Source organism: Podarcis cretensis (genome assembly GCF_951804945.1).
Source record: "Podarcis cretensis genome assembly, chromosome: 13".
NCBI classification, from domain to species: Eukaryota; Metazoa; Chordata; class Lepidosauria; order Squamata; family Lacertidae; genus Podarcis; species Podarcis cretensis.
Genome location: NC_137182.1, coordinates 46,412,353 through 46,550,714, shown reverse-complemented (window position 1 = coordinate 46,550,714; position 138,362 = coordinate 46,412,353). Strand labels below are relative to the sequence as shown.

General features: G+C 46.6%; 5 protein-coding genes and 2 pseudogenes across 11 annotated transcripts; 3 read left to right on the top strand and 4 right to left on the bottom strand.

The window, feature by feature from the left end:
• Positions 1–3,072: 3,072 nt before the first annotated feature.
• Positions 3,073–3,501, bottom strand: LOC307201653 (histone H3.2 pseudogene; annotated as a pseudogene). The gene has a single exon. The product of its transcript is annotated as a histone H3.2 pseudogene (transcript).
• Positions 3,502–31,574: 28,073 nt separating this feature from the next.
• Positions 31,575–81,895, bottom strand: PFAS (phosphoribosylformylglycinamidine synthase). Of its 2 annotated transcripts, XM_079951519.1 has the most exons (30): positions 79,160–79,313; positions 76,170–76,317; positions 75,808–75,943; positions 74,252–74,357; positions 73,937–74,123; positions 73,130–73,235; positions 69,964–70,104; positions 68,725–68,849; positions 68,373–68,501; positions 66,308–66,439; positions 65,977–66,105; positions 64,740–64,813; positions 64,016–64,172; positions 62,742–62,803; positions 61,700–61,861; positions 60,463–60,588; positions 59,486–59,617; positions 59,122–59,352; positions 57,193–57,373; positions 55,922–56,005; positions 55,022–55,177; positions 53,978–54,097; positions 51,875–52,020; positions 49,523–49,733; positions 48,701–48,792; positions 46,468–46,582; positions 46,062–46,220; positions 44,167–44,319; positions 43,142–43,352; positions 31,575–32,033 (listed from the first exon to the last, which is right to left on the bottom strand). In XM_079951519.1, the coding sequence occupies exons 2-30, from the start codon at positions 76,306–76,308 to the stop codon at positions 31,649–31,651; spliced, it is 4,287 nt and encodes a 1,428-aa protein (XP_079807645.1). In that variant the 5' UTR covers positions 76,309–76,317; positions 79,160–79,313; the 3' UTR covers positions 31,575–31,648. The 2 variants fall into 2 exon arrangements, with proteins under 2 accessions (XP_079807645.1, XP_079807644.1); XM_079951518.1 differs by lacking the exons at positions 31,575–32,033; positions 79,160–79,313 and adding an exon at positions 81,873–81,895 and having other exon boundaries at positions 42,687–43,352.
• On the top strand, positions 32,296–32,924 carry LOC307200245 (histone H2A type 2-C pseudogene; annotated as a pseudogene). The gene has a single exon. The product of its transcript is annotated as a histone H2A type 2-C pseudogene (transcript).
• Positions 34,178–34,680, top strand: LOC307200117 (histone H3.2; the record flags this gene model as incomplete). The annotated part of the gene is made up of 1 exon (XM_079948500.1): positions 34,178–34,680. One exon carries the CDS (start codon positions 34,178–34,180, stop codon positions 34,586–34,588), a length of 411 nt encoding a protein of 136 aa, XP_079804626.1. The 3' UTR covers positions 34,589–34,680.
• A 3,328-nt stretch (positions 81,896–85,223) lies between the features above and the next one.
• LOC307201973 (uncharacterized protein) lies at positions 85,224–110,077 on the bottom strand. Of its 3 annotated transcripts, none has more exons than XM_079951559.1 (19): positions 110,000–110,077; positions 105,344–105,402; positions 104,584–104,676; positions 102,401–102,528; positions 100,932–101,075; positions 99,458–99,532; positions 98,606–98,776; positions 97,527–97,623; positions 95,885–96,108; positions 95,225–95,378; positions 92,869–93,077; positions 90,769–90,886; positions 89,722–89,927; positions 89,497–89,614; positions 88,730–88,899; positions 87,923–88,020; positions 87,687–87,793; positions 86,124–86,189; positions 85,224–85,371 (listed from the first exon to the last, which is right to left on the bottom strand). In XM_079951559.1, the coding sequence occupies exons 3-19, from the start codon at positions 104,630–104,632 to the stop codon at positions 85,283–85,285; spliced, it is 2,223 nt and encodes a 740-aa protein (XP_079807685.1). In that variant the 5' UTR covers positions 104,633–104,676; positions 105,344–105,402; positions 110,000–110,077; the 3' UTR covers positions 85,224–85,282. The 3 variants fall into 3 exon arrangements, with proteins under 3 accessions (XP_079807685.1, XP_079807684.1, XP_079807686.1); XM_079951558.1 differs by lacking the exon at positions 110,000–110,077 and adding an exon at positions 109,853–109,956; XM_079951560.1 differs by lacking the exons at positions 102,401–102,528; positions 104,584–104,676; positions 105,344–105,402; positions 110,000–110,077 and adding an exon at positions 101,860–101,877.
• A 1,598-nt stretch (positions 110,078–111,675) lies between these two features.
• Positions 111,676–124,961, top strand: RANGRF (RAN guanine nucleotide release factor). The gene is made up of 7 exons (XM_079951681.1): positions 111,676–111,786; positions 113,329–113,485; positions 113,626–113,724; positions 114,627–114,743; positions 121,458–121,605; positions 122,891–122,985; positions 123,950–124,961. Exons 3-7 carry the CDS (start codon positions 113,633–113,635, stop codon positions 124,077–124,079), a joined length of 582 nt encoding a protein of 193 aa, XP_079807807.1. The 5' UTR covers positions 111,676–111,786; positions 113,329–113,485; positions 113,626–113,632; the 3' UTR covers positions 124,080–124,961.
• On the bottom strand, positions 124,534–134,222 carry SLC25A35 (solute carrier family 25 member 35). 2 transcript variants are annotated; one of them, XM_079951666.1, is made up of 5 exons: positions 132,796–134,222; positions 131,148–131,213; positions 129,459–129,611; positions 127,447–127,581; positions 124,534–126,163 (listed from the first exon to the last, which is right to left on the bottom strand). In XM_079951666.1, exons 1-5 carry the CDS (start codon positions 133,168–133,170, stop codon positions 125,981–125,983), a joined length of 912 nt encoding a protein of 303 aa, XP_079807792.1. In that variant the 5' UTR covers positions 133,171–134,222; the 3' UTR covers positions 124,534–125,980. The 2 variants fall into 2 exon arrangements, with proteins under 2 accessions (XP_079807792.1, XP_079807793.1); XM_079951667.1 differs by having other exon boundaries at positions 125,996–126,163; positions 127,452–127,581.
• Between the last annotated feature and the right edge of the window lie 4,140 nt (positions 134,223–138,362).

The following is a 138,362-nucleotide window of genomic DNA, read 5'->3' as shown; positions in this document are numbered from 1 at the left end:
GCCCCGGGTTAGGGGGCGCAAATTACTTGCCTTGCCCCGGGTGCTGACAACCCACGCTACGCCGCTGGGTCCAGCCAGTTGAACTTCCTGTTACACCTGGTCTGGAGCATCCGTTCTTTGCATGTGACCAGGTAGGTGGGCGTGACCCTTGCAGACCCCACAAAATGGGCCAGTCACGCAGCCATCTCCCTCTTTTGACTCTTCTTCCTCTTGTTACGGAAATTAAGCGGAGGGGGGGCACATCTTTAAAGTTGTTAACAGTTACAAATATTATGCCTTAATGTATCCTTTCGACTTGACAGCTCAGGGAATATAGCTTTATGAATCATATCAAATCAACACCTTTGCCAAGTTCCTCCATTCCAACACCATTTTGCCCTTGGAAAAAGGACTCTTTCCCCTGCCACCTCCCCAAGCTTGAAGAAATGTATACACACCTCCTACCCCAGGAAATGCCCAGAGGTAACAATTGCTGGGCTCATTGTTCTCCAAGGGAAGCCAAATCTCATCACCAGACTTGCCTCAGGCTCCAAACATGCAAAGGAGATTCTATTGTACTTTGGGTGGTGGGACTTCAGAGGTGTTTGCCTATGCCAATCTTATACCTGGGTCTTGCCCTGACATGTCTGCTTATGCTAATCTTGTACCAAGGACTTGTCTGGACATGTTTGACAAGGTTAAACTAGTGTAACCCCTGTCTACCCCTCCCCTTTTGTAGCATGTCAGTGATGTAGCAATGATGTATCAATGATGCTGTATGAACTGTATTCTGGGATATAGTGGGAAAGATTTAAAAGTCATTGTCACCCCATCCTCAGGGTTCAAAATTCCTTTTTGAACCTGTTGTGCAATAAACTTTGGTCTACAGCTATTTGCCCTGGTTGGTGGCTGGATTCCTTCCTTTATTCTGCAGGGCCCTCCAGGCTCTGACCAAGGAGCTGGGTAACACTCTTCATGCCATGCTTTCTTGATACTGATGTATTTTGCTGTCTGCTGGCTCTCAGCCACCAGGAAGGACATGGGCTCATTCCCATGGGATGAACTCAAACCCTTTTTTGTAACTGTAACTCTAAACTTTAGGGATCCAACTGTGAACTGAATGTGAGTAAACTTATTACTTTTAAAAGAAGCAATCCAATCTGGCTTTGTTCAGATGGGGTTTGGTTCCTGGTAAGTCCCCTTTTATCCCTCCTAAAGAGAATAAAGACACAGGAAGCTTAAGTAAAAAGATTCAAACGAATCTACCAACTAGTTTCCTGCTGTGTAAAGAGCAGGTACATACTCTGCTGTATGAATAAACTCACTAGCATGAGTTAGGAAGGATAATATTTAATCAATATATCCTCTCCTGCTACACACAACATTCCCACAAATAATAATACATTATTGACATAGCCTTGCATTGTAACTTTTACATGGGTTTTATAAGGATTATTGCTGTATAATGTGCATGAAGTGCTTTCAGTGCTTGAAAGCAGTATACAAATGTTAGGTATTACTGGATATTAGGCTTGGTTGGAAGGCAGGACAGTATCTTTTTGTATATATAATTTACTAAAGCAACATAAGAACTTAGGAGGAGTGTGCTGGCCTGGGCCAGTATATCAAGGCCAGGCCAGTATACTGTGATCATGTCAGTGTATCTGGAACAGATGCAGCGTACATAGAGCAGGGACTGGGGAGCGGTCTCTTTGGTTCCCCACCCTGAAGTGCACCAATGATGCTGTGATTGGAATATCTTTCTGTATTATATGTTCACTAGTCTGTCATCACATTGTTTTTGTCGGCTGTTTCCTAAAGCTCTAGGGCAGGGAGATGTTGCCTTGAGAAGACAGCATGATGACTAGAAAGAAGAGGAGCAGGTTAGGGTAAGTTAATATCAGGGCAGAGAAAAGCAGGCAGGAGACAGCCAGGCACCATGGCAGAAGGTGGAGTACTGGAAAGAGCAGGCAGCCATGGTGGGATCCTGTCTGTTTAGAGAAGGTTCCTGGCAAAGCAAGGATGGCATCACGCATGGTGGTGGGGGCTGGGAAGGAGAGAAGAGAGGGGTTCATGTCTGTGGTAAATGGCAAGGTTAATTGAAGTCCTGGTGGGGGTAAGGAAGTCTCTGTGTGTATAACAGTTGTGATGGGGCAGCAGAGAGAGCACGAACTGAGGAAGGGGCAGGTGGAACTGACTAGGGTAAAGGGGGCATTTGGAGGAGTGAAGTGGAATATTGGAGGGAGGTGTACATGTGTAAGTGACAATTTTAGTGCTCTGGTGATGAAGAGAGCTGGGGAGGAGGAGGAATTAGGGAGAGGGCAACTGGAAGTGACTGGGGTAAAGGTGAAATTGGGAAACATGGTAGGGAGAGAGGGAGAAAGTTTCCAGGTCAATTAAGAAAGAGTGAAGAGAAATTTGATAGCAGAGATAGGGCTTCTGCAAGGTCATGTTGGAGAGTTATGGGGGGAGGCATGGAATTGTATTTGTGTTCAACCTTGCAAAATATTGCTGCACTGAATCACTGTCACCAAGCATTTAATTCTTTGCAAACAGACCAAGAGTTTGGTGCATTTTGACAGTGAGACTGGCACTTTTCAAACCCACATTGACTGCACTGCTGACATTGAACTGCTGACATCTCAATGGGGAACAGTTTCCCTTTGACAAGTCAACCCTGGTGTCAGAAAGGCCAGAGTCTCAGCTCTTTGGCTTCATCTCTGATATGGGCAGTTAGGCGTCGCTGGGCTGAATGAATTTGTGTCATAGTGGAGGGCAAGAAGCAGTGTCCGGGGGTGCCTCTAAGCCCTCCAGCCCCAGCATGACGGAGCTGCTGGTCCAAGCGGCTTCGACCTGCAAGGAGTGCCACAGGGTGTTCCTGGCTGCCCTCCATAAGGTGCTGGTGGCAGGCAGCTACGATGTGGACAAGAATAGCAAGACCCTGATGAGCCAGGGGATGCTGGTGCAGAGCCTTGGGCTCCTTCAGGCTCAGCAAGGACCAGGCCTCCACCTTGGAGGGCAAGAAAAAGGCAGTGGTCCAGAAGCCTACAGGAGTGGCTAATGGTGGAAAATAACCAGCAAATTCCAGCTCTTTCATGAGCCTTTGGGCGATGGGGCTGTCTTCCCAGCGTTGCCTCTCAAGCCCTGGATGTCCTTGGGCATGATGGTGACGCGCTTGGCGTGGATGGCGCACAGGTTGGTGTCCTCGAACAGGCCCACCAGGTAAGCCTCGCTCGCCTCCTGCAGAGCCATCACGGCCGAGCTCTGGAAGCGCAGGTCCGTCTTGAAGTCCTGCGCGATCTCGCGCACCAGGCGCTGGAAAGGCAGCTTGCGGATCAGCAGCTCCGTCGACTTCTGGTAGCGGCGGATCTCGCGCAGCGCCACCGTGCCCGGCCGGTAGCGGTGAGGCTTCTTCACTCCGCCCGTGGCCGGCGCGCTCTTCCGGGCGGCTTTGGTCGCCAGCTGCTTGCGAGGCGCCTTCCCGCCCGTCGACTTGCGAGCCGTCTGCTTCGTGCGGGCCATCTTGCCCTTACGAAACCTTGAAAAAGGTCCCTGGAGAAGGAAGGGCTGGAAAGGGCTGAGGTCACTTTCTAGGTATTATAGGCAGTTTGCTGTTTCCTGATTGGCTGAGGACAACAATGCGGCGGCTAGACTGGTGACTGGGAGCGGCTGCCGAGACCATATAACACCGGTCTTGAAAGACCTACATTGGCTCCCAGTACGTTTCCGAGCACAATTCAAAGTGTTGGTGCTGACCTTTAAAGCCCTAAACGGCCTCGGCCCAGTATACCTGAAGGAGCGTCTCCACCCCCATCGTTCTGCCCGGACGCTGAGGTCCAGCTCTGAGGGCCTTCTGGCGGTTCCCTCATTGCGAGAAGCAAAGCTACAGGGAAACCAGGCAGAGGGCCTTCTCGGTAGTGGCGCCCGCCCTGTGGAACGCCCTTCCAGCAGATGTCAAAGCAATAAACAACTACCTGACATTCAGAAGACATCTTAAGGCAGCCCTGTTCAGGGAAGTTTTTAATGTGTGATTTTACTGTATTTTTGGTTTTTATGGAAGCCGCCCAGCCAGATGGGCGGGGTATAAATAATAAATTATTATTATTATAATAACAAAAGTTCCTTCTCTCCCCAGTATTTGAATTTCCCGCGCAACTTCAGCCTGCTTCCTCTCTGCCTCCACCGTCCCCTTCCTGTTCCTGATGCTGCTTTGGCGTAGGCAGGATTTTTGGGTGTGGGGCAGGCTTTATGTTGTGGGGGACAAAACCTCATTTAGTTAAGTCTTTTTATTGATTTGCTTGATTTAGGGATGCCCCCCCCCCCGCCCATGGCGTGCTGTAGAGCTTACCAGCAACTCTCTGGGAGTTTCAGACGCAGCTCCCTTTATTTTTTAATTCCAGGAGCGAGGGTCTCTCGCTTAACCCCGCTGATTCAAAGCCTCAAGATGCTGAAACCTTTTCAGTATCTCATCACTAGAGCAATCAGTTAATAGTGCAACTGATCATCATGTAGTTGTGCTTCAGGCAAGCAACCTTCAGCAATCAGCGGATTGATTAAATAAATAGGCGAAACGAAAATACTGTACAACAGGAAAGAGGAGGTGGGAAGGCATTGTTCACACTATTCCCCGTAAACCCGTACAGCGGAGGTAGCGTGGCCGAGCGGTCTAAGGCGCTGGATTAAGGCTCCAGTCTCTTCGGGGGCGTGGGTTCGAATCCCACCGCTGCCAACTTCGTTTTTTACACCCACTTCGTCTTAACTTGATGTAAAATACTTATTAGAATCACACAGTGCAGGAGTGGGGGATATTTTTTTTCAGCCCGAGGTCCACATTCTCTTCTGCGCAAGCTTCCAAGGCCCACGTGGCAGGCAGTGGGGAACAGCACCAGAGAAGAAAGTGGGTAGAGCGACAAAAGTAAATTTTAGCTGCCTTCTGCACACGCTCCTCCATTTAGGGGAGCAAGAGGCATTCTTAGAGTTCAAAGACACATACCAGCCAGGTAAGAACACCAGCCCGCGAGAGGGGCGAGGCATGGCAAGTGAAAAAAGAAACCCCCTTTCTTAAGTAGTCAGGATAGCCGAGCGGTCTAATTATACTGGGGGGGGGGCGCATTTGGGCCCCTGGCTTTGGGTTCCTCTTCCCTGACATAAGGGAAACCAAGTTATTTGGTCTAGCCTTGCGTGCCATTCATGATGATCTGTATGCAGATCATGCAGAGAGGACGGTAATTTCTTTATCAGTGTTTGTAACTCTGTTACAACAAGCCTGTTTGTTTTTAAAAAGATGCATATATATTACAAAGCTGGAAGGGGGAAATAGGTGCTTCTCGTGGTATTTGAACACTCTTTTTCCGCTATATTAGCAAGGCGGTCTCTGTGGCGCAATCGGTTAGCGCGTTCGGCTGTTAACCGAAAGGTTGGTGGTTCGAGCCCACCCAGGGACGATTCCTTTTCTCAATAGCAATCGCACGTCAAAAGTCAACTAGGTTTATTAAGAACAGCGACTTTTCACATATTATCAGAGCTTTACGATTTGCCAGATGAGAGAATTCATCGCTGAGGGATTATCGTTAGTAACGTCCATCCTCGCAAATATATATTTTTTTTTAAAAAAGCTTATTTCCTCTATTTGGGCACTCATAAGCCTATGAAAGCATCCTGCCAAATATATTGCCATACAACAGGTTGGTTTAGGTCAACTTTCTGGGTATTTCAATGGGTGATGTGACTTCTATTTATTAAAACAACTGAGAGGTGCAATTTAGATCACACAAATAAGTATTCATCTGTTTCTGCCTTCCTTCGCTTATTATTATGATCGTTCTCTTAACTACTGGCCTTTAAATTAAGCCTAACAACTGTTTTCAAAAACAACAATAGTCCCTATGTTTTTAACTATCTCCCTTAGCAAAGCTTTGTTTTCCGAAGGTTTATTTGGGAAGATTTGATATTTGCTTTTGAGAATGAAAAGCAATCCACTGGCAGCGGTGGGATTCGAACCCACGCCCCCGAAGAGACTGGAGCCTTAATCCAGCGCCTTAGACCGCTCGGCCACGCTACCCTGAGAAGAAGTCAGAAATGGACAAAGTAATGAAAGTAACTCTTACTTTTGCAATGTAGGCTACATTCCAGTAATGCAAATGCAGAGCTTCTACTGCTGCACCCACAACACACACCTCTATGCCTAGGGAAGCAAGAGGCATGACCACAGTTCAACACTTTCCATCTAGGCAACAGAACCTGGGAAGAGTTTCCTGGGGAGGGAATGTGGCCTAGTGGGAGCACCAAGGGATGCCTGGAGGGACACATCTGCCCCCAGACCTGAGGTTCTTCATGCCTGCTTTAATGTAACAGACTCACAGGCTTTACTTTTTGCATGCCTTTTCCCTCTAACATTACTGCTTAAGATTCCCCCGCATCTGAAAACCATGTGCATCATGGGTGCCAATTCCCTGGGGCCCTGAGCACCCACAAAATTCCCCATGAATGGGCGGTGCACCCACAAAATTTTGGTGCCAGGGCCATGCACGCTGCATGGCACCCACAGCCCCAGGCACCCATGGTCACAGGGCCAAGCTGGAACTCCTGGTGTGTATATATAGATCTGGATAAAACTCCGTGCATCTGCTGAGGTAGACTTGAGGTTCACTAAAGCTTGTGCCATAATAAATCTGTCTACATATAGCTTCACAATACAATACTCCGGGCACAATTCAAAGTGTTGGTGCTGACCTTTAAAGCCCTAAACGGCCTCGGTCCTGTATACCTGAAGGAGCATCTCCACCTCCATCATTCAGCCCAGACACTGAGGTCCAGCGCTGAGGGCCTTCTGGCGGTTCCCTCCCTGTGAGAATTGAGGTTACAGGGAACCAGGCAAAGGGCCTTCTCAGTAGTGGCGCCCGCCCTGTGGAATGTCCTCCCATCAGATGTCAAGGAAAGAAACAACTATCTGACTTTTAGAAAACATCTGAAGGCAGCCCTGTTTAGAGAAGTTTTTAATGTTTGATGTTTTTATTGTGTTTTTAATATTCTATTGGGAGCCGCCCAGAGTGGCTGGGGAAATATTATGATTATGAATATGATTATGATTATGATTATGATTATGATTATGATTATGATTATGATTATCTGTTTTTGCTGCAGTAGCCTTTATGCAGCTACCCACTCCAGGACATTTCACAAGTAAGGAGGGTGACAGAAGAATCTTTAAGAGCATCCTCTCTTTTTTCATAGTTCCTTGCATGATGAAGAGAGCTCTGTCTCTCTAAGCAGCAAGTTTCTTATTTGACAAAGTGGGATACAAAGGAGACCATGAAGAGATATGTGAAGATAATAGGAGCCCTGCTGGGTCAGACGGAAAGGTCCATGCAGCATCCTGCTTCCCAGCAGTGGCCAATCAAATGCCAAGAGAAGGACCTGAAAGCATCAGCCCCCTCCTCAGCAACTGATATTCAATCATAGACCCTAGAGCAGCCTTCCCTCACCTAGCACCCACCAGATGTAGGCTGCATCCCCACCATACCTTTACACCACATTTGGAACACATTTGTTCCCTCAATGAATTATGGGCACTGTAGTTAACCCCTCACGGAGCTGAAATTCCCAGCAACCATTAATAAACTGCAGTGCCCAGAATGCTTTGAAGGAAAGAGTGTGCTTCTGAATGGGCTTTAAAGGTGTCGTGTGTACACAACCATAGACAACAGGACTCATGGTCAGAGATGCTGGGAGCTATAGTCCAGGACATCTGAAGGATACCAGGTTGCGGAAGGCTCAGATTTAGTTGTTTGTCAATTCTTTTGGCATTTGACAATTTTGCAACTTCTTTTCATGCGCATCAGCCTAAAGTTTGGCACACTTTCAGCTTAGAACTGCAAATTTAAACAAATAAGAGATGTTATTTGGTAAAATACGTATTTTGTCATATTAAAGAGTTTTAATATTCATAAATAGTAATTAAATTATATGACTTCTGATGGCAGATTATACCATGACGAACATGTCAGACCAGCTGATTGGCCAAAAAAACCCACCACTAGTGGCTGTTTCTAGATCAAGTGCATGTGGGATCATTTCATTTTTTTATTATTATGATTTCAGATCTGGAAGTGGCCTGGTCCTCTCTGGACCTCTGAGAGAGGGTGCTTGGGGATGAAGTGTGCCTTAGTGGTGGTGGTGGCCTCTCAGTCCTTTGAGTTGCGTAGTCTTTAAGACTATCCAGGACTGGTTCAAGACATTTTGGCACCTGAGGCAAACCATGAACTGTTGCGTCCCCCTCCCAGCAGAGAGGAAGGGGTGAGTGAAGATCAACATCAGGAACACAGAGGGAATAAAGATCTAGGACCCACGTACCTACAGGACCACCTCTCCTCGTATGCCCCACGGAGGATATTAAGGTCCACAAATGACAACATTTTGGAGGTCCCAAGTCACAAGGTGGTTAGATTGGGCTCAACTAGGGCCAGGGCCTTTTCAGTACTGGCCCTGACTTGGTGCAACGCTCTGTCACAAGAGACTAGGGTCCTGCGCAACTTGACATTTTCCCACAGGGCCTGCAAGGCAGAGCTGTTCTGCCTGGCCTTTTGTTTGGACTCAGTCTGCCCCTTATGTTTCCCTCCCCTTATGGTTTTTTAAAATGAGGCTGCATTTTAAATTGCATTTTAACCTGTATTTTAAATTGGTGGTTTTTCCCCCTATTATGTTTTTACTGTAATTTTTACTGGTGTTAGCTGCCCTGAGCCCGGCTCTGGCCAGGGATGGTGGGGTATAAATAAAATTTATTATTATTATTATTATTATTACATGCGAAACAAGTGGGGGAGTCAACCTTGCCTAGTGGCACACTGAATGGATGCAGCACCCAGGAGACCCAAGAGGGCCTCCCCAGCCATTTCTACTCCAGGAGTGGGAGGAGACCAGCAGATCCAACCTCCAAGGTGTGTGCCACAGCGTGGCAGTACCAACAGCTGTGGGCCATGCATTCCTTGGTCAGATCTACTGCCTCTGTGGATCCTTCCACCTGAGCTGGTCACCTCACCTTGCCACTTGAGTGTGCCAGCCCTGCTACTGCCACCGTGTAATTTCTTCAACCAGATTTCTGAAATTGTTGGTTTTGATTTCTGCACTGGCGCAACAGCCTTTGGGCAGACCTGAGCAAGTGGACGGAATTGCACAGATGTGTAGATTCAGGGGAAACATAAGGAGAAATTTCCTAACAGTAGGAGCTTGGGGTGGACAGAGCAGTAGAATCTGTCTCTGGCGGAAGGTGGCTCTCCTTCACTAGAGCTATTTTAACAAGGGATCTTGGGGGTGCTGTGCTTGTTGCAAGATTCCAGCACTGAGCATGAGGCTGTATGATAAACTTCTATGCTTCCCTGATGAATCAGCGCAGGGAAATGCAGGGGTTTGTTGGTGGACCTGGTGGTTCTCAGAATGTCTTTCTGTGCTGTGCTAGACCAGACCTTGTTATCAGAATGCAGCCACGGGATTATATTTATTTTTTTAAAAAAACCAAAAACATTTATTTAGTTGAGATAGATAGATAGATAATGATATAGATATAGATATGAATACACACACTAAATAAATGTTTTTATAATACAGTGTAGTTACGTGTAGATCTTGTGGTGACATGGAATACAATGACCTTTCGAATTCATCCTGATGAAATTAAAACCGTTATGAATAGTCATGGTTGTTAATTCCCATTGATTTGCCTCCCTTGTTTAGTGCCAAAGTTTCCAAGTTTCTGGAAGGCTGGCTTCAAGACCACGGTTCTTCTGGTCAATTTTCCTGCTGCCGCTCTGCCCTGCTTCATTTAAGACAACAAATAAAAAAGGAGTCTGCGGTAACATATGGCTTCTAAAATGGTTATTGGTGTTTTTTAAAAATAATTAGATAAAAAGCGTGCGCCCAACGTGGGGCTCGAACCCACGACCCTGAGATTAAGAGTCTCATGCTCTACCGACTGAGCTAGCCGGGCAGTTATCGCAACCCTTCTCCTCACTTCTTTTAGGCTTCTGCGTGCTCAGTCTAGCCTCGATAGCGCCGTGTATTTTTCCGCCGCCGCCAGATATCCAGCCTTACCCATGTCTTGAGACAGTAGCCAGGCTTCTTCGTTAACTTTATTTTCATATATTCTACAACATGCATTAATTGGTGGGAGGCAGAAACGGCACTTTTCCCCCTTGATTCGAAGCGGCGGTAGAATTCTACCGTCTACAACATGAAACCAAAAAGGGTTTTTTAGGTGGGAAGTTTCATTTATTGCTCAAAGCAAATGTTCTTAAAAGCAGGAAGAAAAGCGGGAATGTATAAAAAAGCAAAACCCTAAGTCTTCCTGAACGCTGTGAGATTTTCTTCCAAGGCAATATACATATAACAGAGGATTAGCGGTGCCGTTAAATTGGAAATCGTAGCGAAGGAAAAGGACACTTGGCAGCGGTGGGATTCGAACCCACGCCTCCGGAGAGACTGGAGCCTAAATCCAGCGCCTTAGACCGCTCGGCCACACTACCTTAGATGCTGCTCTATTATTCCGTTGACTTCCTACTGTTAAAGTGTCACTCCGTTTCATTCAAGTCCTTTCTTTTCAGGACTAAACACAGGTGTTCAGTAAAGATTCAGATCTTTTGGCTGGTTTCAAAAGAGGGCTTTCCGGATATGCTGGCATAACACCTCTCCCACCACACCGGTTTACTATAACTTAATAATATTCCTCTCCAAATGAGCACCAGCAGCAGATGGGTGAGACCAGAGGGCTGTTTTAGTAACCATAATAATTTTACTCCCTCGTTTTGTATAATAGCATTCACGTGGACTATTGTTATGGACTGTACTTAAATGAGACTGTCATTAAATGATCAGGATCCTTAACGAGAACAGACTCCTGTGAACTCTGCAGAGTTTTAAAAATACAAATGCTACTAGCAGCAGTGTAGGATAGGATAGTGCTGGTTTGTTATTTATTTTATTACTTATTTCTTTATTGAATTTATATCCTGCCTTTTTCTCTAAAGAGCTCAAGGCCGTGTTTTCTCCCCACCTCCACCCCCATTTTACCCTCACAACAACCCTGTGAGGCAAGGCAGGCCAACAGATGGGGCCCGGCCCAGCGTCACCTAGTGGGCTTCATGGTAAATAAAGGTAAAGGTAAAGGTACCCCTGCCCGTACGGGCCAGTCTTGACAGACTCTGGGGTTGTGCGCCCATCTCACTCAAGAGGCCAGGGGCCAGCGCTGTCCGGAGGCACTTCCAGGTCACGTGGCCAGCGTGACATCGCTGCTCTGGCGAGCCAGAGCCGCACACGGAAACGCCGTTTACCTTCCCGCTGGTAAGCGGTCCCTATTTATCTACTTACACCCGGAGGTGCTTTTGAACTGCTAGGTTGGCAGGCGCTGGGACCGAGCAGCGGGAGCGCACCCCGCCGCAGGGATTCGAACCGCCGACCTTTCGATCGGCAAGTCCTAGGCGCTGAGGCTTTAACCCACAGCGCCACCTGCGTCCCTTCTTCATGGTAAATAGCCCCCATCTAAACAAAAGTTTGAAATAGAGTGCAATCAGGAAACTCTACAAGGCGCTAAAGTTTATATTGTCGCGCACCACCCCAATCTTCAAGCAGTGTGAGATTCCAGGGGTTCATGAGTCCTTTTGGAAATGAGGTACAGCAGAGACTGTGGTGTCTTTAGGATCTATGGCATGGGTAATTGTAATTTGTATGGTTTTACGGTTTGATTTATTACGGCCATTGGCCCATATCGAAAACAATACATCAAAATTTAACCATAAACAATACAATTTAAACAGTTAAAATCCAAGTTAAAACACCCATATAAAGCCAATTTTGCTTCAATTAAGTAAACACTATACACAATAAGCTCCCTCTATGTAAACCGAAATTCAAATCCCTCGGATTTTGGGAGGTATGCGTCTTAGTTCTGGCACTTACAGTGATCCATTTCTCCTCTTTTGAAATAAGACATTAATCAGGTATCTACCGACTGCAAGGGATCTACTTGTGTCTTCATCGTTTAATAAGTATATTATTTGGGCTTCCTGAGGTCTGTCAGCAATTCTCAATAAATATGGGGCCAGAAACTTGGACCGTGAAGCCGAATGTAATGGACAACAAAAGATTATATGATATAACGATTCTATAGATCCACTTTTACAGTCACAGAGGAGTGAGATCTGTCCGTTGGAGAGTCTGTTACCCAACACATTTGATGGGAAAACATTGAATCTAGCCTTTATAAAGGCATACCTGTGCATCACCATAGATAATGTAGTTAAATAAGATGGAAGTTTCATTGGAGGTGTTAAGCCAAGGTTTATCGGCGAACAGGTGCCACCACCTGTCGCAATATTAAATTGTAAATCCATCTCCTCTAATTTGTGAGTTATAATTCTCTTGGCAGAAATTAAATCCAATTTTAGTAGTTCAGATGGAGATAGTCCTAAGGACACAAGTTTCCCATGTATTATTTTTGCCCAAGGGCTAGGGAAGTCATCTCTCCAGAGACACTGTATCAAGTGGAGATTTGGAAGTTTATGCCATAATGCCAACCAGTAACAGAGGATGCATTTCCATAATGTGGTTTCTAGAGATGTAACATTTAGTTCGAGTCGTATAGCAGTATTGCCTACACACCTGGGTAATTTTAGCAACCTTCTTAGAAGCTGGTTTTGGATTACCTCCAATTGGGTTAGATTAACAAAAGACCCCCATATTGGAATTGCATATGCTATTGTTGCAGTCACCTTTGCCTTGAAAACTTTTAACACTGATGGAATATGGAAAGCCCCATCTGAAAAGAAAAAACGCAGTAGCGCAAAGGAAAGGGCTTTAGCTCTATTTAATACATATGCAAGATGGACCTTCCAGCCCATGTTGTGTTGGAGAAGGACTCCCAAGTATTGAAATTTAAAGACTTGGTCAATGGCTTTTCCGTCTATTCTCCAATTATAGGTTTTTCGACTCTTAGTGAAAATTAGGACTTTGGACTTGGCATGATTAATTGTAAGAAAATTTGATTTGCAGTAAACATCGAAAATTTTTAATGCCCTCCTAAGGCCAACTCTTGAAAAAGATAGGATCACTGCATCGTCTGCGTGGAGTAGAAGGGGGCAACGATATTGGGCAAGACAGGGGGCATGGATCGTTTCTTGAGAATCTATCAGAGGCGCCCTCATATCACTTATAAATAGATTAAAAAGGGTCGGCGCAAGGATACATCCTTGACGAACACCTCTATTGATGGTTACTGAATTTGAGAGGTCGCCAGCCGGAGTGATTCTCACCCTAGCGGCCGATCCGTCATGCAATTTAGTTATTAGCCACAAAAGTCTTTTGTCTATTCCCCATTGTGCTAATTTTCCCCAAAGTAATCCTCTGGGGATGCTGTCAAAAGCGGCCTTTAAATCAATAAAAGCCGCACAAAGTTGGCCTCTATTTGGGGCGGAATATTTCCGGGCAAGGTGGTATAAAACTAAGACATGATCAACCGCTGACTGATTCGGTCTAAAACCAGCCTGTTCAGGCCCAATCAGGTTGTTCTCTTCGGCCCACTTAGTAAGCTTAGTTAATTTGTAATTTTATTTATACCCCGCCCTCCCTGGCCAAGACAATTGATTAAAATACAACTTAAAAACAGGATTAAAGTACAACTTAAAATGCAGCCTCATTTCAGTGGAAGCCCAGATCAAAAACTGTTTGGGGGAAAAAAACGTCAAATCTTCACCAAGGCCAACTATCCAAACTGGTCCTATGTGGGCCAGAAAAAAAGCCAGGGAAGTCCCCAAATAGGGGTTCCATCACAGAAGGAAAAGGAAAGAGGGGGAGGGGATCAGGCTGGTTCCAAGCCAAAGGCCAGCTGGAAAAACTCTGTCTTACAGGCCCTGCAGAAAAAAATCAGATCCTGCAGGGATCTGTCATGAGACAGAGCATTCCACCAGACCAGAGCCAGTGTTGAAAAGGCCCTGGCCCTTGTTGAGGCTAATCTGACTTCCTTAGGGCCCAGGACCTCTAGAGTGTTGCTATTTATGGACCTTAAGGCAAACTAAGGCCTGGGGGCCAGATCCGGCCCAATCGCCTTCTAAATCTGGCCCACAGACGGTCCAGGAATCAGCGTGTTTTTACATGAATAGAATGTGTGCTTTTATTTGAAATGCATCTCTGGGTTATTTGTGGGGCATAGGAATTCGTTCATTCCCCCCCCCCAAAAAAAATATAGTCTGCCCCCCACAAGGTCTAAGGAACAGTGGACCGTCCCCCAGCTGAAAAGGTTTGCTGACCGCTGATCTATGGTTTATTTACACATATATACAACCTGAGCCTACGATGGAAGGGCTCCCAGCATTAACACCCCAAGAGGGTCTTGCTTCTCCCCTAGCCACAGCCTTGGAGCCAGACACCAGTGATCATGCTTTGACCCTCTCTCCAGCTTGCTGCCTTTAACAGCAGGCAACCCTTTTCCCTCTAGGTCCCATCACTGTTGTTGTTTAGTCGTTTAGTTGTGTCCGACTCTTCGTGACCCCATGGACCAGAGCATGCCAGGCACTCCTGTCTTCCCCTGCCTCCCGCAGTTTGGTCAGACTCATGCTGGTAGCTTCAAGAACACTGTCCAACCATCTCGTCCTCTGTAGTCCCCTTCTTCTTGTACCCTCAATCTTTCCCAACATCAGGGTCTTCTCCAGGGAGTCTTCTCTTCTCATGAGGTGGTCAAAGTATTGGAGCCTCAGCTTCACGATCTGTCCTTCCAGTGAGCACTCAGGGCTGATTTCCTTCAGAATGGAGAGGTTTGATCTTCTTGCAGTCCATGGGACCCTCAAGAGTCTTCTCCAGCACCATAATTTAAAAGCATCAATTCTTCGGCGATCAGTCCCATCATGGCCAACCCTAAAACTCTCCTTCAAACTCTCCCTTTGTCTTCTAAATAACTCTGAGTTGAGGGAGGGGCCCCTCCCATTTGCACAGAGCCCCCTCTCATCACTTCTCTTTTTGTCATAGATGTTTTAGTTGAGATTCCTGCATTGCAGGTTGTTGGACTAGAAGATTCTTGGGGTATCTTCCAACTCTACGATTCTATGTAGTCAAGCAACATCTAGAGGGCCACAGATATTCTCCCAGGTCCCCTGCCCTACATATTTCCAGGGAACAACAATCTGCCTATCACAAAGGAACTGCAACGAGCTCCCCATCTTCTTTCTCAGTGGTGCAAATTGCTAGGCAGAAAAGATTTCGTTATTTATAAAGCATTTTTAAGGCCACTTCTGCCAAACCACATGGTGATCAAATGGGATTATAATAAATGTCGAGTATGGCCTGCCAAATTTGTAGTCAGCGATTGCAGAAGCATATGCCACAATACTCGATTATAATGTGACACCCAGACAACCTGTCCTCCTCTAAATTAACCCTGCCTAGCATGGTTGGCACCAGAGTAGGGGGTAGGGAGGCAAGTGCCCCAAATAAGGAGCTCACCCCCTAAGTTGCCCTCCATTGCTGGGCCCCTGCCACTAACATTTATTTATTTATGTATGTATGTATGTATGTATGTATTTCAGAGAGCTTTCTTTACCTGTGGGACACGGCTCACCTATTTAGAAATATGCTTTGTCCCTTCTGTCTGTTCCCCCATTGCCCCCCCCCCCCGGTGCTGCCATTGAAGCAGCCTAGTAGCCGCCCCCACCTCATGTTTTGGACTAAAATTCTTATCAGCCCCAGAGAAGAGATATAACCCAAAATATTAGGGCACCAGGCCCGGGGAAGGCCATGCTAACCATTAATTGCCAAGAAGGTGCAAAGGTGAAACAGAGTTACTGTATTTGAAGAAATCAATGATTTCTATCTCCTAATGAGAAAAAGGACACGCCTGAACAGGGACTTGAACCCTGGACCCTCAGATTAAAAGTCTGATGCTCTACCGACTGAGCTACCCAGGCTCCTGAAAACTTTTTTTAGGTATTACAGTGGTACCTCTGCTTATGTACTTAATTCATTCCAGAGGTCTGTCCTTAGCCTGAAACTGTTCTTAGCCTGAAGCACCACTTTAGCCAATGTGGCCTTCCACTGCCGCTGTGCCGCCAGAGCATGATTTCTGTTCTCATCCTGAAGCAAAGTTCTTAACCCAAGGTACTATTTCTGGGTTAGCGGAGTCTGTAACTTGAAGCGTATGTAACCTGAGGTACCACTGTATACTGTTATGTATTGGGTTTAACACATTTGATATTACAAGGCGCGTTCTAACCAATCGTATAAGCGTTGGTAGACAAACGTTCTAATGGCAAGTAAGCACATGCACTTTCAACTGTCAACTGTCAGTTCATGCTCAGGTTTGTTATTGTGCTGTCCAGTCAGTTTGGTTCTTGTGTTCCTATGAGTGAGCTGTTGTCACTGATAAATCTTGAAGAACGTATACTGCCTTGAGCTGCTGACTTTTACCGAACATTTAACATTGGCGATGAAGGTGGGATCGCTGCCAGAGGCCCAAGACCGCACCGCAACACCATTGCCTGCCGCCTCGCGACCTCACTGCTACGCTGGACTCAGCAAATAGTCCCGGAAACAAGACCGCACGTGCTGCATCTTCGCAACCACCCACAATTGCTGGGACCTGCACCAGCTGCGGAGAAAACCACGAGCGTCAGACATGCAGGTTTCGGGACGCCACATGTCGCCACTGGGCACATTGGTCGAGTCTGCCACTCCAAGACCTCCGGAGCACGACCCAAGCAACGTGTCCACGAGGCCTACATAGAGGAGGAGTTACAGTCCACCTCTCCAGCCAGAGTACTTCAACTGGCTCATCCTACTCCATAATATCTGATAAGACCCTGAAAGAGCCTTGCCCTAACGGCGGTCCTCCTCTTCACCCGGCCCCCATAGTGCTGCAGGACTTCCAGAGAAAAAGAATCCAACTAAAGGGGATGGGCACCTTCAAGGTCCAGTTTAAGAAGTACACCAAGAATTTGAACCTCATCATAACTCAAGGCCCATTCACTAGCCTTCCAGGCCTAGCATGGTTTGGTCCGTTAAGCCCATATTTCAGGGCTTAATCAGATTTCCCCAGGGGCAGATTTTGAATCGATCTGCCAGGAGTTTCCATCAGTCTTCGATGTAACCCTGGGCCTGTACAGTGGTACCTTGGGTTACATACGCTTCAGGTTACATACGCTTCAGGTTACAGACTCCGCTAACCTAGAAATAGTGCTTCAGGATAAGAACAGAAATCGTGCTCCGGTGGAGCGGCGGCAGCAGGAGGCCCCATTAGCTAAAGTGGTGCTTCAGGTTAAGAACAGTTTCAGGTTAAGTACAGACCTCCGTAACGTATTAAGTACTTAACCCGAGGTACCACTGTACAACGGATCCCCGATTTCCCTACGGCTCAACCCCACAGTTGACCCATTCGGGTCAAGGCCTGTAGAGTCCCGTTTGTGCTTAAACCCAAGATCAATGAGGAGCTTGATCGCTTAGTCACCCAGGGGGTCTTAGAGCCAGTAGCTTCGGGAACCTGGGAAACCCCAATCGTCACACCGGTTAAGCCAGACAGCTCAGTCCGTATCTGTGGCAATTACAAATGCACCCTGAACTAGGCCTTACAGGAGCATGCGTACCCAGTTCCGGTGGTGAGCCACATGTTAGCAACCCTTGCTGGAGCCAAGATCTTCGGGAAGCTAGATTTAGTGCAAGCTTATCAGCAGCTAACCGTTGGCAAGGCCACCGCAGATGCCCAGATAATCGTGACTCATAGGGGTGCTTTCAGGGTCAAACACCTACAGTTTGGAGTTAGCATGGCCCCAGGGTTATTTCAGAGCCTAATGGACCGCCTCCTTAAAGGCATCCCCGGAGTCAAGTCGTTTTCCCACGATGTGCTGATTGCCTTCTTGGGACTTCTTAATTTTTACCATGCGTTCCTGCCTCACAAGGCAGCCGTAGCTTCGTGCAGGCCATCTCGCCATGAGTCTGGGGCCCTCGACAGACCAAGGCATTCCGAGGGGTCAAAGACTTGCTTATGTCCAACTGGGTGTTGGCACACTTCAGTGAGAAGCTCCCAGTGGTGCTGGCTTGTGACGCTTCCCCTTATGGAGTGGGCGCAGTACTGGGCCACCAGCTTCCAGACGGGAGGGAAGTTGCAGTGGCTTACTTCTCCCAAACTCTCACGTCGGCAGAGCACAACTACTCCTAGATCGACAAGGACGGTTTGGCAATAGTTAAGGGAGTCAAAAAGTTTCATGACTTCCTTTATGGTTGGCCTTTCACTATCGTTACTGACCACAAGCCACCCCAGAGACTATGCGCCTGACACCCCAAGATGCTTTCACCATGAGCGAAAGCACTGGTCCATTTTCCTGGCCAGTTACCGATACTTGCTGCAGCACCGACCCAGGAAAGCCATGGTTCACGCAGATGCACTCAGCCACTTGCCATTGTCGGAGAGCGGCCCTGACCCTGCTCCTGCCCACCAGATCCTGCAGCTGGAAGACTTACCGGACCAGCCCTTGCATGGGAAGGACATTGCCGCTGCAACCACGAAGGATAGGCTGTTGTCTGGGTGGGGAGTGGGTGGCCTGGGAAGCCGGGTCCAGAATTTTCATGCTACACAGCCCACAAATACGAGCTGTCTACTCACCGAGGATGCATGTTATGGGGTAGCTGTGTCATAGTTCTCCCCACCCCCTTAAGGAAAAAAGTCTTAGAAGGCCTGCATGTGTCTCACCCGGGGATCATCCGGATTAAGGCATTGGCCCGTAGCTATGTGTGGTGGGCAGGCATAGATGAGGAGATAGAGGGCTGGGTGAAATGTTGCGAGTCCTGCCGGGTCTTCCGGCCAGATCCACCCAAGACACCAGTACAGTCCTGGGAGTCCACACAGTCCCCATGGTCCCAGGTGCATGTGGATTTCACAGGGCCTTTTCAGGGCCAACACTTCCTAATAGTGGTCGATTCTCAGTCCAAGTGGCTCGAGGTGGTGCCAACCTCAACCGTGTCCACTAGAGTGACTATAAACATGCTCAGGAAGCTATTTGTGACACACGGCTTGCCAGACACACTTGTGAGTGATAATGGGGCCGCTTTTACTTCGACAGAATTTAAAGAATTTGTAACCAAGAATGGAATCCGTCACATTTGTTCTGCTCCTTTTCACCCGGCCACTAACGGCCAAGCTGAATGCATGGTCCGTACTACCAAAGATGCGCTTAGGCGCATAATGCATGGAGACTGGACACTCCAGTTAGCAGAGTTCTTATTGGCCCAACACATCACCCCAAGTGCAGTGACCGGCCGGAGCCCGGCAGAGTTACTAATGGGGAGGAGGCTCACTACCCTCCTTGATCATATGCACCCCGACCAGACTCTTGAGCAACGGCCATCCACTGTGGTGTGGGGAGCTCCAAGAGGGTTCTCCCTGGGGGATACTATGTATGTCTGAAACCATGGGCCAGGACAGGGTTGGGTCCCTGATATCATTGCCCGCTATACAGGTCCGGTTTCCTACGAGGTAGGGTTGGAGGGTGGTCTGGTTTGGAAGAGACACCTCAACCAGATCAGAACCAGGGCACCTCCGAACATGGAACTTCAAGTGGAACCAGAGGACAGAGAAATGGGTACTTCAGGAGATTCTGTGACCAGGCCAAGTTGGGAACCAGACGGATTGCCGGTGACTGAGTTACCCCAGCAGGGCAACTTCAGGCCAGAATCCTCAGTGGCTCCATCGGCTGTGACCCCTTTGGAGCCAGCCTCACTGACCACCCCACTCAGACCGCGGGTACCGGAGGAACCTCCTGGGTCACCCACTTGGGCACAGGAACCGCAATGGTCCCAGCGGGAGCAGAAAAGGCCGGCATACCTTGATGACTATGTTTGTTCCTTTTGTTAGGAAGTTGGGGGGGGGAGTGTTATGTATTGGGTTTAACACATTTTATGTTACAAAGTGCATTCTAACCATTCATAGAAGCGTTGGTAGTCGAATGTTCTAATGGCAAGTAAGCACATGCACTTTCAACTGTCAACAGTCAGTTCATGCTTGGGTTTGTTATTGTGTTGTCTAATCAGTTTGGTTCTTGGGTTCCTATGAGTGAACTGTTGTCACTGACAAATGTTGAATAAACTTAGTTGAGGAACTTACCGTATACTGCCTTGGGCTTCTGACTTTTTCCGAACATTTAACATACCGTATTTTTTGCTCTATAAGACTCACTTTTTTCCCTCCTAAAAGTAAGGGGAAATGTGTGTGCATCTTATGGAGCGAATGCAGGCTGCGCAGCTATCTCAGAAGCCAGAACAACAAGAGGGATTGCTGCTTTCACTGCGCAGCGATCCCTCTTGCTGTTCTGGCTTCTGAGATTCAGAATTTTTTTTTCTTGTTTTCCTCCTCCAAAAACTAGGTGCGTCTTGTGGTCTGGTGCTTCTTATAGAGCGAAAAAAACGGTATACCAAATAGATTTGAGAGTAAATAATGTTATCTGCACTTCCAGCCCACTGCCTGCTTCGTTTCAGGTTAGCAAGCCATCAGACGAGCCTTTCCCAGGATCGCAAACAGTGCTGATGAAGTGAGTCCGTCCACACAACCATAATCATTAAAAAAAAATCAAGTGGAACTAACACAGCATGAGAACTAGCTTGCCTGACATGCTTGAGCCAAAAGTGTGTCTTAAAAAAAATTGAACCCGCTTAAGAAAATAAGAAGAGCGCCACCGGATCAGGCCAAGGCCTATGCAGTTCAGCATTTTGTTCTCCCAGTGGAGACAAGACGCTTCCTAGAACTCCTTTTAAAATTTGTGTTTCTGTTCGCAGTATCTTAAATGCACCACAGAAACAATTTACACTCAGATGGTGACACATGCATATGTGGGAGAGTTTGCACAGAGGAAGAGCGTACAGGCTTGATTGCAGCCTGTCTCTTTTAAAATTTGCATTCAGCAAAGGCCTTTGAGCTCTACTGCCATCAATAATTTTCCATTTATAACTGCATAAAAGCCTCTAATTTCTATGCTTTCTCTCTTATATATGTGAGGCGCCATGGCTTAGTTGGTCAAAGCGCCTGTCTAGTAAACAGGAGATCCTGGGTTCAAATCCCAGTGGTGCCTTTACGTTTCTGAATTGATTCTTTTTTACTTTTTGGTCATGATCTAAAAGTCTTGCATACAACAACAGCAGCAAAAGGATATGGTTAAAGAAAACACACACGCACGCACAACAATTACTGTAAAGCAGGAAAACATTCATAACAAGAGTATTTAAAAAATAACACTTTCATGAAAAAGAGCTATTTGGGAAATATTTTTATTATTTTCTTAAATAATGTGGAATAAAATGAAATGCAGACAGGCGTCTTTGGAGATGGATTGAAAGAGAAACAACTACTTCCCTAAACGATTACATAAAAGGTATATTTGCTTTTTTTAATGCAGTTTAATTAATTAGGGACATGGTCATTCCGGGTTCCCAAAACCTATTTCATCGATAAGACTAAGACTACTCTCGAGCGGGCCAAGGAAAAAGAAAGAGTTCTTCTGAACATGTACAACGTTCTTTTCTTACACCTGTGCCACAATCACAGTCTGCTGAGCGTAGAAGGAAAGGGTTTTCAGGTGAAACAATAACATTTCCAAGCTAGTCTAGGGCAGTGAGCCCAATATTTTAGAAATTAAGCAAGGCACAGATCAAGCCAGAGATCAGTGAGAAGTCTGCGTCTAAGTTTAGCTAAGCAGCCCTATCTATCTTTCACAACACCCCCACTTGCACATTAAACATTAAGTTAATAAGACTTCATACATATGTTGTTGTTGTTGTTTAGTCGTTTAGTCGTGTCCGACTCTTCGTGACCCCATGGACCAGAGAACGCCAGGCACTCCTGTCCTCCACTGCCCCCCGCAGCTTGGTCAGACTCATGCTGGTAACCTCGAAAACACTATCCAACCATCTCGTCCTCTGTCGCCCCCTTCTCCTTGTGCCCTCCATCTTTCCCAACATCAGGGTCTTCTCCAGGGAGTCTTCTCTTCTCATGAGGTGGCCAAAGTACTGGAGCCTCAGCTTCACAATCTGTCCTTCCAGTGAGCACTCAGGGCTGATTTCCTTCAGAATGGAGAGGTTTGATCTTCTTGCAGTCCATGGGACTCTCAAGAGTCTCCTCCAGCACCATAATTCAAAAGCATCCATTCTTCGGCGATCAGCCTTCTTTATGGTCCAGCTCTCACTTCCATACATCACTACTGGGAAAACCAGAGCTTTAACTATACGGACCTTTGTTGGCAAGGTGATGTCTCTACTTCTCAAGATGCTGTCTAGGCCTGTCATTGCCCTTCTCCCAAGAAGCAGGCGTCTTTTAATTTCGTGGCTGCTGTCACCATCTGCAGTGATCATGGAACCCAAGAAAGTAAAATCTCTCACTGCCTCCATTTCTTCCCCTTCTATTTGCCAGGAGGTGATGGGACCAGTAGCCATGATCTTCGTTTTTTTGATGTTGAGCTTCAGACCATATTTTGCACTCTCCTCTTTCACCCTCAATAAAAGGTTCTTTAATTCCTCCTCACTTTCTGCCATCAAGGTTGTGTCATCTGCATATCTGAGGTTGTTGATATTTCTTCCGGCAATCTTAATTCCGGCTAGGGATTCATCCAGCCCAGCCTTTCGCATGATGAATTCTGCATATAAGTTAAATAAGCAGGGAGACAAAATGCAGCCTTGTCGTACTCCTTTCCCAATTTTGAACCAGTCAGTTGTTCCATATCCAGTTCTAACTGTAGCTTCTTGTCCCACATAGAGATTTCTCAGGAGACAGATGAGGTGATCAGGCACTCCCATTTCTTTAAGAACTTGCCATAGTTTGCCATGGTCGACACAGTCAAAGGCTTTTGCATAGTCAATGAAGCAGAAGTAAATATCTTTCTGTATTTTAGTCGTCGTCCCCCCATAAGTAAATGAGGGGGAAAAAATATTACCATCTCCCCGTCGGGAATCGAACCCCGGTCTCCCGCGTGACAGGCGGGGATACTTACCACTATACTAACGAGGACCTGGTTACGTACAGGTTTTTCACAAGGATGGAAATAGCTGCTTCAAATGAAGTAGTTTACAAACTTTTATATTAACATCATATTTTGCCATGGTTCAATTATGTCCTCAAAACCATGCATAGTTTTTCCAATCCTGAGCTTCAACTTACCGTAACGCAGAACTGCATTAAGTTTTTAATCAAGGAAAAGACTCATTCAGGAAAGAAAGGAAGAAGATGCTGCAGAGCAGGTTGGATAAAAATTTGCCCATGCATGCCCATTCTTCTCCACAAATAACATGTAACCTATGCTCCCTTTTCATTCCTCTTCTTCCTTTATTCCCTGAACAGAAAGTTTAATAATTGTTTTGAAAACGAAAACTGGAAAACAGTATTTTAATAGTTTTTTAAAACAGCCATAAAAATAAAATATTTTTTTTAAAAAAGACTCCCTGCGTTGGCCGGGAATCGAACCCGGGTCAACTGCTTGGAAGGCAGCTATGCTCACCACTATACCACCAACGCTTACGGGAGAAAAAATCGGGAGTTCTCCCTGCTATGCAGCAGACTTCAATTGTGACAAACTATGAATGAGAAGTAAATTGACTCTCTCCCTCCTGCTGCACATAAATTCTGTGCGCAAAGTTAACCAACGCTTTCTCAGGGCAAAGCGCAATGTGAGGTATATTCAGGTAACCAGAGCTCAGCCGAATTAGGTGCCTGTGAACTTTAACCGTCCAGGAGATAGTGTATCATCTGAGCATACTATAAAAAAATGCTTATGCATACCAGCTGAAAAACAAACACATCCAGCATCCAGGTTTCAAGGGCTGAGAAAACTTTTTCTTTCTCAATCGCTTCCTGCACGTCTGCTTTTCAGAAATTAAAATGCGAACGACTGAATCGACCAAGCGGGACATTTAAAAAGTACACACACCACCTTCGAGGCAGAATCCATTCTTTGAAACACTCTAAGCGACAGGAACAGCAACCCCAGTTTCTCTAACCCGTCTGTCGTGAGTGTTGCGCGGTTTGCGTAAAATGACACAGCTAGCAAACAGCAGGCACCATTTCTCCAGCCCAAGGGTCGGTTACCGTGTGAAAATATTATTTAAAAATGTAGGAAACCACAACAAAAGAAGCGAGGTTTTAAAGATCCCAAAACAAAAAAAAAAAATGTATCGCGTAGTCGGCAGGATTCGAACCTGCGCGGGGAGACCCCAATGGATTTCTAGTCCATCGCCTTAACCACTCGGCCACGACTACGAAGTGATAAACAGCTCTGCAACCTTTCATACTATGGAAATAGCTACGGTTTCAGTCTGCTTCTGTGCAAGTTGATGTCACGGAAGGTGACATTTGAGCTTAGCAATTGAGACCATACTTAATAACTTCCAGTCGGTACATTTTCCTCGCCGAACACCACAGGACTGTGTTTTCTAAATTAACCCAAATCATCAGCCTGCAGAGAGCTTCCTCTTCCGTCACTACTTTAAAAAGACTAACACCGTGATCGTGGGAACGAGCCAACAAAGTTACGGCACACCTTTGATCCCCGCCACATCAACACAAACGCACGATGGATTTCTCAGTCCAGCCAGTTTACGCCGCTCAGTGGCCGGTCATCAAACATACAAAAAAACAGATAATGTACACTTGTGAATGCTTCTTGTGTGAATCCTGTGCAAGTGTCCAGTAACCACGTGATGACTTTGCACGTGAGAACCAATCCGTAAAGCGGGCAGCACTCTCAAAGGCTTCCATAATATACCTTGAGACAGCACCCTTGAAGTTCCTTAAATTGTAGTCGCGCAGCTGGATGTACTGTATAGCAATTTATTGCCTTCGTCGATGAGGGTGCTTCCTTCGTAATCTTATTGAAATTCGTACTTTGAACGTATACCTTTTTAAAAAATCAATATACGATGATGCAGTGATAAAGCATAAAGGTTTACATTATTATAATATGCCAAAGGTTTACATTAGGAAGAGGGAGAGGGGAGAATGTATTACTGTAATCTGCAAATACGTGGGGGGGGGCAGGAGTTCAGAAAGTCAGGATGGCCGAGCGGTCTAAGGCGCTGCGTTCAGGTCGCAGTCTCCCCTGGAGGCGTGGGTTCGAATCCCACTTCTGACAAGATTGATTTTTATTACATAGATAGACGTCTGTTAGTACAGTACTTATGCCATTAAAAAAAATTCTGTAGTTTCAAGGACAGGGGCGTGGAGTTGAAGTGCTCACGTGGCTTGGATGCTTCTACTCTTTCAAGCTACTTTCTGAACACGCCCCTTGACAAAGAGTTCTCTTGTAGCTCGAAAGATTAACCCGTGCTTTTAAAACATGATCCTTTTTTGAATGCTTATTCCAACTTAACTGTCGTGCTTACTCCGGTGGATCTTCTGTGGGGCAAAACCACTTCCCGGGGCGGCCTGGTCTTAAAAAGTCAGGCACACCAAGATGTGATTGTGACTTAAGAATACTCCAGGAAAATCTTTCCCATTTACTTTGAAATCCTTGCTACGCATGTCTGTCCTTCATTAAAATAAATAAGTTGAATTTTCTGTGCTAGATTTGTCGTTTAAAAAAAAAAATTCACACTACTTTCGAAAACTTTGAGAGCCACACAAGGAAAACTGGGCAGAGGCTTGTGGAGCAGCGGCTCCAGTGGCGCAATCGGTTAGCGCGCGGTACTTATACAGCAGTACTTGTGAAAGCAATGCCGAGGTTGTGAGTTCGAGCCTCACCTGGAGCATAAATTTTACTCCCCAGACCCTTCAAGGGTCCTTGTTCCGTCCTGCGTCCCCCCAGATCAATAACCGATGCTTTCATTAATCTTAGAGAATCAGCAGAGGTGCTTAAAGATTTGAAGTTGAGCCATGGAACTAGAAAAAAACATTTCAAAAAGGTGGCACGGTGTGTTTCGATACTGAATTACCATTCGGCAGCGCTTTAATTTTCACTATAGTTGTGGAGGTGTAGAGAAAAGGATTCCCCTCCCCCTCAAGGAGTGAAATTTGAAAAACTTCGACATAAATGTATGAAGCGACCCACAACTTTCAAATCCTTAGTGGATGGCGCCACCACGTGGAAACTCAGAGGCATAACTAATAGGATGCTTAGCCATAAAGAATCAGAAAATAACGAGCTTTACGCCAAAGGCGTTGGTGGTATAGTGGTGAGCATAGCTGCCTTCCAAGCAGTTGACCCGGGTTCGATTCCCGGCCAACGCAGCTACTTTTTTTTTTTAGTTTCTTCAAAGCTCATCTCCACATTTTGTTTTTCCCTTCTTTTGTTTCTACTGCATTACCAGGTTAAATAAATGTACAAAAACAATGTGTTCATTTTATCACAATTGTAAGATGATTTCTTTAAAGAAAAACAAGTCCTGAAGCTTCCTAGATATAAGCAACTTTATTTCTTATGCCATATAGCTTTCATGAACCTAATTTGCAGGATGCTTGTGGCCACAAAATTTCTACCATACAGGAATGATCTGACAATCTTTAAGATGCCACAAGCCCTACTGCTGTTTTTCCTGCAGTAAAATAACTTTGTTCTGCTTTGGATTTTTTTAAGAAAAAAGAAAAAATAAAGGTTCTTCATTAGGAAAACCAAACAACGCCCTGATATATTAGCAAGACACTTTTGCAGCTGTGAAACACACACAGCTGAAATTAATCTGCAAGTTAAAGTCTTCCTGGAATTTGCAAAGGTATTTCAATACTGCTCTGCCTGGGATGTTTGAAAAAGGCCTTAAAGGTACTCTGAGTGCACTTTAGGTTCAGAGCATGCTCAGAGGTATCCTGGCTTTTAATTATAACCAAAGGCCCTTCCCTACTAGAAGAGATGAACTGAGGGTAATTAAGGAGAGGGCCTTTTCTGTGGTTAAGGATGAAAACAATATTGAGGAGTGCTTTTAGAATCAATCTCACCCCACTGAAGAGAAGTCTTATTTATTTCACATGTGTTATGGGGGGGGGATGGGCTTGGCTTTTACAGTCCAACTCTCTAGGCTTATCTCCTGTTTGACAAGGTCTTTGATAATGGCCACTGATTGCATTACCTGGCAAGTCTAGTTTCTTCTTTTGAGATGGTAAATACCTTAGTTCTTGAATCTAGGTCAAAGGCCTAGCCTATTCATACACAAAATATTCCCTTAAAAAAGAATTTGTAAGTGAAAAGAACCATAGGGGGAGGTTTATCCAATATATTTCCTTCTGCATAATAATATTTGGCATCATCAAGACTCAATATGGCTTCAGGATTGCTCTTCTGTACTATTTCAGACATGTGGTTTATGCACTTACGCATGTGTGTTTACCTTGTGCACTTATGAACATTCATTTTATTTACAACACCTTCGATTTCTTATAACATAAGCATTTACTGGACTGTCAGATCTAGCAACCAAGTCTTCAAAATCTACTAAAATTACTCTTTTAATGTGTTGAGGGTTTCAGAGGCCACATGCTGAAGCATCAGGTTCATCTGGCCCCAGGAAAGACTTTCAGATTTGTTTGCTGGGAGGCCAAACAAAGTTTTTTCAAATCAAGTGTTATCCTGCACTTTCTAGTGCATTTCCTCATTGCTGTCTCACTGCAGGTTTGTTGCACAAGACCTCCCAAACAACTTTAAATGCACAGCCTGAAAATGCCAGTATCTTATTGAACCACACCCAAAGATAAAAACAGACTGGGAGTGCCCATTGATGCAACTGAAGCAAATAACCCAGATTAGATTGCCAGGCAACCATTACTTTTAATGCATCATGAATGGGGCAGGGTGTGGATGTCATTGTCTACTCACTGGGAATACAACCTGAAAGAGTCTTTGAGCCCCAAAGGGTGACCTTAGATTAGAACATCTCCATAGGTTACACAGTTATCTTTCTTTTCCAGCTTCTCTTTGTAAAATTTTAGATTGTAATGGCTTTGGAGCAGCAACTTGTCTCTGTGTCAGCTGTATAAGTGCTATGTATACGGGTGGTACTAGCTACCTAAACATATATAATGTTGCCAATTTTCCTGGTCATTGACCAGGTGGTACAATGTGCCCAAGGATCAGTGTTGGGACCTGTGCTTTTTAACTTCTTCATCGATGATTTAGAGTTAGGACTGAGCAATCAAGATGGCCAAGTTTGCCGATGATACTAAATTGTTCAGGGTTGTTAAAGTAAAGTCATGTATGTTGGAGCAAAACAAAAACTTAATTTTATGCACGCATTCATGGGGTCTGAACTGGAGGTGATGGACCAGGAGCAAGACCTTTGGGTAATAATGTGGTAGATGGCTTAGTGACCATATTCACCCAGTTGGCAGCGGCAATGAAAAAGGTGAATTGCATGCTAGGAATCATTCAAAAAGGAACTGGAAATAAAACTGCCAGTATCATAATGCTGCTATACAAATCTATGGTGGGGCACTGTGTACAGTTTCACACCACCTCAAAAGGATATTCCTTCCAGTAGCACCTTAAAGACCAACTAAGTTAGTTCTTGGTATGAGCTTTCGTGTGCATGCACACTTCTTCAGATACCATCTGAAGAAGTGTGCATGCACACGAAAGCGCATACCAAGAACTAACTTAGTTGGTCTTTAAGGTGCTACTGGAAGGAATTTTTTTATTTTGTTTTGACTATGGCAGACCAACACGGCTACCTATCTGTAACTCAAAAGGATATTGTCGAGCTGGAAAACATTCAGAAAAGGGCTACCACCACTGTGACTCTCCTATGAAGAAAGGATGCAATGTTTGGTACTTTTTAATTTATAGAAAAGACAAGTAAAAGGTGAAGTTTATAAAGCTATGCAAGTGGAAGTAGAGAAAAGTTTTTCTCCCTCTCTCATAACACCAGCACTTGTTTTTTATTTTGTTTTGACAAAGTAATAATCATAAATAATTAAGAATAAAAATGTGCACCCCACCACCGACACCATCCAACCTCCCAAAATTTCAACTCCTCTTGCAATGGTTTGACTCCTTTCCATTTTAACAGTACAAATTCTGCAAACACCCTCCATATCTCCTCAAAATCATTTCTCCTGTATATTCCCCGTCTTACCTTAATGGCACATGTTAATTTACCATTGATAACTATATCCCACAGCTCTTTACACCATTCTTCCATTTTATATTCTGCTTGTCCCTTCCACTTCCTAGCTATCATAATTTGTGCAGCTCTCAATAAATTTGTGAGTAAGTCCTTCACAGCCTGCGAACCTTCCACCCCATCGTAAATTGATAATAATGCTACCTCTGAACTTTTGGTCAGCTTTAACCCAGTGATTTCTGTTATCTCCTTAAACACCCTTTGTCGGTTTTTTTAAAAAACATGTTGACATCCCCACCACATGTGAACATAATTCCCTGTTTCCTGGCATTCCCTCCAACATAACACTGAATATTCCTTGTTTATTTGATTTAATCTGACTGGTGTTAAATGCCATCTCCAAATGAATTTATAATAATTTTCTTTTATTCTTATGGACATCCTGTGGAACTGAATGTTGGAAGATTTAGGACCAATAAAAGAAAGTGCTTCTTCACTCAATGTATAATCAAACTATGGAACTCACTCCCCACAAGAGGCAGAGACTGTCACCATCGTATTTATTATTATTTTATTATGTATCAAATTCCCTGGATGTCTTTAAAAGAGGATTAGACCAATTCATGGAGGGGCGAGCGTTCATGATCTGCTCTCACTGGTTTCCCACAGGCATCTGTGAGAATGAGGGTGCTGGACTAGAGGGGCCATTGGCCTATGGTGTTGAGCATTATGACCGTCTACCACTCAAGTTCTTAAGATGCCTCAGCCAAGTAAGTAGAAATTGTGTAGCATAGGCTCTTTTACAAACTTCAGGTTCCTATGTCTCAGGGAAGCTACTATCAATCACCCACCCAGAGATGCAGTTTTGGCAGCTGTTCCACAAATGAAAAGATGTACTGTTTTCAATACTCCCCAACATCTTCAACATTCATCGGAAGAGGTGAAAGACTTTTAAAACATCTGATTTGGGCTTTTCAGTGCCCTAGTATTAAGCTTGTTGTGAGGACAGCAAAACTAGTAGCTTCTCTGCAAATATTTCCCCCTGCTGGTTTAGCATTAAACGTTATTAACACATTTAGCATTAGCAAGATGTATAACTTTCTCCAGAATGCTCAAATGCTTTGGGTTAAAGTTTGGGTCAGAAAGGCCTGACTTTCCATTGGAATATATATATATGCTCAAGTTTGCTGTTATATTAGCCTTGCGACGCTTCACATACATAAAATACAATGTTGTGGCCCGTACGGGGATCGAACCCGCGACCTTGGCGTTATTAGCACCACGCTCTAACCAACTGAGCTAACCGGCCAGCTGCATGTTGCTCATTCTTTCCATGTGGAAACGCTCTACATCCTACGCATTGTTTTTATAAATCACATCACAAGGCGGCGCCAGAAGACAAGGAACAAGGAAATTGGACGCCTTTCAGCAGGGATACCAAGAATATTTACTGAAATTGCCTCGAGTTCTTTCACGGAAAAATAAAACACTCCAGTTACGGTGTGCAAAGAACCTAATAATCGTGCTCCCTCCCACAAGTAAGGTCTCTAGCAACCTTGTTAATCAAGATAGTATGGCAGACCACACAACAACTTTTTTGTGTGTGTGAAACAAGACCAGGGCTACTCAATTTGCGGGCAATATATATCTGGGGCGGACCCAAACTAGAAGTAATTAATCTGCAACCGTCACGTGTTGCTGTAACTCTGTACTCCTTGTAAACGTCTCTGGAGAATAGAGCTATCCATATGTGAATTTACCACTGCAGCGCTTTTCCGTAACACGGAAGACACGAAGACATTGAAACCTCATCAAATGAAAGGATGAAAAAGAAGAGGAAGGATACGAATTTTTCAAAGCGGATATGACTATGTCATAAGCACAAACGTCTCTAACCAAGCCTAATTTACTGGGTTGTCAAATAAACTGGCCCTAATGCTTCTTTATAGGGTTGGCAACTTACTGCAACCATGGTTAAGGAGACAAAATGCATTTTAAACGCTGTCTTAGGCTGCTCCCCAGCAACTTGGATTTAGAGACTGTCACTGATGCGGAAGTGAAGTAGATACCCTTATCTGCCATTAATATAGCCAAATAAGAAGGGTCTGTAGTATATCAACTGCAACATTAAATTCGTTGAAGTTGCAACATAGCCTAGCTATAAATTTTTAAGGAGGAATTTAGAAATCAGCTCATTTTTTAAAAAATGAGAGGGACAAAGTCTCGACTCTCACTCTTAAAACTCCTATTAAGATATTAGCCAAGGAACTGTGGCACAACACTCCTTAAAAGTCTACGTTTCAATACTCCCATAGTAGTAACTCCCATCTTTGTTCAATGCTGCCCTCAGGCTCTCTCCCGCCACCTTTGTTACTTATCTTGTTTAGGCTGCAGGCAAAAACATACCTGTTTTTTCAGCCCTTTGACTAATGAAGCAATCTATGGCCTTTAAAGCTTGGGGCGAAGCATTGCTGGTTACCCTACTATATTGTAAACCACCCTGCAGTTTACAAATGCAAAAAGAATATTAAACAATAAAATTAAAAAATACGTAGTCGCAACAGCTCTTTTTCTGAAAAAGTGGGTGGCTCTTAAAAGAGCCTTTGGGTATGTGAGGAGGCGAAATTCACTTGGAGCTGGTGTACTTGGTGACGGCCTTGGTGCCCTCGGAGACGGCGTGCTTGGCCAGCTCTCCGGGCAGCAGGAGTCGGACGGCGGTCTGGATCTCCCGGGAGGTGATGGTGGAGCGCTTGTTGTAGTGCGCCAGGCGGGAAGCCTCGGCCGCGATGCGCTCGAAGATGTCGTTGACGAAGGAGTTCATGATGCTCATGGCCTTGGACGAGATGCCCGTGTCCGGGTGGACCTGCTTGAGCACCTTGTAGACGTAGATGGAGTAGCTCTCCTTGCGGCTCTTCTTGCGCTTCTTGTCGCCCTTCTTCTGCGTCTTGGTGACGGCCTTCTTGGAGCCCTTCTTGGCCGCGGGAGCGGATTTGGCTGGCTCAGGCATGGTGCTGTAATCACTCAGTCACAGGCAAAACAACAGGAAATTAGAGAAGAAATGAAGGCAGCTGCTGAGCGTCCTGTATTTATACGGCTTCCATGCTAATCGCAGGATTGAAACACTCGAATTCTCATTGGCTCAGAAACCAGCGACGCCTATTGGACGATTAGATTGTTACATGCAAATAGTAGAATTCTAAAACTTTGATTTCTATTGGATGACATAAATGCCGTCTGCCTATTGGGTAGCAAACAGCACCGGCCTTCCAATTGGACAGATAGGGTGAAACTCGAAAGCTAACCAATGGGAATGCGCACTTACAATCCGCAGGACTGAATAAAAGGCCGAGGAGCGCATTTGTTTCTCAGCTTGTGTTCTTTCTAGTAGGAATCGTGAGCTGTATATCCTTTTGAAATTAGCATCATGTCTGGACGCGGCAAGCAAGGAGGAAAAGCTCGGGCCAAGGCCAAGACTCGCTCTTCTCGTGCCGGGCTGCAGTTCCCCGTGGGTCGTGTGCACCGTCTTCTGCGCAAAGGGAACTACGCAGAGCGCGTCGGAGCCGGAGCGCCCGTCTACTTGGCTGCTGTGCTGGAGTACCTGACTGCTGAGATCCTGGAGTTGGCCGGCAACGCGGCCCGGGACAACAAGAAGACCAGGATCATCCCTCGCCACTTGCAGCTCGCCATCCGCAACGACGAGGAGCTGAACAAACTCCTGGGCAAAGTCACTATCGCTCAGGGAGGCGTCCTCCCCAACATCCAGGCTGTGCTGTTGCCCAAGAAAACCGAGAGCCACAAGGCCAAAGGAAAATAGATCGCGTTTAATCGGAACTACAGCAGAAAAAAAACCCACAAAGGCTCTTTTAAGAGCCACCCACAATTTCATAAAGAGCTTTGATCATATGAAACTTTTAGGTTTTTTTTAGTGTTGCCGTTTGAAACCGTGCGTAGTTTTCTTAAGCAGGTGTAGAAAAATGTTTCAAGGCCAATACCCATGATACAATTTAAATAATGTGATCTGTGCTACTCTTGCAGTGAAAAAAAGTTGCAACTATATAGGCTTCTGCTACATCACATCTCACTCTTGAAAGACACTAGAAGGCTGTTGTGAGAAGGATAAAAGGTTTCTGAACTTCCCACTTAAATTCTCCCTTCAATGAATATTTCCACTCATGGTCGAATTTCATGAGCGTAGTTGCAAACCTAACCCATTCCGCTGTGAGTAACCTGATTACACTCGGAGAGTTTATGTTGTGAAACTGCATAGAATTGCACAATTACGAGACTAACACAATTGAGAAATCCATGTTTGAAAGCATAAAACCGCTGCGGTTTTGGCGGCAATTTCAAATGAAAAACCCCGCGGGATTTTGAGGGCGGGGGCCCTTGAGTAGCCAATCACACGTTAGGGCGCGTCTTTCAAATTATCCGTTGTTTAACAGAAGTTACATTATCTGGCAACTCAGTTTCTAAAGTAAGGCCAAAGGAATTCTTAGTCTTTAGAAGGAAATGTCCGATTTCAATGGACTTTGCTCCCAGGAAAGTGGGTATAGGGTTACAGACGAGCTGCAATAAAGACATGGAGCCCGATCCTATGAATGTCTACGGAGAAGTCTCGCTCAGCCCAGTGCAGTTTACTCCCAAGAAAGCGTGCAAAGCAATGCAGCAGCCTTAACCAATTTATTAAGGCATCCAATCAGTCTTCGATGTATGTTATGCAGTGCCCAGTATTAAGCTTACTCTACTGAAATTCACTGTAGTTTAACACTCAGGGTCCTACAGATCACCTATTTTTACGGCTAAGTGCTGCGATGAGGTGGGCATTTGTTGAAAACTCTTTCTACTTTTATTATGTTTTCCGAGGGCGGGGGGATGAACAGAATAAACCACTTTAATCCCTATATTTCTTATAGCATTGCATTTCCATCTACCTAGGAAATAAAACCTTGGGAAGGAGCGGAAGGACGAAGGGCGGTGCTGCAAAGTCTATCCAATCAATGCCGAACCCGGGAAATTCAAATTCTGCAACGGTCCCCTGACCTCATTCAGCCAATCAGGACGCAGCCGCTGGCTATAAAAAGGCGGTCCAAAGGCCACTTGGCTTCATTTCTTTCTCCTTTCTGACGAAGAAGCTTCTATCCGCGCGAAGAGGAAGATGGCCCGCACGAAGCAGACGGCTCGCAAGTCGACTGGCGGGAAGGCGCCTCGCAAGCAGCTGGCGACCAAAGCCGCCCGGAAGAGCGCGCCGGCCACGGGCGGAGTGAAGAAGCCTCACCGCTACCGGCCGGGCACGGTGGCGCTGCGCGAGATCCGCCGCTACCAGAAGTCGACGGAGCTGCTGATCCGCAAGCTGCCTTTCCAGCGCCTGGTGCGCGAGATCGCGCAGGACTTCAAGACGGACCTGCGCTTCCAGAGCTCGGCCGTGATGGCTCTGCAGGAGGCGAGCGAGGCTTACCTGGTGGGCCTGTTCGAGGACACCAACCTGTGCGCCATCCACGCCAAGCGCGTCACCATCATGCCCAAGGACATCCAGCTCGCCAGGCGCATCCGCGGAGAGAGGGCCTGAGAAGCGCCCGCCTGCGTCCCCACAACACGAATCCAGTTTCACCACAAAGGCTCTTTTAAGAGCCACCACATGGTCGTGGAAAAGAGCTCGCACGATGCTAAATTATCTATTGCGGCTGCCGAATATCTGTTCGATTCCTAATCTTTATCTGCAATAATTTGAATAATCTGTTTCCTAGTTTTCTAATGATCTTTAGTAACTACACTACATTGGAACTACGTTTAGGAGTTTTAAGTTCATGAAACTCTTTAGTAAGTTCCACCGCCATACTTTTTCCATTTTTATGCTCTGCACACAATAGAAGAAAAGATGCTAAGCCGCTTAATTGCAGGAAGCTAAATAATCGGTTACATAACTAACATTGGCTCGGGTTAGAAACGTTGCAATTTTAAAGCAGTTCCTGGCTTTCCCCACCCCAATGTAGATTTGAAGCTGAAAGCAGCCTCTTTTTCATAGGCATGTCAAAAATACTCATGGGCTGCTTAAAAACTGACTGCTGTAATGCCAGCATTTCTTTCCTTTTAGAGGGCAGCACACACATTGCTCTCATGAAGTGATCCGGAGTTTCGCACGGCAATGTAACGCAGGGAGAAATGCCAGGTGAAAAACAGTATATCGGCCGCGAAATCTGACCAAGAAAAGCTAGCTTGTCAGAAGTGGGATTCGAACCCACGCCTCCAGAGGAGACTGCGACCTGAACGCAGCGCCTTAGACCGCTCGGCCATCCTGACTACTTAAGAAAGGGGGTTTCTTTGTTGAAGAAAGTGTATTTCATTATAACGCATTGGTTTAAGTTTAGTGAGCCATGTGTAACAACAGTGAGAATCAGCTGATAAATCAACTTGTTAGCAGGAATCACCCTCAGTGAAAACGGTCTTTCTTTCCCCAGTTTCCTTTCCCCTTAATCTGCGGATGAGGAGGCGGCAGCCATTTAGTCCCCAGCGTGGGGAGGGGAAATCTATCGCAATGAAGGAAACCTATCGCCCACACGGTGGCGCTGTACAGTTTAAAATGCTTTGCGATGGGTTATCGCTGAAGAAGCAGGACCAGTTTTCTACCCTGCTGTAATGCATGTAAATAAACAGGGGGAAAGTTCATTGGTCACGTGCAGAGGACTTTTTCGTCTTCATAGAAGAGAGGAGAGCATCATTCATTGTCACCCACACTCGTGAGGAGGAGGCTAAGGATGGTCTTTCTAAGAAGCGGGAGAGTTTTAGGCTGCCACAACTTTCCGGGGCTGATAAGAATAGCACAGACATTTCGATGTGAAATAAAATCGAAGCAGGGCTGAAAGAGGAAAAGGTCGTTTTAAGTGCATTGATGGTCTGCAGGGTAAACGGGAGTTTAGCTAATTCCTTATAGCCTTTGACGATGACTCATAAATCCACACACCATTTTGAAGCTTGAAGACAAGCCTGTGAATTGCAACAACTTAAATTCATTCAATTTTTTTCTTAAGTAAAAAATACTCTTAGCAGAGGATGGTTTCGATCCATCGACCTCTGGGTTATGGGCCCAGCACGCTTCCGCTGCGCCACTCTGCTTGTGAAGGCAGAGTCCTTTAGACAGCCTTACAAACTCATGACTTTTGTGTGTGTGCGCGGCGGCAGGGTATCTCCATCTTTCAGTTTAAAGGAAATGCTTTTTATTTAATCGCTGACTTCTCCCTCGTTAATATACTTTTGCAAGTGCCAAACACCCAGTTGCACGTCAATTATCAATCACATTGCCTGTCAATGTGAAAGGCTTGTGCACACAGTTTGTTAGATTTCTGTAACCTACGGGCGCTGCCGGACGTCATTTCTCTACCGTTTCTCCATTAAAGAGACGTTTCTGTCTAGCTGGTTCTGCCTGTGTAAAAATCCCATCTTTGCCCTTGCCTTTTACATTCACGGTTGAAGATGTCGATCAATTGCTATTGTGATGGTTGCTGCTTTTATGAAATCCCACCATCTCCACGTGATTGTATCTTTTTAACTTGCTATGATCTGGGCTCCCTTGGAATCGAGGGATTACGGTAATAATAATAATAATAATGATAATGATAATAATAATAATAATAATAATAATAATAATAATGATAATAATGATAATAATAGTTATTATACTTGCAAGGCAAAGCAAGAGTTTGAAAACTACATTTGCGTGATGCTTAAATCAGGAACAAATCTCAGGCAGAGAGCATGCCTCCAGATTCACCGCTTCCGTGCATTTGTGTGTTCTCCAATTCTAATATTGGGCTGCAAATAAACACTATTTTGTAGACATCACTGTCCAAATAACGAAATTTATGGGAGGGGAAAGTCATATCAGCACACGGGAAAGCATCTCTAACCTTTATGTTGCTTTGCTAAAGAAAGTTGGGGCGGGCGCTCAGAATGGTTTCGCCTGTGGGAATGACAGACAAATGAAAGAAATAGCAAAAAGGGTAAAAATCAGCGTCGACGAAGGTGGGATTCGAACCCACGCGTGCAGAGCACAATGGATTAGCAGTCCATCGCCTTAACCACTCGGCCACCTCGTCTCTTCCGGTAGGAGCTCTCGGGATGCTTCCTTTTGCTCAAAACAGCCGCGTGTTTCTTCTCAGGTTGTGTGTCATTTCTTTGCGATGTACAGCATTTGATATCAATTGGGAAGCCTGTTTACTAAGTGAGCCGCTACAACTTTACAATCATCCCTTTTAAAAACAGTAAGATTTCTTATAAGTAGGAAAATACCACCTTTTTTTCTTGTCGTGGGTTCCATAGTGTAGTGGTTATCACGTCTGCTTTACACGCAGAAGGTCCTGGGTTCGAGCCCCAGTGGAACCAAAGCGGTGTTTTTTTAATTGAAATTGATTGAAAAAGTCAAAGGGGGCCGAAGATTGAGAAGTATGTGTGGAAGCTATAAACAACGACTTCCTTCTGCTTTTCCCGTTCCACAGCAATTAAAGGAGGTGGTATACATTAATGCACGAGCGACACTGTTGTTTGGCCAGAATTTTATGATCTAACTCAAAGCGACGTGGAAGAAACAGAACATGCAAAAGAAAAAGAGCAATAATCTGTATGCATTACAGTATTCTAAATTTTAGGACGATGAACCCCAACGCGCCGATCCCTTCTCTCCCCACTTCAGTGCTTACTAGGACCTTTGGAACTGCATCAGAGCGTACAACTTCCTACTGTGAAATGACGAGAAAGTTCATAAGGTAGCTTTTGTTTTGTTTTACAAAAAGATAAACCACAGCTGGCCCGTACGGGGATCGAACCCGCGACCTTGGCGTTATTAGCACCACGCTCTAACCAACTGAGCTAACCGGCCACTTGTCTCTCGTAGCTTCCATAACTACATACTACAATATACACACTCAATGTGCTTAGCAGTTGCAAATATTTTTAGCCGCATAAAAGTCAGACGACGGTGCATCGGTTGAGCACGCTTGGATCCTCCATCCATCGCCTATGAGCCATCTTCTGGGGTTCCTGTATACTAGCAGAGGTCTGATTCAGTCAGATTAGGGAAATAATGGGTTTATAATGGGGTTTTATTTTTATTTCTGGCCTGCTCTCAATAAGTTCTTCTAGGGGAGAGCATCAACCTCACTCCTTTTTTAAAAAAAGAACCCTTAAGGTATTTGCTAATAATAATAATAATAATAATAATAATAATAATAATAATAATAATAATAATTTGTACCTCGCCCATCTGGCTGGGTTTCCCCAGCCACTCTGGGTGGCTTCCACAAAGACCAAAAATACAGTAAAATATCACACATTAAAAGCTTCCCTGAACAGGGCTGCCTTAAGATGTCTTCTGAATGTCAGGTAGTTGTTTATATAATTACAAGGCATTTTGAACTGGTGTTTATTTCAATTATATCCCATCTTTCACAAGGCATTTTGAACTGGTGTTTATTTCAATTATATCCCATCTTTCCTCCATGATTATAGTGGTTCTCCCTGATTTCATCCTTAAAACAACCCTGTGAGGTAGGTTAGGGCTGAAAGGTCACCCAGTGAGCTTCATAGCCGAGTTGTCTCTTTTGCTCCTGGGTGGACGGCATTCATCCATGCTTGTCCAACCCTCAATTGCCTGCACCGGCCCTCTCTTCCATTAGTGGCTCCTTGTTGTTTTTTTTAAAAACCCACAAAGAAGTCAGTCAAGCATCTGCAGATGAGCAACTAGTCAAGGCCGGAGGCATTAAGGGGTGATTGGTCCAAGGCCTTTCAGTGTATGACTAACTTTTTTTTTTTATGATAATTTTTATTATTATACATTTTATAAAATTCCCTCCAATTCTTCGTTCAATCCCGCATACAACAAATCATAGTTATTTTTTTGACTTCCTTCAACGTCTCTGACAATCATCCGTGGTTACACCTTTAATACACATTCCCTTCTTTCGTATTGCCATTTTTCCTCCTTACTCCTATTATTTCTCATAAACAATACTTATTTTCTTTTTTTACAGTGCCTCTTTAAATCCCGCTAGCGTTGTATTCACACCACATATATTTTTCAGATAATCCACAAATTTCCCCCAGTCTTCGATGAACTTTTGATCTTTAGTATATCTAATTTTCCCAGTTAATTTGTCCAGTTCTGCATAGTCTGTCATTTTTAGTCTCCATTCTTCTATCGTCGGTATTTCCTCTTGTTTCCACTTCTGAGCCAACAGGATTCTGGCTGCCGTTATCGCATACTGGAAAAGCTTACAGTCCTTTCTTCTGATGTCCTTTCCTACCATACCTAAAAGAAAAGCTTCGGGTTTTTTCACAAAAGTATATCTTAACATTTTTTTCAACTCATTATATATCATTTCCCAAAAACTTTTCACTTTCTTACATTCCCACCACTGATGAAAGAATGTCCCTTCCTTGTCTTTACACTTCCAACATTTGTTATCAACCTTATACATCTTTGCTAATTTTACAGGTGTCATATACCATCTATAAAACATTTTCATCACATTCTCCTTCAGTGTGATACATGCTGTAAATTTTAAATGCTCTTTCCACAGTTTTTCCCAATCTTCAAATTGAATATTGTACCCAAAATCCTTTGCCCACTGTATCATTACCGATTTGACCTCTTCATCTTTCGTATTCCATTCCAGCAATATCTTATACATTTTTGACAGAATTTTATACTCATTATTTATAATGTCCTTTTGGAAATTTGATTCCCTTTCCACATAACCCTTTTCCTTCAGATCTTTTTTAAATATTTCATTAACTTGGTAATGGTGCAACCAATCATAAACTAAATCTTTAACTTGTTCATATGGCTTCAGTTTCCATTTTCCTCCCTCATTAACTATCAGTTCCCCATAAGTGGCCCATTTATTTCTCATATTGATCTTCTTCACAGTTATTACCTCTAACGGGGACAGCCAGTGTGGAACTTTTGGTTCCAGTATATTCTTGTATCTCTCCCAAACCTCTATTAGTGAACCCCTGAAGATGTGGTTTCCAAATCCTTTATGAACCCTTTTTTTGTCACACCAAAGATACGCGTGCCACCCAAATCTGTTATCAAATCCTTCAAGATCTAATAATTCATTATTTTCTAACTTTATCCATTCTTTTAACCAGCATAGACAGGCTGCTTCATAATATAGTCTCATATCTGGCAGGACGAAGCCTCCTCTTTCTTTTACATCCGTCAGTAATTTAAATTTTATTCTAGGCTTCTTCCCCTGCCAGATATACCTTGAAATCACTTTTTGCCATTCTTTAAAAATTCCTGTACCCTTTAATATGGGTAAGGTCTGAAATAGGAATAACATCTTTGGTAGCACCGTCATTTTTATCGTAGAAATTCTTCCCCAAAATGATAATTTCATTCTGGCCCACACCTCCAGATCCTTCTTTATTCCCTTCCATACCGGGATGTAATTATTTTGGTATAGATCAATATTCTTGGCTGTTACCCAAATTCCCAAATATTTAACCTTTTTCACCACCTCTATCTCTGTTCGTTGTTGCATTAAATCGATCATCTTTTGATCCATATTTTTTACAATCATTTTTGTCTTTCTTTTATTCAATCTGAATCCTGCCACCGTACCAAATTTATCCATCTCGTCCAGTACCTCCTCTATACTTTCTGCTGGTTCTTCCATAGTCAGTACCAAATCGTCGGCAAAGGCTTTAACTTTATACTCATTTTGACCTACTGCTACCCCCTTTATTTGTTTGTTTTGTCTAATTGCATTTAAAAAGACTTCCAGAACCGTTATAAATAACAATGGCGATAGCGGGCAACCTTGTCTTGTTCCTTTAGATATTTTTATATCTTCAGTGATAACATTGTTCACTATTAATTTTGCTCTCTGTTCTGTATAGATTGCCTTTATGCCATTGAAAAACTCTTGACCAACCTCCATACCCAAATACCCTGGAAAATCAGTTAAAATGGCGTCACTGGTTCTTCTTTAACGTGCAAAACTAATTCTTCAATTTATTAACATAAAAGTTATTCCTCAGTTACATCTAAGACCTTCGCTTAACTCACAGCTCACCTCTGTTCCCCCTTAATGTTCTCCTTTCCTCTCCTTCTTATAATAAAGTTACTTTTGTCCTTTAGCTTATTTGAAACAGTTTCTAAAAGTTAGGGGGAAACAGAAACAATAACCGCTAGCGGCAACTCACTTTCGTTTCTGGCTCTGCATACCGTTCTGCGTCTTTATAGATCCCAAACGAACGCTGAACTCGGAGTCTTCTCTTTAATAATTCGAGACTTCTCTTAAAATTATACTCAGATTCTTCCGGTTATAAATTCAAGTCCGAATTTCTTAGTATTGAGAGCGGAGCGCTGTCTCCCGCAAGCTCGAGGCTTCGCTATTCAGCCGCAGCAATGGCTTCCCAATAGCCAGCTGTCCGTTCCGCCGTACTCTTCACCTCCTTTTCAGGGGCTACCTGACGGCCGGACGGGCAGCTAAGCGGCACCGCCGGGAACCTGGACCTCTGGACACCCACCAGAGGGTTATCGGGGGGTTTTTTAGCCCAAAAAACCTCCCTTTTCGGCCGAATTAGCTAGGGTTTCCCTCCCGGGAAAAATCCCTCGCTTGCGTCGGGTTCGCGCTCCACCGGAAGTCCAATTCAGTGTATGACTAACTGGATTTCTTGGGATCTCAGTGTCTTTGCTCAATGTACATCTGGTTTATGAGATCAGAAGCTCTGCATGAAATTGAGGGCTTTTGTCCTTTAAAGGCTTGGGTTTTTTCCCTTTCTGAGCACAGGAACACCAAATAATATGAGAGAACAAGGTTCCTGTATAGAACCTCAAAAATCTGTGATCCAATGCCAACAGACACCATTGGAGGACTGTTGCCTTCACATCCTCCTCATGAGCTGCTGAATGGCCTGGAAACATTAAGAAGCTGCCTTTACACAGAGTCAGACCACCATCTAGCTCAGTATTGTCCACACTGACTTCTTGGGACTTCTTGCATGCAAGGAAGATGCCCTACCGCCCTTCCTGTTACATCTGACTGGCCACAATGGAAATGGAGTTTTAGACTAGTTGGATCTTATTCCTGATCCAGCGCAGCTATTCTTATGTTCTTAACAAAGGAGTGCCTTATAACACATCCAATAAATGGCCTCTTTCGACTTCAGCTACTATGCATCTCACTGTAAGATTGCATTTTCCCTTCTTCAGCATTACTGATTTTTAAAAAATGTGTGTGTGTTTTATTTTTATATATAATTTGGGATTTATGTCTTTTCCTATATTAAAGATTTTCCCATGTATTTTGCCTTTGGGAGTAAGAAGTTGTAGTCAACAGTTTCACTTTGCCACTTGACTTTCCACCAACCTTGATAATATCCTTTCAGAGGGAAAGACTTTTGATTGGGCGTGGGGAAACCTGTGGCTAGAAGACTGGGTTCAAATGGCAGAGGGCATGTTAGCCTGTATACCTTGGTTTACTAAACATTAAATTTAATATATTTACCGGTAATTAACTAATTAATTAATAGATGTATGCTGTGAACCACCGGGCAGTTAACTCAAGTAAATGAAACAATTCAGTACACTCATACCCACATCTGGGATTTTCTTTCCTAGTTCACAATGGAAAACAACAACAGGCCACAGACACACAGATGCATATTTCTAAAGTCAAATTTGCTTTTATTGGCAATACAGAAACTCCATTGGTCCCATGTTGTTCCATAATTGGATTGGTACAAACCAACTTATTTATTGCACAATGTCACCCCCCTGTGCCCACTTGAGGGACTGCACATCCATTCTTCCTTGACCCCTCCCTAAGTTCATTCAAATGTGTGTTGCGGGTGTGGGGGCTAGGGACCTAGACTATGTATGAGGATAACAACACTGGAAAGTTTTGCATCCACAGCACAGGGACCGTGTCTAATCTAGTCTAGTCCAGCTTGCAATTGATGGTGCAGTGTTAGCTTGTGAGTGGGTGTAGAAAGTTTTCAGAAAGGTCAAGGCTGGCCCTGGGGGTAGCGCAAGCACCACTCGCAGGCGTTCTGGAACATGCGGAGCCACGGGGAGACCTTCAGAGACTGGCGCCAGGAGGCGGGCATCCAAGGCCACTGCCAGGAAAGGACACATCGCTCAGGGTGAGGCATCATTGCCAAGTGGCGCCCATCGGGAGAGCAAATGCCCGCAATGCCCAGTGGAGACCCATTGGGGTTCATAGGGTACTCCTCAGTTGGCAAACCCTGGTCATCCACATAGCGGAGAGGTGCCAAGCGAGCAGAGCGCACCTGGGCCAGGACTTCATCTGAGCGGAATCGCATCCGACCTGCAGGAAGAGGAAGGGGGAAAAGGTGAGTGATGAGTCGTGGACTCTCACAATATTTATGCAGCAGCCTCTCTCCACTGGCCAGCCTAGATTACTCTCAGTCCAGTAGGAACTTGCAAATGGGGCCACAAAGCCACACGAACAAGGCAGGTTTCTCAATGCTTTGTGTTGAATTCTAAAAACAAACAAACCAGGGGGGACTTCTTACTGGAATAGAATTTTCCCCAGGAGAACATGCACATGCACGCAAGGTCTGGCAGTGGTGTTAGCATAAGTCAGAGGGATCACTGGACTTGAAAAAAGGTTTCTTTTCTCTTAACCCCATTCCCAATAGCTCCTCTTGATAAAGAGTGTGCATTATTTAGCTTCTTGCATTTTGAGCTTTATGTCTTGGTTTTTTTCATATTTGCATGCTTCTGTGTTCTCTTAAAAAATGGAAATGTTTAAAAAATGAAAAAGGCGGCCTCCAGCTCCCAGTACTGAAGCTTATTAATTATTGTAATTATGTTATTAAAAGTCAACGCTGTTACATGCACCAGAGCTCTTAAGGGCAACATTTTGAATACATTTCTTCAAACATTACAGATAGCCAGTTAAAACTGTAAACATTTTATCTATCAATCAAGCATTTTTAATTCCTCTCTAAAAATAATTTGTCATTTTACATATTACTGTATAACCCGTTAATTTTTTTTATGCTTTTCAGAAATCATTGGTGTTTTATCCCCATTTCCAGTACTTGCACAGAAGGTTTTTCTAAACCTAATTATTAACCCTCTCCCCACCCCACTCAATTTTTTTAAAAAAGGATTACCTTCTCCATGTGCCACCCAGATGCCCAGGGTAGAACCAGCCATGCCCTGAAGCATCAGCGCCGGACTCTCCTCGATGCCGACGCTCACAAAACGAGACTCAAAGCGCCCAGAATTGTTGGGACTCAGCAGCACACCTGGCTGGATGGCGCCACCTGGAATAATAACCAAGATCAAGAAAAAATTTATATCTTTTTTTTTATTTCATATGATTTACATACTGCCTGGTTGTAAAAAAAGAAACCCCAAACAAACCTCAACATGGTTTAAATAAAACAATGACATTGTCAGTAAAAAACAGCCGAAGCAAGTATTTTTTAAAAAATAAAAGAATGATTAATATCAGCAATAAGCTGAAAACATTAAAACATGTGTCAATGTTCTACATACCTGGAGAGGCTTGCCAAAGCAAATAAGTTTTTAGCAGGCAAGGACAAGAGTACAGTGAAGCTGCCTGCCTATATCATGAGGCAAGGAGTTCCAAAGTGCACGCAAAAAAGATTGATTTCTTACAGATTTAAGGCTGCAGGTCTAATCTCGCTTCCCTGGTCCATTAGGGCAAACAGGGTGTTGCCCAACCAACCAAATTCTGCCCCCACTTGCCCCTCTCCTTATTTACATACAGTCAAGGAGGCGCCCCTGGCTCTCAGCTCCCTCCTCCTCCTGAGTCTCAGTGTTGCCCTTGCACGGAGCAGGGAACATGATGGGGTCAAAACTAGAATTTGCTGGCTCTGCCTGTCCACTGGCGCTGGCTGCACAGAGTTTGCCTCTCTGCCGTCTGCCAACGGGCCCCAGCCACCACTTATTTCTGAGCAGACAAGGTTAGGATTGTAACCAGAAATGCCACAATCCAAGATCTGACACCCATGCCAACACCAGAGCAGTGGCAGTTCTCAGACTTCAGGGGCATCTTCTGCAATGCTAAAATTCAGCACCACCCTCTCCTTTTGTGCTCTGTTCTACAGCATTACTGTCGTGCGGCGTCCATTGTGGCCAAACCGGTTGTACCATCCTCAAACCTCTCTTTGGCGATCACTCGTAGCTGAGCACGATTGTCTTCCACAAACACAGTTTTAAAAGCGAGTCTGTAGGCGACTGTGGAGGCCAATTCTGGATCCACACATCCTTCCACAGTGGGGACATAGGTTTCCGGGTGGGAGTTCATCACGGTGAGGGTTTTCCAAGCGTGCCTTCCTCTTAGCGCATTTCTCCCTTTCGTCCCAAGTTCGAGCGTCTTCAAAACCCATGACACCTTTGGTAAAGACTGTTCTCCAATTGGAGCACTCACAGGCCAATGTTTCCCAGGATCCTCAAACTAAGGTTACCAGATTTTTTTTTCAATGAATCCGGGGGCACTTTTCAATTTCAATGGATTTTGTATGGGGACTGATTTGTAAATCCGGGGACTGTCCCTGGGAAACAGGGGCGTCTGGTAACCTTACCTCAATCCACCTTTGACCAGAGCAGCATTCAGGGTGCAAAGCAAGCATACCCTCACTCCAAGTTTCCTGGAATCATGAAGGGTCCCCCCAACCCAAACCCCCTGCAAAGCAGGAATCACAACTTCAGTGGTACCTCGGGTTAAGTACTTAATTCGTTCCGGAGGTTCGTTCTTAACCTGAAACTGTTCTTAACCTGAAGCACCACTTTAGCTAATGGGGCCTCCCGCTGCTGCCGCACAACCACCGTGTGATTTCTGTCCTCATCCTGAAACAAAGTTCTTAATCCAAGGTACTATTTCTGGGTTAGGGGAGTCTGTAACCTGAAGCGTATGTAACCCGAGGTACCACTGTAAAAAGCCCCCAACAGATGGCCATCCAATCTCTGATTCAATGCCCCCAGTGAAGAAGAGGGCACCATCTTCCGAGGGAGTCCATTCCACTACCAACTCGCTTACCTTCATCTTGCACATCAGCGCTCTTGGTCCCCACCCAGCCTAGCAGTCCCATCAGCTGGCAGCCATTGCAGATGCCCAGGCTGAAGGTGTCTCTGCGCCGATGAAAGGCCTGGAACTGAGCCTGCGCCCTGCGGTTAAAGGTCACCGAAGCTGCCCAGCCTGCAAGTCAGAAAAAAGGAGATGAATGGTCTGGATTTTGCAAGCCCTTCCGGACCGCACGCCAAAGACCCCACAGCTATCGTGGCATCAGTGGCAACAGCATCTCCCAAAGAGCGTGAGGCAGGTAGGAATCCCAGCCCAAAACCCAGCAACAAGGCTGCCATCCCTTGCCACAAGATTGGGTGGAAGCTTTCTCCTCGACCCAAGGCAAGCGGATGGCCCCGTTCCTTGCAAGAGGCAGGCTGACCTTTGGCAGAACCCAAAACATCTGCGTAGCTGAACCCTCCGACAAATACCAGGCCACGGAAGGAGTCCAGCGTCATCTCGCCCGAGCACAAGTCTTGCATGGTGAGGTCCCAGACCTGAAGTGAGGGCGGAGAGAAGACAATAAACAGGAGGCCTTTCAGGAAGGGAGGGGATCGAAGTGACACAAACATTGCGGGGAGGAGAGCCAACTCCTTGCGTGAGGTTCCAGTTCCTTCAGTTTTTCGGTGATATCCAATGTTAAAGTCCTACTGAGGGGAGACCCGCTGAAATGACTTACAGTGGTGCCCCGCAAGACGAATGCCTCGCAAGACGAAAAACCTGCTAGACGAAAGGGTTTTCCGTTTTGGAGGTGCTTCGCAAAACAAATTTCCCTATGGGCTTGCTTCGCAAGACGAAAATGTCCTGCGAGTTTTTCCGACTTTTTTCCCCTCCCCCCCTTTTTCTAAGCCGCTAAGCTGCTTATCCGCTAAGCCGCTAATAGCGCTAAGCCGCTAAGCCGCTAATGGCCGTGCTTCGCAAGACGAAAAAACCGCTAGATGAAGAGACTCACGGAACGGATTCTTTTCTTCTTGCGAGGCACCACTGTACGTCCATTAATCTCAATGAACCTACTCCATGTTGTGTGGCGTAGTGCCAGGCTACGACCTGGGAGACCAGGGTTCAAATCTTCACTCAGCCATGAAGCTCACACTCAGCCTGGTCACTCAGCCTAACCTGCCTCACAGGGTTTGTTGTGAGGATAAAATGAGGAAAGAGGAGAACCACGAATACAAATATTGAGCTCCTCAGAGGAAAATATGGTACAGTCATATCTCGGGTTGTAGTTGCTTCAGGTTGAGTGCTTTCAGTTGCGCTGCGCGGCGACCTGGAAGTAACAGAGTGTTAATTCCAGGTTTTGCCATTCGCGCACGCGCAGACGGTCAAAATGACGTCACGCGCATGCGCGGAAGCGGTGAATCGTGACCCGCAAACACGGATCGTGTTCACTTCAGGATGCGAACGGGGATCCGGAACGGATCCCGTTCGTATCCAGAGGTACCACTGTATGTTAAGTGTAATAAATAACTAAGACAGGGGTCAGCAAACAAATTTAGCAGCAGGCCGGTCCACTGTCCCTCAGACCTTGTGTTGGGCTGGAGAAGCGGCACTGGGGGGGGTGCTGGAAGAAGAGGCATGGGGGGGGGGGCAAGTAGTCCTCCTCCCCACCCCCACCCACTGCACTTACCCGCCACAGCTGCTGCTTCTTGTGGGTAGGCAGAGTGAGCTCGTCCGCTCCGCTCTCTGGCCCACAGGAGCACCAGGGTGGTGGCGGCGACGGAAGGAAAAGGCCGAGTGCTGGTGATGGCTCTGCCAATCGAACACCACGCCTGGTTTACCTCAGGGCAGCATGAGGACATCTCTGCCAATCAAACACCACTGAGTTAACCAGACATGGCATTTGATTGGCAGAGCCGCCACCACCACTCGGCCTTTTCCTTCCGTCGCCATCACCGGGAGTCTCGGCTTCACAGCGGGTTCTGGCTTCGCAGCACGGGCCAGATGCAGGACCCAGGGGGGCCTGATCTGTCCCGGGGACCTTAGTTTGCCGACCGCTGAATGAAGGAATGATCGCCAGGTGTGGAGCACACTTCCACCCGCAGACAGGCCTCAGCTGTCTGAACATCATGCCCTCTATCTAACCTTTTGCTCTCTTAGTAGTCTGATGTGCCCTGTCTGTGACCTTTGTCTCTTTTGATTAAACATTGTGCAAGGGGAAAGTGACGTGGTGGAAACAGGTGCCAAAATAACCTTGTACCACCCCTTGGTCTCGGGATTGGAAGATGGGTAAAGGTCACAGTCCAAAATGTATTTGACTGGTTTTGCATAGTGTGCTAATAAAGAGCCTCCACAGAGCTAGCTGGCAGCTTGCTTACGCACAGTTCACCTGATGACCAACACCTGACTCATGCCTTCACTTCAGCTGAACTAAAACACAGTTATGCCACTTGTCAATGGCCGAGATCCACCTCCAGTGCCAGAGATCATTTTATGCCTCTGAGTGCCATCACAAGAGGGGAGAGTGTATCTGCTTGGCCGCTGTGAGAACAGAATGCTGGAGGAGTTGGACCTGGGGCCTGATCCTGCAGGGCTCTCCTGACATTATTAGGTTAGAGATCTTCATCTCAAAGCACTTGTGGGTGATGCCTTCACTAAATCCACATTGGTCTGCTCACCTGGAAGCCACCCATGAGGAGCGCCGCCACCATTTCACGGTCCCCGTTACTCCCTTCTTCACGAAGGATGGCGACACGGGGGGCAGGAAGGGCTGTAGGGAAAAGACACACGGTTTGTTGTCATCCCTTCACGATTAGGCTGCAAGGTTTTACCATGAACAATTAATCGATTTCACAATTCAAAATAAAGTCAACTAAAAAAAGTGGCCTTACTGATTAAGTCAACTCAAAAAGTGTTCTTGATTAAGTGGGCAGGGGTTTTTTAAAAAATAAATTTTAATACAGGTACAGTCAAACCTTGGCTCCCAAATGCCTCTGTTTTGGAACGTTTCGGCTCCCAAATGCCGAAAACCTGGAAGTAAACGCTCCGGTTTTCGAACATTTTGGAAGCCAAATGGACTTCTGGAACAGATTACATTTGACAACCGAGGTTTGACTGTATCACATCTCAGAAGATGAATCCCCCATTTCCTCTCGCAAAAGGATGTGTCTCCTAAGATCATGGCTACAAGGGCTCATGCATGTGTTGTCCAAAGCTAATAAGGTATACACTTCTCACTTCATCGCCACTGTTTTTACCCAAATGCAAATGCAATCAATTAATTTGCTAAAATTAATCTGCTAAGAGGTCAGGCAACAGCTCTATTTCCTTTTTCTCAGGATGGTATCTAGCGCTAGCCCAACTCAGGGTAGACCAACTGAAGTTCATTTTGCCTAGGTAAGTGAGGCTCCTTCCTTTCAATGTGTCGACAACCTTTACTCAGGTACCAGGCGGTCTCCCCCTCTCCCCACCCCTCTTCTTGGCCCTGGTCTGCCCCATACCCATTTCCTGCAGCAGGGGAAGTTCTTCCTGGGGGTTAAAGGTCAGGGTGTAGCTGGGCTCCGTGCGCTTGGTCAGCCCTGCCTCTTCTTGGGCCACACAGTCTGGGTTGGCTTGCAGCCTCTCCAGCTGGAAGCTCGTGTCTTCCCACCATCCGCGCAAGGTGGACACTTTTTCCGCCAACACTTCCTGGCCGTTCACAGTGACCTGGATCTGCAAAGCGTCACAACAAGGCAGCAAATTAGCAACAACAAAAAGCAGGGGGCATTGGCAGTGGGAGATGGAAAAACCGTAAAGAAGGGAGTAAGTGGACTGGCATTACAAGCTACAAGAATTTGCTGAAATGGCGCAGTTAACAAACACCCTGAGAGGCAATTCAAAACAAAAATTTATGGAAAAGTGGGATAGATATAAAACATATGTTCAAAAATACAGTAAAGAATCGCTATCTATGCTGGCATTTGATTGACGTTGGAGTGAGACTGAGTTGAGAAATAAGACTAAGAGCACATATTGATATAGGAATGTATTAGATAAACTGCAAAGAAATATACAATAATAAGAGTACATTCATTTGTAAAAAAGGAATATACAACGGGATAGACAGGAAGTCTAGTGTGTTGGTATGGTATGATTTGGGGGGGGGAATTGTTTTTGTTTTTTCTCTTTGTTCTTTTTTTATTTTCTTTCTAGGTATATAAAATTTGTATATAATTTTTGTATACATGTTGGAAATTATATTGTAGTAAGTCCTGTAATGTAATATGACAACGTTTACCGATGTAATGTAAGAATGTTAACAAATAAATAAAATGCAAATTTAAAAAATAAAGAGGGGAGTAAGTGGGAAGACCAAGTCCCTGCTTGGCCATGAACACAAGAGGAGTCTCCTGGATCAGGCCAAAGGCCCATCAAGCCAAGCATGCTGCAGGAGTTTTCACAGCATGCCTGCAGGAAACCAACAAGCGGGATTCGAATGCAAGAGTCCTCTCCCCTGCTGTGGTTTCCAGCAACTGGTATTCAGAAGCACGGCTGCCTCCAACCTCCAGCCTAGCCATTGTGACTAGTGGCCCATCAATTGCCCTCTCCTCCGTGAATTTGTCTAATTCCCTTCTAAAATTATCCAAGTTGGAAGAACGCTTCGTATGTGGTGGACCTGTGAAAGGGTAAAAGAGTATTGGGAAATAATTTACAGTGGTACCTCGGGCTAAGAACTTAATTCGTTCTGGAGGTCCGTTCTTAACCTGAAACTGTTCTTAACCTGGAGCACCACTTTAGCTAATGGGGCCTCCCGCTGCCACCGCGCCGCTGGATCTCTGTTCTCATCCTGAAGCAAAGTTCTTAACCTGAGGTACTATTTCTGAGTTAGCGGAGTCTGTAACCTGAAGCATCTGTCACCCAAGGTACCACTGTATAATGAATTGGGGGGGGGGATGTTTAAAAGCACCTTCCCCCCCAAAAAAAACAACAACACCAGAGTCCTTTTTGTTGGCGATGATTCAGATGGAAATTCCCAGGTGTCAAGAAAGGTTATTTATGTAGGCCACTACTGCGGCCTGTGTTTTGTTAGCCCCAAAATGGAAAATGAGCGAGGTCCCAGCTAAAGAAGAATGGCAACTTAAACTGATCGAATACGTGTAGCTTGCTGATCTAACTTATAGAATAAGAGAACAAAAAAGAACATACGTTTAAAGAAGAATGGAAAATGTTTACTGAATATATGGGGGGAAATTGTGTACACTTGAAAACGTTGGCAGCATTAGGATAAATTCAATAGTGTAAATAAGTTTTGATGGAAGTAATAACGGAATACTGAATGGTTTAGTTTATATAAAATATGCAGGGATTTATGGTATGCAAAATGAACCATGGAAAGAGAAGAAGTTATTGATATTTTAAGGTTGTCTAAATGAATATTCTAAATTGTAAAAAAAGTTAATAAAATTTTAAAATTATTTATACTAGAACCATCCAAGTTGGTGGCCATCACTGTGGGAGTGAGTTCCATAGTTGAACCATGAAGCTCACTGGGTGAACTTGGGCTAGCTACTGCCTCTCGGCCTAGCCTACCTTACAGGCGTGTTGTGAAGATAAAAGAAGGAAGAGTGGAAGAACCATGCACGCCACCTCATCAGAGAAAAGGGGTTGGATATAAATGCAATAAATAACTAGAAAGGGTTTGTTTGTTTGTTTTACTCGAAAGTTGTGTTTGTGTGGTATCCTTTGTGAGCTGCCTCAAAGGGTCTTTCTTGGTTGAAAGGCGGCCTGGAAAATTATCTCTAACAGCAACCCTTTAAGCAATTCTTCCCCCACCAGCCCCACTGCTGCCCCCCAGGGCTCACGTCCACACTCACCATAGCATTAGGGCCCCGGGGACCTGAATGCCCGACTGGCACGCACCGAACGCCAGCCCGCCGGTACCGTTGGCAGACGTCGGCCGCTGCTGCACGGGGCACCTCCAACACCAGGCCCAGTTCCTCGGCAAAGAGGACATCAAGGGCTAAGGGAAGAGAGGAAGCGCGGCTGGTGTTAGGGTGAGGGAACCGGAAAAGGACAAGCAAAACAACAATGGAAGGTTGCATGGAAGGGCACTAGTTTAAGGGGGGAAAGGCAAGTAAAGAGGTCAGGACATTATAGAGGACAATGAAAAGTTCTCCTCCTCCTTCTCACAATCCAGTGGAGGTCATCTGACGGAGCTGTCCGGGACTGGGCAGAGGAGGAAGAGGAAGAGAGCATAGATTTACAGCAGGGGTTTGAGGGAGGTCACTGCTCAGAGGCAGATGAGGAGGAAAGCTGGGAAATCATGGGGGAGCCAGAGCAACACCTGGCTGACACGTTGTCATTAGAAAGCATTCCAGACCCTCCATCGCCCAGAACCCGGCGAGCCTTAAAAGTAGGAGAGCAAAGAGCTCAAAAACAGAGGCACCCATAGAGGTGATGATTATGATGATGAAAGAGGAGGTGGGAGAGATGGGGAGATAGAGATTCACTCAGGACAATGCCATTATCCAAGAGGCTGGATTCTATAATCTCTCTCTGTAAAGATTGAAATAAAAAAAAAGGACTGTAAGAAACTTTCCCTTGTCTTTATACTTTCCTGGGCAACCAGCCGGGAGCTGCTGAACGCTGGAAGATTCAGAAGGGACTTCTTCACACAATGCCTAGTCAATAGGGCCGGCGCGACTGTAGGACAGAGGGAGGAAACCACCTCAGGCGGCAGAAACTGAGGGGTGGCAGCAGCACCTCATTGGCTGTTCCCCCTCAGAAGCGGGAGAGCATTGTACCCTCTAACCCAGCCAGCCACCCTCAGGTGTGGTGCTGCTCTCTTGTTGCTGGAAGTCTGAGTCAGCTCTCGGTCTTTCTGAACGTGGAAGGGGTCGCCATCTTGTCCTTTGCCCTAGGCATCAAAGATGTCTTAGGCCAGAGCTCTGATAGCCAAAGGACGTAATTCACTATCGCCAAAAGAAGTGGCACCAGCCATCAATTCAGATGGCTTTTACAAAATGAGTTTTGTAAATTTCAGGGAGCATAAGGCTACCGGTGACGGCTAGTCAGGATGGCTGGTAAATACCACTTCCAGATTCCAAGGCCTCTCTGAATGCCAATTGCTGCTACACTTATGGCCTGCAATGACTACCAGTGCCTCCTCCTTTGTCTTAGTGTTGCTTCTTGCAGAACTCAACAGGGAGGCAGATGGGAACAGAATTGGCTCTGCCTGCTCTGGGCTCTGGTGCCACCTACTGTCAGCTCCCAGCTTTCCACCCCATCAGACCCAATGGACAGCAGCTGCCGCTGCATTCTCAGATCCAGGTCAAGGAAACCTTTTCATCCTTCTCCGCCCAACGTTCTCCATGCCCTGCTTTGTTGTTGTTGTTGTTTATTCGTGTCCGACTCTTCGTGACCCCATGGACCAGAGCACGCCAGGCACTCCTGTCTTCCACTGCCTCCTGCAGTTTGGCCAAACTCATGTTAGTAGCTTTGAGAACACTGTCCAACCATCTCGTCCTCTGTCGTCCCCTTCTTCTTGTGTCCTCCATCTTTCCCAACATCAGGGTCTTTTCCAGGGAGTCTTCTCTTCTCATGAGGTGGCCAAAGTATTGGAGCCTCAGCTTCACAATCTGTCCTTCTAGTGAGCACTCAGGGCTGATTTCCTTCAGAATGGATAGGTTTGATCTTCTTGCAGTCCATGGGATGCTCAAGAGTCTCCTCCAGCACCATAATTCAAAAGCATCCTTCTTTTCCACCCCTGACCAACTCTCCCGCTCATGCTTTGATCTCAAGGCACTATCCCAGCTACCCCTGCCCAGCACATTCATTTGCCAAGGACTTCCCTTTGGCGTTCGCTCTCCCCCCACTGCATATGTTGTTCCAAATCAGCCAATCTCTAACAGCAACCCAAGCTCAGTGCCACCCTCAAATTCCCAGGCCACAACGCCTCTTCTCCCTAACTCACTGACCATTGACTCCAGGCGCCCCCAGTTCAATGTGGGCACCACAGTTCCCGGCAAAGGCCATTTCTAGCATGCAAGTCAAGAGGCCTCCGTCGCTCACATCATGCCCTGCGGAAATCACTGCGTCTGTGGGAAAGAGAAAGAAATTTGTCTGTGTGGCAGAAGAAAATTGTCTGTGTGACGAGTACTGTCCTCAGCTTTTTTAAAAACACACAGAAGAGAGACTTTGCTACTGGAGCAGCAGCTTCTGCAATCCTGAGAACCTCATCTTTTATTTAATTTGAAAAGCACGTTTCTAGTATGGATAGGAAGATGGCTTGTACATAACGCTAGGCAAGGTCAGAGCGGGATCTGCAAAAGCTTGACTTCATTGCCCTGCAAAACTTGTTACCCCTTGTTACCCCTTCATTTTATTTTTATTTTTGACAAAGTAATTATATATATATGCACCCTACCTCCAAGACCATTCCATTGTAACTATCTAATCTCCCAAAATGTCAAAACTTCTTGCGATGGTTTGACCCCTTTCCGTTTTAACAGTACAAATTCTACAAATTGCCCCTTCCTTATGGCAAACAGAAGCAGGATTAATTATGCAAAATAATAAAAATAATTTATTATTTAGACCCTGCCCATCTGGCTGGGTTTTTCCAGCCACTCTGGTTGGCTTCCAACAAAAGATTAAAAATGCATTAATAAGCACATAAATGCACTTGTGCTCAGTTTACCCAGGTCACAGAGTATTCCTTTTTCTTTGGTGCAGAATTCAGATTACCTTGATGCACAAGGTTGCCCTCCCAGATCCTCTTTCCCATCACAGAAGTATAAGGGACCTGCTTCTTCTTTCCACCTTCCTCCTGCCTTCTGCCATGGCTCAGAGGTGGAGTGCTTGCCTTTCATTTAGGTGTGTTTAGAGTGCCTTTACCCAATGGGGAATTATAAGCAAATATTTAGGTATGTCGTACCAGGGACTGGGACCAGCAGTGCTGGGTCTGGGGGTGGGGGTGGGCAGGCCAGGGGTGACCCCGTCCTCGTTCAACGCATGCTTACCTTGTAGCAGACTCTGGGTGACTTGGAAGCAGGAAACAAGGGTGCTGGGGTTATCCAGGTCTGGCGAAACATCCCCCAGCTGAGAGAAGCACTGGGCCAGAGCGCTGCCCCCCAGGCGGTGCCGATCAGGACAGATTGCCACGTGAAGAAGGGTCCCTGAAAAAATGCCCAAGAAATCAGCAAAGAGGACAAAATGACTGCCTTGGTTTTTTCTCTCTCCACTGCAAAACACCTACAAAAAGGGGTCGGGGGGGGGAGAGATCTAATTGTTGTCAGCACTTAGTACATACTATCCTTTATGGTGGGAAGGCAAGTTGGTGCAGTGTTTTTGGAATTTGATTTTGACAGATATGTTAAATATTACTAAAGAAGCCATTGCTTCTTGTCTGAAAGGGATGTTACTGGATATTTTTGATGATGTCAATGTAGATCCGTTGCCAAAAGAATCAGTCTCATATCTGATCTTAAGTAGTAATTGCAACGGAATGGAAAAGAAGCCCAAAATCTTACACTAGATGCTTGGCATCACACCCTCTGGGATAGCTAAAATAGAGAAAACACTGCAGTTTGTTCGACTCCTGAAACCGTTTGAAAATCAAGGCATGGCTTCCAATTGGCAACAGGATCTTCTTGCAATCAAGCGGAAGCTGCGTCGAATGTTCAGCTTCCGAAAAATGTTCAAAAAGCGGAACACTTACTTCCAGGTTTTCGGCATACGGGAGCCAATTTGTTTGTCAACTAAGCCGTTCGAGAACCAAGGTTCCACTGTATTAGCAAATATTCTACAAGTCATTCCCTAAAGCAGTGGCTCTCAAAGGGTGTGATGTGCCACAGTGGTGAGGTAGGAGAAGATGGCGAGTGTGGCAGAAAGATGTTATTCTCATCAGCTCTTGACTTTACCTTTTCCATCTGGACATTTGAGGTCAGGGGTGACCGTAGCAGTGATATCTGGACAGACAGCATAAGCTGAGATGACAAGTGTGCCTGGGAAAAGGAGCATAAAGGTGGAGGGGGAAGAGTTGGAAATGGAGAAAATATGCAGAGTGTTAAAGCACATTTATTGAGAGCTAGGAAAACATCCAAAGTTGCCTGTAGTCAAGCTACAAGGTGCCTGGGGAACAGCTTGTTAGGAAATAACAACACCCTTTTTCTCCCTGTCCCGGAGGACCAAAAGTCAAGCAGCCACAGGAGATTTTTCTGAGGTTGTTTGACAAGGTGCAACCACAGGGAAAACTTAGAAGCTTCCTCTAGCTCCTGTGTTTTTGACAGAATGTCCCATCGGCCCAAGGAGTGGAGTGATCTATTTCCCGGGAGACTAGACAAAGCTAGAGCCTAACCTTTCTCTCTCCCTTTCAAAAGTGTTTCTGCAGACTTGGGTTTATGCCTCTAAAGTTACAATCCACATTCAGTTGATTTGGAAAATGTTTGTGCATCTGTGCACATATGTGAAACACACAGACACACACACAAACAGTGGTACCTCGGGTTAAGTACTTAATTCATTCCGCAGGTCCATTCTTAACCTGAAACTATTATTAACCTGAAGCACCACTTTAGCTAATGGGGCCTCCTGCTGCCGCTGGAGCACGATTTCTGTTCTCATCCTGAAGCAAAGTTCTTAACCTGAAGCACTATTTCTGGGTTAGTGGAGTCTGTAACCTGAAGCATATGTAACCCGAGGTACCACTCTGTCTGTGTGTGTGTGTGTGTCGCGTAAGCACACTAGCAACCTCATACCTGGCGTCGCTCAGAAGTTCTAAGATTTTTTTAAAAAAAATCTGCAGTTTTGAAGTCAGTGGTTAAAACTGGTGCAGTTTTGAAATGTCGAGTTCACTACTTTTACTCAAAAGGGCTTGCAATTTTATTCAAACGCTGATGAATATCTGCTCCTTGAGCTCAGGAATCATCTGGCAAAATTTGGTTACAATATCTTAAAGGTTGTCTGAATGCCTATCAGAAGCTGGTCCTTCCATAATAAGTAGCAAAGATGTCTTGGAAAGGCAACAAAAATATGAAAAGGGCAAGGGAGGAGTTGAAAATGCAAAAAAAAAGGACAAAACAAGCCTCAGATCCTCAGATAAAATAACCCTCCGAACTTGAGGAGAGCGTTTTTATTTTGGAGGAAGGGGGCAACCACCCTATCCCTTGGCAGAAGCTTTTCTGTTCCTCACCAGGTGCCTTAACGGTCTCCGTGCCAACACGGGCTGCCATGCTGAGGGAGTCCTTGCCGCCGTCCACAGCCACGCCCAGCTCACCCATCACAGAGCACATGGCCCTGCAGGCCTCCGCCAAAGCAGCCCCCTCGCCAGGCAACTTGGCTGCCCACATCCAATTCCCGCTGCATTTCACATCCTGGAAGGACACAAATGTTGCCGCCACATATACAGAGAGGTTAGGCAACAGTGGGAAGGAGGCGGTTGCCCGTACGGCTAGCCTCCAACTCTAGCACACAAATTAATGTTTTATATTTAAAACGCTTAGAGGTTTCATAAGAGCAATGTGTTGATTTCAGTGTGTGATCTACACAGCATATGATCAGAGACTAGGGCTGGGCGATATCTGGTTTTCAACATCGTGATATGTCACCAAGCTAAACACGATATACCGATATATCACCATGTCTGATATAAGGATGGAGCTACATAGAGGCATTGGCTGGCTTCACGGTTTCCCCCTTTTAAAAATGTTTGCATAACTCACACATCACGATTCACGATATATTGCCAGTGCAAAAATTGTGAAACTTGATATGGACTTCAAACCGGTTTGGGACGATATGTTGATATATTACCCAGCCCAATCAGAGGCAACCCATTATCTGAAAGTTTGTGTATTATTCAGATTTAACACAGTCTTTGCCAACCTGCCCCCCTGCCCACTCTCCTGAGATGTTGGAGACTACAACTCCCAGCCAGTATGGCGTGAATGGGAGTTACAGCGCAAAACATTTGCAGGGCCTCAGGTTGGCCAATTTAACAGATATTAACATTTCCTGGCCCCTTTAGGCTACTGTGCAACATAAAATAAAGTAATATGATAAGTAGTAAAGAAAACCAGTCAGCAGTCATGTTGGTTATTGCACAAAATTATATAATGAAAGCAGCCTTTCTTAAAACCGAAAACACTACAAAATGCCACAGCTTCTAGTAAAATGAGGGCATTGAATCATAGAATCATAGAGTTGGAAGAGACCACAAGGGCCATCGAGTCCAACCCCCTGCCAAGCAGGAAACACCATCAGAGCACTCCTGACATATGGTTGTCAAGCCTCTGCTTGAAGACCTCCAAAGAAGGAGACTCCACCACACTCCTTGGCAGCAAATTCCACTGTCGAACAGCTCTTACTGTCAGGAAGTTCTTCCTAATGTTTAGGTGGAATCTTTTTTCTTGTAGTTTGGAACCATTGCTCCGTGTCCACTTCTCTGGAGCAGCAGAAAACAACCTTTCTCCCTCCTCTATGTAACATCCTTTTATATATTTGAACATGGCTATCATATCACCCCTTAACCTCCTCTTCTCCAGGCTAAACATGCCCAGCTCCCTTAGCCGTTCTTCATAAGGCATCGTTTCCAGGCCTTTGACCATTTTGGTTGCCCTCCTCTGGACACGTTCCAGTTTGTCAGTGTCCTTCTTGAACTGTGGTGCCCAGAACTGGACACAGTACTCCAGGTGAGGTCTGACCAGAGCAGAATACAGTGGCACTATTACTTCTCTTGATCTAGATGCTATACTCCTATTGATGAAGACCTTTGCAGAGTGAAAAGCTAGACACCCTCTCTCAGCCTAGTCCACCTTGGATAAACTGGGAGGAGGGAAAACTGAGATACAGTTAAGAACTTAATATGTTCCAGAAGTCCGTTCTTAACCTGAAACTGTTCTTAACCTGAAGCACCACTTTAGCTAATGGGGCCTCCCGCTGCTGCCGCACGATTTCTGTTCTCATCCTGAAGCAAAGTTCTTAACCTGAGGTAATATTTCTGGATTAGTGGAGTCTGTAACCTGAAGCGTCTATAACCTGAAGTGTCTGTAACCCAAGGTACCACTGTATTAAGGCAAGAAGGAAAAATGTTGGGGGTGGGGTGGGGTGCGGACTGCCTCACCTTAAGGTCAGTGACCCGAGCGAAGACCAGATTGGTGAGGGCCTCTGCCACAGATAATCGGGCACCGGCTGCGGGGTCAATGAGCCCTTTGATAGGCTGCTCCCCAATGGCTGTGGCTCCTCCCACCATCTCAAAGGGGGAGAGGGCCACCACGGCGACGTCCGCCAGTGGGGTGTGAAGGGGGCCGACGCACTGTTGTTGAGCCACCAGGCCCGTCACCGAGCGATCAACCTGCACCAGAGGGAGAAGGGCAGAGGGGAAAAGAGGAAAAAAACAAATCAGTAGAAAATATACCTTCCCTCCATTTAAAAAAAAGATGGCTGGGTTAAAAGAACCCAGAGGCGCAAATCTGAGAGGCATTTACCTTGTTGGTCAAGTAGCGCTTGCTTGCCACGGATGGGAGCCTGAGCACACGCTGAAGGGCGTCCGACACACTAAGGCCACGGGGAAGAGACAGAGGGCTGAGCTCTCGGTGGACACAATTCAAAACAAATTCCTGGTTGACAGAAATCATCATCATTGTTTGTTCATTTACGACACGTCCTCACCACTAAGAAAATGTCTCAAAGCAACTGACAAGTCCACAAAATGTAAAACGGCTTGAGAACAAATTTTTTAAATAAAAACAACAACTCTATATCAAATGCAACAGAACCAAGGTCCTGAAAATATTCGTCCAATAAGTATAAAAGGGACAGATCCTAACCAGCTGAAGGAATAAACAATAATGGACACAGGATATTGGAATCCAAGCCAGAGCATTTTAGAGAAGGGATGGGAGGGTGGCGAAACGAGAATGGGCTTTTTCTGTGGCGGCTCACCTGGCACCTTCACTATGGATCTTTAGGCGCCAGGCAAAAAACATTTCTCTTCAACCAGGCATTTGGCTGATTAACATTCTATGGCTTTTCAAATGTGTTTGTGGGAGAGGGATTGGTTTGTTTTCCTTTTTCTTTGCATTATGTATTTTGTTTTTTTTGTCTCGCGTTTTTATGCTGTGAACCGCCCTGAGATCTACGAATGAAGGGCGGTATACAACTTTAATAAATAATAATAGTATCACAGATTCAAAGCATCAAGATCTACTGCGGGGGGGGGGGGCAACCTGTGGCCATCCAGATGTTGTTGGACTCCAACTCCCATCAGTCCCCAGGCAGCCTGGCCAGAGGTAAGGGAAGATGGGAACTGTAGTCCAATGTCTGGAAGGCCACAGGTTCCCCCACCTTTGGTCTACTAGGACACCTTTAAGCAGATGTTTTACCAATACTTTTCTTTGGGGGTGGCAGGGCAGGAAGAGGACACACACACACACACACACACACACAGATGGGCGTGCTATACCTTGCGTGGCATCTTGCCAAGGACCCATTCCAGCATCAAGTTCACAGGAGTGGCTCTCCCTCCAACCTGCCCCTTCTCCAGCTCCACGTCGCTCGCTGGGACCTTTGTGTCATCAACTAGCACGATCTGTCGAGGAAGAGGAGTCACTTTTACAGACCACCCGCTTCCCAAAGTGTTCAGCCTTCAAACCTTCCCAATCACTTCTCTCCCTTCTTAGATTTTGGTGCTCAACTTTAACCTCTCCCCAATTTCCCAGGCCCAAACAACCTCTGCCCCACACCAGGAGCAGAAAACTGACCATCACAGTGAAGGTTTGCACTCCTAAAATCTAGCGCTCTCTCTCTCTCTCTCTCTCCAGTGGTGCCTCGGGTTACATACTCTTCAGGTTACATATGCTTCAGGTTACATACGCTTCAGGTTACAGACTCTGCTAACCTAGAAATATTACCTCAGGTTAAGAACTTTGCTTCAGGATAAGAACAGAAATCGGGCTCCGGCAGCGCGGTGGCAGCAGGAGGCCCCATTAGCTAAAGTAGTGCTTCAGGTTAAGAACAGTTTCAGGTTAAGAACAGACCTCCAGAACAAATTAAGTACTTAACCTGAGGTACCACTGTATATATATAAAGTCAGGGTCTGGACAGAATGCTAAACTGCGTCCATGAAAAATGGAAGCAGAAGCTTCCAAACTCCCACCCACCGGAGAAGAGGGGGAGGAAATGCCGGACCACAATTTTCTCAGCTGCAGGTAGTTCCCACAACTGGACACTAGTGGCCAAAATTGTGGAAACCTTTTGGGGAAAGTGTATTTCCGAGGTTTGATGACTCATAACACCTGACTGGCTCTCTAAATACTCCTGCTCACTGGCTACATTCAAATGAAGGAGAGCATATCAATCTAAGCAAGTTGTGCTTCCCTTTTCTAGTTATTTGGCTATAACTTTTGATAGAATACAAATAATGGAACAAACCTTGTCGCATTGCATTCTTCATTAAATTATCTTTCCATTGATATATAATGTTATGGCATTACTAAAAAACAAAAGTGGTGTTATGAGCCATCAAACCTCAGAAACAAACTTTTTCCAATAGGTTTCCACAATTTTGGCTGCTAGTGTAGTTTATTTTTATGTCCAAATAACGCCCATGGTTTTCTGCACAGGCCTTGCAACATCAAGGCAGTCTGCATGGTTTGTTTCAGCGATTCTCTCCCCCCCTTCCCTTGCTCCTGCTGTCTTACCCGTCCATCGCCACTGATCTTGCCCACGAAGTCGACAGGGCACCTCTCACGGCGGGCAAGGCGTCGCAGGAAATCTGCGTGGCGCGGGCGTAGCAAGAGGGCATTGGATTCTTGGTACTCAGCACCCCAGATCTCCAGAACGCTCAGAGTGGGATCTCCTAGCTGGGAAAAGGAAGAAAGAGAGAAACTGAGTGACGAAGAACTGACTGAGAAGGCAGAGGGCCTTCTCGGTGGTGGCACCTTCCCTTCAAATATCAAGGAGATAAAGAACCACATAACTTTTAGGCAATCCTGTATCGGGAAGTTTGATGTTTTACTACGTTTTTAGATATGCTATAAGAGTTCAAGGGCACATTCCAGCCAGGCAAAAACACTCAAGAAGGGTGCTAAGCCAGACGCACTGGGTATTTGTCTGTAGCCCAGACAAATACATCTGAAGGGCCACCTCTAGCCTTCAGGTCTGAAGTTCTTCACCCAGATGTAGATTTAATCTGGGATTTTTCCAGATTTTTGTTTGCATGGGTTTGTTTTTAAATCTACTGCTCCCTGCTCTGTGCATTTAGGAACAGGGAAACATCTATGGGGAAGTAATACAGTAAATAGATATAAATGACAGTAGATCAGAAGACAAAGAGCTTGGTGTCTGTAAGGTAAAGGTAAAGGGACCCCTGACCACTAGGTCCAGTCATGACCGACTCTGGGGTTGCGGTGCTCATCTCGCTTTATTGGCTGAGGGAGCCGGTGGACAGCTTCCGGGTCATGTGGCCAGCATGACTAAGCCGCTTCTGGCGAACCAGAGCAGCACACGGAAATGCCATTTACCTTCCCGCCGGAGCGGTACCTATTTATCTACTTGCAATCTGACGTGCTTTCGAACTGCTAGGTGGGCAGGAGCTGGGACTGAGCAACGGGAGCTCACCCCGTTGCAGGGATTCGAACCACCGACCTTCTGATCGGCAAGTCCTAGGCTCTGTGGTTTAACCCACAGCGCCACCTGCGTCCCACCTTAGTGTCTTAGGAAAGTCATAAATGAGAAACAGACCTGGAAGCGGCTTGCGTAGATGACAGCCCCGGCTGGCTCACTCAGTTCCTTCAGCACATTCCCTAAAACAGAAAGCAAAGCGTTTCTTTGGAGGCCTCTCTCTCTCACACACACACACCCAAATCCTTGAAGGTAGCAGCTACTATAATTCTTCCAAACTTATTATCACCCAGAAAAGCATCCGTCAATGGCCTACTGTTCGCACCCAGCTCAAAACATTCTTATCTCATGCTCTTCAACCTTGGGTCTTCAGATACTGCTGGACTACAACTGCCATCAACCCCTGATAGATAACACTAAAGATCAGGAATGATAGGAATTGTAGTCCAACAACATCTGCAGACCCAAGGTTGAAGAACATTGTCCTTATCCATCCAGTTAGAGTTGACCATCTCTACCTTTGGAGGTGGAGGGAATGGCTAACCACAGCCATTCATTCCCTGGGGGAACCCCTGATGGCAAAAGACTACCTCCTCATCTTCCATTTCCTCTTCCTAGAGCATCCAGGCCACAAAACCATTGCTATTCACAAATCGTTTACTGCCGCTTAGTCAACGTAATTTCTTTGTAGCAATGTAAACATAAGAAGAGCCTGCTGGCCAATCAAATCCACCATCCTGTTCTCACAGTGGCCAACTAGAGACCTGTGGGAAACCAGAAAGCAGGATTTGACCCTAGGACCTCTTGCACCCAAAGCAAAAATCAAACCCTTAGGCCAATGAGCCAGTTAATGTACCAAGCAGGTATAGAATTCTTATAGTGAAGTCAGCTATGCTACAGGGGATGGTTTGTCTTAAGGTCATCCCATAACCTTTGTGGTCAAATGGGACATTTAGGAACGTAGGGACACAGGAAACTGCCTTCTGCCGAGTCTGTACTTTGATCCATCTAGCTCGGTCACATCCTTGGTCTAGCTAGCTCAGAACTGTTGTGACAACTCTCCAGGGTTTCAGGCAAAGGGACATCGCTAGTCCTACCCAGAGATGCCGGGGATTGAACTTGCGACCTTCTGCATGTGAAGCAGGGGGTTTTACCTCTCAGCTACAGCCCTTCCCTGCTTGGTCCCCCAACATCACAAAGGAATATCCTGTACATCTGAACCACTAGAAACCGTTCTGCTCTTCATCCTGCAAGTTTCCCCTTCGCCGTAAGGTCCAAATGCTCTTCAGCTGTGGCATGTGGCCCACATCAAACCACTCAGGAGGGGGAAAAGGGAGAGCACACACGGCTCAGGCTATAGCCACGTTCCCAAAAGCCTTCTCCAAGCCGCTCACCGTTGCCTCCAGCGCCCTGGTCGTGCAGGCTGCAGATGGGATTGCCTTCCCCGCTCTCCACACAGCCTCGCAACACCCGGTTCATCTTCTGCTCCATCTCAGCATCGCCACGTTGCACCGCTCCGAAATCCAGTTCGCTGGCGTTGTCCCCTTGCACCTGCACACACGGGGAGCATTTGCAGGTGTGAAGGGCTTCGCAGAGGGAAGCGGTAGCTTTGTCGGCAACGGGCAATTGCCGGTTAAGAAGAAGGCCAAGGAATGAGGCCAATAAGCAGGGCCATCATTGCCTGCTGCCCAGCAGTGGCATAGCAAGGTCACGTGGTACCCGGTGCAGAAAATTGCTTGTAACACGCCCCTCCTGCAGATAGGGACTTATTTATTTTTTGCCTGCAAAAATGGTTGGACTTTATTTCTTTTTCTTTTTTTTGCAGAGCCAAAGTTATTGAGCTTTTTACAGCTGAGGTAGAGCCGGTGGGTGGACAGTTTCACCAGAAGCAAGCCTGCGCGTGCCACAGCGTCTCTCACAGACGTTGAGTGCCACACAGCATTTTGTCACACACACACCCCGGGAGGTGACACCCGGGGCAAACCACACCCACCTTGCTACATCTCTGCTGTCCAGGGCTCTTGAAAGGTACCTGCATCTCCGAACCTTTGCCTTAAGGCGAAAGAGATGCCACTTTCACCTGCAAAGGTGAGGAGCAGAAGGCAACGCCCAACTTACCTGGATGGAGGAAGCAGCTCCACCACCAACACCAATTCGATAGACGGGGCCTCCAACCTTCACGACATTCATACCTAAGGAGGAAATTGTACAGTTGAAAAGAAAGAAATCTGGTCCAAATTCAACATTCTGAGAATATTAAGAAAAGTTAATAAATTAGATTATAATTAGAATATTGTTTTGGAATAGTGATATTGTAAAACTGCTACAATTAGTTACAAGGAAAATTCAGATGGAAGGGACCAGAGGAAGTCAAGCAATATGTTTATGATGTTGGACGTTCAATTAAAATAATCAATTTGTATTGTTTATTTGTTAGTTGTTATATATTTTTTTATTTTGATGTTATTTGCTGTACTTGTTTTATGTTGTCTTTTCCCCCTTCTTTTTTCTCTTTTTATTTTATTCTCGATTGTATTTGATTCTACAATATGTTAGAAACTTAATAAACATTATTGTAAAAAAAAAAAAATCAACAACTGTGATTTGTTTTCTTTCCAAAAAAAAAGGCTCTAGTCCTCATGACTCCTTGGGAGCATCTGGTAAAATATCAGAATATAAGTGATGGGAGGGTGGGATTTCCACAGCAGCAAATGCTTCAGCAACTCTTTAACTTCCCCAAGCTCAAGAGAGGTAGCATAACACATTTTTGCAAAATAAGCAAGCACTCATTATTACGAACTGACCCGGTTCTTGCAGTCATCATCATCTGAGACCCTTCTCCAGGTGCCCCATTCATGGGAGGTTCAAATAACACAAGAACTGGACTTTTCAGTGATGGCCTCCCAATTGTGGAACACTCTCCTCAAGGCGATACACCTGGCACCACCATCTTCAGCCGCTAGGCAAAAGCATTCCTTTGCCACCAGCCTTTTTGCTCTTAATGGTCAGCGGCCTCCTTCAGCGGGTAGGAAGTTTTAGCTTTGCCTTTTAAAAATGTGAATGTGATTTAAATGTTTATGCCGATTTTTAAATGTAGGTGTTGTTTGTTTCTTTTTGTAAGTCCCTTTGAGTTATGTCTTTTTTTAAAAAAGCGACTAATAAGTTTAATAAATACTAATAATAATAATAACAGAGAGGTAAATTCATCATTGTCCATTAACCATTGAATCATTTTTGCATGAGCAAAAACATTAGCGCTGAAGGAATAAATAGTGTGTGTTTTAGATGCATTAAAGAAGCATGTGTATCACAGCAAGCGCAATCTCCCAAACTGGCTAAATTAAATAAAAATTACCAGGCTGTGGGGCTTCCTTGCGGACATGGGCATCTTCCATCGCTCCAATCCCACCACTGAACATGATAGGCTTGATCCACTCGTGCCGTTCGCCATCTGCCAGACGGAGCCCAAAAGAGCGTGCAAAGCCTGGAAGACAGGTGATGGGGGGAATTTTCTCACATTTCCAAACACACAGCCTTCCTCGTTCTCCCTCGCTTTGGCCTCTCAGCTGCCCTAAGCTGTCGCTAAAGGACGCCGCAGTTTCAAAGAGAGAAACAAACAAACCAGCCGGACGCTGAACCTCGGAAGCGAGAAAGGGGCCAAAGATCACCCACGCCGCAAGTCTCACCTGCAAGGACAGGTTCCCCAAATTTGTTGCCGTAGTCTGAAGCGCCATCGCTGGCTCTGATGGCAACCTCCACAGGTGGGGCAAAGTTGTCTGGATACAGCAGGGACGGATCTTCCCAGGGTAATGTGTATCCTGCAGAGAGTAATGGGGAAAGAACAGGACAGATTTATCCCATAGCCTAGGGCTGCTTCAAATCACCTTTGTGCATGTACACCTTGCTGCCTTGGCAGGGGCACCGGGTATAGGGGGCAGGAGGGCCTTCAGCCACCCATATTGAGGGGGCCGCCATCCCCCGCTGACCCCAGGTGAGCACTGGCTTGCTGGGCGGCACAGAGGGCGGTTTTCGCCCTCCATGATCTCCCGCCACAATCACAAAGCACTCTGGCAATCCTCAAAGGGATGCTCATGTGTCCCAGCAGGCGTGGCCCGACTGGGGGACAGGCATCGTGCATGTGATGTCATGAACGTGAGACGCCACCCCCCCAAATGTTGGGCCCAACTCGGCACACCTGTGTCATGGATTGGAGGGCGTGACTGCCTTATTAAGAGGAGCTTCTGGTCTGTCTCAAGAGACTTTCACATGGCATGATAATAACTGTGCATGTTTTATACGGCATAAGTAAAAGGATTTCAAATCTGCACAGGAGGAGGCAGCGGTGCTTAGCTGACCTCCCATCACCGACGTCATTACTGTCAGTATATGAGAACATTGCAGCTACAGACAGCCAGCTTGTTGACATCACATGATGTGGCTATCTGTGGGAAGGAATTTCCCAGGAAGTTTACAGGCTGGAAAAGGCTCTGTGAAGAGTGTAATATGAAACCTTCTGTTTGCGTTTGCACAGGAAGTTTGTCAGACTTGCTAGAAGAACTGAACTGAAAGGACGTGTTTTTCTCTAGTGCTGTAGACAGAAATAAAAGGATGTAAAATAGACGTTTCTGTCTGTCTCCTTTTCCCTGCTAGGGAAGAAGCAGGAGGAGGGGGTGTGCATTTACCCACACTTGGGAAAATGTCGCCTATCAAAATCTCCCTGGTCTGTCTGGATGTCAGCCAGAGGAGGTTACCGGTAAACAAGCTCCGAGGACAGTGAGAGGGGCCAGCCTCTGTGGAGGCGGCTTGCAAACCAACAATTACAGCTTACTGGAAGGGGAAAGGGCAAGTCGCCATGGTGCAAACACACTGCCAGGAGCACCGGGTTGGTTCCACCAGGGTTTTTGCACTATGCCAATCTTGCTGGTGCCCCCACTTCTTTCCCGGTAAGCCACAGCAATGCAAGCAGCAAGGGGAGGTCAGCAAGCACCCCTGGTCCACCAACTGCTGCTCTTGGTGCATCTTGAGAAATCTCAGCTTTCTAATAATAAAAATAATAATAAAGTCTATAGTTCTCAAGGTAGGCACCCCATGAAATCTCAAAGTCAGACAACTTCCAATCATTAGAAAGCAAACGTTCAGTGCTTGGGTTTCGCTTCTGAGCTGGTCAAAGTTATGCAAATGTATTTGATTGGAGTGATTTATTTGGCAGATTCTAGCTTCTTGTGGCAAATAGGAGGGATCTCCTCACTGGCATGTAGTAAGCACAGCTCTACTGCTTAATAATAAATAAATAAATAATAATAATTCTTATTATTCTTATTTATATGTCTCCTATCTGACTGGATTGCCTCAGCTCCCAACAATTTATAAAACCACAGTAAAACCTCAAACGTTAAAAAAAACCTTCCCTATACAGAGCTGCCTTCAGATGTCTTCTACAAGTCAGACAGTTGTTTATTTCCTTGGCAACTGATGGGAGGGTGTTCCACAGAGAGGGCACCACTACAAAGAAGGCACTCTGTGTGTTTTGCTGTAACCTCACTTCTCACGATGCGAGAAGCACCAGACCCTCAGAGCTGGACCTCTGGGTCTGGGATGAACGATGGGGGTGGAGACTCGGAAGGGAGGGAGGGAGGGAGGAATCTGGGGTAGGGGGAGAAACCTGTACAACGCCCATCCATTTGTTGCCAGTCAAAACATCCTTCCGTGGCTGCCTTTTCAGTATGTTGCGCCCAAGCCACCGCTACTAACCTGGGATGAGCAGATTGCCGAAACTGTAGCCAGCAGTGCCTGCGATATAGTGGGCCCCGCGGCCTGTGCACTGCACATCGCGGATCCGCCCGCCAGTCCCAGTGGTGGCACCGCTGAAGGGAGCAACGCCTGCAAGGAGAGTTTGAAAGCAACGTCAAAGGCCACACAAATGCACTCCCTCCACAGAGCACCCAGACAGGTTCATCGACTCCGTCAATGCACGGGAGCCGGTCATTTGTTTTGAAGCAGTAGCGGTCCACAGGGGTGCCTGCCTGCCTGCCTGGGGAATTTACGATGCACTAGAAATAAGCCCCCTGCCCTTCAGACCATGCCCCCTTTCCCATCCACTCACCAGTAGGGAAATTGTGGGTCTCGGCTGTGAAAATGACGTGCCGGGTGGACGTCCGCTTCTCAAAGGGGCTGGAGCGAGATGGGTCGCTGGGCCACATTGAAAGGACTTCTCTCCCTTGGATCGCACTGTGTTGGGAAGACAACACACACACTCAGCTTCAAGAAGCCACACGGCTTCTTGTCAAGTAAATTGGCAAAAATGTATAAATCTAAATCAAATGTTGGAAATGTAAAGAGAAAGAAGGTTCTTTTTATCATGTGCGGTGGTCTTGCAGTAAGGTTAAAGCTTACTGGGAAATGATATATAATGAGTTTAAAAAAGATGTTCAGAATAACTTTTATAAAAAACAAACAAACCCCAGAAGCTTTTCTTTTGGGAATTATAGGGACAGAACTACCTAAATTGTATAGAAATTTATTTATGTATGCTACTACAGCGGCAAGAATGTTACTTGCCCCAAATGGAAAGAAGCAGAAGTCCCAGAAAAGGAAGAATGGATACAAAAACTTACGGAATATGCAGAAATGGTGAAACTTACTGGAAGAATAAGAAACCAAGGTAACAAACTCTTTATAAAAGAATTGAAACGGCTCATTGAATATTTTCAGATAAATTGTAAACAGATAAAAACATTAGCAGGATTAGTATAACAAACTGCAGTTTCATAAGAGTATCTATTTACAGTAGATAATTAAATGAATAAATTAAACCAATTTGGATACGCAGAAGGTATGAAAAAATAAGTTTAAGGAAGTCAAATTTTGAAATGTTAAATGGATTGTGAAATTAATGAAATGAATAAATTTGGAAAGTAGAAATAAAAACTAAAAAAGAAGAGGAAGAAGCCACACAGCCACCAAAAGCCACACACGGGAAGGGACTCCCAGCTCCCATTGACCGTAGCCAACAAGGCCAAAAGCCAGGCATGATGGGAGTTAAGAGTCTGCTCACATCTGGAGTGACCAGAATTCCCCAGACAGGCCTTATGAGTTGGCTCAGAAGCAGTTGTCAACCTGGGTCCCTGCAGACAATGTGGGATGCCAACTCCCCTCGGCCTCAGCCAATGGTCAGGGATGATGGTAGTTGTAGTTCAAGAGCATCAAGGAAGGCCACAGGTTCTCCATCTCTGTTCTAGGCCAGCCCCATTGCTTCTTCTCTGCTCCCGAGACAGCAACAGGGAGTTGAGGCCGCCATTTTGCAGGCCACCCGCTCCTCCCGCCGGTTCCCAAGGACCCCCACCTGCTGTTGTCGCAGAACTTGATGACGTTGTTGGGGTTGCTCCGCTCCTGGGTCTTCATGATGGACTCAAAGAGGGACTCCTTGAGCTCCTGCCCATCCACCAGGAGGCGCCCCTTGAAGAACCAGTGGCGACTGTGCTCGCTGCAGGAAGAAAAGGCGGGTTTAGGGAGACAGGAAGCCGCTGGGCGCCAGGTCAGGCTATTAGACCATCTAGCATAGCTGTCAACTTACAGATTTGAAAATAAGGGACCAGCAGCCTTGAAAATAAGGGATCAGCAGCCAAAATAAGGGATTTTTCAGGCACAGGTATGTTCAGCTTCTGAGCCCCTCCAAGCCAAAGGCAGAAAGCCCAGCCAGCAGCCAAACAAAGCCTCAAGTGGTGGTTCCCACAGCACAGCAACCCGGCAAAGGGGATGCAGCAAGGAAAACCACATCCCCTCTCCGCTGGGAAGCGCTGAGCAAAGGTGAGTCCCCAGGCAAGGCGGCCAGGCACAAGGCATGCAAGCTCCACCACCCCAGTTGTTCTTAGACTCCTTATTGGGTGAGCAACGCAGCTAAGCAACACAGCTGGAGCCTCCCTCCTCCCTGGCCAGCAGGGAGGGAGGGAGAAGAGCTGCTTCCTTTGAAACCCGGGAAATTTAAGGGACATCATCAATAAGGGACAGCAGCGGGACACAGCGCTGGGATAAGGGACTGTCCCGCCAAATAAGGGACAGTTGACAGCAATGCCATCTAGCCCAGCATGGCCTACAGCTTTGCAGGATCTCAACTAGATAAAGATCTTCCATGCCTACTATTTGCCTTTAGAGTCCTACTTTAGTGGCAGGGACTGAAGCATGTGCTCTGTTTGAGCCATGCTCTTATGATCCACCGCAACCAGGTTTATTTTCTTCTACTCACCGCTAAATAGCACCTTAAGCTTTGGAAAGGGGGCTCAGAAAACTATTTTAATGAACTTGTTAACGGTTCTTTGCAAAAAAAAATATCCCAGGTCAAACCAAAGACTGAGGGTCTGGAAACCAAGCCTTATGAGGAATGGTTGAGGGAACTGGGCATGTTTAGCCTGGAAAAGAGGAGACTGAGTGGAGATATGGTAGCCATCTTCAAATATCTCAAGGGCTGCCACATGGAAGATGGATCAAGCTGCTTTTCTCCTGCTCCAGACGGTAGGACTCGAACCAATGGCTTCAAGTTTCAAGAAAGGAGATTCTGACGTAACATCAGGAAGAATTTTTGACAGTAAGAGCTGTTTGACAGTGGAACAAACTCCCTTGGGAGCTTGTGGACTCTCCTTCTTTGGAGGCTTTTAAGCAAAGGTTGGAAGGTCATCTACCATGAATGCTTTAGTTGAGATTCCTGCACTGCAGGGGGTTGGACTAGATGACCCTTGGGGTCCCTCCCAACTCTACAATTCTATGATTGAGCATCCTGTTTCCCAGAGTGATGCCTATGGGAAGCTGAAATAAGCCCCTTCCTGTTATCATTCCCCATCAAGTGTTCACCATTTGCTCCTCTGGACTTAAGAGGTAGCATAGAGCAGTGGTTTTCTGTTGGGATATTTCGTTCCATCTTAAGGAACAGGCATGATTGTTGTGTGTCACATGCCTGTTTACACTCCAGCACAGCTTGCTGGGAACTTCCGTTTGTGTATAGCTTTTGCTTATGCTGTCTTGCTTTGGACACAAAGAGGATCGGACATGTCTTCCTTTTGTCATGATGAAAAGTAAACGGAAAGGAAGCGGGTGGCACTGTGGGTTAAACCACAGAACCTAGGACTTGCCGATCAGAACGTCGGCAGTTCAAATCCCTGCGATGGGGTGAGCTCCCATTGCTCAGTCCCTGCTCCTGCCAACCTAGCAGTTTGAAAGCACATCAAAGTGCAAGTAGATAAATAGGTACCACTCCGGCGGGAAGGTAAACGGCGTTTCCGTGTGCTGCTCTGGTTCGCCAGAAGCGGCTTAGTCATGCTGGCCACATGACTCGGAAGCTGTATGCCGGCTCCCTCGGCCAATAAAGCGAGATGAGCACCACAACCCCAGAGGCGGCCATGACTGGACCTAATGGTCAGGGGTCCCTTTACCTTTACCTTATGCTGAATAAATTGCTTGTAAATATGCTCACACATACTCTCCTGGCACTTCTGTTGTGTAGCGTTATCTCTGCTGATTAGAGCGTGCCCTAGCTTTTGAAGTTCGGGTCACTAATTCATGCAGCACCAAGGACTGGAGTTCATCCGGTACACTGGCCGGTGGGACGGAGCCAGCTGGGGGCCTGCCAATTGCCCCCGCTTCCTTGGTTGTATGCCAACATTTTCAACCAGTGTGCGGTGGCACCCTGGGGTGACTTGAACGATGGTCAGAGGTGCCGCAGGCAACACTGACCTCTCTCTCTTTCCTTCCTTCTCTCCTCTGATGCCCTCTTGCATCTCTGCTTCCCAAAGGCTTGTACGGCTGCTTGTTCCAGCAGCCCTGGCTACAAGTACCGCAGGAGAATAGTGGCTCTGGGGCTGGCCAGGGGGGGCTGATGCCAGGAGCCGAGGTGGCCTCAGAGTGAATTAGCAAGCAAGCAGGCGAGGGAGCCCAGCCAGCCAGTCTGCCAGCCTGTGCTGTTGGGAATGGACAGACAAGTCTGAGGTGCTTGTGGGGCAGTGTGGGGAGGCACCTCTTTGGGGCAGGGCGGGAAGATCAGAGACTAGGGGTGGTGGCAGCGGTTGCCCAGAGGATTCCCAAGCAGAGGGGAGAGGAGGCTGAGGGAACATGTCACAAGGGAGGATGTTCGAAAAAGGGTGAGAGGCTGCCAATTCTGCAGGCAAAGGGTGACATAACTGGGCTCCTGAGCCCCACATGGGAGCCGCAGAAAGCATGTAGTTCGTCAAGGGAGCTGTGGACTTTTGAAAGCCTCTGGCATAGGGTTATCCAACACCTATTTGTTTTGGGGGTTTTTTTAAATGAAGTCACTTTTGACCCAAAAAGGCCCTCTCCATCACCCACAAGGAAACTTGCACTTTAAAAACTTTTACTTTATAAAAACTTTGCATACCTCTCACCAGGACATGATGAAAATCTGCGGAACTCAATGCTGTAAGATGGCCGCCCCTGAGCCTCAAACAGGAAGGTTTTTCCCAGTTCCCGCCCCACCCCTCTGCCCCCCATAGCCAAGCAGACACCTGTTGGACTGAGCGAGATCAAAGCATTCCACGCTGGTGGGATTTCTCCCAAGTTTCTTGAAGAGGTCAGTGTAGAAGTCCAGATCCCAGGAATCAAAAGCCAGACCTGTAAGGCAGAGAAGCGTCTATAGTTTATCCTAAACACATACACACAGACCCAGCCAAATAAAGAATATTGTTTCTCCTAATCAAGGGAAACTGGGACAGAAGATATTTCCACTTTCAGAGGTAGGGCCAGAGTACTCTCTGACTGGGGCAAACACAGCTTTATCACCTCCCTCAGAAGGCGGTGGACTCTCCTTCCTTGGAGGTTTTTAAGCAGAGGTTGGATGGCCATCTGCCATGGATACCTGAGTTGAGATTCCTGCATTGCAAGGGGTTGGACTAGATGACCCTTGGGTCCCTTCCACAGCTCCAAAATTTTACAAAACCCTTTAAGACCAGAAGGCTGAATCCCTCTATATCTGTGTTTCCCAAGCTTGGTTCTCCAACTGTTTTGGGACTACAACTCCCACCATCCTTGATCACTGGGTCTTGCAAGCTAGGGATGATGGGAGTTGTAGTCCAAAAACAGCTGGAGACCCACGTTTGGGAAACGCTGCTCTAAATCCACGTGGGTCTCTGCAAGGGAAAAGGAGAGAAGAAAGGATCCGATGAGATATTTGCCAAAGCTGTGCTCATGCAAGCTAGGGTCAGACAATAATAAGTTGAGAGTTAACTTCCAGAAACTGGCATTCAGAATCAGAGCATAGCCACTAAAGGTCCTCTATCTCTATCCAAGCCCAGCTTTGCCCTGCTGATTCATACCGAGCTGGTTGTTGGCTTCGACCAGAGCAGGTCTCCCTTTTCCCAAAATATCGACATGGAACACAGGCTCAGGGCGGGTGGCTATAGCAAAGCTGCTGATGGGTTCTGGGTAACACTGCTCTGTCATCCGATCATACAGTGTAGACACAATGGAGGCCTCCTGGGGTGCCGATGGGCGCTGCCCGCACTGAAAGAGAAGGATGTGGAAGCCATCGGGTTACTCGTTTCCAAATCCCTATGGGGTTCTTGCGTATGTGGTGGCATAAGGAATCTAACAGCAGTTTTCTTCCTGTGTTTAGACCCACCCACAGTCACCTTGAAAAGGTATCGACGGGAACATTCGATTCGATCAATCTTTTCTAGTCCGGCTGCCCAGCACACCGACACTGCATTTGTGGAATACGCAGTTGAGAAGTTCAACCTACAAACATAAAACATTTGTTTCAGCAAAACCTGCTCCTTCCTTTGGCTGGTCTATTTACACCTGGCTTGGGAGGTGAGGAACCCTCTCTGACTCCAGAGACAAGCCTGCTTCTGCAGTTTAGCATCCCTGCAGACCTTCGTGGTGGGGGGGCATGGTTTAAGGTCAAGATTTAGTTTGAATTATTAGCAGACAGTTCAATTTTACTGTACATTTATTAATAATGTTTTCGTTAGCCTAGTGTTTAAAACTATTTAAATTTTGATATGGCTTATAACAACCAACTACGTGAAATTATTTTGATGTGGCCGACAAATAAACAATGGTGTTGGTTTAGTAGCTTAAGTTAGCAAATGAAAGCTGTCATATAACATTTGATTCAGCTGTAAAGGCCAAGTTTCAGACATCACAACTAATCCATGGTTTGTCTGTTGTGATCAGGCATTGGGGAAGGACACTCCTTCCTACCAACGTACTCCGATTTCCACCCTGCTTCTCAGTAACTGTAGTTTGCTCTAGTTACAGATAGGTAGCCGTGTTGGTCTGCCATAGTCAAAACAAAAAAAATTCCTTCCAGTAGCACCTTAAAGACCAACTAAGTTAGTTCTTGGTATGAGCTTTCGTGTGCATGCACACTTCTTCAGATACACTGAAACAGAAGTTTCCAGACCCTTCTATATAGTGAGAAGGTGGGGAGGGGTATTACTCAGAAGGGTGGTGGGAATGGGTGATTGGCAGATAGCTGTGATGAGCCTGTTGACGACTCTTAACGACTGCAATAGGTCTTACAGGAAAAAGCAAGGGGTGAGAAGGTGAAAAATGGCTTTGTCATGTATAATGAGATAAGAATCCAAGGTCTTTGTTCAGACCAGGACTCTCCATGGTTTTAAGTTTGGTGATAAGTTGCAATTCAGCAGCTTCTCTTTCCAGTCTATTTCTGAAATTCCTTTGTAGTAAAACAGCTACTTTGAGATCTTGTATAGAATGTCCTGGGAGATTGAAGTGTTCTCCTACTGGTTTCTCTGTCTTGTGATTCCTGATGTCTGATTTTTGCTCTGACATCAAAATCCACAAAACCATAGTTTGCCACCAAACACAAATTGCAAACCATGGTTCTTAAACAAGAGTTTCCAGTTCTGGTTTGGCAGCAAGCCACAGTGATATGTTGTCATCCCTCCTTCAGATTTCACAGCAAACTATGGTTAGCGTGAACCAGGAAACGAAGAAGGAATCTCAACCAAAGCATCCATGACAGATTACCGTCCAACCTCTGCTGAAAAACTTCCAAGGGAGATGACTCCTGGGGTACCTTTTAACTCTACAATTGTATAAGCCTGAGGCCTGTTCATGATGCCTGAAGCTGGTCGATACAAACATTCTCTCTCTCCCCCATGCCATTATAGTATAGGACGTGGGCAGAGTGGCTTTTCCCCCTCAGCTCAGGACGTACCGAGGGCCGACCTCTATCAGCAGATCTGAAGGAGTTGGGCTAAGGAAGGACTTGGGTGCGATGTCACCGTGTTCAAAAGGGCAACCAAAGATCCACAGAAGCTTCTCCGTCTCCTCAGAGTTTGGGGGTGTTCCTCCTGGCGAGGAAACAGAAGGGAGAAACGATTATAGCTACCCACAATGCAACAGGGCAATCACCCAACAGGCAACTGGCTCTGCGACAAGAAGGGGTGGGGGGCAGCCCCACGCCAAACCTCTACCCACTCAAAAAGGAAAAAAAGAATCAATATGCACACCTCCCTCCATACCTCCCCATTCGTTTCATATCAAAATCCAGACACAGTCCGTGTCCCATTTTCGTACCTGTCCAGTTGACGTTGAAACATATTTCCTTCTGCACCCCTTGGAGGCCATTACCCAAGATGGCTTCAGCCGAACGCAGAAGTGTGGCCACTTCAGTGTCCGCCTCGCTGGGCCGCTGGTAGTAGTGTAGGACCCCCATGGCGGAGTCCTGCCAAGGAAAGAAGAGAAAGCAACTTGTGAGGGACTGCTTGGGATGGCGTTTTGCAAGGGGCCTCCGTTTTCCTTAAAAAACACACAAAATGAGATGGAAGGTTCCATGGCGGAAGGAACCTAAGTCAGTGGCAGTAAAACTGCCTTGCATGTAGAAGGTTCACTAAGAATATCAGGCCGAATGCCCATTTAAACCAGCACTCTACAGTGGTACCTCAGGTTACATACGCTTCAGGTTACAGACTCCGCTAACCCAGAAATAGTGCTTCAGGTTAAGAACTTTGCTTCAGGATGAGAACAGAAATCGTGCTCTGGTGGCGCGGCGGCAGCAGGAGGCCCCATTAGCTAAAGTGGTGCTTCAGGTTAAGAACAGTTTCAGGTTAAGAATGGACCTCCGGAACGAATTAAGTACTTAACCCGAGGTACCACTGTATTCTCACAGTGACCTGTGGGAGACCAACAAGCAGGATCTGAGTACAAGAGGACTCTGGTTTCCAGAACTCGTATTCAGAAGCACTGCTGTCCCCAGCTGTGGCAGCAGACCACAGCCATTGCAGCTAGTAGCCATCGATAGCCCTCTCCTCCGGAAAAGGTGCATCCAGGTAGGGTTGCATAGCTGTCAAGTTTCCCTATTTTTAAGGGAAATTCCCTTATTCTGAATAGGATTCCTCGCAAGAAAAGGGAAAAGTTGACAGCTATGTAAGGTTGTGGGTCTGAAACCCTGGAGTCACTGCCAGCCAGTGTAGACTACACAGAGCTAGATGGACCAAGGGTCTGACTCAGCTTCCTAGGTTGGTCTACCCAGGCCATGCAGGAAAAGGGAGCAGATGCCACAGAATGGCAGGAAGAGACCTGTGGCTGGCAAAGGACCACTGTAATGGAGGGAGCAAGGATTGCCAGGCGTAGGCTAGGCCCGCGATTCAAGGCACGAAAGGGTGGCCGTCCGGATGTTGAACTCCACGCCCCAGCCATCGACCAGGGATGGTGGGAACTGTAGCCCAACAACTTCTGGAGGGCCAGAGCTTACCAGTGTGTGTCTGCCAACAGATGAAGAGGCTTTGGTGGCAGGGCCAGCCCAATACATTTTGGCGCCTGAGGCAAACAACAAAATGGCGCTCTCCTCACCAGGGAAGAAGGGTGAAGATGTCCATTGGGAGCAAGGGTAGGAGAAGACCAATAGCACCTCCTATTTACCAAGAGGCCACTGTAGAAGTGCCAGCAGCAGTATGCAATGCATTCCTTGGAGGACAGATCTGCTGCCCCTGTGGATCCTGCCGCCTGAAGCAGTTGCCTCACCGTGCCTCATGCGTGAGCCGGCCCTTAGTGGGCTGAATCAATCATACAGTTTCCCACCCACCCCCTTTTCTCAATGTCCCTCTCCACCCCAGAATCCACCTTGCTCTAATCACAGATGTCCCAAAGGCCAGCTCGCTGGAGCCAAAGATCCCAGAGATAAGAAGCAGCAAATAGGTCAGTGGCCTCCAAATCACATTTCTTGCTTCACCGTCCAAGTTTCAAAGGCTCAGGGAACATCCCCCAATTCTCCGCCTCTCAAACTGCAACTGAGAACAAAACGGCAAACTGTACACCGCATGCAACCAGCAGAGATTGGCTCTGAACGTGGCTCGATCCTTTATTCTTTTCACACTATCTAGCTAAAATTAACTGGGACTTCACTGTCACTGCCATCCATGAAGTCCTGATTAAAGTGTTGATGCTCTTATTGATGATTAATAACGTTCTCATTAAAGTGCCAAGGTGTTTTATGAAGTGCACGAGGGCAGTTCCCTGCCCCGAAAGACTCTACAGTCTAAAATTCAACCCAAAGGAGGCACTAGGGAAATGGAGGCAAGAATAATCAAGGGAGGAGGATGCATTTAATTAAAGGACATAGACTAAGGGTTAGTCTTGGCCAATTTTAAGCAGATTGAGGACTTCATACAGTCACCCATAAAGCTATCTAAAGAGAAATAGGAGATTGGTGCCTAAGGGCCTCTGCAGACATCCTCTTTATTGTGCATTCACAATTATTTGTGCTCATTATGGTAACATTACGCACTCCCACTTTCAAAAATGTTTGCTGCTGCAAAAGGTTCAGCACAGATATTCTGCAGTTTTCCAACCTGCACATGCCCTGCAACTGCCTGCTGAAATCCTGTAACTGGAAAATAAATTGTACTGTATACTTGCTCACATGTTCTGACTACAGCCACAACCCGCGGGTAGACACTGTTTCTCCACGTGCACAAGCATTTGTGTGAAAGGGGGCACACGGGCTGATTTGTAAAAATGATCGTGGGCTGGCCTCTTCTAACCCCCCACCCCCTTTTTTTAAAAAAAAGTCGTGTTTGGGTCACATGTTGCTCCCTCCGCACGGGGCTGCGTCTGGATGCCTCTGTTCACCAGCTCTTTCTCCAAGCGAGGAATCATCACGTGTGGACAACAACCCACACGCGGGTTCGGTATTGTTTCCGACAGGGATGTGAAAATTAACATAAGCAGGAGCAAAAATTAATAAATCTGTAGCACCCTGAAGATGAACTGTTGCAGAAGCTTCCGCGGCCTGGAAGCAATCCCGGGAAGGACTGGATTCAGCCCTGCGAAGTGGAAACTTACCAACAACTTCCGCACGCCACACACAGCCTCTGCTAGTTATACCCAACATGTCCGCAGCGGTCTAGAGTTCGAATCCCGCGCAGAAGCACTTCCTACCCCACCAGATCGTAGCGCGCGGCCGCGGAGCAAATAACTGGGATCCACGCACCCCTGGATCTCGCAAGGGGCCAGCCAGCCTTCCCTTCCCACGCTGGTTCCCCGCGTGACATCGAGATAACAATTACCTGTGGATCTCGCGGGGTGCTCCCTCTCTCACACGCGCTCTGAGCCCCACAACAGCTCGATCTTCTACCCCAGCGGGCGCTCGATCACGGGGCGAAAAGAGGAGCGCCTGCCTTCGCTGCGCTAGGGGAAAAAGTTCGTTGCGCGCAGCCCCTTTGGTGGGAGGAGAAAAGGGGGACGCGCCGCGGGGGAGGCGGCGACTCGAGGCAGCGCCCTCCCCATTGGCCGATCCCCCTGCCTCCCTCCTTCCCGGCCTTGAATGGAGGCACGTGGGGGCATTGGCCAAACTTTGTTGCCGGAGGGGGGGGAAAGGCGGGGGGGGGGGGAGCTAAACCCAGGAATCTTGATCCCCTTCCTCCGTGCGATTTCCCCGTAGAGAGTCATTATCTCCACTCCTCACCTCGACATTTTGCCTCCCAAATGCAGTCCTTACCCCCCCCCCCCAAATCACCTATTCTTGCGATCGGAGCCAGGAAGAGAACCCAGGAGTCCTGTTTCATTCTCCTCCCCTCCCGCACAGGGAATGCGCTCTTCTCCAGAAACTTTTTCGTCTTTTTCTTTCGCCAAACCACTTAACTTTCTGAGGGTTACGAGGTAGCAGAGCCAGGTAGCTAATTCTCTCGTAACCAGGGAAATTTCTTGTGTAAGGTTCCATGGTGTAATGGTTAGCACTTTGGACTCTGAATCCAGCGATCCGAGTTCAAATCTCGGTGGAACCTACTCCTTGGGTTTTTTTGTGAAGACAAGGAAGTTTTGCTAGACCGCTTGTGGGCAGAACCCACGCTTGCAGGCAGAATGGGTTCACAATCCATCATTGGTTGTCTGAGATTTATTATTGATTGCTTGATTGAGATCCAAAAGCAATGGCAAGAGACTACAGAAGGCTGCTGCTGCCAGCCAGTGTAAGCAGTCCTGGCTTAGATGGACAAATAGTCTGATGCATTATATGGCAACTTATTTCTGTTTCTTTGGATACAGACTAGCACTATGCCCAGAGTAACTATATAATGGACTCAGCTACATTTGTAAAGAAAGCGCTTTATATGCGTTATAACACTGTAACACCAGATGATTGTCTTTCACCAATAGCATTTCCCTGTATGAAGTTTACAATCCGTTTAACTGATTCACATTTTTGATTTGTCTAGATTCAGCCTATAACAGGGGTGTCCAAACTTTTTTCAAAGAGGGCCAGATTTGATGATCTGAACATGTGTCAGGGCCGACCAAAGTTGAGCTTTTTTTAGGATTGAAATTATTGAGCTTTTTTTTACAGCTTAACCCCAAAGTTGTTCAACTTTTGAGCTTTTTTTAGGATTTTACCCAGGGACATATGCTGCCACGGGAGCCGGATTAAATCGACCGGCAGGATGGATTAAAGGTAAAGGTACCCCTGCCCGTACGGGCCAGTCTTGACAGACTCTGGGGTTGTGCGCCCATCTCACTTAAGAGGCCAGGGGCCAGCGCTGTCCGGAGACACTTCCGGGTCACGTGGCCAGCGTGACATCGCTGCTCTGGCGAGCCAGAGCCGCACACGGAAACGCCGTTTACCTTCCCGCTGGTAAAAGGTAAAGGTAAAGGTACCCCTGCCCGTACGGGCCAGTCTTGACAGACTCTGGGGTTGTGCGCCCATCTCACTTAAGAGGCCAGGGGCCAGCGCTGTCCGGAGACACTTCCGGGTCACGTGGCCAGCGTGACATCGCTGCTCTGGCCAGAGCCAGAGCCAGAGCCAGAGCCGCACACGGAAACGCCGTTTACCTTCCCACTGGTAAGCGGTCCCTATTTATCTACTTGCACCCGGAGGTGCTTTCGAACTGCTAGGTTGGCAGGCGCTGGGACCGAGCAGCGGGAGCGCACCCCACCGCAGGGATTAGGCCCCCCCAAAACAGGCTTTGGACATGCCTGGCATAACTAGGGATATACACTAGTAGCTAAGTCTAATGCCAGGAGGGGGAAGCACAAAAAGAAAGGAAAATTCCAAAGTCCTTATTAGAGTGACAATTTTATTAGAGCAAGCAAAACCATAGGTTGGTTCCCTCGAAAACCTGACCAGGGCACATCCAGAATACTGCTGTTTTCTGGTGGGATTCAGTCACATACCAACAAATTAAGGTATTGGAGTTAAAGTCTATCAGGGGTGCTGGGTGATTTGCACAACGAAGTACAGTGGTACCTCGGGTTAAGTACTTAATTTCTTTCCGGAGGTCTGTTCTTAACCTGAAACTGTTCTTAACCTGAAGCACCACTTTAGCTAATGGGGCCTCCCGCTGCTGCCGTGCCGCCGGAGCACGATTTCTGTTCTCATCCTGAAGCAAAGTTCTTAACCCGAGGTAATATTTCTGGGTCTGTAACCTGAAGCGTATGTAAACCGAGGTACCACTGTACAGTGATATGTTGTTGTTGTCTGTCCCCCCCACATACACACCTTCAGATTTCACAGCAAACAATGGTTAGCATGAACCAGGAAACACAGAAGGAAATGGACTCTCCTTCCTTTGGTGTTTTTAAGCAGAGTTTGGATGGCCATCCATCATGGATGCTTTAGCTGAGATTCATACATTACAGGGGGTTGGACTAGATGACCCTCGGGACCCTCCCAATTCTGATTCTAAGTTATTGTAGGATTTGGCTTCTGCTACACACAATGCCTTTTCTGCGCTCTTATTAGCCTGAGCTGTTGCTTTTATAAATAAAATCAATGGGTGTTGTACTTACCCCTCTGCTCTGCTACTTAAGTCGCCCAAGTTTAGGTTTGCCAGCTGCGGCTCCCTGTAGCTTGTGGAGCTCCTTCCTTTCTCAGCCCATTCTAAATTTATATGTGCAGATTGTGACCAAAGTTCAGATTTGAGCCAGAGTGTGCATTTCGACATCCAACCGCAGAGGCACTTTTACCATTCTTTAGAAATATTGCTCTCTGCCACATCATGATCAAGTTTAAACTAGCTAAGACAAGACCCAAGTCTCCCAAAATTAATTGGGGTTGGGGGAGGTAGAATTGATCATTTTTACCTTTGTGGGATTCAGTGACCCTCCCCAGGGTGGATAAGCAGATGCCCTCCTGTCATTGAACCTTTGGCGCGTCAGCGATTAACAGTTCCCAGATCTATGATTAACCAGTTCCTGGTGAATACAGAAAAAGCCATCTGGGATCAGACCACCAGTCTGGTTCAGCAGGCAGCAGAGTCCAGAGGCAGCAGCTCTGAAAACGCTGTTCTTTAGCCACACCAAATAAATAAATAGTTACAGGTACACTGCCTCTGAACATGTCAGTTCCATTTATCCATAATGGCCGATAGCTATGGATAGGTATGACTTGGGCAGAGTCCCAAGGGCCAGCTAGAGATGGCTGGACACAATGGGTCAGTGTGTCTTGCTGTTAACCAGAAGGTTGGTGGTTCGAGCCCATCCAGGGACAGCTGTGGGCAGGATTCATGCATGGCAGGGGGTTGGGCTGGATGACCTCTGGGGTCCCTTCCTTCCAACTCTACAATTCTATTATTTGGGCCCTAGGCCTGAATTTCAGCAACTAACTATAAAACCAGCCTCCGACAGTTAGGGTCCAATTCTCTCTATCCAGGGCCTTCTGCCAGAATTGCTTGTTTCTTTTACCAACTGAAGCTCATCTTCCTTCCTTCCTGACAGACAGACAGACAGATAGACAAAAGAGGTACTGATGGAAGAATTACAGTGGTACCTCGGGTTAAGAACTTAATTCGTTCTGTAGGTCCGTTCTTAACCTGAAACTGTTCTTAACCTGAAGCACCACTTTAGCTAATGGGGCCTCCTGCTGCTGCCATGCAGCCGGAGCGTGATTTCTGTTCTCATCCTGAAGCAAAGTCCTTAACCCGAGGTACTATTTCTGGGTTAGCAGAGTCTGTAACCTGAAGCGTATGTAACCTGAAGTGTCTGTAACCCGAGGTACCACTGTATTACATTAGACAAATTCATGCAGGATAAAGCTGTCAGTGGCTACTAATCTTGGTGGCTGGGTTTTACCTCTGCTGCTTCTGAATACTTTTGCTTGTCTGCTTCCAGCAGGAAGACACTGTGAGAATGGGATGCTGGACCAGATTGGGGCACTGGCCTGACGCAGGCAGCTTCTTTTCATTCAGGACAAGCAAAAGGAAGAGATTCTAACAATGCAAACTTTAGCGGATGGGGCTTGTCTATCACGCCGCTGAGGTGGGAGCCAACAGATCAGGCTGGATGTAGGGAAACTTAACGGCGGAGGGTGGTCATTTCCTGTACTTTTTATTATTGAAATATACTCAGAATCAAGAGTGGATTTCAGGCTCTTTATTCAGCTCATAGTGGTGAGGAGGAATGGAAGTTCCCCCAGAATGTCTGCCTTATATACATTATTTACACAATGGGCCCCACGTGATTGGCTAATTCCGGGATTCTCCTGTAGGCCAATCAGGTTGTGGATTCCCTTCCACCTGGAGCTGGATTGGGTGGCTCCTATGGACCAGTCAGACTGCTGCATTCTGGGATCCTATTGTTCTAGGACCGATCAGACTGCTGCCTTTTGGATCCTATTCAACTCAGTACATAACAATTATCATTATTATTCTTTATTGATAAATTACAAGCACACAGAGTAAGACAAAACACAAGAAAGAAGAAACAGGAAATAGTACCCACGTAGAAAACAAAACAGAAAAAGATAGTGTACGTTACCAAAGGGTAACCAAACTGTTTCTGTAGTTAACCTAATGTGGCATTTATAGAAATGAATTCCCGTACTTGAAAGCACCTGAGCTTGCTCAGTACAAAGCCTTCCGTAGAGCAAATGTGAAGCTGCTGCCACCCCTCCTTTAGTTGCTCTGCTGACGTCATAGGAGCAGCGAAATACCTCATCCAAGGCCATGGGTGTGTGAGAGGGGAAGGGGGTGGGGACGCCATAACCCCACACACCATCCATGGGCCTCTTGTAAGAGCCCAAACAGGCCAAATCAAGCCACCGTAAGCAGAAAGCATTTTTTTGGCAGCTCAGTGTGTGTTGCAGAGAGTTTGAGGACACTGTGTCCCAGCCAGGGCAGAAGATGAGCTGACTGGCAGGCCGGCAGGAGTCTGGGGCTGCGCCAGGGAGAGGGAATCTGTGGCTGCTTTCACATGTTGCTGGACTCCCAGCTCCCCCTCAGGCCCAGCCAGCATTGCTAGCCACTGGGCTGGCCTTGCAGGCCTCCCCATTTGTCCCACAAAGGCCTGTTTTCCCGAAGTCACACCCAATGCGATGCCAAGTAGAGACACAGCAGCAGGAAACTGGAGTGAACATCCCATGCATCAGTTCAATCCTGCTTAGGGCAACATCTCTGCCCCTCCCCATGGGCCAACTTTGACAGGTGGGCACCTGACAGGTGTATGGTCCTCTTGCCTGCAGGGATGGGAGAAGGACCTGGCTCAACAGATTATGGGATTCGTAGTCCAGCAACATTCGGAGATCCATCAGTTCAACGTCCCTGGGTTATGTGACAGTCTCCCTAGAGCAGAGGTAGCATGAAACAGCTTTGTATTCAACAACATTGCCCAAAGGCAATATGGAGGGCAGGCAAGTGAATCTGCTCAGCTGCCTTCAATTTGCAACTAGCCTGGCACCCAAGCTACCTGTCCCTGTATGGTAGGTGGCAATATTTTTTAACTAGCTTGCTATGAAGCGAGGGGCTTGCATTTCCATGTTGCTAGCCTTCCGGCAGGCTATTAAATAATTTTGCGGGTTCCTTATGTGGGCTTGTTTAGGATATGTATTTGATGCCATCCACCACTTCCAGCTAAGATGGAGTATAACCACGCCTGTGGCTACTTAGCCTCAAGCGAGAGATTTTGGAGAGGGATGTTGAAAGATTATTAGGCACGTGCCAAGGAAGTGGTGCAGATTTCCAAATCAATTTGCCTATTAGAACACACAAACCTCCATATATGTAACAGCTGGCTACTGGCAGGTCAGGAAGGAGGATTCTAAGCCAAGCCTTTTCCCTGACATGCTGATTTTCTACATGCGGGGATTTGGTTTGTCGTCCCATAGTTGAGACCTATAGGCTATACTGAAAAACTCCAACTCATAAGTCGTTTGAAGCCTTTTATTTGTTTTCTTTTTGGACACATAACATTTTCAGAATATTTTTTTAACAACCAATTAATCCAACCGGGAGGATCATGCCAATTGCAGCAGCTACCCCAAACAGAGCTATGGAGATGGCTTTTGCAGCTGCTCCTGCAACAAAGGAACAAGGAGTTAGTGTCTACTGAGCTGACTCACGGCTGCAGAGGTTCTGCCCTAAGAACATAGCAAGTGGTCTTATTATACTTGAAGACAATTTGTTCATCTAGCCTAGTGTTGTCAGGTCCGACTAGCAGCAGCTCATCTTAGGGCAGAGGATCTCTGCAATCATCACCTGCTCTTCAAAGCTTTAAATGGAGACAGAGACCAGAGACTGAACCTGCTTGGGACCATTGCACATGCAAAGTGTGTTTCTCTACACCACTGAGTTCTATTCCCTCCCCAATGAACTATCATGAAACACAAGCTCTCCAAAGTTTATACGTTACCAATTCCAGGTTGTATTATTAGCATTTACTTTACGTTTGGGGGTGACAACAGTGGCGAGGTTTTTGGAGTGTGTTTTTAATCTGTTTTTGAAGAAGAAGATTTTCAGCATGCCCTGATTTTAAGTACCTGCAGACAAGGCTGGTTCAAAATTTCAGCAGCTCATGGGACAAATGTGTGTCACCCGCAGCAGAGCGCTCTAGCTGCCAGCTGGGACGCTTGCTATCTGCCTGAAGATGCCAACCCCCCTCCCCATCCGACCTTCTTCTCTCCACATGGTCTGGATCCTTGGTATCTACCCAAAGTTACCAACCTCCCTCTCCCACAGTCCCTGCTGTGATATCTGGGCCAGTGAAGACCAGATACTTATTCCTGTCAAAGTGGCATTCCACAGGTTGAGATGATGGTTGAGGCTTTACCTGATGAAGAGCGGCCTGCTATCTGGGATACAGCATGGTGATCTGCAGACCTCTTCCGCTGATATGCTGAAAGACAGGCACACCACAATTATTAGGAAGCAATCAAACATTACACAAGAGGAAAACAATGGAGTTGTTCCTACACCCACCACCACAGATGATGAGTGTTAAGTCCACATTACATTCTAGCACATGGGTAGGCAAACTAAGGTCCAGGGGCCGGATCCGGCCCAATCGCCTTCTAAATCCGGCCCGCAGACAGTCCAGGAATCAGCATGATTTTACATGAGTAGAATGTGTCCTTTTATTTAAAATGCATCTCTGGGTTATTTGTGGGGCCTGCCTGGTGTTTTTACATGAGTAGAATGTGTGCTTTTGTTTAAAATGCATCTCTGGGTTATTTGTGGAGCATAGGAATTCGTTCATTTCCCCCCAAAAAATATAGTCCGGCCCCCCACAAGGTCTGAAGGTCAGTGGACCGGCCGCCTGCTGAAAAAGTTTGCTGACCCCTGTTCTAGCAGAACACTTTGGTGTCCTTACAAATGGGACCATTATTTGAGCAGAAGCCATGCTTTCAAGAAGTGGGGAGGCAGAAAGGTTTTTCTATATCTCTGGGAAGTGAAAACAGCCCTTTTCAAGACCAGGGGTGCCAAGTCGAATAAAATATGGGGGGCAGGTAAGCCCCACCCCACATAATCACAAGATACAGCACACACTCACCATTTGAATGGCAATGTCCATCCATTTTGGGGAGGCACGGCCCTCTCAAATATTATTTGGAGGCACACGAAGGTACCTCAGCCCTTAGGAGTTGACCAAAGGCATCAACAGGTCAAGCATCTTGTTCTCTTTTTCAATTACATTTTATTAAGTTTCAACATTTTAACATGTACAATCAAAACAATTTCGACTTTTCTTTTTGTCGACTTCCCACCCTGTTTTCCACAGAGTTGTTGCTTCTCCTCTTCTGCCTCACCTTTCTGTCTATTATATCATAACCACAGTATTATAATACAGTGGTACCTCGGGTTAAGTACTTAATTCGTTCCAGAGGTCCGTTCTTAACCTGAAACTGTTCTTAACCTGAAGCACCACTTTAGCTAATGGGGCCTCCTGCTGCCGCCGCACTGCCGGAGCACGATTTCTGTTCTTATCCTGAAGCAAAGTTCTTAACCTGAAGCACTATTTCTGGGTTAGCAGAGTCTGTAACCTGAAGCGTATGTAACCCGAGGTACCACTGTATTGTGAGTTCATCATAACATATACCAAGCATCCTATTCTCAGAGGCCACCCAAGATGTCCACAGGAAGCCCCCAAAGCACAGGAACATTCTCCCCAACTGCAATTCCCAGCAACAGGTTTTCAGAGTTTTTGAGTCACTCTGACAGTGGAGACCAAACACAGCCATTGTGGCAAACGTACAGCCACATCCCTCCCGTAATTTGCATTCGCTGGGATGCCACCGAGGTTCTTGCATTACAAGGGAGAAAAACTTCTCCCGGATAGGCAGTATGCATGCCTGATCCAGGAAGGACATGCCAACAGTGTGAGTGACCGGCTTACCTTTGTCTTCAAGAGCGTAGGGTTGAGGTGTCACCTGCCCCCCCTGCAGTTGGCGGGCCCACACCCGGAGCACCTCGTTGAGGGGGTAACGGCAGCGCAGGGTCAGCCTGGAGAGAAAAGAGTACACATGGTTTGTGTACTCTTACACAAACCATGTGGTCCATTCCAGCACCACCAGAAGAAGAAGAAAAGGACAGCATCTCTTCTGGAACATTTTAACCACAGATCCGCCTCACCTGTACTGGGAGTCCCTGGTTATAACTGGACTTGCTTCCGGAATCAACTCTCTCCTGAAGGTCACTTCGTTCTCATATACCAAGTAGTTACCGTCAAACTGAGGGGCAGAGAAGAAATTCAGTGCAAGGGGGGAGGGGCTCCAGAGTTGGGGAACCCAGAGTTGCAGAAGTGTCTCCCTTACAGAGATGTGTCTGGCCCCTTCATTATGTTGTTTCCATCTGAAGACCCACCTCTTTACACCCTAGCCTCTTGACTATAGGAAATTTTATTATTGTTGTTGAACTCATAAGCCACCTTTCTGCCAGCCAAGGCGATTTACACTAAAACCACTCAATAAAACGAAGAATAACCACTCAATAAAATTAAGTCCTCCCAGGCCAAATGGGAGTCAATGGTATGTGTTTCCCTTGGCCTGTGGCTCCTTTGCTTCTGCCACCATTATTGGTCTTTAGCAGCCCCAAGGAAGGTGCTAGAGGAGCTGCCCCAACATTGGTGGCGGTGGTTATTAATAATACTGTTAAAACTATTAGTACTAAATAGTATTATTACTAAATACTATTTTGCTACTTAATTTTTTTACTTGCCCTCCACCAAGGGGTCCCAGGGCAGGTTACAAATTTACAATTCAGAATTAAAAGCAGTTTACACTGATTACAGTGACAGGAATAGGGTGGGAATCTTGAAAACACGCGTCTCAAATGTCTCCGGCCCAAGTAAAGAAGTGTGTCTTCAGCATTTGCCCAAAGCTGTAGAATTCTGTCAGGAGCTGGTGGTTTGTGCGCTCCCTTGTCCTGGGAGCTACCTACCCTCCTTGTGGTGCCACAAGAAGCCACTGGGAAAGAGAAGAGGGCCTTGGACTCATCAGCAGCCACTGGCCCACAATTCTTGTCCCGTAGGTGGGTTTTCCTGGGGTCTAAATCTGGCTTCGTGTCCAGGCCGAGGACAGTGGCCATTATGGTTCCATTGGGGAGACACACTGCAGGAAGAAAGAAAAAACACAGCAAGCTGACTTTTACTGAATCAGACCATTAGGTCCATCTGACTTAGCATTGTCAACACTGACCCTCACGCCTCAGACAGGGTCCTAGAGTCCTCCTGTCTCCTTCCCAAAGCCTAGTTAACACTTGCCCAGCTTTGGGATGGAGGAAGAAGGGCTCTACGACCCTGCCAGAGCCTTATGCCTCCTTCCCAAAGCCTGCCTCCTTTATGTCTGGCTTTGGGAAGGTGGCATGAGGACTGGTCTCACACAGGGCACCATTTTATCAAGCATGGGTGTAGCCAGAATTTTTGTTAGACAGGGGTCAGCCAAAGCTGTTGAGCTTTTTTTGGGAACATTATGAGGGGCAGAACCCTGCTCCCTGCTGCATACAGAGCAGATACTCTACCAAGCTAAGGTCCATCTCCAAAATTATTGCTCATCACTTTCTAAAAGAAATCTCTCCACTTTTGCCCCTGGCCCTGCCTGCTACAAGCCCACCCTGCTTCCATCAGGGAATGTGGGCCTCGGGTTGAAATAGGTTGCCAAACAAGTCTTACTCCACACAAAACAGAACTGCCATGCCAAATTCCTTACCGAGCAGTTTTCCGGTGGGGAAAATACAGCCAACGGGGAACGCTACCAGTGTCGCTGACGTCTTGTTGTCCCTCAGGGTGAAGTCGAGTCGGGCAGTTAGTCCTTGGAGGGAGATATCCTGCGGCAACACACACAAACTCACGTCACACATATCTGATCGGGTCGGCTCCCACGTCAACTCAAGGCCAAAAGTGGTGGCAGCAGCCTTCCCCAACTCAGGCCTACCTCATACACCAAGCCAGGCGCCAGAAAGGGGACTGAGAGGTAGTAGTAGCTGCCGTCATCCTGCACAGTGTAGTTCTGCGATGCGGCCAATTCATTTGTCAGCTGCAAATTCCCCACGTATGGGACCCAGTAGCGATCCAAGTTTCCATGGGTCATTACCAGTCCAATCCTCCCCGTCTCACAGAAGCCCTCGAAGGTCGGAAGAACTGAAGGATGGTAGGTGAGGAAGAGGGCATCACCAAATATATCTTGTTGCGTATACAGAAAATGTTACAAGGCACAGCCTCTCTCAAAACATAGTTTTGCAATGACTGAGATTTACTTGCAAGAGAGGCCATCTTCTCCACAGAGATTCCAGACTTAATTGAATACACTTCATTAGGAATCTTTGTGGTCTCTTTCAGTGATAGGCAACGTGGACACCCTCAGGACGCTGTCAACGCCAGCTCCTGTGGTTCCTGATCATAGTTCATGCTGGCCAAAGAGTGTCCAAAATCTAGAGAGAACCATGTTGGGTATCCCTAATCTATTATAATGCTTGCAATTATGTTGTGCATTTTTGGGCACACCTGCACGAAATCACTTAAGAGCAGTTCTGCAAGGTGAGAAGGCCAGAGGCCCCCATTCTTAATTCAAGGACTTAAAACATACAGATGATAAGCACAAACTTAAAAGCAAAAGGGTTTCATATGAGGGAACAAGGCTGTCACTATACATTTAAAGGCTCCCTGATAGAATCCTGGGAACTGTAGTTCCTTAAGGGTGCTGGGAAATGTAGCTCTGGGAGAGGGTGAGCTACAGTTCCAAAGACTTTTTGGGAGGAAACCACATGCTTGAAATGTGCTTCAGACATATGGTGCGTACACAGCCCAAATCTTTCCAAACTATTGCTTATTTCTAAGAATATCTGTACAGATGTAATTTACACTTGATAGGCAATCGTACTGGATTGACTGAGCAACACCGCATTCCTTCCCACGTATCTATTTTAAACTGCTTTGAAAGACAGATACTTCAAAGCCCCTCCCTCTGCTCGAGCAGACTCACCAACATCAGGGACGTCACATTCAATTACCCCAGGGTAGGTGAAAGGCTTGCCCTTTGGGTTCAGGTTGAAGGTGTATTCTAGCCGCAGGGTGTATCTTCTGATGTTGTCATACAGGTACTAGAGAAGAGAAGGGCCCGTTCACGGCACAATGAAAGCTGGAAGCCCCTCCACCCCAAAAGTTACGAATCTGAACCGCCCATCATTCTCTCAATCCAGCTTGTTATCAGCATGACACTTTTTTTTTTTAATGTGATGCACTCTACATGGGGCCACCTTTGAAGGGCATTCTGAAACTTCAGGTGGTGCAGCCAAAATATTAACCGGGACTGGTTTTATAGGGAGCACAGTTGTACCTCGGAAGTCGAACAGAATCCGTTCCAGAAGTCCGTTCGACTTCCAAAGCGCAGCCTCCGATTGGCTGCAGGAAGTTCTTGCAGCCAATTGGAAGCCCTGTCGGACATTCAGCTTCCAAAAGAACGTTCAAAAACCGGAACAATCACTTCCGGTTTGCGATTGTTTGGGAGGCAGAATATTCGACTCCCAAGGCGTTCGGGAGCCGAGGTACAACTGTATGACTTGCTTGCTACAGTAGCCTCTCTGACTACTGGCCGGTTCCCAGGCACGACTCAGAGTATGGGTTGTGAGCTGTACAAACACAATTTGAGAACAGGTTATTTGAAAGACCATGTTCTCCCATAGGAGCCTGCCTGGGTTTAAGCTGCTTGGGAGAAGGCCATCTTTTAAATAAATAATAATATTTCCTCTCCCACCAACATCTGAGGCTCATTTGGCAGGAACTCAAGAGAGGACGGGATGAGGGTAGTGCTGTGGGTTAAACCACAGAGCCTAGGAATTGCCGATCAGAAGGTTGGCGGTTCGAATCCCCGCAACAGGGTGAACTCCTGTTGCTCGGTCCCTACTCCTGCCAACCTAGCAGTTCGAAAGCACGACAAAGTGCAAGTAGATAAATAGGTACCGCTCCGGCGGGAAGGTAAACGGCGTTTCCATGCATTGCTCTGGTTCGCCAGAAGCAGTTTAGTCATGCTGGCCACATGACCCGGAAGCTGTATGCCGGCTCCCTCGGCCAATAAAGCGAGATGAGCGTCTCAACCCCAGAGTCAGCCACGACTGGACCGAATGGTCAGGGGTCCCTTTACCTTTACCAAGAGGACCCTCTCAGTGGCTATTCTAGGGCTCCGAAACTCCTTGCCATGGAGAGGCTTTGCCAGCTCAGTCATAGGAAGTTGCCTTTTACTGAGTCACACCATGGTTCCATCCAGCTCAATACTGTCTACACAGTAGCTCTCAAGGGTTTCAGGGAGGGCCCTACCTGGAGTTGCCAGGATTCGAACCAGGGACCTTCTGCATGAAAAACAATTACTCTGCTACTGACTTAAGGCCTTTCCTCATGTCTTCTGCTACCAGGCAAATACATATTTGTTTAAACCGGTCTTTGGCGCACAAGCCAACTTGTAAATAATATAGTTGGTTTAACTTCTTTTTAAAAATAGTGTTTTACCTGCTATGGTTATGGATAGCCAAATTACAATTGGGAAGATCTCTTGTTTGCTTGTGTGGAGAAGAAATGTAAGCTATTCTAGAAAAGGGGTGGGAACCTCAGGTCCCCAGGGGCCGATCGTGGCCCTCAGCAATCCATGCCACATTCTTCACAGGCCTTATACCCCAAGCACTTTTGTCTGGCTGGAATATCCCGTACTTAAATTCTGCTTTCCTGGATAGAGGACAGGTGGGGGTAGTAGAAACTAAGCTGCTGTACCAAGGCAAAGTTTACCTTCATCAAGATCACTCAGAAGGAGAATGCTAAAGGACAAGAGCCCAGAGTAAATGCAAACAGGTCCTTAACTACCTTCCCTGAATGGAAGAACTTCTACACCTTGCTTCAAAAGCTCAGCAAACACACACATTCTAGTCTTTCTCTTTCACAAGACTGTAATTTCCCTGCTCAAGGTCTACTTTGCAGCAATGAGGACTAGTCTCTTATCATGGCCTCTGAAAACTATACTCTGCACACACACACACCCTGGCTGCCTGTGAAACAGAAACAATCCTTCAAAGCTGACCGCAAGTTAGGCCCCTACCTCCTGCTCCACCAGGGGGTCAGTGAAAGGGACCTGCAGGATGAAGACCCTCGTGTTGTTGGGGTTGGGGGCTTCGCCCAGGCCGAAACCACGCCCTTTGAGCTCTGCGGGCGTTAAGGGCTTGCCGCCAACTGCGATGGTGACCAGCTCCAAGTCTGGGAGGAAGTTGCCTAGGCTGATGTCAAAGTAACCTCTCTCAGCGACTGTGTCTGGAAGAGAGATGGTGCATTGGGTAGTAGATGGCGTCAGCTAAGGCAGAGACAAAAGCAGTGTTCGAAACTCCCATTTTCCGGCGCATTTTGTGACAGGGAATCCCATTAGCGCGAGCAGTTTCTGAGCTCTAGGCGCAGTGCTGCGCCCAAGATTTCAGATTAAAACTGCAGAGTGGAAGGAAAGGGGGAGCTTTTCCTGCCTCCCCACTTCCAACTACTTTCTGAAAACTGGAGAAGAGACCTCCTTAAGAATATTAGGGGAGTGGGCAGGGGAAGGGCTAGACCATGTGAAAAATGAACACAATATTTAGCTGCAGTTCATTCATTTTCAGCATTGTATTCTTGTTATAAAAAAAAGTGTGCCTGATATTCCATTGTTGCACCTATAACCTAGCTTTAAGGTGCCACTTAGCTCCTAGCTTTCATATCTCAGTTTCTAACACTGGGGAAAATTGTCCCCCACAGCTCCACTTCCCCCAAGAGAAGGAAAGTTTGCAAGGGCTTATGACCAACGGTAGCCCACATGGTTCCTTCAGATGTGTTTTACTCCCATCAGCATGGCCAGTCCTCAGAGTCAATAGGAGCTGAAGTCAGGATGGGCGCCATGTTGGCTGGGAATATTCTAGAAACCTTGCCAAGGCCCATTCTTTGTACCACAATGTTCACTGTTCCCCCCTGTGTACATATTGTGGGGGAGGAGAGCTGTGAAAGAAAGAAAGAAAGAAAGAAAGAAAGAAAGAAAGAAAGAAAAGCATTTGGCAACCAATGCACCCCTTTGGTTTCAGACAGTACAGTGGTACCTCAGGTTACAAACACCTCAGGTTACAGACTCCGCTAACCCAGAAGTAGTACCTCAGGTTAAGAACTTTACCTCAGGATGAGAACAGAAATTGTGCAGTGGCAATGGGAGGCCCCATTAGCTAAAGTGGTACCTCAGGTTAAGAACAGACCTCCAGAACAAATTAAGTTTGTAACCAGAGGTACCACTGTACAGGGGTACAAGAGTCTAAAAAGCCCGGTACACAAATTTTCCCAGCCCTCTAGCAGCTATGGGGGCTCATTTACCAGAAGTATTTAGTGTTAACTCTGGAAATGTATACTACTCAATTCTGACCAAACTAAGCCTCCTAGAGCAAAATATACATCAGGTGGTGTGCTAGTTGTGAAATATACTGGCATTATTTTCAGGTCTCCTACCCTACCAATAGGGTTGTATCCACCTAAGCTAGTGTTTGTTGCCCCACTGGAATTAATGGACCTATTTGAGCCACAGCCATTCATTTCAATAGGCCTACTCTGAGTAGGGCTAACATTGACTACAACCCCACAGGGTTTCATACCATGGCATATAAACATCATGTCTGCTCTCAGGCTTTTGCAAGTGCCAACAACATGGGCTCGAGTATAACCTCCCCGGCGCTGTCATGAGTGCGGATCATCACAAATGCACAATAAAAAGGACATCTAGAGGGGACCTCTAAAACTGCATTGAGTATGGAAGAATTACCAACAATCGAAGAATCGAGGATGAAGTTAATGGACTATGCAGAATTGGATAAATTAACAGAAAGGATTCGAAACTGGCGGGACCAAAATTCACGGAAGACTGCAGTAAATTTACGGACTATTTGAAAAGTATTTGTGAAGATCAGGCGACGTTTGTAGGTTTGCAAGAAGTTTTGTGAGGAGTATTATTGGAATTATTACAAAAATGGATAAAGGGGAGGATGATTTGTTAAGAGACTTAAAGGTAATATAAAATTGAGAAATGCAGAAGAAGTGATTACAACGGTGGATTTTTAGAGGTGCTGATGGAAGTCTAAAAAGATTGTATAAGTGATAAAGTTGTGTGGTACATTTTATAATTTATATGTTAAAATCAATAAAAATTATATTAAAAAATAAAATAAAACTGCATTGAGTATGGATGGGTGCATTCATTTTATATGGTGCTTTTTTTAAAGACATGCTAAAAAGTGGACAAGCAAAGGATCCGGAAGCAAAGAAGGGTGAGATGGATAGCTAAGCCAACGTTCAGCTTGTTAGGACGCAAATAGGATTTCAGATGTGAACGCGATTTCTCTTGCCTAGACAGGGGTGTATTTCAAGCTCCAAGAGGAAGGAAGAACAAGGCCTGAGCTTACTGTCAATCAGCACAGGTGCATGAGGAGCAAACGGTGTGCGGATGGCCTTGAAGCTGCGGTGGCGTGTCCGGTCACTCTCGTCTCCCTGCCACCTGCGGTCCAACAGCAGCTTTATGCTGTAGGTGGTGCCGTAGTGGTTGTCAATCACGTCGCTCTGGAATCAAAAAGTGGGAGGAGGAATGTCAAAAATGATTCCTACTTGAAACGCTAGAGAAAATGCTGCTGCTGCCAGTCAGTGGGAACAATATTAGGCTAGATAGAGCCTGGTACCAGCTCTGTGTAAGAAGCTCCTTTAGAAGCAACCCTAGCATTAATCCCCCCACCCCAGAGTCTATTAACCTCCCCATTCACCATCTGCAGATAGACTTGCAAAATGCTGCAGGGACAGATTGCTGCCAGACATTAGGATAAACTTTTTAACGGTGAGAGAAAGTATAAGGAATGGCGTAAGAGCAAAAAGAAGTCTTCCTTTGAGGGCAGCCAGATTGCCTTCATTGGAAGAATATTAGCTAGGGCTGTGCCAATAATAATAATAATAAATTCTCCAATTTCTGAAAACGTTATTTCTTCTGCAAAAGGGGAGATGCCAGGGATTGAACCTGCGACCTTCAGATGCTCTAACACTGAGCTATAGCCCTTTACAAAACAGCAGATACAGACCTCCATGAGACCTCCTGGGGCCCCAATGGGCACTGTGATACTGAAGAATTTGGTGTCTGCCAGGAAGCTGTATCCATTTGTCAGGATGGTGGCTGCGTCAATCACACGCCCATCCAAGCCCATCTCAACAGCTTCATCTCTATACAGATGCGGGAATCTCACCAGGGATGGCAAGATCTGGGGGGTCCCCCACCTTAAGGTGGTGGTGGTGAAAATAGGGAGATCTGCAAGAGACAGAGATTCCCCTTGTTATTGGCACTGCATCACATGATAAAGGGTTCACCAAAAACGTGAGCCAAATTTGACAGGTGGGAGGGACCTCGCAATCACCCGCTGTCACAATGGGGTCAGTTGATTGGACGCTTTGAAGTCCCCCAAAATTGGGACTTCAAAGCACCCCACAGGGCTTCCAAAGAGCCTTGCATGATGCTTTAAAGCAGGGTTTCCCAAACTCAGGTCTCCGGCTGTTTTTGGACTACAATTCCCATCATCCCTGACCACTGGTCCTGCTAGCTAGGGATGATGGGAGTTGTAGTCCAAAAACAGCCGGAGACCTGAGTTTAGGAAACACTGTCTGAGCCTGCTTTCTTCAGATCATCTGCTGTGAAGAGTGAGCTTGCCTTGGGGAAAATGGCTAGCATGGTCAGTCCTCCAGGCTGTGTGATCCTGTGGGGAATTTGCTCACACAGCTCGGCCAACAGGCTTCAACTCTAACATCCAAATGGATTTCTCTGTCCCCGTATCCATTGCACCCAGATTTTGATGCCACTGCAGACAGAGCACATAGTCACAGCAAAATGAGAATCTTCAGCAGCATGTAAAGGAGAGGTAAGTGCCCTGGAATCAATGCCAGACGTTAAGAATAGGGACAAGTCTATTGAAAAAGAGTGCCGTCATTTTTAATCCATTAAAACAGAGCTGGGCAAGGGCCACATTCCCTTATGTATAGCCTTCTGGGGGGCACATGGGGGGGGGAGCCAAAGACAGGACTAGGAGCAGCAGCAGGTATACCTGTTTTTTGCATACACACACAAAAAGAGGTTTACAGGTACATATATATCTCCATAAAGGTAAAGGTAAAGGTACCCCTGCCCATACGGGCCAGTCTTGACAGACTCTGGGGTTGTGCGCCCATCTCACTTAAGAGGCCAGGGGCCAGCGCTGTCCGGAGACACTTCCGGGTCACGTGGCCAGCGTGACATCGCTGCTCTGGCGAGCCAGAGCCGCACACGGAAACGCCGTTTACCTTCCCGCTGGTAAGCGGTCCCTATTTATCTACTTGCACCCGGAGGTGCTTTCGAACTGCTAGGTTGGCAGGCGCTGGGACCGAGCAGCGGGAGCGCACCCCGCCGCAGGGATTCGAACCGCCGACCTTTCGATTGGCAAGCCCTAGGCGCTGAGGCTTTAACCCACAGCGCCACCTGCGTCCCTTTATATCTCCATAGTAGCAGGCAAACAAGAGGCATCACTGCTCAAGGATACTTGACACCCTGGAAAAAACACATGAGGCAGCTGGTGAGAAGGGCATGATCTGCAAAGAGTCCCCCAAGAGCCAGGTTGGAAGGCCTGGAGGGCCAGATCCGGCCCCTGACTAAGTCCCAGTGTTAAATGTTGAAGGCAATGCAAAAGCAGAGAGACTCACTGATGGGACAGGCAAGAGCGGTGTCTACCATGAGGATCATCCAGGCCTGCTTGTAAAAGACTGTGGCCCTTGCCACCTCCACTTCCAGGCCCTCGACCTGCAGAGGAAATTGACAATAAGGATGTAAGGTTAAAGCTCCAGCACTGAAACCAGGCAGGCCAGGCAGGCGGCAACACCGTTAGGGAAGGACTTCATTTGTCATTATTATCTTCCTCATTCCCCAGTCGCAAGGTGGGTTACAGCATTAAAATCCAACATTAAAAATGGTTTAAAACAACCCTTGGCCCTCCAGATGTCAAGTTCTTAATCAGCAGCATGGCTGGGGGACCTGCAGCCCTCTGGACATGACTGAACTGCAACTCCCATCAGCCCCAGCAAGCACGGCCAATAGCCAGGCATGAGTGGAGTTGTAGTCCAGCAGTGTTTGGATGGCCACAGGTTCCACACCCCAGATCTGATAATTGCACGGACTCACTTAAAACCCCCAAAATTATATATATATATATATATATATATATATATATATATATATATATATATATAATTATTATTAAATTTTCTGTTTTATAATTTAAAATACTCATTTTATATCCTTAAGATATCAATGACTTCCCTTCTCTTTCCATGTTTCATTTTACGTATCATAAGTCCCTGCATATTTTACAAAACGATATCATTCAGTATTCCATTATTGCATCCATCAAAAACAGTTGAATTTATCTTAATGCTGCCAGCGTTTTCAGCTGTATACAGTTATTTCCCATATATTCAATGAACGTTTTCCAATCTTCTTTAAACGGATGTTCTTGTTTCATATGGGGGGGGGGGAGAGAAAGTGCTGCACTCTTTTGCGAGTGCACTCCTGATGAAAGTTAAGTGGAGAATTATTTAACTAGGAACGTGAATTGCAGTGCCCCAGAGGGCAGGGTATCCAAGCTAGTCTGGTTCTTTTCACTAAGGAAAGCCATCCCCCTTTTGGCACCAAACATTGAACACCACACCATAGTTAGGCAGTATGGTTGGTAGCCATTAATCCTTCCCAACACAGATACAGACGTTTTCTCTCTCTTTTTCCTTACCAGGGAGACTTCGGTCTGCTGGGTGCCGTAGGGAGTGCGGAAAAGGACGCGGGTAGCCGTGGTGTTGACGCCGTAGCCCAAGGCATGTGCTTCGGTGGCCATCATGTTCTGCAGGGAGCCATTCTGATAGTGGAAAGCCACCTGCCACACCTGGTTCACAGCCCCTTGGGCCTACAAAAGGCAAAGCCATGAGAGGAGTGTTTAAACAGAGATGGGAGTCAACCCACTTGCCTTCCCAATGACACACAGGGCCTCTAGGCTGGGGCAGGTACCCCAGAGAGGTCACTTTGGTGTTGCTAATACAGCAGTTGGCCTTCACCCCCGGAGGCGCACTCCATTGTCTCTCGAGACAGACGGATGCCAGCCACAACTCCCATGAGGTTCAGCTAGCTTGGCCAATGGTGAAGGATGATGGGACTTGTAGTCCAACATCTCAAGGGTCCCCCCCATGCCCAATGGGAGAGAGCCAATGCAGGACATTTTGGTGCCTAAGTCAGAAAACAAGATAGTGCCCTCCCCACAGAAGCTGACCAGGTTTACTGTTCGGCTGGGCTGGGGAAAGGGCAGAGCCATTCACTGCCCCAGAGGGCATTAGCTGGCTTAGAGGGCACATGGCCAACAGCCTGGCACACACACACAGCTCTGTCCTCCAATACTTTGCAAACATTCTCTGCCTCTCAGCATCTGCTGCCCAAAAGAGCAGCTACCTCACTTGGTCTAACGGTAGGGCTGATTCTGGACAACACTAGCTCATTATTTACTTCCCCGAAGAGATCTCTCCAGCCTTCTCCTTCTGCTTCCCTCTTATCAAGAATATCTTCCGCTGCCCCCTTCGCCCCTCAAAATCCTTACCACAGGCCACACTGCAATCCAGTCTTCATTCAGAGCCTCGCTAGCTATTCCTGGGACTGCCCTTCGGACGGAGACCTGCAACCACAGCCCTGTGTTAGTCCATAAGAGCATCCGGTACAAAACTCTCAAGGTGCAGTTCCCAAGAGCCACGACAGAGATGGTCAGATTCAGGAGAGGTTTTGCAGCACCATTCTCCTCTAGATCTGAAAGATTGCCTTCGCTAACACATCCCCTGCCTGCACTTTTACAAACAGTTTTGCCCTGCTCAGAAGCCCAACTGCAAGATCAAGCAGCTGTGCAGGCAGGAGATGGGGCCTTATCGGTGGTGGCCCCATTTTCAGTGGTTGCTGGTGCCTATTTGGAACCAGTAGGGGAGAAAGCAGGGAGGCCAAGAATAGGAGAAACCAGAACCAATGATAGAAGAGCCAACCAGTTCCAGTTTTCATAGAATTGTAGAGTTGGAAGGGGCCTGAGAATCAGCTTGTCCAGCCCCCCGCAGTGCAGGAACATGCAGTTGCCCCATAAGGAGATCGAACCTGCAACCTTGGCACTATTAGCACCACGCTAACCAACCGAGCTATCCAGTTTCATTCTCTGTGAGTTGTACAAGGGCTGTACAGACTAAGGAGCATGAACTTCCTCTCAAGTGATTTGCACACGGTTACTTCACTACCGGCTTTCAAAAGGGTCGGGGGGGGGGGGGGAACCTTTTTTGAAATGCTTTTTCTTAAAATGGCAGCAGCAAGCTCACAGTGTTATGTTGTAAGCCTGTGCATTGCACTTAAGCTGCTGCTTTAAATGATTGTTTATTGAAATGCAATGTAAGGTAAAGGTAAAGGTACCCCTGCCCGTACGGGCCAGTCTTGACAGACTCTGGGGTTGGTGCGCCCATCTCACTCAAGAGGCCGGGGGCCAGCGCTGTCCGGAGACACTTCCGGGTCACGTGGCCAGCGTGACATCGCTGCTCTGGCCAGAGCCAGAGCCAGAGCCAGAGCCGCACACGGAAATGCCGTTTACCTTCCCGCTAGTAAGCGGTCCCTATTTATCTACTTGCACCCAGGGGTGCTTTCGAACTGCTAGGTTGGCAGGCGCTGGGACCGAACGAAGGGAGCGCACCCCGCCGCAGGGATTCGAACCGCCGACCTTTCGATCGGCAAGCCCTAGGCGCTGAGGCTTTTACCCACAGCGCCACCTGCGTCTCTAATTAAATGATGCAAGAGCTTTGTCCTTGCAATACTTAAAACTATCAATAAAAATAGATAGGAGCAAAGGAGACAGCTCAATAGTTTGCCACTCAAAACCAATCTTAATTCATCGGTTAATTAGTTAACCTGATCCCATTTCTCTCTCTCTCTCTCTCTCTCTCTCTCGTCTAGAAAGATCCTCAGCATAGCCACCCCAATGTTTTGGGGTTCCTGCCAAACCTGCTTTGATACACGAAAAGGATGCAGGTTTTCCTTCCACCTCCACTCACCTCCATGTAGTTTTCCTCACAGACGATCTCGCGGGGGCTCCATGGGGCACCAAGGGGGCAATTCATAAAGACGTCGTAAGTGGCCGTCAAGTTTGCTGGACTGGTTACCTCCACCTGGAGCTGGAGGCTGAACTCCTGGTCAAACTGGACAGAAAGGAAATCTCATTTTCTCCCCCACTTTTCAAGTTCGTCCCCTCAGTAGCATTTGCCTGCATCCATACCATAACATTCAAAGCACGCTGATACCATTTTAAATGGCCATGATTTCCCCCAAATAATTCTGGGAGCTGTAGTTTGTTAAGGGTGCTGAGAGTTTTTAGGGGACCCCTCATCCCCTCAAAGTACTACAATTCCCAAAGCGGTTTAACAGTCAGAACCTCTTCACAGGAAACTCTGGGAATGGTAGCTCTGTGAAGGGAACTACAACTCCCATGACTATTTAAAGTGGTATTATAGTGTTCAACTTGTATGGTGTGAACGTGGCCTAAAACTCTTGAACTTTTATCTCCGCATGAACGGCAAAATCACCATTGTGGGCACTGCCATGGTTCTTTTATTGTTATTAAGTTTCTGTGTTACAAACAGTGCTATTTTTCTAGAGAAAGAGGTGCCAAAACTCACCATGAACACCTCTTTCTCTTAGAATGGGAATGGCACCCACCTGAGAAGTGCCAAAACTGAGTTCCAGTGAGTTCCCCCCTGAAAAAAAGCCCTGGTTACAAATGTAAATTTCACCTTTCTACAGCAGGCCACAAAGACCCACATTCTTGTTCCTCCATCCAGGAAGAAACATTACAGTGTTTAAGTACATTTCAGCCAGGCGAAAATGCTCCTTAAAAATGGCTGATCTGTGGTGGTGCTCTGGGGAGAGACCCAAGGGGAAGATAAAGAGGATTAGAGGGCCGCAGGATTGGACCCTGGGCCTGACCTTGGCTTAACAGATGGGAAACGGGGACAGATCACAGGTGCACAGATTCTCTCCTGCCTGCTGGCATTTGGCACCAGCAGCACTGGACCAGGCTGGGCCGAGCCGCACCCAGCAAAGTGCTTATCAAGCTGCACAAAGAGAGATGATGGCAATAGGATGAAACCCAAGTCCTGCCCATTTTCTGCTGCCAGTCAGTGTCAACAACACTGTGTTAGATAGACCAATGGTCTGATTCAGAATAAGGCAGCTCCCCATCCTATTTTGCCATGATCGCATGACCCCTGCCCCTTCCGAAGGGTTTAGCAGCATAGCCAATCCTGTAACAGAGTTTTCCTACCTGCCATGCAGGCAGGGCCAGACTGAATTTGAGACCAGCTACCTGGGAAGCAGAGGACTAAGATTTAATAAATAAAAATAAAGTGCATGATGTATCCTGCACCATTCGTTATGCCCCAGCTGTCGCAAGATTTAAGCATGCCAGTTTGCTGTTTAAACAAGTTTACAAAGACACCATTAACACGAAAGTGAACCACCTGCTTACCGAATTGTGGACCGAACAGGCCAGGAAGGAAACTCTGATCTCAGGGTTGCCATACAAGTCAGTGCCACTGGTGAAGCCACACTGGGATGCAACGTGCCCTGTCACGGGGATGCGCTGTCTCTGCTCATCTATGGGCAAGAGGAAGCAGGTTAATTCTATCAGATAAAAAAAAATCAGGACTTTCCTTAAAGTAACTGGATCTTGGTTATCCACCTCAGCAGGGATGCATGAACAGAGTACCCTGTTTCAGGCATCCAAAAGGGATGGGTAAACTTTTTGAGTCTGAGGGCAACTTCTGGGCAGCCTTCCAGGGGCCACATACAAGTGGTGGGCAGGGCCAGAGGTAAGGGTGGGTGGAGTAAAAAATGCAAATTGAAAGGTAGGCGAATTTCTACACACACACACCACTTCTCTATGCTCCATCCAGGAAGGCAAGAGGCATTGTCAGAATTCAGTGCCAGGCAATAAACACTCAAGGAGGGTACAACAGAGGGGAGGGGGTTGTACCAGGAAGGGCCAGGAAGATGCCAAGAGGGCCACATCCGGGGAGGCCGCTAGGGGTGCATTGGAAGATGGCCGACAATAACATCTCTCTGGCTCACACGAGGTAATTAAGAGGCTGATATGGGAGTATGCAGCCTCCCTTGTTGCCCAAGGGAATGGGGAACACTGCCTTGCCTGCTGTGGCCATAAATCACCCCCGGATTCGAAAGAAGGGGGTGAGGGCACTAAGCACAAAGCCCTTGTGTGGGTCCGGCTCTCCTGGACGCTGTCTCTGATCGTGTGCTGGCTGCATCAGCTCGAAATAAACAATTAGAAAAGAAGCAAATGCACATACTTTGAGTGAAGATCAGGAGTAAAGACTGCTAATTAAAGGGATCTCTGGGATGTGGAGCGACGGGCTGGATGCAACAAAGATCAAGAAGAAGAATCATCAAAGGATTGGTATGTCGGAGCGAGACTGAAAAGGGGGGGGGACTTTTCTTTTTTTGTCTTATGTGAGTACCCAATAACCCTTCCCCTAAGAAAGAATCGTCGCGATTACTGATCACAAGCACAAGGAGTAAGAACTGCGTGGAAATTAATTACTAATCAAAGATATGGCGTGTGGGAACATCGAGAAAGGAAAGAAAGTTCTCTGTGACGCAGAGATTGTTATGGCAGGCCTGCCCGCAGGAGGACTGAGGGGGAGGACGACTATGGCTCGTTACTATATCGGAATGTGAGATCGGCCTGGCAGGGCCCCCTGAGAAAATTTATGAGAGCGTCAGGCCTGTGGAAATCAGGACACTGTGGGAAACATTTTGTATGGAGGTGTTGAAATGATGTCTGTCTATTTTGATATGGCTCTTGGATGAGTGTAAAATCCACACAGGATATAACAATGTTTGTTTTCAACCCGCTTGTGGAGACTATCAGAGATCATAAAGAAAACAAGAAGATGAGGAAAACAATGAAGAGAAGATGGAATAGAACTGTGAATACTATTTCGACAGAACTGTGTATATTAAAGCAGCAGCAAGAGAGATGTTTGGATCCCTTTCGGAGCTCGAAATATGGGTACCCCCAACAAAAATTTTAACATTTGCCTGTGTAACTTGGAATTAATGTGATTTGGAATTAATGTGATTTGATTGGCCTGTTAATAAAAATTATTATTTTTTTTTTAAAAAAAGGGCCACATCCAATTCCCTGAGCCTGAGGTTCCCCAGCCCCAGTTGATGCTGTTTTCAGCAAGAAAATTTGCACTGACAGAATTTCCTTCTCTTGTGCTGCCAACCAGCCGATTCAGTCTCTTAGCAATCCACTGGGGGAGGGGGGCTGATTCCATATGGCAGAAGTCACTCTAGTACCCCAAGATACCACTTACTTGTGATTTCCAGGGTTCAGTTGCAACCACTAGTTAGCTTGGGGGGAAAGTAAAGAGTGCCTCTGAGCATGGGCAGACAACTCCTTTGCTACCACAGAGAAATCACAGCCAGCCTCTGTGTGCCTGGGATGAGGAGTGAACCTTTGACCACAGCCTTCCCCGATATTCACTCCAGATGTTTTTGGACTACAACTCCCAGCAGCCATGCTGGCTCAGGCTGATGGGAGTTGTAGTCCCAAAGACCCAAAGGCACATTATCAAGAGGCGGCTGCCTTAGCATCTCTCCCTTTCAAGGGAAACACTCTGTACTTACTGAAGACGCTGTAATGCCACAAATTCTGGCCCAAGGCAGCCTTGTCCATCCATATCCAGAAATAACGGCCCCGACATTCTGTCCGCGCAGCACCTTCCGGGAAAGAAAATGTTTCTCTATCAAAGAAAGGCCCACAGACACTATATATCCCAGCTGCCCTTCTGCCCTAACAAGCAGGCAAACACGCTCCTCCCTCACATCCACTTTAGGAGTGGAGTTCTGGATCTGGTCAGTAGGCTGGATCCTGATCTCCCCCCACCCCACCCTCCACAGACCACTTTGACAACGCCGCAGGTCTCTCATCTCTAATTTAGACACTACCCCCAGGGCTGTACACACAGGAATCCAGTCACAGACCAGCAGATCCAAGTGCATACGGGTTGACAGAACAGTATCGAAGGGTACTGAATTCCACTAATGCTAATTGTTGCATTAGGGAGCTTGTGCTGTTCAAGAAACTCTGAGCAGACATGTTGGGGAGATGCCCAAAGTAGCTTTTCCCCAAAATACAGCCCGTGTTTCTCAAAATTGGGTCCCCAGCTGCTGTTGGAGTACAAATCCCATCATCCCTGACCACTGGTTCTGCTAGATAGGGATGATGGGATTTGTAGTCCAACAACAGCTGGGGACCCAAGATTGAGAAACACTGATAGAGTTGTGCAACACAAAGGAGATGGTGAGAATGAAGGGCACTTGCCGACTCCCTCTCTCCCTCTTAGTTTTCCTCTCAAGCGCATGGGCAGAAAGACCTGATGCTCACCTGGGGGGAAGGGGATCGACTCCACCGCTTTGGACAGACACAAACAAAGCAGGGCTAACCTAAATAAGGAAACCAAGAGACAGAAATTGAATCAGTTTGGCTTTTACTTTAAGACGCAGGAGAGAGGTTATGAGAGCATCACACACCACAGCCCCATTTGAGTACGGAAGGGTACAAAATCGGCAACTGAACAATATGATCTCTAGCTGTATGCATGCGTAGCCCCCTCTAACCTATGGAAAGATCCAAAGATCTTAGGACAGCAGAAGGTATTTTTATTAAAGATTTTCTTGTTTTAAAAAAGTATGCGCAATGTCTCTCTTTTTTTCTTTTTCAAGTAACATTTTTTTACAGATCAGTTTCATTTGTTGAGACATTAGGAAGAAAAGGGGGAAAGAGGTGGAGGGGGAAAGGTGAGTGGGGGTGGGCTCGGGTGGTGATGTTTCTATTTTACTTAATATATGTGGGGTTTTGTGTCAGTGTCGCTTGTGCATATTCTCTGCTATTCACTTGTGTTCCTTTGGTGGTGAGAAAGGTTGGGATTGGCCTAGGGCATGGGTAGGCAAACTAAGGTCCGGGGGCCGAATCCAGCCCAATCACCTTCTAAATCTGGCCTGCGGATGGTCTGGGAATCAGCGTGTTTTTACATGAGTAGAATGTGTCCTTTTATTTAAAACACATCTCTGGGTTATTTGTGGGGCATAGGAATTCGTTCATTTCCCCCCCGCCCCCAAAATATAATCTAGCCCCCCACAAGGTCTGAGAGACAGTGGACCGACCCCCTGCTGAAAAAGTTTGCTGACCCCTGGGCTAGGGTGTGGTTGTTCATTTGTGATTGGCTGTGGTGATCGTCATGTGTGAGTGGGGTGGGTGGGTGTTTTGGATCAGGTTAGCCATATTGATTTGTAGGCTGTTGGTGGATTTTTGTCATTGTCTTTTTTTTTTTTTTTATAAAGATTTTTATTAATTTCCAATTTTTTAACAGAAACAAAAAACAACAAAAAACAGACAAACAAAAAACTCATATTTTCATAACCTTATTTTCATAACCCTCTTTTCCCGGACTTCCCCATACCTTTCCCTTTTTGCATCCTTAGTTTAATACCATTATTCAGCAACCTATCTTGCCCAATTAAATATAAATTCGTCCTCTTTCTCTATTCCACCCTAAATTTTAAACCCAATTATCGCTGCAATTCTACGTCTTCTTTTCCCTCAGCATTTTAACACTCCTCAGTTTTATAATAATTCTTAAGATACATCTTAAATTTCTTCCAATCTTCTTCCACAGTCTCTTTCTCTTGGTCGCGGATTCTGCCGGTCATTTCTCCCAGTCCCATAAAGTCAATCACTTTCGCCTGCCATTCCTCCAGCGTGGGTAGCTCTTGTGTCTTCCAATACTTTGCTAGAAGAATCCTTGCTGCCGTAGTAGCGTACAAAAAGAAATTCTTATCCTTCTTCGGCACCAACTGGCCGACCATACCCAAGAGAAATGCCTCTGGTTTCTTGTTAAAGGTGCACTTAAGCACTTTCTTAATTTCATTATAAATCATTTCCCAGAAGGCCTTAATCTTTGGGCAGGTCCACCAAAGGTGGAAAAAGGTACCCTCAGTCTCTTTACATTTCCAGCATTTGTTATTGGGGATTTTTGTCATTGTCTTGTTGGGCTGTGTATGTGATAAAGGGGAGCCATACCGGGGTGAAGGCGTCTTCTTCTATTTGTCCCTGTGTCAGTTTTAGTTTATTGGTTAATTTTTCTAGTAAGGCTGTTTCCCCATACTATTTGGTACCATTGGTCCATGCTTATTCCTGACAGGTTTCTCCAGTGTCTGGTTATGATGTTTCTGGCTGCTGAAAGTAGGTGGGTTATGAGTTCTTCGTAGTGTAAATGGACATTACTGTATTGTCTTGGAAGATGTTTAGTAGGGCCAATTCTGGGGTGAAGGACAGCAGAAGGGAAAAGGACAAAATCCTATCAAACTGACTTCTCCCAACCTGGTGTCTTGCAGATGTTTTGGACTACAAGTTCCATCAGCCGCAGCCATACTGCTGCTTGTGGCTGATGGGAGTTGTAGTCCAAAGCAAAAATCACACCTCAGGCTGGGAAACTTTCAGGTTTAAGGTTCAAAAAGGCATTCAAGCTTGATGAAAGTAAGAGACCTTAAAAAAAAACCACAACACAACAGTTTACAGTATTTCTAATGTTCCTTCTCTAGAGGAAGAGTTGAGCACAGTATTGAAAATGCCAGGTGTCCAAATCTCAGAGTATTCAAAGAAGAGAAAGACCATAAGCAACATTTTGAGATCTCAAGACCTGGGCTAACATCCGAATCCCAAGTTTGTACACGCTACACCTTTAAAGCCCATTTGAAGCCCATTTCCCCTCTCAAATAATTCTGAGCACTGTAGTTTGTTGGGAATTGCAATACTAAGAGGCTAACTAAAGTGCTCATAATTCTTTGAGGAAAGTAACGTGCTTTAAAGTTATTGTGTTTACACAGCCTTAGAATAAAATCCCATTGAGAGAGTCAGCTGTGATGGCAGGAGTTAGAAAGGGCAGGGAGGGAAATAGAGAACCATGTACATATGAGATATAAATACAAGAAACTGAGTTCAGTAGGAATAATTCCCAAATGGATATAGATTTGCAGCCTCAGTGGCCTCTCTTATTGCCTTTATGTACAGCTTGAAATGCGATTTGCAGAAGCCCCTCTTTGTATTGCAAATACAGGTCTTGCAAATACAAGTACATGCACTCTGAATTTCCTGTGTAATTTCTATTTTTAAAGCTGCTAAAGAGTTAGAGAACACGCCCGCTTCATAATGAAAAGCCCTCACCAAGAGAGTCAGCTGAAATCATATGACAAGTGTGCATGTCAGTAGGAGGGTATATTTCATGATTTCAGCTTTGCTGAATAAAATGATTGTTACGTGCATTTCTTATACTGAGTCAGACCATTGGTGCAGCTAGCTCAGTGTTGTCTACACCGACGTGGGGTTGCCATACTTCCAGAAATTCCCATACATACACTGAATACTGTAGTTGGAAGCAGTGTCTGGGAGGAAATCAGCAAAATGTATGGGCAAATCAGGACGTATGGCAACCCATGTCAGCAGTGTTGTTTTTGCCAGTTTTCCTTAAAAATAGCTCAGAAATGTCTTCCTTTTTTTTTTTTTTTGCAATTTTGCAAAAAATAAAAATAAAAATAAAAAATCTCAACAACTTTGGCTAAAAAAGCTCAACTATTGTGCCCGGATTTTCAGTTTTTGAAATATGGCAACCCTACTTTAAGGTTTGCAGAAATACAAAAAATATATATTTTAAGTTAAGGGGGAAACACCTAATAACAACCCAACAAGCACTGAGCATGCTCGGGGTCTCAGGATGCTGACCTTGTCTAGGGCAGGGAGGGAGTAGACAGGGGACAGGAAGAAAAGACAGAATATCTCAGTGGGTAGAGAATGTGACTCTTATCTGAGAATTGTGGGTTCAAGCTCCACATTGGGCAAAAGATTTCTGCATTGCAGGGGGTTGAACTAAATGGCCCTCAGGGTCCCTTCCAGCTCTTCAATTCTAAGACTCTATGACTAGGAAATGTAGCGCAAGAATGCTCTGATCCCCAGTACAAGGGTACCTCGGGTTACATACGCTTCAGGTTACATACGCTTCAAGTTACAGACTCCGCTAACCCAGAAATATTAGCTCGGGTTAAGAACTTGGCTTCAGGATGAGAACAGAAACTGTGTGGTGGCGGCAGCAGGAGGCCCCATTAGCTTCAAGTTAAGTTTCAGGTTAAGAATGGACCTCCGTAACGAATTAAGTACTTAACCTGAGGTACCACTGTACAACCTTTTTATTACAGACCCGTTCTATCTCTCTCCCCGCAACAACCCCACCTCGATTCAGTGAGGTGATTGTTTACTTAACAATATGGCTGTCTCCAAGGAGGCACTAGAAAACTTCTGGGGTCAAGTGAGCAGATTTTCAAATTCCATAGGAAACTCATGAAGCTGCCTTATGCAGAGTCAAAACCTTGGTCCATCCAGCTCTGTAGCGTCCACTCTGACTGGCAACAGCTCTCCTGGGTTTCAGGTACCTGGAGGTGCCAGGAACTGATGCTCTACCCTTTCCTCATAAAATGAAACTGGCTTCCATTGGGCTCACACCCCAAACCCACATGTAAAACAGGCATGATAGCCACTATACTATAGCACCCACAAATTCCAGGGGGACAGGAACTCTCCACTAGTTAGGCAGTTAAAAGACTACATGAGCATAAAAAGTTTGGGAGTTTTAGAAGACCCTCCACACTCCCTAACTGTCCTCTCCCTACCGACAGATCAAGTACTGGTGGGGCAAAATGCTGTTACACCAGATAATTATTTACATAACCTTTCTAATCTAGAACACAACCTGACTCTTTTTACAATGAAGACCTCTCTTACAGAAAACAAACAACACTGCCCCCCAGGCCCAAAGACGCACTAAGAAAAATAAAATTGACTTACCCTGCAAAAGATGGGGAAGACATGATTCTATTACTCTACTCTCTCCCCTGAGAGTTTCCCCTAGCAGCCTCCCACCCAAGTTGCCTCTCACTTGCAACAGATGAGAACACTTTATATTGCTTCCTGGTTCCAAACAGTGTATCTCACCTGCTCCTAGTCACACCATCAGGAGCTGTTAGGGAGGTTGTCCTAATTTCATACCTTTTGAGCTAAATGGACTAACAGCATGCTGTGAATCAAGAGGAGATCTGTACGGATTTACATTTTTACATGTAGTGTAATTGGGTTTTATACCTTGCGAACAGCTTAGATGTCTGTTTTGGCTTTAAGTGTTAAAAGTAGTAATTGCCTTCTCCTGTTCTCACATTCTCTACTTCTTTTATTCTTCAGGAATTTACAAAACTTCTGCTTGTAGGCTTGTGACCTTTTCTTTTTCCTCTCCCCAGGCACCTCCTGCCCTGTGCCTTTCACAGACAGGAATTCAGCAGGTAAAGCTTTCCCCCTGCATTGAGATGCAGCTCCAGGAAAAGCTTCTGCTGCTGAATTTCTGTCTATTAAATGCATGGGAGCACTTATGAGGAAAAGAAGTTGGCTTACAGAAGATAAAACAGTAACGTCAAAAAAAGTTTACAGTACTTCTAACTGATTTTATCTTTATTGTAGCTTTTAAACTTTACTGTACTGACTATGGTGTTAAGCAGCATATAAATTGCTGCAATAAATCCGTAAGATGCTTAAAAATATTAGGGTAGTATTAGCAGGCATCAGCTCTGTGCCTTGAATAGTGGTAAGACAGTCAGACATCCAACAGGTGCAGTTTTGTTATCTCTGTGATGGCAAAAAAGCAGCTCCGGCTTGACACTTCTATATATCGCATGCAATAAATATTAATTAATTTACGTATGGTGCTTCTCAACTGTGCTTCATCTTATAATTGCAACCTGGTTTATAATATAAAACCAGTGCGTAAAAATAGCAACAACACATAGCGTCTTTAAAACAGCAACAATTTAAAAATTAAATGACCCATCACAATAAAAATTACAGGGGCCAGGTGGAAAAACAAGGAAGAAGAAATAAGGGCAGGGAACCTGCTTCTTTAATAGTGGTCCAGAAGAAGAAATTCCAACAGGTGACATGCTACATTTACTAATTCCAGCTTCTGCATGACTATTAAAGGTGCAGTAGCCCTGGCATTTTTCAAAAAAAAAAAAAAATCACCCCAAAACCATTCAGTTAAAGTTAAACCAAAGAAGCCACATTGTGCGCAGCTACTGGAGTGGGGGTGGGGAATGATATGGAAATGAAATTATTCCTAGATTTATAATCGTGGATATGATTCTACGATATAGAATTATGTTTAATACGTCAAAGCAATCGCTTCCCCGTTAAATACGCAGAGCAATCCTCTATGTGGCTACTCAGAAGTTAGTCCCATTGATCCACGTAAAAGGGTAGAGCATTGCAGCCACAGTTTTATCAGAGTTAATTATTTTTAAATGAAATAGTAAAAAAAGGGAAAGTATCGTAAGAGATAGGATTGGGCAGGAAATGTGTCAGCTTCTGAGTCACACAGAGCGCTTCTCAAGCAGGCACAAGGGGAAGCTCATTCATTCGCTGCTACGCGTATCATTCACCGCCTTTCAAGAGTGTCACTGGAGTTAGGCGGGGGCTTAGATTGCTAGAGCCAGTCGCTCGAAACCAGTCGGCTACATCGGCCTACGCGATTGGACGAAGTGCATGTCAATCCCACCACCTTCTGAGCACGTCACAATCGAATGCACGGAGCGAAGGCGCGGCAGAGTCCAATCCGTAGTTTCTGATTGGTTGGTTTGCCTGCGAAACCTTCCGCCTTTGGGCGGGCAATTCATTCGCGGGGTACGATTTAAAGGGGAAGCAGCAGCCGGAGCCCTAGAAACGAACGTGACTCGAAGGTGAGCCTGGCCCAGGGAGAGTGGGTCATCCCAATAATCAAGCAGGGAGCCTTTAAAATAATAAAAGGAATTACTTCTTTCCCACCCCCCGTGCAGATTTCCAGGAATTCCCTCTTTTCCATGACGTAGCTACGAAGCGACCTGTGGTCCACGGAAGCTTGCGCCCTATTAAAGTCGTCTCTCTTCCAGGTGCCACTGGACTCTTCGTCGCTCGTCCCCATCGGCCTGCCTTGCCCATCTCTTCTCCCGTTTGGTATAAGCACTGCCCTTTTAGATCAGGCCAAAAGGCCGTCTAGCCCCAGTCCCCTGTTTCCAACTGTGGGTGGTCAGATGATGCTGGACACGATTAAAAGCAACAGCCCGCCCCCCGCCTTTCAGGAGTAGCTAGAGTGGTGCCCACCACATTGTTCAGTTCCAGCTCCGCCCACCCCAGCCAGTGTGGCCAATTGTCAGGGATGATGGGAGTTGTAGTCTCACAAGCTCTGGGAGGGCACCACATTGGCCATCCTTGTTTTGAAGGATCAATAAGCTACTAGTTAATAGACCCTCCAGATTCAGGGATACCGTGCTTCTGAACCTGGAGGGTCTACCAACTCTTCAACCTTGGATCTCCAGATGTTTGCTTAAGGTAAAGGTAAAGGGACCACTGACCATTAGGTCCAGTCGTGGCTGACTCTGGGGTTGCGGCGCTCATCTCACTTTATTGGCCGAGGGAGCTGGCGTACAGCTTCCGGGTCATGTGGCCAGCATGACTAAGCCGCTTTTGGCGAGCCAGAGCAGCGCATGGAAACGCCATTTACGTTCCCGCTGGAGTGGTACCTATTTATCTACTTGCACTTTGACGTGCTTTCAAACTGCTAGGTTGGCAGGAGCAAGGACCCAGCAACGGGAGCTCACCCGGGGATTCGAACCACCGATCTTCTGATCGGCAAGCCCTAGGCTCTGTGGTTTAGACAGTGCCACCCGTGTCCCGAGGGTGACTCTTCAACCTTGGATCTCCAGATGTTTGCTTAGCCAATGGCTAATTGGTGGTGATTTGAGTTGTACTTCAGCAACATCTGGGTACACAAGGCTGAAGAAGTGGTTTAAAAAAACCTGCCCATGATGGATTTGTCTAACCCTATTTCAAGCTGTCAGAGTCAAGGGCCACACCCATGTTTATCTTGATGCCATCCTCATGTTCTTAGGAACATCCTTGCATTCTTTACCAAGTCACATCACTTAGCTCAGAGCTGCCTACACTGCCTGGCAATACTTCTCCAGGGTTTCACCTGCAAAAGCCAGGGATTGAACCTGTGACCTTCTGCGTTCAAAGCAGATGCTCAGCCACTGAGCCACAGACATTCCCCAAACTATGGCCCTTCCCTGTGTACATTTTTGTAGGCATCTGCTGTAGGTTGTGTGTGTAAAACAGCGAGAATATGTAAGAAGTGAATCTGTGGCTGTCTGCATATACAATGTTTAAGAACTGGTGTCTGAGTTTGATTTTTCTTCCTCTTCCCTCCCTTTCCCCTTTTCCTTGTGTGTCACGTCATCGTACAGCTTTTGTCCTCCGTATGCTGAAGAGTCACCGCTCTATATCCTGACCTTGGATGCCTGAGTTATATATTAGGACTCGCCTCTTCCTGTGACCGTGATTTGTTTTAAACTGTTTTTAATATTGTTGTACTGCGCCCTGGCATCTTGTGGTGAAGGGCAGGTAAGAAATCAAATAATTAAATATTATCTGAAGAAATTAAGCTGGGGTATTGGAGGTGATGACACCTGTAATGTTCAGCTTCAAATTCTTTCCAAAAAATCAGTGCACTCAGGTGAATCTTCCCCCCACTTTTCTTGCAGGCAGGTCATGGACAATGAGGTGGGTCCACAGCCGCAAGGCCACCCGCTCTTTGGAGGAGCCTTTTCTGCTTTCCTCCCTCCTGGAAGCCTGGATGTCAGGTACGTCAGACCCTGGGGGCAGCAGTTTGATTGAGGGTATCCTCACACCTAAGTTCTTCCAGCAGGGAGTTCCCCTTTGCTTTGCCCCTAAGCTAAGAAAAGAGGGTGATAGAGGGAGGTAAAGTCTTTCCTGCATTCCCTTGCATTTTTAAAAAATACAATACACAATTAGCTTGTGGATTTAATTGGCCTAAGAGATTGTGCTAATTTATAGCTTATATGTCTTTCCCTCCCCTTGCCATCTTTTTAATTAAAAAAAGGGATTGGACGCAAATATGGAAGATTATGAGGAGGAGGATTTTATTTATACCCTGCCCACCTGGCTGGGTTTCCCCAGCCACTCTGGGCAGCTTACAGCGTATATAAAACATAGTAAAACATCAAGTATAAAAAACCTTCCCAATACAGGGCTGCCTTTCAGATGTCTTCTGAATGTTGTGTAGTCCTTTATCTCCTTCACATCTGAAGGGAAGGTGTTCCACAACTGAGAAGGCCCTCTGCCTTGATGGGCTTATCAATGGCTATCAGTCATGATTATGATAAATGGAGCATCCATGAGCAGGCGCAGTATACCTCAGATTACCAGGTGCTGGGAGGAAGTGGCAAAGTGTGGCTGTTATCATTGGGGTCTGCTTGGGGCCATCTGGTTAGGCTCTGTTGGAGCAGTTCTTTATCTTCTTGACATCCACAGGGAGAAGGCCTTCTGCCTAGTTCCCTGTAACTTTTCTTCTCGCAGTGAGGGAACCAGCAGAAGACCCTCAGAGGAGGACCTCAGTGTCCAGGCTGAGCGATGGGGAAGCCTCATAAAGGGTGCTGATACCTTTAGCCCACCTACCCAACCTTAACAAACTCAGGCCAGTCTTACTTGATTCCCCCATCTGACCCAACTTTTCCCCTTCCAGTGAGATGCGCCAGGTCCCTGATAACCAGGAAGTCTTTGTTCACCCCAGCACGGATCAGAGCTTCATCGTAGAACTTCTGGAGTACCAGGCAGATGTCCCCGACGAAAATGCTGCCAGGTTTGTGATGGGAATTGCAGTCCTTTTGTTGCAAAATGGAGTAAGGTTTTGCAAGAAGAACCCTAATCCTAAACTGACTAACTGAGATTTAAATACACCTGCTCAGAGAAATCTCTCTTATCATCACACGTAGAGAGGGCTGATTCCCAACACTGGTGGGGGGGAAATCATGAGTTTTGTACTTGTATATCTTCCTCCAGACCTTCATAAAACGTTTTCTCCCTTTGGGCATTTATCTGATGTAGTTCTGCATGAGTTTAAAAAACAAACAAAAGACAAGCAGGGAAGCCTATTTATTTCATTCCACGCAGGAATCGCTTCCCAGAAACCGTCTCGAAGCAATTTTGCAATAATAAATGCAATAATATTTCGGGCAGCTCACCATGCAAGGCCACTCTTAGCCTGCAGTAACAGAGCAAGGACAGGAGAAGGGGATGTAGCTCAGTGGGAGAGCGCGTGCTTCGCATGTACGAGGTCCTGGGTTCAACCCCCAGCATCTCCAGATTTTTTGAGGAGGGAATAAACATCTGTCCTTCAGCACAGCTTTCCTGAAGTGTTCTGCTTTTTCTTTTTTTTAATCCCTTTTTAAGACTTTACTAGGGGTGTGTGGTTTGATTCATTTTGCGTTTAAAGCTGAATCTTGTCAAATCTGAAACAATTTGAGAACCGAACACAGCCATTATATCTGCACTTTCTCTAACCAACCGTCGCTTATGGAAAATGAATATATATGGGGAAAGTGTGTGAATACAGAGCCATGCAATAGAGAGAATTGTGTACAGAAATGTATTCTGTTAGGGAAAGTTGCTCTCAAAAATGTTTCCATTAGAACTGCATACAAAAACAGATTGGGAAAATGAGAAACGGAAAGATCCGAAATAGACCGATCTTCCCATCCTTGCTCTTAACGTGCTGTTTTGGAAATGCTAAAACATTTCCCTTTCTTTTTCTCTGCACCTTTGGATGGTTATTAAGGCAGGACAAAAATGGAGGTTGTCCATGGCATCTTAGGCTCTTCTAGTGATTTATTTGAACTGGGGGAGAGAAGAGAATGATTGTGAAAACATCCCACCAGCAGGGAAGTATAGGTGACATCCACACCATAGATCTAAAGCACTCTAATGCCGTTTTAATTGTTGTGGCTTCCTCCCAAGGAATCCTGGGGCTGCTGGTTTGTTGAGGGTTCTGGGAAATGTAGCTCTGCAAAGAGTATCCTAACGACACCTTAGCGCCCCTAACAGACCAATAATGAGAAGAGTCACCATGTGGTGGCACAAATCAACCAACCTGAGAATGGGCAGCAGCTGGTGAGCCAGGGGATGTAGCTCAGTGGTAGAGCGCATGCTTTGCATGTATGAGGTCCTGGGTTCGATCCCCAGCATCTCCACTTTTTGTTACTCCTTGCTGTGCAGGGAATTTATTATTTATACCCCGCCCATCTGGCTGGGTTTCCCCCGCCACTCTGGGCGGCTTCCAACAGGATATTAAAAACACAGTAAAAGATCAAACATTAAAAACTTCCCTAAACAGGGCTGCCTTCAGATGTCTTCTAAAAGTCAAATAGTTGTTTATTTCTTTGACATTTGATGGGAGGGCGTTCCACAGGGTGGGTGCCACTACTGAGAAGGCCCTCTGTCTGGTTCCCTGTAACTTTGCTTCTCGCAGGGAGGGAACCACCAGAAGGCTTTGGCGCTGGACCTCAGTGTCCGGGTAGAACGATGTGGGTGGAGACGCTCCTTCATGTATACTGGGCTGAGGCCGTTTAGGGCTTTAAAGGTCAGCACCAAACTTCGAATTGTGCCCGGAAACATACTGGGAGCCAATGTTGCAGTGGCGTAGCGTGGGTTGTCAGCACCCGGGGCAAGGCAAGTAATTTGCGCCCCCTAACCCGTGGATTTGCGCCCCCTAACCCTAACCCCCAGATGTTGCGCCCGGTGCGGCCGGCCCCCCCTGCACCCCCCACACTACGCCACTGCAATGTTGGTCTTTCAGGACCAGTGTTATATGGTCTCGGCAGGCACTCTCAGTCACCAGTCTAGCTGCCGCATTCTGGATTAGTAGTTTCCAGGTCACCTTCAAAGGTAGCCCCACATAGAGCGCATTGCAGTAGTCCAAGGGAAATGACTGAGGGGCTGTTAAGGAGATCAGCCCAACAAAGGGAACTGGTCTGACAGGTTCAGCAGCTAAATTCCAAACCTCACCAGCTACAGAATCACAGGCCTGGAAGTGACCCACAGATATCATTCAGGCTTCCCTGTCCTTTAATGCCACACACACACACAGAGAGAGAGAGAGAGAGACACAGACACCATCTGTCTGCCTGTCTGTCTGTCTGTCTGTCTATCTAGATGACCCATGAGGTCCCTTCTAATTCTACAATTCTATGATTCCAACAATAGGTATGTTTTGATAAGTGACAAGTTTTAAACTATAGTTTCCTTTTTAATGCAAGCTGAAGCTTTTAAAAAAAAATCCTTTCCTTTCCTCACTTAGTTGGCAGCAATGTGTCGTCAGAGGTTTTCTTTCATTTCCTTTAGTGGTAGATATTTTAGTGGAGACACTGCAGACCCAGGAAGGGGATGTAGCTCAGTGGTAGAGCGCATGCTTCGCATGTATGAGGTCCTGGGTTCAATCCCCAGCATCTCCAGGGTGGTTCTTTTTCCCCTATTGCTGAGTGGTTTTGTGTGCATCCAGTGAGACTGGAACACAGGAATCATCTTCTTTTTTTAAGAAGATACTCTTACACACTACCTTGGGTTACGGACGCTTCAGGTTACAGACTGCGCTAACCCAGAAATAGTACCTCGGGTTTAGAGCTTTGCTTCAGGATGAGAACAGAAATCGCGTGGCAGCTGAGGCGCAGCAGTGGGAGGCCTCATTAGCTAAAGTGGTACCTCAGGTTAAGAACAGTTTCAGGTTAAGAACGGACCTCTGGAACGAATTAAGTTCTTAACCCAAGGTAGCACTGTATTTTTTTAAAAAAAAAATAAAAGCTTTAGCACATTCACACATGGGTGTAGCGAAAATCAAGTAAATAAATAAAAATACTTAACTAAAAGTAGAAATTGTAGAAAGGTTTTGACAGATTTTTCTGAGCACTTGGGGTCCAGAGAAAGGTAATTTTGCTGAGACATTTCATTCTGAATCTGCTAGACAGAGCAAGGCAGAGGATGATGACAGGTGAGTGTTCTGTCCCCGCTGTCCCGCGCCCCCCCCCCGAAACATAAATCCTGGCTATTCCCATGCATACACAGTTTTTCTCTGCACCCCTGGAGTGGTGGCCATTAAGACAGGCTTGCCGATCGAAAGGTCGGCGGTTCGAATCCCTGCGGCGGGGTGCGCTCCCGCTGCTCGGTCCCAGCGCCTGCCAACCTAGCAGTTCGAAAGCACCCCCGGGTGCAAGTAGATAAATAGGGACCGCTTACCAGCGGGAAGGTAAACGGCGTTTCCGTGTGCGGCTCTGGCTCTGGCTCTGGCCAGAGCAGCGATGTCACGCTGGCCACGTGACCCGGAAGTGTCTCCGGACAGCGCTGGCCCCCGGCCTCTTGAGTGAGATGGGCACACAACCCCAGAGTCTGTCAAGACTGGCCCGTACGGGCAGGGGTACCTTTACCTTTACCTTTAGCAAATATGTGCTGCAGAGTTATGAAAGGATTTAGAGTGCAGTCCTTGCCAGGTTTTCCGGGGCGTACGCCGGACTGTGATCAGGGGTGCTTTTCCCCAGGGGAAGTGTCCCTATGCAGGACTCAAGCCTTAAATGTGTTTAGGCAGGGAGAAAAGCCTAAAACATATGGAAGGAGATGTGATCCTTAGAACTGCCCTAGAGGTCCTTAATGCTAGAATTGAACACAGCCAGGATGGAGGCTCTTTCTCTGCTTCCGTAGATCCTGGAGGCTACATTCTGCCTTCATGCTCAGAGGCAGTAATGCTTTTAAATGCCTTTTAAATGTGTTTGTGGGTGGGTGGGGGTTTACAGTTCAGTTGTTTTTGTTTTAACTATTTGTGCTTTTGTCTCTGTGAACCACCCTGAGATCTTCTGATGAAGGGCACTATATAAATCTAATAATTTATAATAATAATAATAACCAGAGAGTACTCAGCAGCTGTGAAGCCAGGGGATATGGCTCAGTGGGAGAGCGCATGCTGTGCATGTATGCGGTTCTGGGTGCCATCTCCACATTTTACTCCTTGTTCTGCAGGCAAATGAGAAACATAAGGAAGGAACTGCACAAGAACCTTCATGTGAACCATTCAGTCAGTCTTAGAAACTAAGATATGAAAGCTAGGAGCTAAATGGCACTTTAAACCTAGGTTGTGGGTGCAACAATGGAGTGTTTAGGCACACTTTTTTTATATAACAAGAATACAAAGCTGAAAATGAACCAACTGCAGCTGAATTATTACGTTCATTTTTCACATGGTCTAGTCCAGGGGTCAGAAAACTTTTTCAGCAGGGGGCCGGTCCACTGTCCCTCAAACCTTGTGGGGGGCCGGATTATATTTTGAAAAAATAATAATGAACGAATTCCTATGGCCCACAAATAACCCAGAGATGCATTTTAAATAAAAGGGCCCATTCTACTCATGTAAAAACATGCTGATTCCCAAACCATCCGCAGACCGGATTGAGAAGGCGATTGGGCTGGATCCAGCCCCCGGGCCTTAGTTTGCCTACCCATGGTCTCTAGTCCTTCCCCTGCCCACCCCTCCTGATATTCTTAAAAGGGTCTCTTCTCCAGTCTTCAGAGAGTAGCTGGAAGTGGGGAGACAGGAAAAAGCTCCTCCTTTATTTCCACTCTGCAGTTTTAATCTGAAATCTTAGGCGCAGTACTTCACCCAGAGCTCAGAAACTGCTTGCACTAATGAGATTCCCTGTTGCAAAACACGCCTAGAATAATGGGAGTTTCGAACACTGCATTCAGTTGGTGTAATCCAGATTTGTTGAAACCTAAGAGGGTAAATGAATGTCAAGCATAAATGAGTTTCTGGATCTGTTTGTAGCTGGGTGTGTCCCACTGCCTAGGTAGATAGGCAGGCAGGCAGGCAGGCAGGCAGATAAATATGCTCCTTCTGCTTTGATAAGAGACAGATGCTAATTTCTAGCTTCCTGTTTTAATGTAACCTGAGGCTTAATGGTCCCTTCCTCACCCAGCTGGCAACAATGGGTTCTCAGAGACACATTTAGTTCCTTGAACAATAGATGCTTTGGTGGAGGCCTCATAGAATCAGGAAGGGGATGTAGCTCAGTGGTAGAGCGCATGCTTCGCATGTATGAGGTCCTGGGTTCAATCCCCAGCATCTCCACGTTCTTCTTTCCTTTTTAAAAACTGGTCCCCCCCCAAAAAAAAAACCAATTACAAATACAGAAAACTATAAGCATGGTCTCCTCCAGACACACGCACCCACCCAATTATCCAGATTGCAGTATGAAAAAAACACAAAATGCTTGGCAGCATACAAATGAACCAGTTAGCAATGACAAAGTCCCAGGTTTGTGGGCAGTCTTTGTCTCACAGGCATAGAAAAGTACGACTTTAGTTTTAGGGGCTTTCCTCCTACTATTTGGGGCCTTGCACAGAGTTCTTAACATGGGGTACAAAGAGGATGGTGGTTGGATTAGATGGCCCTTTGAATCTCCTTTCAGCTCCACACTTCTGTGATTTTATGCCTTCAAGCTTGCAGGTTCTACTAAATGTTTTCCAAAACCCCAGGATCCATCAACTGAGTGAATAAGACGTAGCCTTAAAAACACACACACCCCAGGATTTGTTTTGAGTACTAGAACTGAGCTGAGCTCACAGTCCCTTCACAGAATAATCCCATTCCTGGTTATTGTTTCTTCTTTTCCAGAGCAACCTAATCTGAAAAAAGGTGGGTGGAGTTGGGCGTCGCCATGTGTTCCTGCCCTTTTAAAACAATTGGGAGTCAGGCATCTTTGCTGATCTGTGGCAAGCCACCCTGCTCCCCACTCCTGTTCTAGATAACATCTAAAGAGACAGAATGAAGAAGAGCAAACTCCCGTTTTAAATGTGTGGACAGGGACCAGTGGAAGAATATTTCAGGCTTCCAGTTTTCAACTGCTGTTCTTCAGTGAAGGACCTTGAAAGGGAGACTCCACTGCGAAACAGCTAAAATAGAACTTAACAGGAAGTTTGATTTTCATAATATGGGCATGAATTGAGACAATGGTCTCACTATAAGTATTAACCATCTTAGGGTGACTGTGTTGTTACCAAAATGGCTGCTGTTGTGGGTGGTACTTTGCATACGTTTTATCTTTAATCGGATTGTTCTTTCTGCATTTTATCGCCCTTTGATCGCCGCTGCTCAGAACTCTTCCCTCTATACCCATTAGGGCAACAACACACTGTGGTCATATTATGAAAGACTTAACAATTTAGTTTGTTTCTGTGCAATTTTTCATTTCACCCTGACTCTCTTGTGTAAGGTGAGGAACAAATGGAACAAACCATGAGAGCGCTCCCAGCCTGCAAGAACAGGAAGTGGGGATGTAGCTCAGTGGGAGAGCGCATGCTTTGCATGTATGAGGCCCTGGGTTCGATCCCCAGCATCTCCAGTTTTGCCGAATCTCTGCCTGGGAAATGCTGGATGGAGTGTGAGGCTTACCTATAAGATACTGGAGGTCACCTGTTGGTCTCTTCCCATGACTGAAACTGGTGTTCACATTTTCCCCCCCTCCCCTTTTCCAACCAGATATCACTTTGAGGACATAGCTGGTGCTTCTGCCAGCGTTGAGATTTTGAGCCAGGAAACGTTTGCTCCCCATCTCCTAGCTCTGGAAGGCTGCAGCAGCGCCTGGGGCCTCACCGCCCGCCAGCTGGTGGCCAAGTTTGATGAGGAGGTGGGTATCAGGGCTGCCTGAATAGAACTTATCAGGAACTTTGATTCTATCACTATAGGCTTAAATAGAGACAGAGGTTTCCCACCCCAATTCAGGTATAAATTACCCTAGCAGTGTTGCCTGGTTATCAGTTGGGAATTTTTCTCCCAAGGATTGCTCAGGTTTTCTCCAAGGTCTGCTCAGGGGGGCAGAGGGGTTGCTTATTTATTTATAAAAATATATCCTGCTTCGTCATTAGGGGGTGGGAAACAAAGTAGCTTACAGCAAGAATATTTAGATATAATAAATAAAAAGCACGCAACAAGTTAAAATTAAATGCCTGCTGAATTTTTTTCCATGCCATCCAACTTATGTAGGCAATCAAAAAACATAGTTGATGAACTATGTTTTTAAATTGCCTACATAAATTTGATGGCATAGAAAAATTTCCAGCAGGCCTTCAGTGGTTAAAACAGAAGGTGTCTGCTTAGAAGTCTTTTTGGAAGAGGGACTCCAAACTTAGTTTCCTCCTCTTTCCCCTTTCTCTTTCTTTTCACTAGAGGTGGGATAGGGAACTTGTGGCCTTCCAGACACTGCAAGACTCCCATCCCTGATCACTTGCCACACTGGCTGTGGCTGATGGGAGTCCAAACAGCAGCTGGAAGGCCACAGGTTCCCTGCCCCTCAGCCAGAGCCTAGGTAGCTCAGTTGGTAGAGCATCAGACTTTTAATCTGAGGGTCCAGGGTTCAAGTCCCTGCTTGGGCGTTACCCATTTTTGTGGCTGAGTTCATTCCCTAGCACTGCCAGAGAAGGCTAGGATTTGGAAGGACCAGTTTTTAAAAGCCGAAAGAGAGTGCCTTCTCTTTTCAACATTCCTCTTCCAATTCTACCTGCAGTTTGTTACGGGTACAGGGAATTGTACAGTGCTGCCCCGCAAGACGAATGCCTCGCAAGATGAAAAACTCGCTAGACGAAAGAGTTTTCCGTTTTTTGAGGTGCTTCGCAAGACGAATTTCCCTATGGGGTTGCTTCGCAAGACGAAAACGTCTTGCCGCTAAGCCGCTAATAGCCGTGCTTTGCAAGACGAAAAATTCGCTAGACGAAAAAACTCGCAGAACGAATTAATTTCGTCTTGCGAGGCACCACTGTAGCTCTGTGATGGGTAAACTACGTTTCTCATGGTGGATTTTTTTTTTCTTGAGTAGAGTCTTTGCATTTGGAGGGGGGAGGGTGCTAGGTGATCAGAAAACAGAAGAACAAGAAAACATTTCCCAAGGGCTTTGATGACTCCCTTTTCGCTTACAGGCCGAGAACGAGGTGACTCTACATTTGGTCTTGCTGCGCCTGCCCCAGTACGGGACAGACCTGCTTCTCACCTTCAACAACCCCACCTATATCCAGTGAGTATACTTGGAGAATTGTTTGCAGACTGAGGACCACATTTGCTTCTCCCTCTTCTCCATCCAGGCAAGCAAGGATGCACTGACCAGCCGGGCAGAAATACTCGAGGAGGGTGTGACTGGGGAAGAGTCTCAAGAGCCAGAAAGAAAGGCTGGGAGGGCAACATTTGGCTCCAAGGAAGGCTGAAGTTCCCCACCCTTGCCGTAAAACAGCTACAGTAAGAGCTCTGCTAGGCAGGCTCCTGGTCATAGCTGTCAGCCGTCCCTTATTTGGCGGGAAAGTCCCTTATCCCACTGCCGTGTCCCGCTGCTGTCCCTTATTGATGATGTCCCTTAAATTTCCCAGGTTTCAAAGGAAGCAGCTCCTCTCCCTCCCTGCCGGCCAGGGAGGAGGGAGGCTCCAACTGTGTTGCTTGGCTTCGTTGCTCACCCAATAAGGAGTCTAAGAAGGACTGAGGGGGGTGGAGCTTGCATGCCTTGTGCTGATCAAATCGGCTGCGTTGCTCAGCGCTTCCCAGCGGAGAGGTGACGGTGGTTTTCCTTGCTGCATCCCCTTTGCCGGGTTGCTGTGCTTGAGGCTTCGTTTGGCTGCTGGCTGGGCTTTCTGCCTTTGGCTCGGAGGGGCTCAGAAGTTGAACATACCTGTGCTTGGAAAATCCCTTATTTTGGCTGCTGATCCCTTATTTCCGAGGCTGCTGGTCTCTTATTTTCAAATCTGTAAGTTGACAGCTGTGCTCCTGGTGCAGGGCTTTTTAACATCTTAAAGGAATGGTGCCAGTCCTCATGGAGGAATTCTGCATTGCTTCTTGAACACACGGGCACAGCAGAAAGGCACTTTGCAGAGCTGGTGGTAAAGAGGCAGAGGCTGTGTGTGTGTGTGTGAGAGAGAGAGAGAGAGAGAGAGAGAGAATTTGGAGTACCCCTACAGTAACACACTCCCTTCCCTTTTTTCCTCCGGTGCCAGTCCTCTAAGCAGCAGCGCAGCCCCAGGAACAGAGGTTCCAGCTTCTCCTTCTCAGCCTCCGTGGACAGTGGAGCATTTCCACACCTTCGTACGCAGCGTGCGGCTCCTCAACCCCGGCATCTTTGGTTAGGACATCTCCAAGATGCAGCCGCTTACCATCTGTTCTGCAATCCCAGATTCATTTGGGTGAAGACTCTTTAGGAGGCTACTTCTGGTTAAATGCCTGGATTATCCATCTGCTGCTTCGGCTCTCTGGACATGGACTCTGATTGCCCAAAGGACATTTGCATGACAGATGGCAGTTTCGTGGCACCTCCGCTCCCAGAAGGTGGTTTCAGGTCTCCCCCCTGCCTTTGGACGATATTGGCTTGCTATGCTTCCGTTTGCCTTTGGAAGGGGGTCTATTCCTCTCTGCTCCAACTATGTACCCCACCCAGTTCAGGGAGGGAAGCTGGACTTGTCCTTCCAGGTTGCTGCACCTGTTTGCCAATGTATCAACCACCTTCTCCAACCTGCCTTTTGAATTTCCTGCAACAAGGGTGTTTTGGTGTATCACTCCGTTAGAACAAAATTCAGAGTCAGTTAAAAAAAAATATGCCTTTTATTTGGACCAACCATTGTTTATAATATAAGCTTTTAGAGTCATACATAGTAAATTCTTGGGTTTGAGGACCAAAAGCAGATGTTTATGAGGTGTTTCTTTTATTTTTCTTTCCTACACACCCTCATCACTCTGTTGTTGTCGATATTTCAACTAAGGTGGTTCTTTCAGACTTCTTTAGGTTATATATTGCCCTGTGCTAGAGTGTCAAGTTGCACAGAGGCATGCTGGGAAAAGGCAGTAACTGACCATCCTTTGAAAATATATAAAAAACCGATATACTTCTAAGTCTTGCATTTAAAACCCAGTCATATATATTGCTCAGTGCTAACTGGAATTCATAGGTCCATTTTTAAGGAATGATGTGTATGGATTGCAAATAAATGTTACTCCAATGATAACTGGAATAAAGACCTTGCCACCTCTTCTTCCTGGGGCTGCAGCTATTAGAGCATGAGTTGAGCTAGATTTACACACCCTGCCTCGCCATTAGCCATGCTTGCTGGGGCTGATGGGAGCTGAGGTTTGGCAACATCTGGGGGGCCAGAGGTTTCCCACACCTGTGGTAAAAGCACTTTCCTTAGCGTTTGTGTGGTTTGTTGCTATACAACGTGGTTTAGTCGCAATCGTGATAAAACCCTGGATCTCCTACATCTTTGGACAGCTGTCACTCTCCTCCCTCCTCCTCAGCAGATTTGAGAGGATGGAATCAAAAAGTAACCTGAATTGCCATCTCCCGACAATTGAATTTTAATTTTAGCTGAGACTGGGAGTAGTGGAAGGAGAAATATTGCATTCTAGCGCCACCCAGGGGCTGGCCTATTGCAACTGGATTCTCATGGACACAGGAGGCCTATGAGGCCTACCTACTACAATGGTTGCTAGGGAACGCCGTTGTGAGGCTCGCAGGCCTCTGTCTAAAAAACGTGGGGCTGGCTTTGCCAGCCACAAATCTTTGATTGCTTCTTGCTTGGGGCTGTTGGGCAGCTGGCCATGGACTCAGCAGACCATAATAAGCAACTGACAGAAGGCTACCTTCACCTTGGTGGGCTGTCCTAAGGAAAGGGGGCTGCTTTGGGTGGAAAAATCCTAAAACATGCTCTCCATCCGCTCGCCTCACACAATTGTCTCCTCGGTTGATAAGCTACGGCCGCAAGCTTTGCTATTTGGGGAAGGGTTTTGTGGGCATATATGTATATATATATTTATATGTATGTATATAAAGCATCTTCCCAAATGTGCAGCCAGCGAAAGAGAAAGGTCCAAGCCGGTGAGAACAATCACGGGCAAATTCAGCTGCCGCGTGATGGGTTGCAAGGCTCACCGTGGCCCCGGAGCCAAGGTCAGAAACATCGCAGGAGGACGACCCTGGCCTTGCAGATGCGAGGGGAGTTCAAGCAGGCAGCCGGCAGCGGCCACCGCAGCTGACATCATCGCTTCTGCTGTGTCCAGCCGCTGTAGGACTGGCGGAGCTGGTCCCAAAAGAGGAGGCTCAGGATGGTGTGAGGACCGATACGGAAATAGGAAGCGCCTAGGCCTTTGTAGATCCCAAAGAAACCTTCCGAACGGATGATTTTGGAGAGGCAGTCAAAAAGGCCCTTGTACATCAGGCCCTGCAGAAGAGAGAGAGAAGAAAATCAAGCTGTGTTTTTATTTTCCCCCTTTCTTACAAAACTCACTGAGGTCTCAATTCAGACTTCAGCTTGTGTTCTCCCACTTTCCCCCAGGGAAACCCAATCTTTACAGCTGAATTTCAGGAAACATCACTTGGGTTTCTCTCTCACCCGCCCCCCAAAAGGAATTTGGGAACTGTAGTTTGCTAAAGTTGCTTGGAATCGTAGCTCTGTGAGGGGTAAACTATAACTCACAAGATTCTTTGGGTGAAGCTTTGTGCTTTAAAGGTACGGTTTGGATGTTGCCATAGTGAGTGGCACTTGTAAAGAAACCGTGGGCACTAGGAAACTGATCAAGGCAACAAGCAGGGTTGTTTTTAAAGGCAAAAAGAGAGTACTGGAGATGGAAGGAATTGATTGTGTATAGATAACAGGCAAATATTGGTAGTTTATAATATCAGAAGGGGGATTTTCAAACAAAATCAGTTTTGACACTGGATTACCAGAAGCTTGTTTATCTAAATTCAGATGGATTTGGTTTACAAATTCAGAAGGGGAGAACTTTCACACTACTTTTGAGAGGCTGGACTTCAGTTTCTGATGAGTGAATGTTTGAAACGCTCAGTTGGTTAGTGCTCCATGCTAATGACACCAAAACTCTGGATTTGATCCCTGTATAGGCTTTGAATTCTTTTTAGGAAGGGTTGCAGCTCAGTGGTAGAACATCTGCTTTGCAGGCAGAAGGTTTCAGGTTTCATGTGGGGGGCTAAGAATGTCCCCAGTCTAAAACCCTGGAAATCAGCGATGACAGTGGTTTGATTCGAGATACAGTCAGCTTCCTAAAAGATGTAACTGTATGCACATTTCCCCACAGAGGGGTTTACTTCCAAATAAACATGCATAGGATTAGCCTGCAAACTTATTTTCACTTTCAGTGAAACCCAGTTTTTAAATCTTATTGGTAATCTTATTAATTCTAAAATGTTAATGAAAGCTTCCAGTTTCCGGGAATCGACTGGGACATCTGAGATGGACAGATAATAATTGATCTGGGGGCAAGCTGGGATCCAGACCAAGTTAGTTGCACTTAGGTCCCATTGAAATCAATGGGACAGGTGGCTCATGACACACACTTAAGCCCCATTGATTTCAATGATGCATAAGTGCAACTAACTTGGTCTGGATCCTTCCCATGGTCTCCATCTTCGCCCTTGTCTACCCTGCCCCTAAAACACACCAATAACTCATGCTTTCTCACCATGTTTCTCCCAAGCCATGCTTACCTCACCTCGGGGTCCTACAGGCTGATTGTAGAGGCGGGTGCTGGCCACATCAAAGGGTGTCATGGCGACAGCCACAGTGACACTGCTCGTCATTCCAGCGCTCAATGCCAGCAGCCAACTGTCCTGAGGGAAGACCTAGGGATGGGAGATGGGAAGGATATGGGGTGAGTGATCAAGTAGGAGCAGGTGGAAGGGCCACAGCTCAGAGGCAGAGCTCTTGGCAAGCAGGAGGTCCCAAAATCAATCCCTGGCATCTCCAGCCAGGGCTGAGAAAGTCACTTGTGTAAAACTCAGGTGATCCACTGCTAGTCAGTGTAGACCAGAGGTGAGGAACCCTGCAACCAGGCCAGATGTGGCCCACCAGGCCATTTCCGCAAAACTGTGCCAACCTGCCATTATATGTGATGACAGGTGTGTGGCAGGTAGAGATGTGGGCTGATTGGATGCTCATGCAGCTGGTCCCTCCCTGCAGTACTCTGGATACAGAGTTCTCCATATATCTGCTGATGGGCAAATCAGCCCTGCTTAGCTGCTATCTCCACCATGTTGGCCAACTCTGGGCAGGTCCACCATGTGTCAATCACTTGACATCATATATAAGAACTGTTCAATAATGGAATGATCTCCCTTGGGAGGAGGTGGACTCTCCTTTTTAATCTTTTAAGCAGAGTTTAGGTGGCCATCTGTCACGGATGCTTTGGTTGAGATACTTGCATTGCAGCGGATTTGACTAGATGACCCTCTGGGGGGGCACTCCCAGCTCTATAATTATATGATTCTATGCTGCCAGATTATTAGTAGGTGGGTGGTCCCACCCACCTGTCAAAGTTGGCCCACGTGATGGGTGGAAGGGGGATATAAAGATCTGGCCCACCAAGACCAAAAGGTTCCCCATCCCTGGTGTAGACAGTGCGGAGCTACATGGACCAATGGTCTGACCAATGTGGTCATGAGCTCTAGAAGCAGGAATAGGGCAGGAACCATCGGCCAAATGCTTTATGGGTTTGCAGCCCATAAGCTCAGGGATTTAAACTGAGCAGAGAATGAGCATTCTGAGAACCACATGCTTTTATTTTGAAATGAAACATGCACACCCTTTTGGACCTGAGCACCAAGTGCAATGTACCTGGTGGCAAGAGTTTCAGCATCTTACTCTGGGAAGAGTTTCAGCATCTTACTCTGCTCCTTGGCACCAGAGCCATTTTTTCTTCCCCACAACAGGCAAAAATAGAATAAATTTACACAAAGCAATCACACAGATGCACATTTCTTTTGTCTGCATTATGTATTCAGTTTGCAGCGGGGGGGCGGGGGTGGGTTTGGTATAAGATTTGAACCAATGTATTAATTATCTTTAAAATAGGCAGCAGCACACACACAATCCTGGCCTCAGCCGTCCTGAACGCAATAGAGAATCCATTCGCAACCTGCTCTCCTGGCACAAATCAAGCCCGACTCGTAATGCAAATCACAATGCAAACACAATTAAGCCCTCTGGGAAAGGATAGCAGGTTGACATCATACGTACAACAAAACCCCCAAACAAACAAAAACACACACTTGTATTGATAGATTCTGAAATACACTATTTGGGCTTGAATGCTCAGAGGTGGAAAGAGCAATGTCACCATGACTTACTTAGGGCAGTTATGATGAACCTTTGCCCCACCAAATGTTGATGAACTACAACTCCCATCAGCCCCAGCAGAAAAAAAATGGCCAACAGTCAGGGATGATGGGAATTGTAGTTCAGCAACATCTGGAGCACTCAAAGTTCCTTCACACCTGACTTAGGGAGTACAAGTTCAAAATAAACCAAAGATGCATACCAACCTAACTTTGTCAGGTGTGGGCTGCTATATTGCACCTATACAACAACTAGCATCTATATCCATCTATATCCATCCCCAAATCCCACCAGCACCATTGCAATCCAAACCCAGGATGCTGCTGCAATTGCTATGGTAACACACAAAAGCCCAGTCACCTCTGCATCTCTGCACCCTCTTTACCTCAAGTCGGCTAAAGAATTCTTTGGAAGAAGAGAAGGTAGCAAGTTGTGTAGAAGAGCCAACCATGACACGAGGTGCAGCTGAGAGGGACCCGCGCCACAGTCCCAACACGCCGTGCTCTTTGTGGATCATGGCCAGAGCATGGAGCATCCCCTGAGCATGGGGAGAGAGAGAAAATGAGAACTAAATGCCCCCCTGAAATGTCATTGGCCAGTTAGGACTGAAACGTGCAGCCAGTTAGATCGTGTAAAGAGCTTGCTACATCAGGCCAACATCCTGTTCTTACAGTGGCCAAGCAGACGGCCTGGAGAATCAGTTGAAGATATTGTGATATATTGTGATGGGAGCTGCAATTAATTGGGCACCCGGTTTAATGATTTCCAATACAAGGTCTTGTACTGTTGGACTCCAACTCCCATCAGCCCCAGCCAATATGGCCAATGGTTAAGGATGATGGGAACTGCAGTCTAACATCTGGAGGCCCAGAAGCTCCCACCACTGGCCAAGACATTTCCATCATGGGAATACAGAGACTTACTCTGGTACACTTGTAAGGCTGAAGAAACACCATCCATTTAAAGCACATGACTCCCCCCAAAAAATCATGGGAACTGTAGCTTAAGGGTGCCAGGAATTGTAGTTCTAAGGGGGTAAACTACACTTCTCAGAAGAAATCATGTCCTTGAAATGTCCCTTAAATGTTTGGCGGGCACACAGTCTAAGTGTCTTATAAAAGGCATAGACATTCCGTCGTTGAGTGTGTAATGCAGGGTTTCCCAAACTTGGGTCTCCAGCTGTTTTTGGAATACAATTCCCATCATCCCTGACCACTGGTCCTACTAGCTAGGGATGATGGGAGTTGTTGTCCAAAACCAGCTGGAGACCCAAGTTTGGGACACTCTGGTGCAGGCTTCCTCAACCTTGGCCCTCCAGATGTTTTGAGACTACAATTCCCATCATCCCTGACCACTGGTCCTGCTAGCTAGGGATCATGGGAGCTGTAGGCCAAAACCATCTGGAGGGCCGAGTTTGAGGAAGCCTGCTCTGGTGTAACACAACCCCATCCTGCAATACACATTTTTGCCATTGGGGGCAGCCCGCTGAGAACAAGACACAGGTGGGCAACCTGTGGCCTTTCATATTTTTGGGCACCAACCCCCGTCAGCCGATATCCATAGAGCAAATGGCCAAGAACTATGGGAGCTGGGAGTCCAGCAACATACAGAGGGCTGCTGGTCCCCTACCCATTTCCACATGATTACCTGAAGTATGTGAATGTGAAAAGAGAACATCACCTTGTCTCTCTGGAACCCAGCCATCCTCTGTGGCCGCTGAGTACACTTCATCAACAGTGTTGCTGGCAGTTCCTGGTAGTGACCCCACGGGGAGGCCTGGATGCTGGGCAACCCTGAGGGTTGCCAGGGTAATAAAATCTTTTCATGGGAGATACTGTCCCCTTGGTACAAGCGAGCTGGGAGTTCTTAAAGGGCCAGCATGCCTGGCTAGGCCCCTGAAAACTATCATCAATGCTCTTAAGGAAGGGCCTTAGCTCAGGAGCAGAGCTCTGCATGCAGAAGGTTCCATATTCCATCCAGGAAAGCCACTGCAAGCCAGTGTAGACAACGTTCAGCTAGATGGATCAGCAGTTTGACTCTGGACAATGTAAAAGACCGAGCGAGCCCCACATACCTGGTGCTGGTATTGGTGCCCTACAGCGATCTCAGCAGCGGACTGAGCCTGGATATGGGTCTTCACCTGCAGTGGAAATGGAAGAAACATCTTGTCACAACACAGGTAAAGGTAAAGGGACCCCCAACCATTAGGTCCAGTTGTGGCCGACCCTGGGGTTGCGGTGCTCATCTCGCTTTATTGGCCAAGGGAGCCAGCGTACAGCTTCTGGGTCATGTGGCCAGCATGACTAAGCCGCTTCTGGTGAACTAGAGCAGCGCACGAAAACGCCGTTTACCTTCCAACTGGAGCGGTACCTATTTATCTACTTGCACTTTGACGTGCTTTCGAACTGCTGGGTTGGCAGGAGCAGGGACCAAGCAACGGGAGCTCACCCCGTCGCGGGGATTCGAACTGCCGACCTTCTGATCGGCAAGCCCTAGGCTCTGTGGTTTAACCCACAGCGCCACCCACGTCCCTGTCACAACATAAGGGGCCTATTAATAAAAATAAGGATATGCCTCCCTACAGAGAAATGCCACCTCCGAAAACCAGAAACGACACTTCCATTCCAGGGCAGGGAAGTGCTTCTCAGGTGGAACTTTGTTCCATGAACCAGGGCATTCAAATGCCTACATTCAAGGCTATCAATAATTTCCAAGTACTGGAAAACAGAGTGTGTTACTTAACAGCACAGACAGGCTGTTCTGTAGCATCTTGCTATTGGCCAGTATTGGGAGGGAGGAGGATGCAGGAATGGATGGACCACAATGACAAGATGTCCAGAAAGTCAACATCTGACACTGTGTGACAGATAATGACAGTGTTTTGATCTCAGGGACTTTAAGACCAGCTGGTTGTAATGAAGAAAAATAACAGCTGTGTGTATCTGTCCCTCTCTGTGTTTTAAATGCTGAGGACTAGTGTGGCGTATGTAGCCGTTAAAGGAGGATCTTTTCATCCTAGGCACCACATCCCCTCTTGGCCAAATCCCCAACAGCTAGCAGCAGTGGGTGCTGTGAGATGGATAAAAAGGGAGTAATTGGAAAGTCATTTTTGATAAGACTGTCAATGAACTTAAATTGGCCTTAAGACCAGTGAGACAAATCAAGACGTACGTCTTGAAGGGAAACTGGGACTTTTCCTATGAATGATTGCGTTGACAGAAAGCCACAGAAGAACTTCAAGTTGGAACTCAGTGATAAATATATATATACATGCCATACCAGCAAAAGAGGCTGCTGGTCCATTCGAGCAAATTGGGCACTGTGCCACCAACCCCACTGGCCTATTATTCCTTACAACCAGCCCAAGGCGTGGCATTGCCCATCAACTTCCTCCTGAGTCTCAGTGTTGCTTTTGTGGGACTCAGCAAGGGGCAGATGGGGAGAAAACTAGAATCAGTGGGCTCTGCTTGCCATTGGTTGTGGTGGTGAACCTACTACTGGTCTCCCTGCCTTGCATCCTACCAGTCTCCATTGCACATAAGGACAGACACATGCAAAGTTTCATGCACCACCCAGTTCTACACAGAACACAAACCTGACTTTCTTGCCACTCAGATTGCAGAATTCTGGATTTGGGAGGACGGAATTCCACCCACCTACCCAACGGCTTGCAACCCCTCCCCATCCATCCCTGTACTGATTCCCCACGCTTTGTGACCCACCATATAGATGGGGCTGCTCACGGTGGCACTGACCACCCCAGACAATGCCCCAGCCACGGTGGTGCGCAGCAGGCTGATGCTCCCGTCGGAGGCGTGAATGTAGCCCGCTGTGTCGGCAATCCCATATAGGCCCAAGCGGAGTCCGTTAAAGCCAAACTGGTAAAACAAGGCGGGCAAGAGGCCCCGCTGGAGAGCTGACAGGCCGTCCACCCGTCCAATGGTGTAGAAGGCATGGAAGACGTTGCGGTAATGGCGGGTGTAGGTCCCCGGAGCCCGGAGCTCTCCTTGCAGCTGCATGCGGGTCTTCACCACCTCCAGTGGGTTGGTAAACAGGCAAGCCCCACAGGCTGCCACCCCACTGAGGAGGAAGTCCATTGTTGGGGAGCCGAGGGAGAAAGAAATACAGTTGGGGTGGGTGAGGGAGGGGAAGGCAGGCGATGTGGGTTTTCTATGGAAGACCAGGTGTTATAAGGAGTTGGGGAGAGGGGGACAAGGGACCTGGATGGATTAGAGGGATATACCCCCCCCCCAAAAAAAACACTGGACCTTGGTTATAGGTCTCCAGAAGGCCAAAACAGCACTAGTGCTGGCATTAGCAGATGAAAAATGGAGGGAAGCAGATGCTGTGAAGGATGGAGTAGATACATTTATGGAAGGGTCAGCTTTGAGAAAGGAGGAAACAGGCAATCTAAAAGGTCCCAGAAACTTTCAGGCGCTAAGGGTTCAGAAGGGGTGGGAGGCAGCGGGGTGACTGGGGATTTTAGATTTTCCTTTTTTCCAGGTTGGGGGCCAGGTGGGGGGAAATGATATTCAAGGAACTGGGGAATTAAGGGCTGGAGGAAACAGGTACTGGTTTGAGAGGTGCTAATTTGAAAGGGGTCCAAATAGGGGCATAATTTGGGTTTGGCGAGGCTAGCAGGGGGAAATGTTATTTTCAAAGCAGCTGATCGGTGGCCAACGGATCCCAGGCTATTTGGGATCCAGTCTCTGGGTAGGTTTCTGCTGCACAGGGGGTTCTTTTTTGGGGGGTGGGGGTTAAAAGAGAATATGGTGATGGATAGAGAGAAAGGAGCAGGACTTCTGCACCAGTAATGGGAGCCGGGATGGAGGACTGCAGAAAAGCCAGGGGTGGTGTTGGGGAGCAACCTTCCAGGGAAATCACAAAATTAAGGACAGGGTGGGGGGCACTGGGTGAGAAATCTGGGGAAATTCGGGGTGGGGTCCGCTGTCAGATGGGAAGGGGGATCCCCGGTTCCTCACGTGGCCAGTGCGCAAAGGCGGCGCTCCCACCAAACATCTTCGCCCTTCGCCTCCTCCTCTCCATCTGAGCCGGCGCCGGCTTTGCCGGGAGGTAATTCCCGCAGCGGCAGGGATGGGCCACGCCCCCAACCGGCGCAGTTGTCCAACGGCCGGCCACTTCCCAGGACGTCACTCCTCTGGTGCACCAATCGGGAAAGCGATGCCTGACGCGCCCCCTCCTTTTTCCTTCTCTGCACAGCCGTGGTGGGCGGGGCCTGTATAGCCCAGCCTGACCTGAGCGCTCCAAGGGCTTATGAATGAAAACCTGGCGGGTTAAACCAGGACAGGCGGGAGGGGAAATGCGATTTTTCTTGCGGGGGGGGGGGGAGGCGGGTCTGTCTATCTTTCCGCGATCATCTCGATAGTAGAAGCTACTGTGCCAAACTCAATTTCTGCAGAAGCGATGCGGGTATGAGGACAGGCAGACTTGCTCCGGAGTCAGCCCAATGCCGCGTCCAATGGGCCTTAATAAACTGAATTCTTAGCGCGTAGGATCAGACCTTTAAATCAAAATGCTAATATTTTCCTTGGGGCGAGTGACGATGCAGGAGGGCTGAATGCTGCAAACGGCCCGAGTGTACACCTATCTGCGTCGCTTTCAAGGGCATTGGTGGGCGTGAGTAATTAAACTGGATTAAGTTTGCAAGGCGCGCTTGCATAGGGCACATGCCCTTTGGAGTTCCGGAGCGATGGACAGGAAATGCCGGGGCCTGAATCCCCGCGGCGGAAAGGTGGAACCGAGATCCGCCAGGGGTAGCCAACGTGGTGCCCTCCAGATGGTTTGGACCACGCTTCCCATCATCCCTGGCGGTTGGCCATGCTGGCTGGGGCTGATGGGAGTTGCACTTTAACGAAACCTCTGGCTGGCGCCGCATTGGCTCCCTTTGCAATCGCTCTCCCGGTGATTCCCCGAGGGCTGGGCGAAATACAAAACACGCGCACGCATGCAAAGCATTTAAAGCAGGGATGGGGGAGCCTGCGCAGCCCTCTTGGCATTGCCGAACTACAACTCCCATCATCCCTGATCATTGGCCATGGGGGCTGAGGCTGATGGGAATTGGGGTTTATCCACAGATCCAAGAGATGGTCTGCTCAATGCATTGCTGCCTGCAGAGCCGACTTGAGCGCCTTCTACCGCACACGGTCCAGAGGCACGTGTGGCAGGAACCGGCTTGCGGGCACCTCGCTCAGAGAAGCGTGCCCCCGATGTGTCCCACCCCGGACTTGCGCGTAACGAGATACGAAAGAAATCTCCAGACTTAAGCCGCCTAGTAAGAAACGTGGCTGTTTCACGGATGACGGCAGGATCTGAACTCGGCTCCACTCAAGATCCTCGTCTGTTGGAAACATTTCTCATCTTTGTTCTAAATGCGGGGGCTGATCTAATTTGTCGTTTTGGGGTAAAGCACGCACAATTTCCCACCCACTTTCCGAAGCTCAGCAGCCGGCCGGTTAGCTCAGTTGGTTAGAGCGTGGTGCTAATAACGCCAAGGTCGCGGGTTCGATCCCCGTACGGGCCAAGGAACGTTTTTGGGGAAAGCCATTAGCTCTCGCAGAGCATCTATGCTTGAATGTTCGCAGGTTCACTTTGCACATTGGGCTGGAACAGTGGAGGGTCACTGCCCGCTACTCTGACTAGTCTTCGGAAGGAAGTGTGTAGGAAAGTTTTTGCTTCTGTACAAACCGTTCTAGGTTGAGACATTTTCTCATCACCCCAGAATGTTCAAGTTCACACTTAGTTCATACAAACATGGCATTCTGACCTGTTCTTAATGCATAGTTGATCACATCTATGGAATGTGATTGATATGTCCTTTTGTTTCACATTATCAATCATTAATTGTTTTAGGTCTTGTTCTATTAATCACCAGTTATAATTTAATTAGGTGGTTTTTATGCCTGTCTAATTCTGTGTTCCCTTTCTCAGCCTTTAATCTATTAGTGATTAATACCTATATGTATCCCTTGCTTTGTACTTGTATTAACCAATCAGCAACAAGCACATATGTGGCAATGCTGTATTATTCAATAAAAGGGACTCCCCGAGACATGCTCGAGAGGATGCCTCCCAGATGACACCTGCTACTCGTCTGTCGTTTATTCCAACTCAACAGAAGTGGATCCTGTTTTGCTTAGGACAGCGATCCATGCTGGCAGCGTATGACCAACCCAGCTGCTGCTTTCCTAAACAAATGGCCCGGCTGCTTTAAACAAATCCCTTGGCATCAGTTATCTTAAGTTCTTCCCTGAATGCTTGGTTCCCAAACTTTAAAGGGAGTGGCAGGTTTGGTCATAATTTAGTTTTTCTCCTGGATAAAGTTTTAAATGGAAAATGCTAAGGTTTCTGTGCATTCCTACCTTTTGCAGTACAGAACAAGCTGCTTTTAGGTAGTGTATGTAGTAAACGTCTGTTCTGAGAACATCGAAAAAAAATAACTTGGAATCTACGGTTGGCCATTGTATGCTTGGAAATAGAATCGGCTAGGCATGGTAACTGGGATTAATCTTGATGAAAGAGGATATTGGGAGACATTTAATGAATAGGCAAATTAGTCAGACACATTCTCAGAAATGGTTATTTGGTTATTTGCAACCACATATGATGAGGGCTGAAGAGCCAAATAATTTTGATTAGTTCAGGATGATGACAGTGAGTTGCATCTATTACAATTGCTGTGATCCTCTGAGCAGGGAGCAAATCCACGTGTGGATTAAAAAAACACTGCTTTGGGTGTAGCCTTAGCAGCCGCCTCCTCATTTTTGAAGCTGCCCCTGTGTGCATCTGTATTTCAATAAAGGCTTCTCTTTTCACTTGGAGCCTGCATCTTTTGCCTTTGGGTTTTTCTGAGGGTATCCTCCAGTCTAGGAATCCTATTTTAAATTTCTCCAACGCTAGCATTCGGGGCTTGCTTCTCCCCAAACAATGCAGGTGGCTTGATCCGGTTGGGCTAAGAGTTCCTTGGGGGGAAAGGGTTTGCTTTGAATGCAAAATTTCCCAGGTTCAATTCCCATAATATCCAGGCAGTGATGGGAGAGACCTTGCTCGTAAACCCTGGAGAGTTGCTGATACTGAGATAGATGGACCAAGAATCCAGCTTCCTATGTTCCAGAAGTGGAACTCAATGTTTCTTTTTGGCTTCCACCCACGGGGTGTCAAAAGATGAACAATTAACGGTTCAAAAAACCCCTCACTAGGTGTGCTCCCAAGTAAAATACTTTTATTGCGCCTTTCGCCTGATTTGCTTGAGGGGAGGGAGGTTAGGCAACATGTCAAAGCGAGTGTTATCCCCACCCGTTCCAGAGATTTCCCCCATCTCTTCTCTTGTGCATGAAGTCATCCTGGAGAAGAGTGACTAGTGGGGTGCCACAGGGTTCTGTCTTGGGCCCAGTCTTATTCAATATCTTTATCAACGACTTGGATGATGGACTCAAGGGCATCCTGATCAAATTTGCAGATGACACCAAACTGGGAGGGGTGGCTAACACCCCAGAGGACAGGATCACACTTCAAAACGACCTTGACAGATTAGAGAACTGGGCCAAAACAAACAAGATGAATTTTAATAGGGAGAAATGTAAAGTATTGCACTTGGGCAAAAAAAATGAGAGGCACAAATACAAGATGGGTGACACCTGGCTTGAGAGCAGTACATGTGAAAAGGATCTAGGAGTCTTGGTTGACCACAAACTTGACACGAGCCAACAGTGTGACGCGGCAGCTAAAAAAGCCAATGCAATTCTGGGCTGCATCAATAGGAGTATTGCATCTAGATCAAGGGAAGTATGGTGCCACTGTATTCTGCTCTGGTCAGACCTCACCTGGAGTACTGTGTCCAGTTCTGGGCACCACAGTTCAAGAAGGACACTGACAAACTGGAACGTGTCCAGAGGAGAGCAACCAAAATGGTCAAAGGCCTGGAAACGATGCCTTATGAAGAACGGCTAAGGGAGCTGGGCATGTTTAGCCTGGAGAAGAGGAGGTTAAGGGGTGATATGATAGCCATGTTCAAATATATAAAAGGATGTCACATAGAGGAGGGAGAAAGGTTGTTTTCTGCTGCTCCAGAGAAGCAGACACGGAGCAATGGTTCCAAACTACAAGAAAAAAGATTCCACCTAAACATTAGGAAGAACTTCCTGACAGTAAGAGCTGTTCGACAGTGGAATTTGCTGCCAAGGTGTGTGGTGGAGTCTCCTTCTTTGGAGGTCTTTAAGCAGAGCTTGACAACCATATGTCAGGAGTGCTCTGATGGTGTTTCCTGCTTGGC

Coding starts and splice junctions, on each gene's coding strand:
- PFAS (XM_079951519.1), bottom strand. CDS start 76,308: ATGGGGGTCCTACACTACTACCAGCGGCCCAGCGAGGCGGACACTGAA. Junction 74,358..75,807: donor CTGATAGAGGTCGGCCCTCG/GTACGTCCTGAG, acceptor TTATGTTTGTAG/GTTGAACTTCTCAACTGCGT. Junction 57,374..59,121: donor CTCGGGTCACTGACCTTAAG/GTGAGGCAGTCC, acceptor GTGTCCTTCCAG/GATGTGAAATGCAGCGGGAA.
- LOC307201973 (XM_079951558.1), bottom strand. CDS start 109,875: ATGTCTTCCCCATCTTTTGCAGG. Junction 96,109..97,526: donor CGCTCTTGCCTGTCCCATCA/GTGAGTCTCTCT, acceptor TGTCTCTTGCAG/ATCTCCCTATTTTCACCACC. Junction 88,021..88,729: donor CTTGTGGCACCACAAGGAGG/GTAGGTAGCTCC, acceptor TCTGCCCCTCAG/TTTGACGGTAACTACTTGGT.
- RANGRF (XM_079951681.1), top strand. CDS start 113,633: ATGGACAATGAGGTGGGTCCACAGCCGCAAGGCCACCCGCTCTTTGGA. Junction 113,725..114,626: donor CCTGGAAGCCTGGATGTCAG/GTACGTCAGACC, acceptor TTCCCCTTCCAG/TGAGATGCGCCAGGTCCCTG. Junction 121,606..122,890: donor TGGCCAAGTTTGATGAGGAG/GTGGGTATCAGG, acceptor TTTCGCTTACAG/GCCGAGAACGAGGTGACTCT.
- SLC25A35 (XM_079951666.1), bottom strand. CDS start 133,170: ATGGACTTCCTCCTCAGTGGGGTGGCAGCCTGTGGGGCTTGCCTGTTT. Junction 129,612..131,147: donor GGCACCAATACCAGCACCAG/GTATGTGGGGCT, acceptor CCCCATGCTCAG/GGGATGCTCCATGCTCTGGC. Junction 127,582..129,458: donor AATTCTTTAGCCGACTTGAG/GTAAAGAGGGTG, acceptor TCCCATCCCTAG/GTCTTCCCTCAGGACAGTTG.